Below are 144,179 nucleotides of genomic sequence, written 5' to 3'. Positions count from 1 at the left end.
ACAATTCTAAGTGTGGTCTTGGAATGCAGTCAAGACTAGCCTTTATTAAAGAGTTACATTTCACAAATAAAAACAGCAGCAAGCTTGGACTGGGAAAATATGTCATTTTCTCATTCTGTCCGCATATTCTTAGTATTATGTAGGGACCTAGAGGGGAATTCACTGTAACTCCCTGTGTGCTTTTGAGGGATGACAATTGAATGATATGAGGACAAAACCAGTATATGAAACTCCAGGATCATTCAGCAGATTTGGGCAAAAAAGTGGGTGCAACTAAAGTCAGCACCTCAAAAAACACGATTTAGCATGGATTTATTTATTTAAATAATCCATCACCCACATTTTGAGAACCATGCACCCAAAAGCAGCTCACAACATTTGCAAAACACAATCCAAGTCCAAATTCAATATAAAACTATTTTAAATTTTAATTTTGTAACACCGAAAGTCGTAACTAGCGGCAAAGAAGTAAACTAAAGCACAGCAGCAGTAAAGCTCAGCCACACCCGACATGGGGACTGAGTTCAGGCATTTTGCTAAGCCGGAGTGCAGCATGACATGAACAAGCCGACTCAAGCGTCAGGTGTGCAGGCTCCCTGCTTCTCCTTCGGTGACCCTGCAGATGGGAACTGGCTTGCCTTTTAATGGGAGTGCAGGGCTTTATAATTTTTATTTTTCATAGGTTATGGTGAAGGCTTGGGATCTTTTTAGTCAAGGAAACCCATTGGGACAACTCTGGGTTTTCCTGTTCTGTTCAGAATGGCAGAAGCACATTGGCTGAGCATTAATGGCAGAAGGGGTTGCGTCAGGAGCACATCTGTAAACACATCTGCATCTGCCAGCCACATGCCCTCCTCCTAAGGGAACCCATGTTGGCCAAGGTGTACTCTCAACTTCGCATGCCAGCTGCCCGTGGAGGGATACTTCTCTGGTTCCATCACAGCAACTCAGCTCATGAGCAACCATGTCATGAAACCTTCTCCAGTGCTAAAGCTCGAGGAACAGCCATTGCTGATGCATGAGGGGGATTGTGTGTGTGTGGGGGGGGGTGACATTCTTGTCCCCAGAATGAAACACATTTGCTTGCTAAAAAGAAGTCACCAAGAAGACAAATGAACCTAACTGTAAGTTACAGATGCCATGGGGGAGCACATAAAGGAAAACACATGCAAACAGAGAATGGTGCTGGTTTTGGTTTTCTAATTTAAGACCACTCAGTCAGATGGTTTAAGGAATAAATTTGTTGCTGCCTGGGGAAGGAAATCTTCAAAGGCACTGAATTTCTTAGAAGGAAATATGGACCGCATAAATTGGTTTCAATATATGGGAAAGGAAGCAACAGAAACCAAACCCAATCGTATGTGGAAAATATTACGTTGAGTCACTGGGTGAGAGGCCAGTGGATAGTTGTTATGGCAGTTTTGCTTTCATCCCAAGTTCTAGAAAGAGAAAGCATAATTTTCTGATCCAGTCTTTCCAGGTCCTAAGCTTTCCCTGTCAGAGACCGAGAATATAGATTCAAGGAAAGAATTGCGGAGCAAAGAATGAAGCTGAGCATGTGTGTCAATTGCAGTCGTTACACTAGTTTAGGTGCAATTCTGATCATGAATTTAATTCTTCACCTATTTACTTGTACAGCGCCATCATGCAGAATATTCAAGAATGTTCAAGATGAATGTTCAAGAAACAGGACTGTGGCCAATCATCACACATTGATAGCAATGACTGAGAGCAGCTTTCACATGGTTCCGCCCATGTTGCCGTTTCTTGGGGGGTAGTGGGGCTGGCATGGATGTGCTGCTATGCAGTCCACTGAGCTGCCCCAAAAGAGAAGCCAGTTCCAGCTGCTGCTGCAATTATGGAGCTAAATTGCTGCTCTGACAGGAAATAATTAACATAGGTGATGCAAATATTATTACTGAAATAATGTATATGGGTCATCTGAAATAAGCTGCATGAATAATTATTAATATTACTTTACATACAATGGGGAGTTTTCAGGCAAGAGGTCAGGGGACATCTATTTTACATGTTTTGGCAGAAGTTCTGTCTTTAGAGGATGAGAGAAATGGCTTGTTGGAGAAGAGCATTACTTTGAACTGCAATCGCAACACAGTTCTTTGTTGCATTTCTTTAATCCCACCCTCCTTCTAAGGAATTCAGGGTTTGGTATTTTGCCACCCCCCCCCCCCCACTGTAAGGCAGGAGGTGCTTAGAGACACTTGGTGGAATTCCAGGTGGAGCTGAGGAGGTTGCTCCACCAGGGCAGGTGTTTCTGCTTGGCAGATGCAATGATACACCCTCGCCTCCCCCTACTGTTTTGGGGGTTCTCTCAACACACATACCTGAGCTGATGGGGGGCACTGTGGGGAGGAAGCACCATTGCACTAGTGGGACTCATTGCGCTGGCTCCAGCTAGTGCAGCCAATCCATTGAATCTGGCCCATTGACCGTGGCTGGCCCTACCAATAGGCAGAGTGAGGTGGCACCTCAGGCAGCAGGTGCTGGAGGTGAGACTGAAGCCATTGTGCCTCTCACCTTTCCTTCTGAGCCACACACTTCTCCGTGGTTGGAGATCACTGTTGTCTCTGCCGCACAGCCTGACTTCTAAGCCAGCCTGCTTTGCTCAGGTGTAGTGGAGCATCCTGTCCCAACCTCTTGGCTGAAGCCAGATTCAGCTGCTGGTCCACCTGGCTGAAGCAGCTGCCTTGGGTGGCAGAATCCTGTGGGGCAGGGGCTTCTGCCGAGATGCCATGAGAACTCTGTGAGATCTCAAGAGATCTTGCTGGAAGCCATCACCACACAACCCTGGTAAGTGTCCTGAACCCCGGCATAGGTAAAGGTAAAGGGGTCCCTGACCATTAGGTCCAGTCGTGACCAACTCTGGGGTTGAGGCACTCATCTCTCTTTATTGGCCGAGGGAGCCGGTGTACAGCTTCCGGGTCATGTGGCCAGCATGACTAAGCCGCTTCTGGCGAACCAGAGCAGCGCACGGAAACGCCGTTTACCTTCCCGCCAGAGCAGTACCTATTTATGCTTTCAAACTGCTAGGTTGGCAGGAGCTGGGACCGAGCAACGGGAGCTCACCCCGTCATGGGGATTTGAACCGCTGACCTTCTGATTGGCAAGTCCTAGGCTCTGCGCCACCTGCATCCCACGAACCCCGGCATACCCAGAGGTAAATCCTGATGGTGCTCACAGCCCCAAGAGCAACACTAGAGAGGAGGCAGACCGCCCAAAGGGTCAAATATTGGTCCAGGTCCAATACAATGAGCAAGGTCCAAAGTCAATCCGCAGAGTCAGGTTCTGCCCTCTGCAGAAGATCCAGGGTTGGAACACCTGGGGTCAGCCCCAAAGTCACAGTCCAGTGAGGTCCCCAAAGCAGCCAAGTTGTGCTCTAGCAGCAGAGAAAGTTGAGCAAACACAGTGCCTCTGCCTTGTGTCTCTTTTTCTTCTGCCCAATCTTATTTGACATATCTGAGTGACCACCAACCCCTTCCTTGCTGTCCTGCCAGCTTTGGCCAGCTTCCCACCTCACCTCAGGTGGCAAAATGGGACAGGCCACCCCTGCCCCTTGGCTTCCGTACGTGGAATGGGAGGGTGCCACATTGTCCACATTGTCTGCAACTAGTCCCAATAGTGACTGGCTTGAGGACACCCAGCGAGCTTCCACAGCTAGGCAGGGATTTGAACCAATGTGGTTGTGTGTGTGTGTGTTGGCCACCCCCAGTTCCTTAAACAAGAACAATTATTCACTAAATCTTTTGGGGATAGAACAAGTTACAATATAATTTAATTACATGACTGGAGACTTGGGTTAAGCATCGTGGGAAGAAAATTATTAACAATTTAGTAGTGGAAGAATTTGTAAAGGGAGATTGTGCCCCCACCTCTTGCCATAAGAAACCTTAGTCAGCCTTTGCTGGGATACTTTTTAAGTGTGGGTGGCTTGCCTAAGGGTTGGGATAAGTTTCCAGAGTTCTGTTCTAACACTTTAACCACAGACTCCAACTGCTTTAAAAATCCTTCCTTCTCCCCTGGGAGTAATGGGAACTGTTGAGTCTGACAAGGAATTCCCACCATTCCTTATCAAACAGCAATTCCAGGGACTCTGTGGTCTCTGTATTAAACAGATAGAAGTTTTTAATGTAGATATACACTTATATCTCTTAACATTTTAAAGTATAAAAATATAATTCTCCCACAATATGAGAACCAAGCTCATATAGTGAATGACGTAATCTTTTAAAAACACATTTCACAGAGGAAACTTTGGAATAATTTATTTCAAGCTCTACATTAATTTGTGCCTTCTAGACTACATTTCCCTTAACAGAGAAATAGCAGCTCGGCCTGAGCAGGGCCAAGATTTCAATGGCTTCATAGGCTCTCTTTTGCTCTTATTTTTGTCCTACATCTTTCAGACACAAATTTCAGATATGCTGAAGTTGTTTTTATAAAGGTGAACCTGGAACAAACCAGCTTTCTTTTAGCCTAGGTGTATATCTGGCCTGTTCAACTTCTCTTGCAAAGCTGTTTTAATTATCTGCAATGGAGGGAATCTAGGGATGGAGGGATCCATCAGTTTCTGTGTTGTGTCAGTCGGGCACGCTACGCCCAATTCTGTCCTGGTTCTACATCATTCAGCAGGGCTTTTTAAAAAACACACACACACGCAACATTTTGCATTGTTTTTGTATGATTATTATATGTATTTAGGTATCTTTTATGCACTAAGACCCATACCAAAATACTGGGAGAATATGCTTGCAATCTTCCTATTATTCCGGGAAGTGTGAATCAGATCAGGTAACTTTAAATTATGGCTGAACAAAATCCTCAAGCTTCCCGACGTGATGCTATACAATTATCTACAAATTAACATTTCCACTAATTTAAGCTATACAATGCAAACAGTACAGTCCCTTGGTTTGGTGGTTGAAACTCACAAACCATTTAGTCTGGAAAGATTCTGTCATAAACCTCATGAGACTCTCAATATGACTAATCCAGCACACTGCGGGCTAGCTCAAATTCCTTAATATTCTGAAAAACAACTTTTAGATTGTTGTATAAATCAAACCATCTGGAGCATAGTTAGAAGGACAATTCGGATGCTGCACACTAGGGAGCAGCTAGGAAACTGTGTTCAGGATCGCATCCTATGAGAAAAAGTAGAAAAGAGGGGAAAGAGATCTCAGTCCGGTGGAAATGTGCAAGGTTCTTTGGACTATAATTTCCAGGGCTGATATTTGCAAGCAAACCAGAGAACTCTCTTTCCTTTCTGCTTAAAAAGCAGCGGGACACCAGGAGAGACGTTCCCATCTTGGATGTTTCTCTACTGGCACTAACGTGAGCATTTCATAGAGAGCAGAGATAATGGAAAGGCCTCTGTTCCTATAGGAAACATTACTTCAACCAACTTCTCTGATATGCCAGCACTGCCTTCAGCTTTTCTATTGGGAGCAGACTCCTCCATGTGCAATAAATATGGAGGGTGAATGCAGGGTTTCAAGAACAGGCTTCTGCATATACAATATATAGCCTCTGCGTGCATTATCTGTATATCCAGATTATGTATACCCAGGGGTCATTTGCCTTTACCTCTTTACATTATCTGTAGCTTCAAAAATGTATGATAGTGTGCCTGGAAACAAAGCCTACGTACACTAAGCCGCTAATAGCCGTGCTTCGCAAGACGAAAAAACCACAAGACGAAGAGACTCGCGGAACGGATTAATTTCGTCTTGCGACGCACCACTGTACCTTTTTAGTTTCTAGTGTCATACTCAAATAACTTTTTTCAGTTCTTTAACGGTGCCGGCTACCATGTGGCTTAGGATGGTCTAGTAGGCATTGTGTACTTCACTCCTGAGCAAACTTAGCAGTCATGGGATAAGTAGTTAGGTCCTCTTCTAGATCAGCAACTGGTTAACGATCAGGAAGCAGAGAGTAGGACTGGACCGTTCTCACAATGGAGGGATGGAACAAGTGCCCCCCCCCCCAGTATTTGTATTAAGATAAGTATTTTTTTAATATGTTAAAGGGGATTGTAGCTTGTGGACACCCCATTGTCCATAGGACCCGTGCATAGTTGCTAAACAGTTAGATCACTTACTTTTGGTGCTTATTCTCAGGGTGTTTCAAGCATGTTTTTTTTTTTTTTTTTGCTTATTCTTAAGGTTTTTCTGCATCTTTGCACCAGCAGGTTCAGTTGAGTGTCAAGGACTGCTCAATTTCAAGGATCTATCATAAGAAAAAACATCATTTTTTTTTCATTGCACAGCATTGGGGATGAGGTTGGGTGCTGAATAAAAAGGATTGGTCTTTAAAGATACGTATTTGCTTAGCCCACATCTTTGTAAAATGTTTGCATCACTCAGAAACCATGGGTGTTACTCAGATAAAAACACCAAAAGACAAGGGATCCCTTAGGGATTGTCATAGGCACTTAATTGGCATTTAATTACCTAGTGGCAATCATGTCTCCGGACCACTGGAGCTCTCATTCTAACATTTTAGATAAAAGCTACAAATGGGTTCAAGAAAAGCTGGGGGGGGGGGAAGAAATGAACTCAAAGAATCTTAAAATAAATCTGAACATCATAATGTTACGTTTGAAAAATTAATTCAAAATTGGGGCAAATGGAAATATAGCGTGAGATGTTAAGAAAATAAAATGATAGAGGGACCTTGTTAAGGTGGGAACCAAGCCTTATGGCAGCAACGGAAGAGAAAGCAATGGAAACACGGTTTCTCTGGCCCTCTGGACGTTTGAGATCACAGCGGCCAAAGTGAGGAATCAGCCTGGTAGTCTTTGGCCTATACATTGGGCATGTGGCAAAGGCCTGCCAAGGACAAAGCCCAGTTCCTGGAAAACATATTTATTCATGAGTAATCTCTGTAATGTCATTGGGATAACTGACATATATAAAGTCTGTCATACAATAGGCCATGGCAACTGGTTCTGTTTGAAATAAAGTAACCATAACACCAGGATTTCCACCACAAATGTTCAAAAATTGTGAATCACCCACTCTCTGCTCTAAAGTGAGTTTCAGTTAAAATATTTTAGAATTTAAAAATATAGGGTGTACAGTACCTGAATCTACAGAGATTCTGTGGGCGCTGGCACTGGGAGGGCCATGACTCCAGCAGAGCCCCCCAAGCTCTGGGCTCCTGGGCAGCTGGGTGTGACTTTCCTCTTCCTCCTCTGCATGACACCCCATGCCCACCAACCGTATGATCAGTCCCCCTTGGATACTACTTCCTCCTTGCTCCCCACATTCAGTCGCTTGCCATGTTGCTTTTCTCAGTACAGAGCAACACGGCAAAACCCGACCCATTGCCCTCTCTCTCCCTGCAGCCAAAATGCTGCTCCATGCTGGACCTGAGTATGGCAAGTTCCTTCCTTCTGCGCTTCCTATTTCACACCTTAGTCTTCTCTCCAAATCTGTCCCTGCATTTTTTAATAAAAGCATCCTTTAGAAAATTAATTTTGGGGTCACAAATATAGGCATTACACATGCCATACAAACTCTAAGGCCAATATCAGCATTAGTAATGATAGAGTATGATGCAACACCTCTTACTATATAAACCTACGGCATATTTCTATGATACTTTAATACGAAACCTTGAATATCACTGTTGTATATTAAAGATTTGATGAAATATATACAGGCAGCAACCATTTTAGGCGTGATCAATTGATATGTGTCCACCAACGTGTGGTCCTTTTGGCCCCAGAAGTAGGCAGAAGAGGGGCAGAGTGGGGCAGAACAAGGGGAGGCACTCTTCGACACACACAGGGGCAGGAAAAGGAATCCCCATGCAAAAGGGTTGTCACCTGTATATTAAATATTTATTTCCCTTGCGCATGTGTGTGTGTGTGTGTGTGTGTGTGTATCTGTTGTTTTTGTCCATGGAGTTTTCTTGGCAGGGATACTGGAGTGGCTTGCCAGTTCCTGCTCCAGGTGGATCACGTTTAGTCAAAACTCTCTACTATGACCTGTCAGCCTTGGGTGGCCCTGCATGGCATTGCTCATAGCTTCTCTGAGTTATTCAAGCCCCTTCGCCACGAGAAGGCACTCCGTATACTTAAAGCTAGGGTTTTCCCACTAGTGATGTATGGAAGTGAGAGCTGGACCATAAAGAAGGCTGATCGCTGAAGAATGGATGCTTTTGAATTATGGTGCTGGAGGAGACTCTTGAGGAGGAGAAGAAGAAGAAGAAGAAGAAGAAGAAGAAGAAGAAGAAGAAGAAGAAGAAGAAGAAGAAGAAGAAGAAGAAGAGTTTAGATTTGATATCCCGCCTTTCACTCTCCTTCAGGAGTCTCAAAGCGGCTAACATTCTCCTTTCCCTTTCTCCCCCACAACAAACACTCTGTGAGGTGAGTGGGGCTGAGAGACTTCAAAGAAGTGTGACTGGCCCAAGGTCACCCAGCAGCTCCATGTGGAGAAGCGGAGACGCGAACCCAGTTCCCCAGATTACAAGACTACCGCTCTTAACCACTACACCACACTGGCTCTCCCATGGACTGCAAGAAGATCAAACCTATCCATTCTGAGGGAAATCAGCCCTGAGTGCTCACTGGAAGGACAGATCCTGAAGCTGAGGCTCCAATACTCTGGCCATCTCATGAGAAGAGAAGACTCCCTGGAAAAGACTCTGATATTGGGAAATGTTGAGGGCACAAGGAGAAGGGGATGACAGAGGGCGAGATGGTTGGACAGTGTTCTCAAAGCTACCAACATGAGTTTGACCAAACTGCGAGAGGCAGTGGAAGACAGGAGTGCCTGGCATGCTCTGGTGTACACACACACACACACACACACACACACACATATATATATGCATGAACACACGCACACAAATTTATCTCCAGCATCTCAGTATCAAATATTTGAATATTTAAATGCTAGCTTATAAAAATGTATGACTATGCAGGACTTAATTTCCTTTATAGTAGCAAGCCATCTGACCTTAAATCTGTTACACATGTGTGTCTGTGTGAATGTGTGAATGACAAGGAAGGAAGTGGATAAATGGAATACAAAAATCATATGCCTACTGTATATGATGTTGGATTCCATTTATTCATTTCCCCACCTTGTAATTTTATATGATTGTATCATCCCTGATAATTTCAAATTTCCCCTCTGTTTCCATATCTTTCTAATTAATTATTACTTTCTTGGAACCTGGCCCTGCTTCCAAGATTTGGCAAATGATATCCTTGCTATAGTATATACAGTAACTGTGTTTGAAGCTTCCTGATATATATTTTTTTAAGATATTTATTAAAATTTTCAATATTAATACAACAAAAATCAAAAAGAAAAAAATAACAAAAATACAAAAATAAAAATAATTAAAAACACACAAAGTTTCCATAGCTTATTTTCCCTTAACTTATTTCCCAGACCTCCTCGTACCTCCTTTTTTTGTATTCCAATTCAAATTGTTAGTTCAGCAAATCCTTATCAATAAGTTTTAATCTGCTTCTAAACCTTTTTTTTTATATTCTCTTAAAACATTACAGCTGGAAACCACTTAATTTCTATCCGACATCATTCTAACATTCATTAATTTTGCAATATTTCTGTAGATAGTCTTTAAATTTCTTCCAGTCTTCTTCCGCCGACTCTTCTCCCTGGTCTCGGATTCTGCCAGTCATTTCTGCCAATCCCATATAGTCCATCACCTTGAAGCTTCCTGATATTTGCCTTGCCTGGGGGGGGCAGTCAGAGGGGGGGGGCTTCGTTTGCCTTTCTCCCCATTGTTTCTTCATGGGGCTCCCCATTTCCCACCACTAGTTTCCTAGCTTGGGTTCTCACAGAGAAAACTGCTTGAGCCAAAAGGATGATGGGAGGATGGATGCAGCCAAGAGGGGGCAGAGAAGATAGGGCACTATAATTAATTAATTAATTAATTAATTAATTAATTAATTTTGCAACTCAGATACATCCCCATCCTGCCACACCCATGAGTGTGATTGCCTTAAAACAATTTTTTTGTGGAACAACGCAAGGGAAAGACACACATGGTGTGAAAGCATCATTAAAACCCACTAACAAAAGAACCCGGAAACTTTGTATTTAAAAGCTAAGCAAGTCATACACTTATGGCTTGCTTAGAAAACGTAGTAGTAGTAGTAGTAGTAGTAGTAGTAGTAGTAGAAGACGAGGGTTAAAATAATCTTTAAAATTGGGGCTCATCTTATACACAGATAGTGCAGAGGAGGGACAGGCAATTGGTTGCAGCTGTGAGCAGAAGGTTGCCAGCGGTGATTGGGTGGGTGAGTGGTGGCTGCTGTGGATTGGCTTCCGCTGCATCAATTGTTTTTGCACTTGCTGGCTGCTTGTGACAATCGGGCAGACGCTTTGTGGCTTTTGTGACATATGCGATTGGCGATTTGTCAGTCTGGTGAGTGATTTTCGCCAACCTCCCCAAAAGCTCAACAGCTCTGGGCCATCTGCCCCCATTTTCTCAAATTGGAGTCCCCAAAACTACCTCTTGAAAAAAACACCTCTTGACCTCTCTTTGGTGCCATAATGGGCTGATGGGCCCATAATTTGTTTTGACCATTGGGCCATGCAAATCTCTCTCCGCAAATCTATTGACTGGCTCCCTATCTGCGTCATGAATTCAGTACAGTACTTTCAAGCAGACCTACTGTACAGGGAAAGTTCAGGCAGGTCCGTTCCCCTGAGGTTCTTACATCTAAAATATACAACAGAGAGAGGGAAGGGAGAAATTGCCTCCTCTTCCAATGGAGCCTTGCTTAAGCAACAAGATCTCCCTGACTTTAGGCGTGTCTCTGCAGCCTTGGCTATCCTTTGGTGCTGACTGATGGACTGCACCTTGACTCTGCCCTGTGCTTTGTCCTCTGGTTCAGCCTTGGTCTTTGGGTACTGGCAGGTCCCCATGGTCCCCTGGTTCTGGCTCACTCCAGATTGCTGCCCACAGCCCAGCCCCTGCAGGACAGTCCTTCTTTGATTGTTGGCTGTAGTTTGGAATGAAGACTAAGAGGAAAAGCCAAAGGCTGTGAAACAAGGAAGAAAGGCAGCAGCATGGTTGTGTCAGGCAGGAGCTCCATGCATATGGGAGAAGGATAAAAAACTGGACACCTTCAGAAAGTTAAGGGGTTTGAGGAGAGGAGGTCACCAGGGGGCATCTAATGAGGACTGAGGCATGGATAGGGCAGAACCATGGACAAAGTTTGGATATGTAAGGAAAAGAGTCATAAGAGTGAACAACATGGAGGGCGGTATTTATTTTGTCTTCTCCAGTAGAGTTTAGCTTAAAGCCAAAGAGATGGACATGCTGAACCCCCACAACAGCAGCAGCTCATGTGAAGAAATCTGTGGTCACCATGTCCTGCCAGCATAGCAAGGGAGGGCAGAATAAAATTTCCCAATCTGTTTATGGTGGGGGAAATGTCCTTTGCTTAAAACTTTTCTGTTCTGGGGTGACCCCCTCCAGATTATTCACCGGTGACACACCATTCCAGTAGGAAAAGAGCAGTAGCCAAAATGGGCCCAGCCAGTTATTTATAGTCCCTGGGAGTGTTGCCTGAATTCTTCAGAGAGTCATCCTTGCCATTTGGGATATGGGTGGGTAGTTCTTGAAATGCATGTAATGACAACAAGGGCACAAATGCACAGTGTTATAATTCGGGTGGGTGGGTGCCACACCTTCAAGTGTTTCCTTTGCTGCATAATGAATTAAATGTTTGACAGCACACTAGCAGGCCTCACAAAATTTGATTTCTCCGTGTTTTATAAGGAAAGCTGAAGTCCTTTTTCCACTGCCTTCGCCATAGTCTGTTGGAAAGGTTGGAAAACAGTAACAGTAACTATGTAAGGCTGCCCCACCTCTTCCTCTCTCAGAACAGGTCGATCTTGCATGTCGGAGTACACCTCAAAAAACAAACCAACACCCTTCATATAAAGTGGTTAACTGGAGCCTGGCTGACTCCACCTAGAATGTTCCAAAAAATCTGGATGTTCATTGTGGGCAATGGCCACATTCCTGTGCAGGAGGCCAGCTGAATGTGCCAGGCCATCTCATTCGTCACCAGACATTAAACTGAGCTCACAATTAATTGGGTTGTGCTGTTTCCTGGTGAAAGGCCCAGGATTCTTCAGCACTATTTTCCCCTGCCCAAGTTATAAGGTATGTGCTTATTCACCTAGTGCTTAGCAAGACCCTCCCATTCTAGCTAAAAACCTTAAAAACCAGGGGTATGTATGTGTGGACCAAAACAAAAAAACACCACTACCACCCCATCCATAACTGGGGATGAACTGTCATGTGCAAAAGGAAGCTAGGTGTCAATACTTCAAACAGCAAAACCCAATTATTATTACATTAACGTTGAAAGACAAACATATCTTAAAGAACTTGGCGCTAAAAATCAAAACCCAAAGTTTATTACAATAATACAATATAAATTTTGTGGTGATCACATCTGAAATCCCACCACATGCAGCATAAAAATAACACCTATACAATACCAAATAAAAAAAAGGAAAATTGTATTTGTGGTTATTTTTAAGCAACATCAGTACTTCTAATAGAGAGCTCAGTTAGTGAGTGCTGACAGGCGTGTAGTGAGGAAGCAGAGAAACAAGAGGCAGGCATCCATTTCCTTGGTGAAACCCTGTGGTTTGCAGAAATACACAAAAAACCCAGCAACTTATTTTAAGAACCCTCAGCCTAAGACTGGTTCTGCTTGGTGGCCATAGACAGAATCAGAGGAGACTAATTCAAATCAACAGGTTTAATTCATTTTTACTCAGTGGCTTCAATGAGTCTACTCTCAGGGCAGTTCAGTAGCACTTGTTCAGCAGAATCAAAGGAGTGTTCACAAAGTTCAGGGAAGCCTGTTCTGGCAGCGTTGATTCGAGGCCCCACTTTCTGCTTTGTGCTATAGGCCCTCTTTGGCTGCAGATAGATCTTGCTCACCACGAGAGAGTGGCACTGTGGTAGCTCCGCGGTAGCGCCTGGTGACAATGAAGTCCTATTGGTGCCAGTGGCCTGACCTTGGATGTTTTCAGGAGACTCAGTGTTTTGCTTTGGTAGAGAAGAACATGTTTGTGATGCAGAGGTTGTGATACAGCACAGCTAGGGTAGCCTTTGTCCATTCTCGTTCATGCTGCCAATGCCAAAGTGGCCTATGCAGCTGTCCTATGTGTGATAGTCATCCCCAACTCTGGCACTGAAATCTCCCAGCAGAAAAAGGTGTTCGTAGTCTGAGACCACCCTGACAGCCTGGTCTAGTTCCTCCTAGAACTGCTCCTTCACCTGTATGTCAGTGGGAATGTAGACACTCAAGATGCTAACCGGACTGGAGGTGGTTGAGAGAAAGAGAGAAAGCAACCCTCTGGTTAGCAGTTCTATCGCAGGCAGAAGGAAGTTCCTCACTGCAAAGACTACACCACGAATACATGGTTTTTTTGGATGCCCTCCTTGCCAGAAGAAGGTGTAGTTCTTCTGTTGTAGGCTGCCATTCAAAGCGAGTCTGGTCTCCTGTGAAATGGCAATGTTGAGTGTTTTCAGCTCATGAAAGTCATTGACTTGTGGCAGGTTCGTGGACAAGCCAGCAGACATGGGCCTGGCGTTTCAGTTTGTTAGGCCAACCTGCCGGGGGAGGGGGGGTTAATTATCTTCTTTGTTGCCTGGTCTGCTTGTCAAGTGATACTCTGAGCTCCAAGTATCCACTGAAGCAGAGGGCAGTGGTGGCTGCACAGCTTAAAACAGGCAGTAACTGACCAGTGAGACACGATGATCTCTCCCACTGATGAAGGCAACCCATAACTCTCATGCCTTACACAGGTTGAGCTTATAACTTGTAACTGCTGCCTCCTGCATTGTTTTTGCTGCATTTGTTGTTGTTGTTTAGTCATTTAGTCGTGTCCGACTCTTCGTGACCCCATGGACCAGAGCACGCCAGGCACTCCTGTCTTCCACTGCCTCCCGCAGTTTGGTCAAACTCATGCTGGTAGCTTTGAGAACACTGTCCAACCATCTCGTCCTCTGTCGTCCCCTTCTCCTTGTGCCCTCCATCTTTCCCAACATCAGGGTCTTTTCCAGGGAGTCTTCTCTTCTCATGAGGTGTCCAAAGTATTGGAGCCTCAGCTTCAGGATCTGTCCTTCCAGTGAGCACTCAGGGCTGATTTCCTTAAGAATGGAGAGGTTTGATCTTCTTGCAGTCCACACACACACACACACACACACACCGCCTTGCTGGTGTCATTAACACATCAATGAAAATCATAAGCAGGGCAAGAGATTCTCTGCCAGTCAGGGGGAGGTTACAGGAGACATGCTGTGACACAGGGAAAATATGCGCTTTAAAAAACAACAACAGTGTTCTGGAGAGGAGGTAAGCAGACAGGTTGGGAGGAGTTGCTTGGCAAGGGGTTTCTGGGAAGGAGAAGGAGGAAGCAGGAAGAACTGAAAGGCAGAACCACCTTGGCAGGCAGGGACCAAGGTATGGAGGATGCTGTGGACCAGGTGAAAATATATGCTTATAAACCACATTTCTTAAAGACACAACAGTTTCCGCTGCAGCTTGATTCCTAATGGAGACACGGAACACCCTGGAACAGCCTGGAACCGCCTGGAATCTTTCAACCTCTCGGTGGAGATTGCAGGTGGTGTGCAACCTTCGTAACAAAATTGTTCAAATCAGTTTATGGTTGGCGTGAGCTGAAGTGAAGCATTTTAAGTTAGGCAGAAGATGGTTGTGTTTGAACCTTGTACAAGAAACAAACAAAAGACTACTGACATGTATGTATGTATGTATGTATGTAGGTAGGTATGTTATATGTATATGTAGGTATGTAGGTATGTATATGTGTATGTTATATGTAACATAGATACATACATATGTATGTGTGTATGTTATGTTTGTATGTTATTACATATATGAAACATAAAGGAAAATGCCATAGCACTTAACTTTTTATATATATAAAAATGAAGCTGAAAGTAAAATTTCTCATAATAAGCAAATATGATACAGTGCTGGTTAACTCATTTGATGAAAAATAATAAAAATAAGAATTCCAGAAGGCATTTTAATTGGTTTGATTCTAGTGCTAACTGGTTCTGATTTTTATACTGTATCTTTGCAAACCACTTAGAGACTATTGTAGTGAAGTAGTGTATTAATTGTTGTAAAAATGAATGAAAACATTGCTAACATAAGACAGACTCGTGTTGAGTTTGACATTCAACTTCAAGTGGCATTCTGAGGCAGCTCTGGTCTCAAGCCTTACCAATGCATGGAGAGGTCCACTATCCCTGGATTCCCAAACCCGTCCAGTGCTAGTTCGATTTACAAACATCACGTAAGGATACGTGGAACAGTCCCTCATCTCTCTCTCTGTTCTTCATACATGCATAGGCACAGAATGTCACTAGTTTTATTGAGATGCTGCTTTCTAGTTCCCCTAAAATTCCTCAGATGCTTTGCCTCAGCAGGAATCGCCATATTGACCTTGGATTCCACTTTAGACCCTGTTGAATCTGCTTGCAGATTGGGAGTGGGTGAGATTTGATTCAGTTTACATTTGAATGTGAAACTTCAAGAGTCACATTTTATAAAACAACAAAGGCCATCTTTCAAAATTCACACTTCTCCAGATTCTGGAATGCAATTCTCCAACCATATAATTTGTACTGAAATATTTATACTATGGTAAAGTGTACATAAATATATGTATATTAGGATAAGAGAATCATCGAGTTGCAAGGAACCCCGAGGGGTCATTTAGTTCAACCGCTTGCACTGCAGGAATCTCCACTATAGCATCCCTGACAGGTGACCACCCAACCTCTGCTTAAAAACTGCCAGTGAAGGAGCGTCTCCACCGCCATTGTTCTGCCCGGACACTGAGGTCCAGCGCCGAGGACCTTTTGACGGTTCCCTGGCTGCGAGAAGCCAAGTTACAGGGAACCAGGCAGAGGGTCTTCTCGGTAGTGGCACCCGCCCTGTGGAACGCCCTCCTACCAGATGTCAAAGAGGGGAACAACTACTTGACATTTAGACAACATCTGAAGGCAGCCCTCTTTAGGGAAGCTTTTAATGTTTAACAAACTACTGTATTTTAATACTTTGTTGGAAGCCGCCCACATTGGCTGGGGAAATCCAGCCAGATGGGCGGGGTATAAATAATATATTATTATTATTATTATTATTATTATTATTATTATTATTATTATTATTACTGAATATAGCATTATAATACATTATAATAAGGATATTGTATATAAAACTTGTAAATTAGGATAAATCTGCACTAAGATGCTGATGAATTTTCATGAGGACCTTTTTTAAAATAAAAGCCCAGTGGGTAAAGCAAGAGATAATTAATCTCAGGCTCATGGGCCAAAAGATTCCTGTATTGGAGGGGTTGGACTAGATGATCCTCATGGTCCCTCCCAACTCTACAGTTCTATGATTCTATGTTGGGAAGTGAACTTAAGAATGAAAAAACGAGAAGCCAACAGGAACCAAAATTGGCAGATGTGTACACATACATACACAGGTGGGATGGGGGAGTGGGGGGAGATTGGATGGTATCTTCTGGCCTCAGCTTGGACTCCTGCATGTTGAAAGTTCTGCTTATGGAAGGGTCTTTGTGCATAGGCAGGCGTGAATTCTCTTTTTTTTAGTACAAATTATGGACTGTGCAATAAGATGCACATTCAGACGCATTTACCTAAGCCCCTTCTATTAAAGTTGGTGCCAGCAGCCATGATACTTTGCCCAACTCAGCCTCCACGTGTTCAGCAGTGTAGCGTGGGTTGTCAGCACCAGGGGCAAGGCAAGTAATTTGCGCCCCCTAACCTGGGGCAAGGCAAGTAATTTGCGCCCCCTAACCCCTAACCTGCCGCCGCTGCCAGCTTCTTCTTGCTGCTGCCTGGGCTGGGGTATTTACGGTAAGGTAGCTACGGCGGTGGGTCCATGTCAGGTGATCTGAGGCGAGTTGCCGCTGGCGCTGCCGCCCAAATGACGCCGCTTGCCCGGAGGAGGAGGGCAGAGAGGCGAGGAAAATGCAACATGGCCCAGTAGCTGCTGCAGCAGCGGCAGCAGCGGTGGGGCTGTGAGGAGGGGCTGCCTTCCGCGGCCTCTGCGGCCCTGGCGCGCGGGGACCGTGGCGAGCGCTGAGAGCCGCTGCCTGCCAGACGCCTTTAGCCCGGACGCACGCACAGCTCATCGGTTCGGCGAGACATGGGGCTCTGCTACAGCCTGCGCCCGAGGCTCTTCGGCGACTCTGAAGGCGGCGAGCGCCCCCCCCCAGATGTTGCGGCCGGTGCGGCCGGCCCCCTCTGCACCCCCCACGCTACGCCACTGCGCGTGTTAATCTATGCCTGGATGAAGCATCTGCACAGGGATAACGACGTTAATGGAACAACTCCAGGTGGCTTGGAACTATCATATTTGTTTTCCCTGAAAGAAACAAAGATGATCATGATGGAGAGAGTGTCACTCCTGCCCCCATCCAAAATTCTCCGCTTGGCCTTATCTATTCTCACATACAGAAACTGGCGATTGCAGGTCCTCTTGTTCAGCATGAGCAACAGCTGTGATAATAAAGCCACACGCAGCTGAAGACAGAGGCTAAAAGGGAATAAGGTCAGAGAACTGAACTTTGCTCATGAGCTGTTTTTCCAGGCTGATTTAGAGGGTTCAGATCAAAGCTATTTTGATGGATGGAGGCATTAAACTTACATTTTCTAAAGCACATGAAGAAAAGAAATGGAAAGGATCCCATTTGAAGAGAATTTGGGTTAGGCTCAGAGATCCTATAGATCATGGGTAGGCAAACTAAGGCCCGGGGGCCAGATCCGGCCCAATTGCCTTCTCAATCCGGCCTACGGACAGTCCAGGAATCAGTGTGTTTCTACATGAGTAGAATGTGCCCTTTCATTTAAAATGCATCTCTGGGTTATTTGTGGGGCATAGGAATCCGTTCATATTTTTTTTCCAAAATATAGTCTGGCCCCCCACCAGGTCTGAGGGACAGTGGACTGCCCCCCTGTTGAAAAAGTTTGCTGACCCCTGATATAGATACTCCCTGTCTCACAAGCCAGGGGCCACATCATGGGTTTTCTAAACTGCTTGAACAGGGAGCCAATGCGAGTACAAAAAGCATGCTGCACACAAACTGCGCACATGAAGCCATCACAAACCTCACAACGATGGGGCAAAGGCACGACCATGTCTCCCATTTGTGTTGCCCCTTCACATGAATAATGCTTGAAGAGTGCTAAATTCTGGTTATGTTCTGAAATCCAGAAGTGTTAAAACTAGTTCTTAGTGCCCGAACTAGGCACCATATTAGAGATTCCGGTATGTCTGCCAAGGAGCTTCCAGTGGTTTTCAAACTTTTTAGACGGGGCAACCTTTTCCTCTTGGATTCCCCTACTGAGGAATCCTGATGTGTTGCCAAGGATGCTGTGCTCTGTTCCACGATGCACATCCCCCCTTTGCGCATCACCCCAGCCAGGCCAGGTGAGCTTTCCCAAGGGCCACTGTGAACTTGGGGGTTGGCTCTACATCTCTCTTCCACAGGGGGATGCTGATATGAGTGCAAACTGTCCTACAGAGAATTGTCTACAGTTCTTATTTCTTAATACAGAATAAACTGTAAGTCTCTCTCTCTCCTCCCCCCCCCCCCATTTTAATGTTGCTTGTCAACTACCTTGGAAGGATTTGTGTCTATCCTGAAAGGTGGGATATAAATAATGGTAATATAATGCTAAATAAATAAAAATCAGAGTGGAACATTATGGTTCCTCCAATGATGATGTAATGCTATGGGAAATTCTGAACACGTAGTAAGTAGTCTTCTCCGCTTTTGGCACAGGGAATTATTTCCCCACCGGACAGGATGCTTACGTAAAGTGAGGTCCTCACACAACACTCAGAGGCTGTAAGGTGGTTTTACTGTCTCTGTGAAAAAAATAGACTGCAACATATAGATTAATATTTAAAGAAATGATAAAAAATGTTACATTCTTAATGGTATTTGTAGTTATATTTGTAACCCAGATAGCAAGGGTTTTGCAGAACCATTTAGAGACAGTCCAGTTCAGTTCTACTGATGTCATCTCTGGAAATCTTCTGGAGTTCATTAGAAGCAGCTAAATCTATATAGACTCCCTTCTAACAAAATATTCTGTTCAAAAGCATTTTCCATGTGTGATGTTGCAGCTCTTATCTCTGAAACCGACAGAAATTGCATAGCCAGAATGCCTTCAAATCTCATGTGGATTTCTCTGAATAAAGAGCATGTCAAGTTATAATGAATACTTAGAGGTGCCAAAACCCAAGACGATTGTTTGTTTGTTTATATCCTGTCCTTCTCCTAAGAAAAGCATGCAAAAGCCCAGACTTCTGACTCAGAAGTTCTTCTCGTTATTCAGTGGTGTACTCTGCACATGTTCAGAAAGACTCCATTCTGATTACTTTCTGATTAGTATTACTTTATTTTTTCTTAAAAAAACAAAACAGGCGTTTATCCAGTTGGGAATCACAGGGTTCCATCTTGTCCCCTTTCTTGTTAAGCATCCATCTGAAGCTGGTCGGAAAGAACAGAGTGCTGAGGGATCAGGGCAAAGGCCTATCCAGTCCGGTCTCCTTTTCCTCACAGTGGCCAGCTCGATGACCTCCACGAGCAGCCCACTGGGACTGGTTGCAGTGGCCTCCTCCAGCGGCTGTTCCCCAGTGGCTGGTATTCTGAGGCATGCGGCCTGTGATCATGGAGGTAGAAGGATACGGCCATCATGACTAGTAGCTTATCCTCCAGGACGTTGACTCATCCTGTTCTAAAGGCATCTAAGTTGGCGGTCAACATCAAGCCCTGTGGAAGTGAATTCCATGGGCTGAGTGAAGAAGTGTATCCTCCTAAGAACACACAGGTCATCTGGAATATTGTCGGACATGATGTGGTCCGATGCGACTCTATTGTGCTTTTTGGAGCCCCTCCCCAGGGAACCCCCTACTCTCCAATATCCTAATTTTGGATCTCCACTGTTATGTACTGAAGTTCTCACCCTGGGCCAGCAGGGGGATACTGTAGATAGTTTTCACTCAGGTCCACATATGCAAATAAGGGATTGAAAGTGATGTTCAGTGATTGGATAGTTACAGAAAATGGTTACTGTTGCTTTGTAGTGGAGCTCTATATAAGCAGACTGGTTAAACCCTTCAGTTCAGTTCTGTTCTGGCCTGTGAATAAACAAGAGCTGTTTGAAGAATCGCTGTGTCGTCTGCTATGTTCACCCACAACTTAACATCCACCACCCTCTGCCCTATTTCCCCCCTCCCTCCTTTCTACATGGGCTGCCAGCTTCCATCCCTAGCGCCACAGTCTCAGGGACAGTACTGCCCCTGTTTTCCTCTGCGAAATGTTATGCATCTCTGGCTGAGCATTTACAGGGCACCTGAGTCTCTGGGTAGAAATGTTTCAGCTGGCACACCATTTTTTTTTTCTCTGGAAGGGAATGAGTTGCCCAAAACTGCGAAAGAACTAAGATATAATTCAGGCTTCTTGCAAATCGAAATGTGGTAAACTGCCTCAGAGACACCAGTGTGGAAGGTTTAAGCTATTTTTTTAATGGGAAGAACTCCTTGAGCTAAATTGCTATTGCTGTTTGCTGAGACCATATCAAGGAACAGCTGAGTGGGCAGCACAGGGGGCATTGTTAGGTTTTCTTAATATTAAGGTGGTCAATGGTGCTACTCAGAGGTATGTGTGTTTGTAATCTTAGCCTGCAAAGCGGCAAACCTGTGAGCTATCAACAATTCAGCGCACCTGTGGTATGTTAGCAATTTGCCTAACTAGCAGGGGGAGTTTCCTGCTGCACTGAATGCAGCGATGTGATAGATAATTGATTATTTTGAATACTGTATTTAAGTTGACCAAATGCTTTGTATTGTATCTTACTCTCTTATTTTGTACTTTCTGCTTGACTTACTAATTGACTAGTATAGTGCTAAAAAATTCGGTTAATGACTGGGCGAGGGTGTAGTGGTGAGAAGGGGTGTTTTGCAGCTGTTTGATTATTACTGAAAATAAAGCTAAGCAAAGATATTGTGGGCAAGTTTTTATTCCATCGTCCCAGCTGCTGCGCAAACTTGGTTGGCAAAGAAAAGTCCACCAGCCATGGCCTTCGGGAAGAGGCAGTCTGTGTTTTCTATGGCAAGCACCAGACGTTAGTTTCCCTCTTGTCACCAGGTTACACAGGCTTCCTGTAGCCATGTAGAGAAATCTAGGGAAGCCTTATCATTTCACGACTCCTTTTTTTTTTTTGAGGGGGGCAAGGGAAAAAAATATTGGGTGGTCATGAAGGTTAAGCCATGAGGGTCGAAAGGCTGCAATGTCTATACTGCATTGACACATGTGGAAATCATAAAATCATAAAATCATAGAGTTGGAAGAGACCACAAGGGCCATCGAGTCCAACCCCCTGCCAAGCAGGAAACACCATCAGAGAACTCCTGACATATGGTTGTCAAGCCTCTGCTTAAAGACCTCCAAAGAAGGAGACTCCACCACACGCCTTGGCAGCAAATTCCACTGTCGAACAGCTCTTACTGTCAGGAAGTTCTTCCTAATGTTTAGGTGGAATCTTCTTTCTTGTAGTTTGGATCCATTGCTCCGTGTCCGCTTCTCTGGAGCAGCAAAAAACAACCTTTCTCCCTCCTCTGTGACATCCTTTTATATATTTAAACATGGCTATCATATCACCCCTTAACCTCCTCTTCTCCAGGCTAAACATGCCCAGCTCCCTTAGCCGTTCCTCATAAGGCATCGTTTCCAGGCCTTTGACCATTTTGGTTGCCCTCCTCTGGACACGTTCCAGTTTGTCAGTGTCCTTCTTGAACTGTGGTGCCCAGAACTGGACACAGTACTCCAGGTGAGGTCTGACCAGAGCAGAATACAGTGGCACTATTACTTCCCTTGATCTAGATGCTATACTCCTATTGATGCAGCCCAGAATTGCATTGGCTTTTTTAGCTGCTGCGTCACACTGTTGGCTCATGTCAAGTTTGTGGTCAACCAAGACTCCTAGATCCTTTTCACATCTCTCAAGCCAGTATAGCTGGCTTGAAATGTAACAGTATAGCTAGTTTGCTACCCTCCAAACTCCTAAAGCTTCTTATTCTGTTATGAATATGGCTTCTCTGCTTCATAATGAGGCTAACCAACAATTTCTGGGCCATGTTGCCCCTTTAATATTGGGTTCCCGAATGAGACTTATAACCACCAATACCTACTGGGTTTACCAAATTGTTATACCCTGCAGTGCAGTTCTGTCTCTCCTGTGGTTGCTTCAGCAGAAAGCAAGTGGTGAAGTTATAGCACAACTGTACCCAAAACCTTCCATTCAGTTTCTCCCTATTAACTTGTGTGCAGTTTGGCCTGGCAGCTTCCAGTGCTCCCCTGACCCCCAGCTGCGATGCTTTAATTATGGCCTTGATCTAAAGAAACGTAATTATTTTGGTCATCTTGTGGGTTTGCTCCCTTTAATTATCATTTGGCCAAAAGAGGAATGTGGTGTGTAGGGTTCCACATATACAATTACAAAGGAAGAGCCAAATGTTTTGACCCGTAGTTCATCAATCATGAGTAAATGGGACAAACAGAAATTCAATACAATTTTTATGCAAACCCAGAGCTATGTCTCTTGCAGAAAGTCAGAAGTTTATACACATCTCTACTGGCGTTTCTTTTTGAACTATGGTGAAGGAGACAACTGGGGGTCTAGGGAACATTTGTTGGTGGCCCTCAGTGGCTGGTGTTGCCTTGTGATGCTGGCTGCTCTTTCCAGCTCTCAAATGGCAACATTACTGACAATGAAATCTTGTTTTTCTCTGCTGTTGCTTCTGCCTAGAGCTGGTGAGTGGAGCCAAATTGAGTGGCAAGGGACCTTTTACAGCTGGTGTCCAGAGGGTGATGCTGGAGACCCCAAAAGCCCATGATGTGACTTTTGTGATGAAGTGCAGTTGAATGAATGGATGGATGGATTGTATCTGTTCTGACCTGGACTGCAGTCTAGAATTGTTGTTGTTCTACGTACATAGAATCATAGAGTTGGAGGGTCATCTAGCCTGCAATGCAGGAATCTCAGCTAAAGCACCCAGGACAGATGGCCATCCAACTTCTGCTTCAAAATCTCCAAGGAAGGAGAGTCTGCCACCTTCTGGCAGAGACTGTTCCACTATTGAACAGCTCTTACTACCAGAATTTTCTTCCTGATGTTTAGTCAGAATCTCCTTTCTTGTTGGTTTGAGTCCTGGCCTCCAGAGCAGTAGCCAACAAGCTTGCTCCCTCTTCCATATGACAGCCCTTGAGATATTTGAAGATGGTTATCATATTTCTTCTCAATCTCCTCCCCGTTGGTGAGGACCAGGTCCAAGATAGATGATCCCTTGATTGGTTCTTCTGCCTTCTGGGAAATGAAATTGTCAGAGAAGCAATGGAGGTATTTGTTGGACCTTACATTCTTGGCAGAGTTTGCATTCCAACAGATATCTGGGAAGTTGAAATCCCCCATCAGTAATATATCTTTCCTTTCTGAATGCTGCTGTTATTATATATATTTTTCCCTGGCTGGGACTCAGGGTGCCTTACAAACACAATAAGAATGGCTAAAAACATAGGAGGGAAACAATAATTAAAATACAGCTGAACACTGATTGAATTAAAATAATCTAAACTGTATTAAAAACATGCAGATTATTACAATACAAACAGCACCGCACCAGTCCTTTCATTAAAAGCCACCAGTTCCCCAAAGCCTGTTGGAACAAGAAAACCTTCATCTGCTAGCAGAAGGACAGCAAGGCGGGAGCCAGTCTAGCTTCTCTAGAGAGAAAGTTCCGATGTCTGGGAGCAGCCACCACCGAGAAGGCCCTCTCCCAAGTTCCCACCTAGTGTGTCTGAGAGAGTAGGGGAACCCAAAGAAGGGCCTCCCACAAAGATCTCAAAGCCCAGGCAGGTTTGTATGAGAAAATACAGTCTTTCAGATAGCTTGGATCTAAGCAACATAGGGCTTTGTAGATCATAACCAGCACTTTGAATTATGCCCAGAAAAAGACCAGTAGCCTGTGGAGATGTTGTAACAAGGGAGCCGTCTGCTCCAGTGACAAGCACTGGTCAACCATCTGGCTGTAGCTCTTTCAGCCAGTTGACATTTATGAACACTTTTCAAAGGCAGCCCCATGTAGAGCATGTTACAGTAATTGTTCAGGAGCTGATAACAGCTTTTTATGAGGTTTCTGTGGTTACCCTTGAGTTTGTCCAGCCTGACAACATGAACAGGATTCTTGGAGAAATACATCGACCGTGTGTGTGTGTGTGTGTGTGTGTGTGTGTGTTTTCAACCCTTCCCAGGTCCAGGTTATCTATCTTGGCAACTGAGTTTATTCACACTTATTTGAGAGGGGTCCTTGTTCCAACTAGCAGGAAGTACTAGGGTGTCCCTTGCTGAAAATGTCATTTCTGGCTGTTGGACCCCAGTCTCTAACACAGCTTTCCTAGGAAAGGTCTTTGTGCTGTTGTGAAGGTCCAACTATTGCATGATGAAACTGATTACAGTGGTACCTTGCTAATGGGGCCTCCTGCTGCCACGCAATTTTTGTTCTCATCCTGGGACAAAGTTCACAACCCGAGGTACTACTTCCAGGTTAGCAGAGTTTGTAACCCAAATTGTTTGTAACCTGAAGTGTTTGTAACCCAAGGTACCACTGTATTGGGATTCCTTTCTGTGGGAATGTTCAGGGATGCAGGAGAGGATACATTGTCTGAAGATATCCTTTTCCAACTTGTGTTAACAAGTTCCACAATTTAGCAGAGTAACATTCCCCTTTTTAAACTTGCAGCGGATGCATTTGCTCAGGCTCGCTAAAGCCTCTATAATATCTGTTCTGGTATTTTCCCCTTTTTCCCTCATAAAAGATAAGACACAACACAGTCTTCTATAAAAGTAATAAAAAAAAATTACTCACATATCATTCTGTTCACAATAGGATCCCAGAAGGCAGACTTAGCTTAGAAAAGTAACATGCACTTGGAAATTATTCCATAAGAAGACAGTCCCTTTGTCCTCTCTTGGCTGGAGGCCAAGACAGCATCTTTGGCTAAGCAGATGTTGCTTCTTTGATGCATGTAGTCAAAGAGGGAGATGCCTGCCCTGCCCTGTGCTTTTGTCGTTACCTGCACAGGTGAGGCCATGCCCACCTCTAATCACATGCAGAGGATGTCTGTCCCAGCCCAGAAGGAAACAGGAAGTTTACCTGCTGGCTGGACAAACATTCCTCCCCATGTGTAAACATGTTCACTCTAGGAATGTTGTACTTGACTGCTCTTGTGTTTCACATCCCACACTTTCAGCTTGGCCTTGTTTCTTGCTGTGGTGGCTTCTTGGCCACCTCCAACCAGCTTCATTTGTTCTGCTGGATAGAGAAAGAGAAGAGCCAAGAGGAAACTCGGAAGAGCCCGCAAGACGACAGCCAGCTACATGTGGGATTCAACCAGCACCATTCTAGGAACCACACTCTGGGGCTGGGTCACATGGTCCCCTTCTGCGACTCAACCACAGAGCGCATGTGAATGATATAGGAATGATGCTTGAGGTGCCATCCTTTGTGACTGAGTTGGACAGTCCTGCTAGCTCCTCGGTTTGGCATAGCAGTATGGTTGACACTGAAGTATGGGGGTTGTACAGAAGGAAGTCGGGGGCTGCAGGTGGCCCATGGGTTGCATCAGAGGAGCAGGAAATGGGATGCATCCCTCTTGATCTTCCTGGAGGGTTGACCCAAGACATTTTGGGACCTGAGGTAAACCACAAAATGGCTCCCCCCACCAGGGAAGGAAGAGTGAATGAAGATCTACGTTGGGAACAAGGGTGGGGGCGACTCAAAATAACCTTACTCATCAGTTGAAGTGGGAACTTGAGAGCACCATACAGGGAACTGGGCTCACTTTGAATCACGCTGGGTGAGTGCAGAGGCCAGGAGACTCCAGAGGGCAGCCACCACCATTTCCTCCCAACCCTGGTTGAAGCGGTGCTCAACATGCAGATGTAGGTGATGGTTAGTTGATGGAGGACCCTGTGTGAGAGGCAGGGAAGGGAAGATTGCTCAGGATGGGAGGCTCAGAGATGAAAGCTCCCAGGTGAGAGCTGGGAGGGTTCACCTTTCTCTGTGTGAGACAAACTAAGATCTCCCTGTGAAGGAGAATTTTATATCCCCCCCCCTTTCTCCTCGATTCTTTGTTTTTGTTTAGATTAGTTTGTTCTTTTATTGCAATGTATCATGAAAAGTCTTAATAAAATCTTTCTTAAAAAAAACCCAAACCCACTCCAGGTCTTGCATTATGTCCCCCAGCTGAATGCATGTGTAGTGGGACCCTGCCCGTTGCAATGCCTACACTTTAGAGCAGGTGTGGGAGCTTTCAGCCCCTCAGACGCTGCTGAACTGCATCTCTCATCCTCTCTGACCACTGGCCATCTTACTGGGACTGATGGAAGTTGCAGCTCAGCAATATCTAGAGGGTCAAAGGTTCCCCACTCCTGTTCCAGGCTGCCCACCCCCGGGAGAAGCCCTTCTGCCCTCTGCTCTGCATATTTTCTGTTGCTAGCTGACTTGCTTCTTTACAGAGGTCTTCGAAAAGAGCTGAATTGATAATTTGTTCTGTGTACTAATTCTACCACTGTAATACTAGGTGTTGGATTGCACAATGACCATGCATCCCAACCAGACCTATGACCAGGGATTAGGCAGTCCTTTCCTTCTGAAATGCATTAGGTGAGAGCCTATCCAGATAAGGCTGAGGCACTGCTTCTCTAGACCAGACGGATGGGAGGGGGCCTGCTCTGGATTACACTCCCTTTGAAGGAGCAGGTACGCAGCTTCTGGATCCATCGGTGTCACTGGCCCAATTTGGTATCTGATACGGACCACAAAATGGTCCTCCCAAACTGATGGAGATAGGTTTGGGATTTAAACCTGTGCCATGTGTGTGTGTGTGAAAATATGAGTGTAGTCAGGCTGTGAAGCCCTGTTTAGCAGAGTAAAAACGTTTATGCACGTTTGCGGCTGATTGGAAGCTAGGAATTAGGCAATTGCACCTTTCAATCTCTGTTTACTTGTGATTTGCTTACTTTTCGGCCCTGAACTGAAGTTTGAGAGACCTCGGTGGCACAGAGTGCCTTTTATCAGCTAGGGCTAGTGACCCAGCTGTACCTCTATCTGGACAGGGATAGCCTAACACCTGTCGTCTCCGCTCTGGTAGCCCCTAGGTTACATTACTGCAATATGTTATACATATGGCTGTCTTTGAAGGTGGTGTGGAAATTGCAGCTGGAGCAGAATGTGGTGTCCAGGTGGCTGACTGGGACAGAATGGTCTAAGCACATCCCACCAATCCTGGCCGGGCTGCACTGGCTACCCATCAGTTTCTGGGCCCTCTTCAAACTGCTGGTTTGGGCCTCATCAGGACCCCAGTATCTCAAGGACAGCCTCTCCATGGGAGCGGAGTGCACAAAGGTTTCATTTCTGAAAATAAGGTCTCATTTTTAAAACAATAGTTCAATTAATTTGAGTCCATTTAAAAGTTTTATTTACAGATAGGTAGCCGTGTTGGTCTGCCATAGTCAAAACAAAAAAAATTCCTTCCAGTAGCACCTTAAAGACCAACTAAGTTAGTTCTTGGTATGAGCTTTCGTGTGCATGCACACTTCTTCAGATACACTGTATCTGAAGAAGTGTGCATGCACACGAAAGCTCATACCAAGAACTAACTTAGTTGGTCTTTAAGGTGCTACTGGAAGGATTTTTTTTTTGTTTTTAAAAATTTTATGATTCAGCTGCTTCAAAGTTAAATACCTGGGGGTGGGGGAACACTATTTAAAACCAGTGGCGTAGCGTGGGGGGGCAGGGGGGCCGGCCGCAACATCTGGGGGGTAGGGTTAGGGGGCGCAAATCCACGGGCTACGGGGCGCAAATCCACGGGTTAGGGGGCGCAAATTACTTGCCTTGCCCCGGGTGCTGACAACCCACGCTATGCCACTGTTTAAAACTCATTGGCCACCTATAATATCTGGGACAAATGAAGACGTGCATACATTCATATTCTGCAATATATTAATCTCAGTACAACAAAAGCAGGACAGCAGCAGCAGCAGCACCCTTTTTGCCACTTTAATAGCTCAAGCTAAGTGGAAGTTGCAAACCTTTGTTGCAAAAGGGCGTATTAAGACACCTCCAATGTTCATTTTGTCTATTACGGTAGGCCTGCAACTTGCATGGGGCTTGCATTCTGGGGAGCGCGCCAAAAACCAAAACCGTGTTTATTCAAAACCCGTAGGGCTCAGAGGGGGGGGTGGGATTGCCCAGGTCATTTCTCCCCGACGCTTCCCTGCCCCCTTTTCATTGCATAAACTTTTAGGCGCGCATGTGAAGCCGAACGCGCGCAAGTGAATTGCGGGCCGGTTGCGGGCTGACTGAATGGCGTGGGGCTCTCGAACCAAGTTCAATCCGAAGCAGCAGCCAGGGCCCGTTTCCTCCAGCCAGCCCCCCCCCCCCAGGACGGCCCTCTTTCCGGAGCTGCCTCGCTCTCCGTCTGCTTTGCACCGCGCACTGATGGCTGTGGGCGCGCAGGCCGAGAGATCTCGCCAGCAAGGTTCTGGGTAATAGCACGTTGACAGAAAACCAAGGTAACTTCGAGTTCAGGGCTTCTTCTCACTCAGGCGCATTCTCACGTTCTCCTTTCCCCGAGTCTCGAATTCAGAAGGAAGTTGGCGCCGAAACCAAAGTTTGACAGGAGAAACACGTGCGGGGGGGGGGGGAGCGGCGTTTCCCGCGGATTCTGGGCGCTGCTTGGCGCCGGGTGCGCGGGCGGACCTGGGCCGGCCCCCCGCCCTCCCGCCCGCTGCTCGCCCCTTTGGCATCGCTGGAGGCGGCGCCGTCCCCGCCGCGTCTCCCGCCCCCCCCCCCCCCGCCCCGCCAGCCCCTCCGCCGCCGAGAGCCGCCCGCGCGGCAGGATTTTCCGAGCGCCGCCCTCGCGCTGCGCCGCCGAGACGAGAGAGAGAGCGAGAGGCGCGAGAGAGGCGCGCGGCGCAGGGAAGAGGCGGCCAGAGGGAGAGCTGAGTCCGGCGCGCAACGCGGCCGCTCCGCTCCTGCCAGTCCCGCGTCCAGCTTCCTCGGGGTAAGCGCCCTGGTCCGGCTGCGCGGGGCGCTCCGGGCGGCTCGCTTTCGAAGGAGCCGGAGCGCCGGCTCGGGTGGGGTTGGCCGGAGGGGCCAGCGCGGGAGGAGAGTTGCGGGGGGCGGGCGAGGCAGCTCCGGGGTCTGCAGGAGAAGCGGGCTGCCCAGTCAGCCCTCCGGGTCGGGCGCCTTCTCTCTTCCGACGCATCTCCCAGTCGGAGGATCAGATTTGCTCGGGGAAGTTGCGTCTCGCGGCTGATTTTGCTTTCCGTTGTCAAGTCTGACTTTCCCTGCGTTTGCTGCCTGCTTTGTCTAGGTGTAAGACCTGCATAGGTTGGTTGGTTGGTGAGTTAGTTGGTTTACTTACTTACTTTCTTATCGATGGTACTTATATCCCAGCTTTTATTGCATGGAGCTCCAGGTGGCTTTCATGAATCTCATTGAATGCCCACAATATATTGAATGCCCACAACAACCCTGTGAGGTAGCTTAGGCTGAGAGGCCCAGGGTCATCCTAGCAAACTTCCCAGCCGAGTGGAGGATTCCAACCTGGAAGATTCGAACCGGGTCTGACCCTCGAACCACTGCTCCACACTGGCTCTCGAATCAGGCTAACTTTATTTGGATTGCAAATAAAGGAGAGAAGGTGCTGAGGGGGGGAGGAAGGTTGGTATTTGCTCAGGAAAAGCCGATTCAAATCAAAATACACGGACAGACAAGTGACTGCTGTTTGATGCAGCTGCCGGGTTCTGCCTGAGTCAGGAGAGGATTCCCTAAGAGGCGGCTCTGCCAGGTTCAGTACCCAAAAGGTCTATCTTACGAAGCCAGAATGCGGCCAAGGTTTGTGGGCAGAAGGACAGAGCCCTTTAGGACTGGCCTCCATAGGGAGGCAAAGGAGTCCTGGATGCCCAAAGAGGGCAGAGCCTGGGCATCCCTTCACCAGTGACTCTGCGATGCCAGAGAAGGCACAAACAGTGTATACAGAGCAGAAATGGTGTCTTGTCTGGCTGCCTGAAGCAACAAGAAGAGGGGAAAGTAGAGTTAAGCAAAATGCACCAGGGAACTGCTTGGGTCTCTGTGAAGTGTTCTGGGGGCAGGAGGGATCTCTAAAGGATTGGCACTTTAGGGGAATTGCCTTTATCTCAGCCATCCCTCCATGGCACTGATCTCACATGGACATGGGTTCAGCATAATCCTCATATTCCATAATGGACTTGGAAGTCTTATCATAGGACAAGGACACACCCTTTGGCTGCTAAAAAGAAGTAGCCAAATGACCCTTGGGGTCCCTTCCAACTATGATCACACATCTTTTCTGTTAACTGTTCAAAGACTAAATACAACTCCTCTTCTTTCCTTACAAACTGAGCTCTGGGACCATGTAGCTCTGCAAGTATTAAGAAGAAATCTACCCATCAACACCTAATCATGTTAGTGGGATAAGAATCTGCTAACCTTTTGTCCCTCTTAAAGGTTCCTTCAAGCTGGAAATCGTAATTAAGCTAAGTACTTCTCTGGGAATGTTTGCAATGGAACTAAAATGAATTGAAAATGTGAAATTCAAGGCTATGGTCTTATTCCCCTTTAAGGTTGCAATCTTATACATGTACAGTAGCATGAGGGTAGATTCCTCTTTAAACAGTGAGGCTGGAGATTGCACAGTAAATCTGTAAGTGTATGAATGCAGGATTTCCAGCTTAATGTGTATTTTGCAACCCTTTTCAAAATGAAGGTATCAAAATTTAATGGTGGTGCAAACTTCAGCATGTCAAAACTCTGCCAGATTTGGTGCCAAATACAAGGCCTTGGCAAATAACAAAACTAAGGGCGACATTCCACCTCATGCTGTTACTAATGTTCTGTCTGTGCAAGCGCTGCAGCTTGTAAGATGGAACAACCCCCCGTCTCCCTGTGCACTTTTCTGGAGGTTTGGAGGACATGCGGGTGGGGGGAGAGGAGGGAACGCCCCCTCCTACAAACGGAAGCTCTTGTGCAAGGCTTCCGCTCCCAGAGCTCGTTACATGACCCCTACCCTAAAATGTTGCTCTTGTGTTCAAACGGAACAAGTGTGCTGAGGTACAGAATCTGGATCTCTTGCTTTAAAATGTTAGCAATTTCTTGATATGCAAATATATGGCGCTGCCTTAACATGACGGTTGTATGAGAAGCACTTTGGACATTGGAAGCGCTCTATAAATGCTGAGTGTAATCATAGCTCCAAATGCACCACTAGCGATGTTCGTTTATTCCTGGTGCCTCTCTTGGAACTATTCCTCGGTTGCAAAGTAAATGAGCACATGCAAAATGGAACTTTCAACAAATTAGTTTGCTTGCTTATTTTTGCTTTCGATATTTACATAATAGTGATGTCACCCCTGGGATCCCAGTTGCCAATGTCACATTTATAGCAGAGAAAATAATGATACTGCAGGAGGAAAATGTGTCTTCGGATATTGCTGAAGTTTAAAAGTGACAGAGTACTGTCCTAATTAGGAAGCTAGAGAATCACAAAGAACTCTGCTTGTGGGGAGCTCATGTTGCACTCCACCCCCCCCCCCGCTGCTCCCATGAATTGTAGATAATTCAAAGCCAACACTATCATGGCCCTGTAGACTGACTGACCTGTCAGTTAAAAGCTACTCCCCCCCCCCCCGTGTGATGAATGCAACATCACCACTGTGAGCATCCACTTCTGCCATATTTGCAGCTTTTTCCAGTTGAAAATAAAGAACAAATGCAGCCCAAAGTAGCTGCAGAAAATAGCCTTTATTTCTCTTATATGAATGGATAGCAGTTTACTTTATGTAACTGTGACTGGTTTTATAGAGGCTGCTATGAAGGAAGCATGGGATCCGATCCATATATATATATTTAGTAGCTCAGTGTGTTCCAGAAAAGAAGAGTAGTGGTAATACAGTCAAACTTTGGTTCCCGGATGGCTCCTTTTTGGAATGTTTCGGCTCCTGAAAACCTGGAAGTAAATGCTCCGGTTTTCGAATGTTTTTCAGAAGCTGAGTGCAGGAAGCTTTTGCAACCAATCGGAAGCCATGCCTTGGTTGTCGAACATTTTGGAAGCCGAACGGGCTTCTGGAACGGATTACGTTTGACAGCCAAGGTTTGACTGTAGGCTAATATACAAATGTTGCAAAAGCGTTGCAGAAACATGTGGAAAGGAGGTCAGCAATAACTGTGTAACTAACTGCCAAGGGCATGAAAACTAAACCTGGGCTCCTCCTCTGGGAGATTTCTGCTATGACGGATCTCTGAGAAGCCTATGCCGTTTTCTCTGAGTAGCACTCACTTCCTCACCCCAGGGTGAGAAAGATATCCCTGGCCACACACTGCTTTCTGCCTATACCTTCAGCTCAATGCTCAATGACTAAGGCAGGAATGGCTCAGATCCCATGCGTTCCAGCGGTTTCACTGGCACTGGGAGAGAAGCTCTGTCAGTTTCTTTGTGGTTCTTTCCCCTGCAGTGATTCATAGGCCCCTTACACGATATGCTTAGCTGCAGGGACCCCTGCGATTCCTCCAGAGGCACTACTCTAACTCTTGGCCATCCTTGCACAGGATCCGGGGAATCCTTCCTCTCCCCGCCTTCCCACAGGCTTTGCTGATTCATACCTTATTTGTTTGTGGGCTGCAATTTTTTTGGTCTGATGTCCTTATCCCACGTCTGGAAATTTCTAAAAACCTTACTGCTGGGATTGATTACTGGCCAAGTTTTAACAACCATTTTTGTTTCTGAGTTACTTTAAAACTACTCTGAGCATTATTATTTTTCCTTTTGTTTGCTTTCTGGTCAGATTTTTATTTCTTCAAGTGTGGGCTCTATAGTGTCGAAATACCAGGCTGTCTATGGTTTAAAATTTGTTCAAAATGAAATAAGCTGACATATGTAAATTGGCAATTTGGAGATTCAGGCTTGGCTTGAATTTGTCTTCCCCACTGAGCTTTCCATCTCCTGAATCCTCTGCATGTGCCAGGACATGGAGGCGTGGCCCCCCCGGGCCCCCCAGCTATGGAGAGGGGAGTGGGAACCAGTGGCGTAGCGTGGGTTGTCAGCACCCAGGGCAAGGCAAGTAATTTGCACCCCCTAACCCATGGATTTGCGCCCCCTAACCCATGGATTTGCGCCCCCTAACCCATGGATTTGCGCCCCCTAACCCCCAGATGTTGTGCCTGGTGCGGCTGCCCCCCTGCACCCCCCATGCTACACCACTGGTGGGAACCTCTCATGGGGGCTGAAGAGGCTCTTCACCAGTGGACCGGGATACTTGATCCTGTTGAGTTGGTGGGTGGGTTTGGGCCTGAACAATGTCCTTTCCACTTCATCCCACAAGTGACAACAGCCACACCTATTATTTGCTTTGCTTTAGTATACTTCCTTGGAATGATTTCTCTGTAGCTTAAGAACAATGAAGAACACATCAGAGGAAAACTTTTACCTGGCTACCTGTTCTCAATATTCCCTTCTGCCCTTATAACATTTTGGGGCTAGTCACTTTTCCACCCTCCATTCTTTCACTCCATTCATCTCATCATATACAGTCATACCTCATGTTACGTCCGCTTCATGTTACGTTCCTTCAGGTTACGTCCCGCAGCGACCCGGAAGTACCAGAAAGAGTTACTTCCGGGTTTTGCCGCTCGCACATGTGCAGAAGCGCAATATGAAGTCACGCGCATAAACGCAAGATGATGTCATGCACATGCGCAGAAGCAGCAAATTTCAACCCGCGCAAGCGCAGGCATGCCACTGCGGGTTGCGCTCTTTTCATGTTGCAAACAAGCCTCCAGAATGGATCCTGTTCACAACCAGAGGTACCACTGTACACTGATCCCGTACAGAATGGATCCCGTTCGCAACCAGGGGTACCACTGTACACTGATTTGATGTCTACATGCTTAATGTTAGCATGAAAGGGACCTGCACACCTACAAGTGTATGCATATAGGCTCCTTTCTTTCACACTCATACTGCATCCCATGGTGTGGGGGACAACAACAGAATCTTCCAGTGTGCATATAGGGGGAGCCTCTGCCATACTCTTCAAAGGTGCTGCAGATGCTTTTGACCAGGCTTCCTCAACTTCAGCCCTCCAGATGTTTTGAGACTACAATTCCTATCATCCCTGACCACTGGCCCTGCTAGCTAGGGATCATGGGAGTTGTAGGCCAAAAACATCTGGAGGGCCGAGGTTGAGGATGCCTGCTTTTGACTCTTAACTTCCAACATGGCCAGTGGTCAGGGAAGATGGGCGTTGTAATCCAGCCATGTCAGAGCCTGCAGGTTGGGGAGCCTGCTGCAGTGTGGCCAGCCAACAGAACCCAGAGGGGGGCTATGAGTCAGTTCTCAGTGGCTCCTACTGATTTCTGTGGGATTAGCAGGGGTCTGTTTAATCCCCATTACAATGGTGTCCCAGAGGTTAACACATATAAACACAACTGCCATTCATTCTTAGGAGAAAAGGTGAACAATTACAGTGGTGGCCCCACCACCCAAGCAGTGCTTGCACACTCTGCCCTTAAGGCCCCTCCAGTGTTGTGGGCGAGGATCAATACTTTCTTCTTCCCCAAACTCCTAGAGCCTGAAGATGCCCTGATATACCATGCAAAAGATAACAGGGCACTCTTTTGCATAAGTGGGTGGGGCTGGGCATGTGCCTTGGTGGGCAGGGGTTAGATGGTGGGTCAGTAGACGAACATTCTTTATGTATGCAACAACAGCAGCAAGGATACTTGTCGCCAAGCATTGGAAAACCCAAGACTTGCCCACACTGGAAGAATGGCAGATGCAACTGATAGACTATATGGAACTGGCGGAAATGACTGGCAGAATCAGAGACCTGGGAGAGGAAGCAGTGGAAGAGGACTGGAAGAAATTTAAGGACTATTTACAAAAACATTGCAAATTGTATGAGTGTTAAGAAAGATGCAAGATTGTAAATAACATGGCACCACTAAGCTAGTTGAAAAGAATATGAAGATAAGTGAAATTTAAGAAAAGATAAATTTTGGATAAATATTATGACTAAATTAAGTATTTAAGTTCTTAGATAGTTCTTTAGATAAAAGTATCTAAAGTTAGGGACACAATATTGGAAAATTATAAAATAAGAATTGAAACAAGGTGATAAATTGCTGGTTAAAGTTTTATAAACCAGGAACGCAGGAACGAGAGATGTGAGGAAGTCCAAAAAGCGAAGAGAATATGGTTATTGTCTAATTGATTCGGTTATGGTATGCTTTTTGTATAGGGTGTAAGTGCTTTTTTCTTTTTTTCTTTTTTGTTGTTTTTTGTTGTTGTTTTCTTTATTGTATTGATAAAATCTTTAATAAATATTAAAAAAAAAAAGATGGTGGGTCAGTAGAATGCAGACTCAAAGGCGCCACAAGTGGGGAATGTACAGAACAGTGAACAAAAAAAGGAGGGCAGGCTTTTCTTGTTGTGGTGGACCAATTAAACCAAGGCTGCTTGGCATACATATTTGTTCCTAAAGGCCTTGTTGCCACTTACAATCCATTCTGGATCCATAGAGTCCCATATATTTCTAAAGCTTTGGGGTTTGAAGGGAAGCAGATATACTGTTTTTTGTTGTTGGATTTATTAGTGGCAAACTTGTGCATGAAATCAGGTCTGGTTCTGGAACCCTTCTGTTTTTCCACACAACAAATTAATAATATCCTTTGCATAACAAATTCCTGCTCTGAAATTTGCTGCAAGTTTGTTTTGAAAGGGTAATATATTCCCCATGATATTTTGGTTATTGAAGCAATTAAATGCGGGCTAGATTATAGGACTGTCATGTGGACCCACAGCCTGTTGGAAATTCTGATCCAATGCAAGGGGGGTTTCAAGAATGGGGCCACGGGGCTCTGTTTGGACCTGGTGCTCTACAGTGTTGCCAGTCTGGTGACTGCAGGTACCATGGCACCTGCAAAGTCTTTCTCTGTTGCCCCCAGGATGAACCATAACCTTCCTTTCCTTTCTTCCTTCCTTCCCAAAAGAAAGTTGCTAGCATCTTTAGAATCTGAGTTATGAGGCAAAACTTGCCAGTTAGCATGCTCCAGTGTTTACCTGAACATCTCTTTGCCATCCTGTGGGTGACCATGTGCCTCGAAAGGGGAGATGTGTGGCTGTCGCCTGCATGCATGGGAGGGAGGGCTGCTCATGTATGTGTGGTCTGTGAGGAAAGATTGCATGTGAATATGTGGTCTGTAAGAGAGAGAGTTAGAGGAAGAGAGAGAGAGAAGTGTCCATGTGAATGAAGTGCACATAAAGGAGTGAGTGAGTGAGCGAGCGAGCAAGTGACAGACGCACGTGTGCCTGTGGTCAGTATGTATGCACCTACTGTGTGTGAGGGAAGGAGTGGGGCATGGCCCCTTGTACATTTTTCCTGGTGCTGGGCTGTGTTTATGTGAGAAATAAATATGGTGTGATCTTCACAGTCAGGACAGCTGGACATAGTTGACTTCCCATGGTAAGCCTAAGGCTGCCTGAGGTGGCATGGTGTGTGTGTGTGTGTAAGCAGCGGTGACTCTGTGTTCTGTGGTGCAATGCCCTGTCTCCTCCTTGGGAGCCATTTTGTGACTGGTGGCCACACCACTTTCTCAAAATTCAAAATGTGCCCACAGGTCCAAAAAGGTTGGCAACCCCACTCTGCAACTTATTTATCAATGACTTTGATGAAGGACAAACTTGTCAAACTTATAAAAGGCCCAGGAGGGGCAGCCAAGACCTTGGTAGGCAGAAATAAAACAAATGAATATGGATAGGATGAAAATCAGGGTGCAGATTTACAGCATGAAGTTAAGCAAGGACAAATGCAACTTCTGCAATTAGGCAGAGACACCTCACAGATATAGGATAGGGATGTACGTTTCCTAGTAACATCAATACATGTGGATATGATCTTGCTAACTGAACATAGCAGCAGTGTGATGTGCCTGCAAAAAAAAAGGTTTATGTGCTTTTTGGTTCCATGAATAGAAGCATCATTTCCAAGTCGCAGGAAGTAATAGTTCCATTTTATTTGGTACTGGTATCTGCACAATCAGAATGAATTTCAGAAACCAGAAAGTTGTCTTGAAAAATACGACTTTCAAGCTGTCTGGTCCCCAAATGGCAACTGTGGCCCTGGTTTAAGGAGTCATTTGGCGCCTAGCTTATATATCTGATTTTCTAACACTGAGTCCTGAAGGGCTGTAACACAGAAGAGGCCAAAGACTTGTCCTCTGCTGCCTCAGAGGGTAGGAATAGATTGAAGGGGTTTAAGTTGTAAGAAATGAACCAAGTTGGAGAAATGAACCAATTCCTGGGAGGCCCTGTGGTCTCTCCTTCCCCTGGCATCTTCCAGCAGAGACTTGAAGGCTTTCCTATGTGTCGAAGCAGGAGCTTGCGACTAGGCCTTCTCCAACTCTTTGATTCTAAGAGAACTGTCACAATCTTTGTAGACAGGAGTTGCCACAAAGCTTATGGAGATCACTGAAATAGATTTTAATAATGAACATCAAATCTATTAATTAGTACGTCACTGAAAGCAGTATCTGAGTTGACTTAGCACTAAAATCCGCAGAAAGGGGCAAAGGAATACATTATAGAGTTGTGCTCTCAAGGAAATGATGCTCCTTTTCTGAAGGGGTCTGACCTCGTTCACAGGCTTTCCTAGGGTCAAGCCCAAAACTGCAGTAGGTGTAACTGCCATGCTTTTCAAGGGGGATTTTGCAGAAGTGTGACTGGGCCACAGATCAATGTTCTTTTGCCTATACAAGGGGGCAACTGGCCCCGTGATTGTGCAGGAATCTAGTTCTGCATCTGCCAGTTCCAACAAACTTTCTCCTGGACTAAACGAGCTCTGTTACCTGGTTTTTTCCCTTCTGATTCAGAAGCCCAGCGTTGGAGCGCCATCATTTTTTCCAGGTCCTAATGTTCTGTATTCCACATTAAGATGTTGAGTGGCATGGGTGGAGGGAGGGTGGTTGGTAAAATATGTGGTTGTATACAAAGACTTGTTGAGTTTTTAGGGAGTTTCTTCCTTTTTTCCATAAATAATCCCCCCCCCCCGCCCCTTACTAGCTTACGTTGAAGGCATCAGAGGCAGAAAACAGGCAAAGCCTAGTTATAAATACCATTTACAATACAAACAAATAAATAAAAGTCTTCTTTATGACAGTGCCACTTTTATTTCTTTGACCTTCTTCCTCCCTCCTCGGGTTTATTTGCACTTTCCCCTGGCATGGGCACAGAAGCACTGAGAAATGTACTGCAAGGAGCCATATTAGAGCCAGGAAGTGTTGGCCTTTGTGTCTTGAGATGGGAAAGGAACGTGTGAGGTTGCAGAAATGGGTTATTTTTCTTATTATTGTTGAACAGATAAAGCCTTGTTCTCTGGGCTTTGGTTTTTCACAACAGAGGGCTCTAGCTAAATGTACCTTGATGCAGCCTATGGAGACCACTTGGATAAAATCTCTTTCCTCAGTCTCACCCTCTCTGGAGATCTAAGACGATGGTCCCCAGTGGCTGACCTGGGCTCTATGCAAAGACTGCAAGAGGGAACATACAAATGACCTGAGCCTGAGGTTGAGTTGTGGTAGAAATCCAAAGGGCTGGGCAGCATGTGATCTCTTCGGAGCAAAGAAAAAATCAGCACGAAGTGTGCTATATGTTCAAAGAGCAGTTTGAATGTTGTAACATTTTATTCCCCTTTCCCCCTGGGTTATGAGACACAGCTATCAAACTGGATTGCTAGGCCAGGGAAGTTGAGCAGGCAGGACTTCCTGCATCAAGCCCGTTACCATATTTTGCACCAGAGGGGACAGTGGGATTTCATTAGCTGTATCCATCCTGTGGGTAACCCATGATTGATCGGTGGTACTTCACTAGGTCCCATTCACCATACTGATCTGATATGGGACAGGTCCCAAGCTTGGACCCTCGCACAGCTGTTCTCGGTGATCAGGCAGTAACTGTCAGAGGCTTTATGCTGTCAAGCTGGCATAGCTAAGGTTCGCGGCCAGTTCCAATCTATTTGATTTATTGACAAAGTTCAAAAGTACATCTTCAGCGTTTCAATTTACGTCTGGCCCTTATGGCACAGTTGCCGCATCTACTTTCCCCCCTTTTCTTTACCCAGCATGCAAGTCTGCGGAAACCCCGGCCCTGACTTCCTCTGCGTACAGAATGACTTGTTCCAGGCTCATCCTCTTCCCTCCCTGTGTCAGACTCGCTGTCAGACAACAGGCTGCTAATGATCTCTTTAGGCTCTCTATAAGTGCTAGTTTCTGTTCTTGAATCTTTTCCCGTTTGCCTCTCCCTGACAGTAACTGATGGTGGATTTTGTTCCTGCATGGTTCCTCTTGCAGCAGACCTGTGGAAATCTGGATTAGGGTGGTGTCTGCACAATCCTAAATGAATCATGTTTGGACAGGTTGACATAGGTTTTTAATGGATCTTTTTCTGGTTTCTGTTCCACTGTAATCTAAAAGAGTGTGGTGCCTAGAAACTCACAGTTTTAAAGAAAGAGTGTGAAATTTGAGCTTCGCAGTAATTCCATATCCAATCGCAATCATGCTGTGTATGGCGTTGTAAAAGCTATAGGAAAGTATAGGTGTAATACCCTGGGATATCAGCAAATTATTTTGCCTTACTCTTCTGTGCATGAGTATCCTTAGACACTTGCCAGCAGTATATGCCTCAATTCAAAGTAAGTGTTTTATGCAAAAAAGAAACAATGGATCTGTGCTGCGTGCACACACACACCAGGCTACTTAATTTTGTCAGGGAAACCGATGCACACTTCTTTTTTAACTGAAACTGATCTACTACTATCTGAGAAACATCTGTCATCTTGATGCATTCAAGAAGCTGTTATGTGGACTGAGGGGTCTGATCCCTTGATGGCCTTGTGCATAATTAATCAGTATTAATGAACAACTGTAGATGATCCAGATCTCAGTGGACAAACATCCAGGAAATCAGTTACTACAGGCTGAGGAGATTGCTGGCCAAGGATTTAACCGTCTAAATTGGAAGACTAATGAATCTTGCACACAAACTACTGTATGGAATTGAAAAAATTAAATTTTGGCTCCCCGCCCCTTGATTATATCAGCCTATCTAGATCCGTAATTTCCTGGACATATCCGGAATACTGCAGCCGCAAGCAGTGTCCAGGCAGAAATCGGAGAAATGTCTGGGAAAATCTGGCCCTGTGGCAGCCCTCTGTAACCCCTGCAGGTGGAAGGCTCACTTACAAATAAAAATAAATGAAATGTATGGAGGAGCATTCATTCATGTGAGCACCACCCACACTCCCAGTGTCAATTGATATGTTCACAGCCCTGGCGCACGGTAACCATCCCAGAGATAAGGCCACAGACCTAAAAAAGATCTATGAGGCAGGGGAAAAATGAAACAGCCCGGCAGCTATCTCATGGAAGGTTTTGCTTCATAGTTTGAGCTACAGAATTTCCACCCACATTATTATTCTTCTAAATCAGGGGTCAGCAAACTTTTTCAGCAGGGGGCCGGTCCACTGTCCTTCAGACCTTGTGGGGAGCCGGACTGTATTTTGAAGGGGGAAAACGAACGAATTCCTATGCCCCACAAATAACCCAGAGATGCATTTTAAATAAAATCTGGCCCCTGGGCCTTAGTTTGCCTACCCATGTTCTAAATTCTGAGTCCCCACTCAGAATCAAGCTTTTGTGCTTGTTAAATACTTTTGAGCATGTTAAATACTAGTAGCACAAACACTGTAGCATCAGGAACAGTTTCTAATGTGTGCAGTGGGTGAGTAAACATTTGCATTATAGCCTGAGATTAATATCCCTTCTCAGACCAGAAACTCCTCCAGAAACCTACTCATAGCACTGAATAAACTACTCTTTGTGATGAATGGGAAGGAAAGCTATTGCCATTGTTAAGTAAAGGCCCCAAGTAATTTTGTGAACAAATATGTGATGCTTGCCTAGAAAATCTCCTTGCCTTTAAGAGGCTTCAGGCTTTTAAGTTTCCACTTGTTCCAAGGTTTCTGGGAAGCAAGGTGTTATGTACTGAAGTTCTCACCCTGGGCCAGCATATGCAAATAAGGGATTGAAAGTGATGTTCAGTGATTGGATAGTTACAGAAAGTGGTTACTGTTGCGTTCTAGTGGAGCTCTATATAAGCAGGCTGGCTGAACCCTTCAGTTCAGTTCTGTTTTGGCCTGTGAATAAATGAGAGCTGTTTGAAGAATCGCTGTGTCATCTGATATATTCACCCACAACTTAACACAAAGGGATCCAGACTGGGGGACAAGTTATGGCTCCAGCATCAACAGCAGGAGGGCAGGACCTGCATCAGGCAGCAGAAGTGCAAGAGGCAGCGTCTCATCTGCCACCAGTGGCAGAGCGCATGGAAGCCCGGCCCACAGCGGCTGACCTCGCAAAGTGATGCAGATGGTGCATTCTCATGCCACATTCCAGGAGAGTGGCAGAGCCACTCCCGACCTAAAGAGGGGGGGTTGCGGGCTCATGCCCCCGTCTACAATTTTGTGGGGCTGGCTCCAGCCCTGTGGAACTCAGGGATTCCCCAGTCTCATTAATATTCATCACCCTCAGCGCCAGCCAATCGGCTGGCGCTAGGGGCAGGCTTACTCGGTGTTCTTAAGGTTGGGGCAGCCCTGGCTCGCCCCTTTTCTTTCCTACAGCAGCTGCAGTTTCCCACCCACTCTCCCTCTAGGTTTGCATTCAGACTTTGCTATGGGCTTCGGCTGGTCGCCGCAAGAGGCCTGGTAGGAGTTTTTCCACTTGGCTAATTGGCTGTATTTTAAAAGCCACTTGGTTTTTTCACCTACCTCGTAGCAAAACGTCACAACACTCTTGGTTTTGGCGGTAGGCATTGGCAGGGGTATTGTTATGCAAATGAAGTCGTGGGGGAGGAGCGCCATCACCTCCCCCAAATCTTGAAGGGTAGTTCGTTAAAGGACTCTGGGGGGCGTCGCCTCGTCCGAAACCTACGGAGGCTAGGGCCTAAAGTGCGCTTCCAAGCGGTAACCCCTTGGGGAGCACCTAGGGATGTGCATCTCGGGGGCTCCCCCGGTTGGTGCTTAACCCTTCCCGGTTAGACCGGATAGTCTGTTAGGGCCAATGCCTAAAGCCAATACCGCTCTTACCTGTAATCAATAAAGTTGTGGCCATTTTCGCCCATTAACCTAAATTCTGGTGTCCGGTGTCTTTATTTACTCCATCTGTGGGAGGGGGCGTGAATCGCCACGCAGCAGCATTGCCACCCATTCTTCTCTCTCCGCCAGAGCTGCTTGGCCAGGCACAAGGAAGTGGCAGCTTCCTCATGCACTGCAGCCTCTCTCTAGTGTGGCAGATCTGTGCGTGGCACAACCCAGCTGAGGAAAGAGGTGGCAGTTCTCGACCACTGTCTCTCCTCCACTCCGCCCCCAGATCAGGTCTGACCTGGGAACTGAGCTTGGGCTGGGCGTGAGCTTGCATGCCTGTTGTTTTTTAATTCAATCCAGAAAATGTGCCCATATCGCATCAGGGGACAAAACAGGCTTGGCTCCCCCTCTCTAGCATCGTTTAATATAAGACCAATCAGTATGCATCAGCCAGTGGAGGGACAAATGCTTGGGCAAATAACCATGTTCTCACCTGGTGTTGAAACTCCCTTGGTGTTGGTGCTAGTCACCTCTGGAAAATGAGGGCATTCCAAAGTCAGGATGCCACCACTGAGAATGTCCCCTTAGTGGAATTTCCTGCCACAGAATGTGGTGATGAGCGCTGTCTAAGAAGGGTCTTAAATGGGATGAGACAGATTTCTGTAGGATAAGACTAGTGGTGACTATGAGGAATCAAAGTAAAATGGTCCCACCTCAATATATTCAGGTGAAGTGTACTTCTGAATACCAGCAGCTGGAAGCCTACAGTGGAAAGGGGACTGCTTCATGCCATGTCCAGTAGTTTTGCGAAGACTGCGTTGGTCAGCGTGCACTGATCTACACACATAAAACAATTTCATGCACAGGCGTCTTCCAAAAACCCATCCCAAACCCAAACCCAAACCCAAACCCAAAAAAGTCCCATGGTGATTGGCAAATGGTAAAGGGGGCAGGAACATGAAATCTGGAAGCCCCTAGTCATGAACCGGCACATGGGAGGTGGATACAGATTCAGTCGCTCTGACTCAAGGAACAAAGCAGTTGAGCAGCTCAGCAGCTGTATCCATGACTGAGCAGCCCTTTTTAGGATCCACTCTGCTCACTCTGAAAAGTGGGAGGGGCTAGAAAAGATGCTCTAAACATAGTCTGCCTCCCTTTTCCACTGACTAGATTACCGCGCCCAGTGGGGTCACCACCTAGCAGTTTTAAAAGACAATTGAACTTTGGAACATGGAATATACGGACTTTGTCAGATAACACAGATAACGAGGGTCCTGAACGCAGAACTGCCATTATTGCAAGAGAGCTGTGACGTTTTAACATCGATATTGCAGCGCTTCAGAAGACTCGAAGAGCAGGTGAGGGGCAACTGAAGGAAGAAAAAGAAGGCTACACATTCTTCTGGAAAGGTCAATCAGAACAAGAACATCAAATACATGGGGTAGACTTTGCTATAGAAAACAATCTTGTGAAGCTCCTGTCAGAAGTCCATATCAGCATTAATGAGCGGCTCTCAACCCTTTGAATAAAACTCACCAAAAACCAACAGGCAACTATTATAAATCCTTATAAACACCAACAATTGGAAAACACTTGCCTGCGAGCGCTCCAATTGGAGAACAGCCTTTACCAAAGGTGTTGTGGGCTTTGAAGACACTCGAACTCAGGATGCAAGGGAGAAAAGTGCTAAGAGGAAGGCATGCTTGGCAAATCCACACCGTGATTAACTCCTGCCTGGAAACCAATGTCCCCACTGTGGAAGGATGTGTGGATCCAGAATTGGCCTCCACAGTCACTAACGGACTCATTGTTAAAACCGTGTTAATGGAAGACAATCTTTCTCGGCTGTGAGTGATTGCCAAAAAAGAAAGAAGAAGAAGAAGAATATCAGATATGGGGGATAAGCCACAGGGGAGTGTGACCGCTTTCATGCCCTTCTTACAGGCTTAATGGAGGCATGTGGCTACCTACATTGGAGATCGGTCTCTCAATTCAAATAACTTTTGGTATGATCCAGCAGGATTCTTAATACTTTATTAACTTGGAGGAGCTACTCTGGGAGAAACAGACATGGCTCAAAAAGGCAATGGATTGCATTGAGTGGCATTCTCCCTTCCGCAGGAAACTGTCACCACTGTCACTTAACTAACCCAAGTGTCCAAGCTAGCATGATATTTGCTCTTGGAGGATAGATTAGTGGATCATGCTAGGGGTCATTAGGAAGGGGGCTGAACTAAAACTTTCAAACATTGTTTTACATCATACAATATGGTGTCAACCACATTTAGAATATTGTGTGAAATTCTGGTCATCCCATTCCAAAACGGTGTTGTATACGTTGCAGAAAAGGGAAACCAAAATAATTGTGTGGTTGGAGAACTTTCCCTAAGAAGAAAGGCTGAAGCATTTGGGCCTCTTTGAAGCAACAGCAGGACCAATCTGTTTCCCTTTCTCCTACTTGTGAAGCTATACAAGTAGGAAGGAAGATGCTGGAGTAGGTGGATTATCTGAACCAGCAGATCTCTTTGTCTGTTGTTAGAGAAATTACAAAAGAGGTCAAGGCGATAAAATAATAGCCAAACTGCTCCATCCCTACTAGTTTAACTGTTACATTCCTCTGGATGGGATTGCTATAGAGACTGGATTGCTCACTTATAGGATAAGTTGGATGGTTGGATGGCCATCTGTGATGGGTGCCTTAGCTGAGATTCCTGCACTGCAGGAGGTTGGATTAGATTACCCTAGGGTCCCTTCCAATTCTACAATTCTATGGTTCTATGAGATGGCAGCAAACCTGAGGTGTTCAAAAGCCACTTAGTTAATAATATAAAGTGACAATGGACACTCTTCTTCTTCTTCAGTGATGACTCGTTGCCGAGTAAGATTGTCTTCCATGAATATGGTCTTAACGGTGTGTCTGCAAGTGACTGTGGAGGCCAATTCTGGATCTGCACATCCTTCCACAGTGGGACATAGGTTTCCAGGCAGGAGTTGAGTGAGGTTTTGCCAAAGATGCCTTCCTCTTAGCTTGTTTCTCCCTTTCATCCTGAGTTTGTGCTTCTTCAAAGTCCATGACACCCTTGGTAGAGGCTATTCTGCAAGCGGAGCACTTGCAGGCCAGTGTGTCCCAATTATCTGTGCTTATACTGCATTTTTTAGGTTTGCCTTGAGAGTGTCTTAAACCTCTTTTGTTGTTCAGTAGCTGTCAGGGAACTGCCATCGGAGCCAGAGGTGGAGGGAAGGCTCCAGAGGGATGCCGGAGAGGGTCCCAGTAGGGAGAGAGGCAGCCCATCTGCTGGGGAAGGAAATCAGCGTAACACCAGTGGAGAAGGGGGGCAGATGGGGGAATCGGCGAGGGGGCTCCAGGACTCCTCGCCGGAGACCAGCGGGGAGAGCACGGGTCCTCCGCTGCCCGCTTCCGCACAGGGGGAGTAGGAGGGGACTTGGCGTCAAAGAACTTCTTTGCTGGAAGAAGTTCAAGAAACGCCCACTGACGGATACTGCCAGCGACTGAGACAGCCATGGGTGAGAGGCTGTCCAGACAGAAAGGGTTCAACCAGGTAACCTAGCCAGGAGTGGCGACAACTTACGCACGAGCAACCCCTAGAACCATTACACTAGCATTTCGCTTTCCATTCTTAAGTTGGGAATAGATTAGTTGCTTTGGAAGATGATTCTGGAAGATAAGAACATGAATACTCCTAGTGTGTATGCTGTCAACCCCTTTAAAGTCACCACAAATCACGCTTTCTGCCCTGTCCCTGTCCCTGTCCGCTGAACTAATAACTCCAATTCCCAGCTCAAATTCTGCCCAAGGCTTTTGTGCTCAAATATCAGCCCTTAAGGCAAAATAGAGATTGCCGGGTTCAGCAGGTACGTAGGAGGCTCAGACACATTATGAAGCAACTGACCCAACAAACAACGCCCCCCCTCCACACTATCCTTTTAAAGAGTGGGTGGGCACAACCATGTGGGTGGCAAGCAGCCGGAGTCCCAAGAATGGGCAAGCAAAGCAACGCTCCTTTGGGCGGGCGGGCTCTGTGGCCTTTGTTTGCGCTGGTGCTGCCGTTTCTGTGTCCATGGAGCCAGGGCCAGAGTCAAGCATCAGATTAATTCTCAGTTGCCTCCTAGAAGGGATCAACACCTCCCTAAAAGGAGAAGGTGCCCCAGAGGTTGCTTCCCAGGTGGAGGTGTCAGGCTAGGAAGGCCTGATGTCGAAGAGTGGGACATCCCTCTGACAACCTGCTTGGTCCCGCCCCTGAATCCTGATTGCCACCAGGTCCCTGGACCTCTCCCCAGTGTTATAAGAATTTAAGGTCTCAAATATATAAATTAAATGTTCATAAATTTACAAGGCAAACACATGCATAAGCATGTAAGCCATGTGTCTGAAATAGTACAGGAAAATAGTCCTGAAACCATTTTGACTCTCCCAAATTGACCTCAAATGTCTATCTGCAAGGAGGAAGGAAATGCGAAAACCTCCCCATTGTCTCTATGCTCACAAATCCTGCCTTAAGGGTACATTTGGATATGAATAAGGACACGGGTGGTGCTGTGGGTTAAACCACAGAGCCTAGGACTTGCCGATCAGAAGGTCGGTGGTTCGAATCCCCGCGACGGGGTAAGCTCCTGTTGCTCAGTCCCTGCTCCTGCCAACCTAGCAGTTTGAAAGCACGTCAAAGTGCAAGTAGATAAATAGGTACCACTCCGGCGGGAAGGTAAACGGCGTTTCTGTGCGCTGTTCTGGTTCGCCAGAAGCGGCTTAGTCATTCATGCTGGCCACATGACCCGGAAGCTGTACGCTGGCTCCCTCGGCCAATAAAGCGAGATGAGCACTGCAACCCCAGAGTCAGCCACGACTGGACCTAATGGTCAGTGGTCCCTTTACCTTTTAGGGTGAGCCTGTGACCTGGACTCAGGAATTAAGTATTTATCATCACAAAAGAATAGCCAGGCTCTCCAGGTAAATTCATCAACAGGTTTCCTGCCAGACAGGATTCAGTGATGTATGTATGATGTATTGGGGGGTGGCCTTAAGCTTACAGGGTGGCAATTTCAAAGAGTCTATATAAGGGCTTGTACGCCATTGTTCTGGGTTGCTCCTCCCTCCTGCATGTGTTGAGTGAGGACCCTGTCGCAACAGTTTAATAAAGATCAAGCTTACTAGCTGCTTTGCTTCTCAATATTCTCTGGTTGGCCTCTGTTATTTTCTCTTACCGATAGGGAACCCACTTAAGGACTCTGTATGGGCTCTTGGAGACCCCATAAGGGAAAAAAGAGCAGATTTTGTTTACAACACCAGGGTCAGAGACTTATTGGGGTGCCATTTCTGCCTCCCCCATCTCTGAGGTCTTCACATTCCTCCTAGAGATCTGACCAGCGCCTCCATGTCACCTCCAAGGGGCTCATGACATTTCTTCCCTCCAAGAATTCTGTCCACTGTAGTTTGTTAAGAGTTGCTGGAATTATAACTGTGGGGGGTGAACTACAGTGCCAATTCTTTGAGGAAAAGAATTGCCTACAGTACCTAGACCCAGACAATGAGCAGCAAAACTAAACTGGGCTGAAATGTGAGAGAAGAGCTGGTCTGGGTGCCGTCTGGATCTCCCTTCTCTTCGGATCTCGCCATGACTTCTGCTCCAGCCGAACCTTCCCACCCACAGCTGTGCAGCTGCAGTGATGTATGCACAGTGGAGAGCAACTGGGAGGAGGCCTGGGCTGGCGCTTGCCCAGCAATTCCTGTCCTTATGGCCTTTTGCTTTGGAGTAGCCCCCACCATATGGACTGTGACCTGAATGGCAGCATTCCCTCCCTGCGAAACGCCACATCCATCACTTTTCACATCTGAGTTTATTGGCACTGCATCAGCGCATGTTTGTGTAATATATTCCTCAGCTGTGTTCTTGGATCACAAGGAAGAACATCCCCCACCCCCCTCAAAACTTTGTTCTTCGGAGGGAACGGACGGCGTTACATGAGTTACAGCTGCATATGCATTCTCCTTCAAAGGAGAAAACTGCGTCCATTGCCATATTTGTATAATTAAAGAGCCAACAGATGAAGTGCTTGGCCTGCAAATACTTTCAAGCGTTTATGGAGGCAAGAGGAAGAATGCCTGCAGAAAAAAGAGCCTCCGGGCCAAGCAGATTCGCCTCTGAACACAAGAAGATCAGGGGTAATTCCTACTCTGCTTGAAAGAGGAAACGGGTGGCAAAAGGAAGCCTGGAGGGCACAAACTTCTTCAAGCATTTCATTTTCTTTTCCTCCTGGAGTTTTTATTCCTGAATATGTTCCTTCTGTTTCCCTATGCAGTCGAATTGCCTCAGTTCCTGTTCCAGACTTTGGGTTGCATCCAACTAAGTTTTGCTCATAATAAACCCATTGAAATCAATGAACCTAGTCATGTCCTTTAATGGCCTGCTTTGAGTAGGTCTAAACTTGGGTAGAATCCTAGGTAGCAGCAGCAGCAGCAATAATAATAATAATAATCATCATCATCATCATCTGACAGCCCATTGTACCTACCCCAATTGGCCCAGTGGGATTTACTCACAGGTAAATGTATCCTGGATTGCAACCCAAATTCTTTAAACCTCAGTCTATGTGCTTATGAAAGCAAGTAGAAAGTCAAGAAAGGTGTATATGTCAAGTGGTCGCACTGAAGCTTCCTTCTACACCACTTTTTCCTCACTCTGCAGGCCTGTTCAGGCATGCCAAAGAACATGTGAGGGCAGAATTGGGGGGATGGGGTGCATGATGCACTTCTGGGATTCCTGCCCCTTTGCACTTTCAGTTGTCTGAAGAGATTCTGTCTGTGTAAGTACTGTAATACAAGTTTTCCAGTTACAAGTAGGACTCCAGGCACATTCAGAATTGTAGGCAGCTGGGTGATGGCATGGCACAAAGAGGGTGGCTTGACGTTGGATGTTGTCCCATGGATGTGATCTGCATTTGTGGGGGTGGTAATCCAGCAATATCTGGGGAAGGGTTTCTCAAACCTGGGTCTCCAGCAGTTGTTGGACCACAACTCCCATAATCCCTGACCACTGGTCCTGCTAGCTAGGGATGTTGGGAGTTGTAGTCCAACAATAACTGGAGACCCAAGTTTGAGGAAACACTGATCTGGGGACTCCAGATGGAAGAACATCGCTAAGCTGGACTCCAGCTGTAGTGAGTGGTGGCACCACATAAGGGAAATGATCACAAAGGAGAGGTTGTGCTGGCCCTGTAGTTCCAAGAGGGGAAGAGATGCATCTGGGTTCAGGTAGGTCTCTCACATGCCAAGGAGCCATTCTGGATCTATGCTAACCCACTTTGTTTTCTAGATGGCAACCTATTTTTTATCAGATATACAGTGGGCCAGTGCAGAGTGCCTGACTGATTTCTTCCTATATACCGTAGCTGTTCTAATGATTTCGAGGCCTTATGATTCTGGAGGTTTCTTCCTCATTTCCATCAAACCAGATACATTCTGCAAGAACTTATTGATGCGCTCTGTAGTCGTTAACCTTAGCTGTGCATGCATTGGACTGTGTGATTTAACTTCTCAGACCAAAGAATTGGAAGGAACCCCAGGGGCACCCTAGTCCAACCTCTGCAAAACAGGAACCAGAACTAAAGTTTCCTGACAGATGACCATCCAATCTCTGCCCCAAAACCTCCACCAACTTTTGAGGGAGTCCATTCCACTCTTCAGCAGCTCTCACTGACAAGATAGTTCACAGTTTCAAAATTTTAAGTGATCTGGAACTCTTTTTATTTCCAACTGGTTTGTTTTTGACAGCTGTTTATTTTTGTTACAGAAACATGTTGCTTGTCGTTAATGAGCTCAGACTTCCTTGTCTTTCATGTTGTGTTGCATGTGCTGAGTTAAATTGGCAGAGAAGTTGAGACGCTGAAACTCTTTTGGCTAATTGGAATGAGGCTTCTCCATCTGAATGGGGCAGGGATAATCCTTTAAACTTCAGGCACAGAATGCTGTTGCAGGAGCGCAACCCTGTTTCAGACTTTGGCATTACACAGCTTGTGCCAGCATAGCCGGATGATGATCAGTGGGCTGCAGTATTTGGAGCTCAGCCATGTCACCTCTTATCAGCACAAGGCTCAGAGGAAGAGGGAACCTGGGAGAAGGGAGAGCATGAGAGGTTTCCTTGCATCTTACTTTATAAGCTGGGGAGGTAACAGAGCTCTGAGGGGCTGTAGCTCCCTCCCAAGCACCTCTGGGCCGGAAGGCGGCTCAGCCGATGACTTTCTCTTCCTAGAAGACAGAATCTATTTGTGCCAGTAACAATCGTAGGCTGAGTGGCCCAGAAGTAGATACCGATGGCCTAGTTTTCATTTTCGTTGCGTGATTGAAAACAGTTCTTGATAGCCAACTCAAAATCATTATGGTATGTGTGCTTGGTTCGTGGAATGAGTGAGTTATGTAGCTTTCCCATTTGAAGTTCTGTAGGAATTTTCCTGACAGCATCTCTGTTTCTTTTCAGATCTAAGAACTGGAGCTTTGAGAAACTAGCCAACCCACCTAAAAAAGAAAATGAGGAAACACCGGCATTTGCCTTTAGCAACCATCTTTTGTCTTTTACTCTCAGGCTACCATAATACTGATGCCCAGCAGCAGGGAGCTGGTAAGTTGCCATTATCTTTAGGTAACTTGCTTTTTGATGTCTTGAAGTTGGCAGAGAGTGAGGACATGTATTTTGGGCCCTAACAAATATTTGTTCAAATCAGTTGTACCAACTGCAGCTTCATATCCCTGAAACTCTGTTGCGTTTCCATAAACACATTCATTGCAGTGATCCCATGACAGAGACTGGAGATAGATCTCTGTGAATTAAGTAATTGCCCCGTATAACCTCTTTTCCCCTTACCTTTGCTTACTGGTAGAAATAGTGGGCTGATTTGGATATAACAAGCTTAATTTTCACAACAAGCCTTAGGCTTGTGAGTTCTCTCCTCCTCCAGCACAGCCATGCAGAGCTCAGAAAATTTTGTCTCTGTTTTAGTTTAGTCACCGCTTGCCAAGACAAACTGTAGTTCATTTTAACTCTGGTTGGTAGAAACAAGCCAACTTCAAACCGTAGTTTATGAACTTCTTTTGTTTTCACTGACTGAAATGGAAGGGGAAGGAGGAGCGTGTCATCTTGCGGCTTGCCAAGGTTCACTGTGTTAAACTATGGTTTAAAGTTACATCCAAACATGGCCAGTGTCTCTCTTGGTATACATACGTAGCACAGGAAAAATATGGATACTGTTGGCAATGGAAGTCTTCCACCTTCCACCCTCATTCACATTATTACAATACAAAAGAGCAAACTATTCCCACCCCCTAATCAAAAATTAGTCCGAGACCAGTTTTTTTAATGTTCTAATGTGCTAAGTAGTATTGCAGAATATCTGAGGGCTACTGCACAGGGGTGATTGTAGTAAGTCTTTATACCATTCTTTTTTTCCTACCAATTATTGGCATGCAATTCCAGTGAGCTTTTAAAACCCCAGAATTCTTTCCTGCCTTGGATCCAAATTCCAGTTGGAAAATAATGTCCACATTTCCCTGACGCTGGCAGCCTTTGCTGTCCCCCAAAGCCCTCTGTGCCAGACCCCAGCCCACCAGGCACTATCCCTGCTTCCCATTATGCAGAAGTGGCTTTCCCTGGGTGGGCAGGGGGTGGAGAGGCACAATGCTAGCTTTCTAGCAGCAGGGTCACTGCTGCTTACTTGGAGGAGGTGGGAGGGAGGGAAAGTGCAGAGGTTGGCACAGGTTGGGTGCACTGGCAAATGCACTCCAGTGGTGGACCCACCCTGCGCTGACCTTCCAGCCACTGTGCTTCTCCCTTCCTTGGCAAGCAGCAGGGACCCTGCTGCCAGGAAGTCAGTGTTGTGACATCCACCCTACTCAAGTGATTTGTTTTCTGCCATTACTTGCTTGTCATTGCTTACTTGTCAGGTGGCGGTTAGCAGCCGGTTTCCCCCTAATTTCTCCCTCTGCCCTACTGACTAGTCAAATGCCAAGCAGAATTCCCAGGTGACTGTGCTAGAGGTACTTCTCCTAAGGATTCTTGCAGCCTAAGCAAACTGGTGATGGAAGCAGAGGCAGTGTGGGAGGGAAACACGGCTCCTGTTCCCACTGTCTCTTCCTAGGCATGTAAAGGGAAGAAGGAGGTCTTTGGGTCTTTGGTTTTTTTAAAAACTGGTAGCAGGTTCACAAGGCACTTCCTAAGTCTTCATATGAACTCAGGAAAATGGTTCAAATGTTTCATTTTTTTCTGTAAGAAGCATGTAAATAATTTCAAGGACTGACATTTTAAATCAGTACAAAAAAAATCTACCCATTACTAGTGCAGTGTGATAATTTTCAGCATTGTGCTAACGTAGCATGTGGGGTGGACTTTTCTATAGCTCTAGTTATTTGCGGATTCAGCCAGTGTTACAATAAGGCTGTTAACCTTGCAAGTGGGATAACTTCAATTCCCACAAATGCGGCCAACAAAATCAACAGTCAAACTGCCACTGTATTCTTCAGTGACCTATTCAGGAACTGCTACCATCGGATCAACAGGTTTTGAGTATGACTTAAAGTCATTGGGAAAGGATGACACATGAACGTATCGGGGTGTTTGCTCATCCTGTTTAGGTAAGGGAATCCCATATCTAGAGAATATTCCTTTGGAAGAAGTTTCTGTGGCAAGAAACAGCCATAAGTTTACGAGGAGTAAAATTATATATTCAGCGCACTATATATTCAACAAGAGCAAGCTGATCTGTTGGAATGAGCTTTTCCCCCTTCCTCCTGTCCCAATTTATTGGGTTTATGGGTTCATATGGTCTGTGCTCCTGCCAATTATGCCAAGCGGGGTATATGACTATAGAACAAGGCTCCCCTCTCCTGGCCTGTAGCCTCTAGAAAATCATAAATCCATGTGTTTTTTTTAAAGATGTGAAAATCGGTGCTGCTGCTGATATAATATTTCTAGTGGATTCTTCTTGGAGCATTGGAAAGGAGCATTTCCAACTTGTTCGGGAGTTTCTGTATGATGTTGTAAAACAATTAGATGTGGGTGGAAACGATTTTCGGTTTGGCCTGGTCCAGTTCAGCGGAAACCCACACACTGAATTCCAGTTAAACACATACCATACTGTACAAGATGTCCTCTCCCATATTTCACACATGCCTTACATGGGGGGAGGAACCAAGACCGGAGAAGGACTAGAGTTTCTAATTCGGAACCATCTTTCTAAAGCTGCTGGAAGCAGGGTGAGCGATGGCGCCCCCCAGGTTATTATAGTGTTAACCGATGGACGATCCCAAGATGATGTGGCTCTGCCGTCATCTGTTCTTAAATCTGCCGATGTAAACATGTTTGCCATTGGAGTGCAGGACGCAGTGGAAGGGGAATTAAAGGAAATAGCAAGCGAACCCCTTGATATGCACTTGTTCAACCTAGAGAACTTTACTGCTCTCCACGGCATTGTGGGAGACTTAGTTGCAAGTATTCGCTCATCTATGACTCCAGAAATGGCTGGAGCAAAAGGAGTGATTAAAGACATCACAGGTAATGCTGTTCTGCTGTGATATTGCAATACTTGTACTCAAGGGAGGTGTTGCAATTGGTGCTCTTCCCATCATTTTAGACATTTGGATGTGTGGACCAAGGGCCTTTCCCGGCAACAGCAACCACAGGAATCAAATTAAAAAGATGGGGGGAAGAAATAACAAAATAGTGAAGTTCTGCTGCAGATCTCCCTGCATGCACCCTGCGCGAGGGATTCCGTGCTTGAGTGCTATGCTCAGGGAGTGCCTAACCTCTAATAAATGTATACAGTTATGAGTTATATAAAGTATTTTAAAATTTTACAGAGTGTCATGTAGATGGGTGGAATGTTGCTTATCTCACTACAGCAAGGGATAAGTAACTCAAGGGAGTGCTGGAAAAAATTCTCAGCACACTGGGGGGCTGTGTTAGCGCAAGATGCCTGGTCCCTCTCCTTTTTCAGCTGCTGAGTAACAAAAGCCAGAATTGTCTGGAAAGGCCCTAAGTTGCACATCTGAGGGGTTAAAAACAAAGGCTGCTCAATTTGGCATATTTTTTGCTATAGGCTCTAAAGCAGAATCACATACAAATGAAGTCCAAAGTGCTTCCTTATCCTGTGGTCATTAGTAAAGTACATTTAAATGTGACATAGAAGATTGTTATCGTAACCACATTTTGTGAGGGAGGCTGCTGCAGCCGAGATAATGGTGTGTTCAAGAACACCTGAACCACAGTGAATGAAGATCTGTCAAGACTCTTATCAGCACACCTTAGCTTACATTTACTGCAGATACAGAACAAGAAGTAAATGAATGTTGCTTGCGAAACTTAAGCTCCCCTCGCCACTCCATAGCTGTCAACGTTCCCCCTTTTTTAAGGGAAATTCCCTTATTCCGAATAGGATTCCTCGCAAGAAAAGGGAAAAGTTGACAGCTATGCTCCACTGATGTGCCTTCCTAGAGCTACACTTTATGTGAAAAAAGTATCTATGTGCCCAAGGGCTTTCCCAAGATCAGGTGGCCTCCTTCCTGTTCTCAGGTAATATACAGGCTTGAAATGCTGGGCAGATAGCTCCCTTGTGGTTTTCTTATTTGCAATAGTTTACCCAGGAAGTGGGCCTTGGCCATGGCAGTGGGAGCATGTCATTGGTCAAGCCCAGTTTCCTTGATGGCCACCTGGAGATTCCCCTTTACCTGTTCATCTTTCCAGGTGCTGTGGCAGCTGCAATCTAACTCTGCCCCCTCCCCATGTCCTTTTCTCCCATCCCTTTTGTAGAACCCCTCCCCTACTGCTCACTATGTATAAAAGGGATGGGAGAAAAGCACACCTGGCAAGTCTTATCAAGGAAACTCCTACGATGAAAGAGAGAGAAATGGAAGTCAGGCAAAGTGGAAGATTTCCTCTTACTTCATATCTTCCTGTTCCTCATTAAATGGAAGGAAACAGGAGCGAAATGATTTTTTAAAGGGAATCCTGAATGTGAAAAACTATTGAGTTTAATATGATAGAACGGTTCTCTCGCATTGTGGACTTCTCAGACCTTTGTTTTTATACCCTGGGATGCATGAAAGGAGAAATGGATGTTTTGAATGTTGCAGGTTGACAGCAATATGCAGGTTATAACACTCATCTTGTCCTGTCTGATTAACTCCATTATGTGCTCCATCATCTGCAATTGCATTGCTGCATGATACACAGGCAAACAGATGTTTCTCTCATTTTTCTGCAAATCTTATGGGGCAATATTCAGATTCATTGAGGTCACTGAGGAGCTGGCCATTTAGATATCAGAATGAATTTTTAATGTTTTTAAGTAAAATTTTAAAAAGCATATCAGAAACCTATGGTAACCTTTGTTGCCAGAAACAACTTCCATCACTGGCTTTAAAGGAATCGGAACTGATTCCCAGATTTTGATGTAAAGAATCACCATGCAAAAAAGGCCAATTCAAGGCAATATATCTTCATAACGTCCTTTAGAGAACTTGAGCATGCAGGAGGCAGAGAGATGTGAAACACATATTATAGGATCTTCCCTTTACCTCTAAGGGTTTAGGAAAGTACACATTCATCTCTGGGCCTCTTTGAGAGCCTTCTGCCAGAGTTTAATCTGTATTGGAACCAATATGGTGGGATCCTCTTATCTGAGCAGAAGCTCTGATTTAGCCCTCACATCACCACGAGATTCTTGGTTCATCTTTATGCAGTGGTATATATGAGTTGATGGTCTGGCAGAGCCCAGCGTGGAGAGCTGGCTTGTGAAATATATATTGCAAATGGTATATGAGTTAAACAGTGCTTAAAGGTAACTGTGCACAAGGGTTATTCCAGTTATTCACAGAATGTATATAACTATATACAGTACAGGGTGTATTATTCAAAAATATTACTATAGTTGCTGGCATCCAAAAGTAATTTTCTTTTTCTAGCAATGGACATATAATTGGCTTAATAAGCTTATGTATATCAAGGCATAACATGATATTTAATCAATTACAAATACCTTTTTACCTGAGATAGAATGTTAAACCCAACAGGTGCTTTTTACAGCCTCCACATATTAAATGTCATGATGATATGTTCCCAAAGTTGTATTAAAGGACAGATTTTGGTCATACTGGAAATGAATTACTTGACCAGTTCAGAGTTCGCTTTTGTCATTGTCCTGTTACATATTTTACTGCATCATGGTTAATGACTAAGTCACTGCTTCCTTTCTAAGCCAACAATCCTTTGCTTAGTTGTGTAACAAAGCATGCTTTAATTTGCCCTCCACCACCAGCCTAATCCTTCATTGTGTACTTCAGTATAATGGTATTTCAGTGGTGACAAATTATCCAGCTGTTATGTATACTTCCTCCCTATTTCTTCGAGATCAGCAGTATTTCAGTTTATGGGACCTTCAGGTCATGTAGTAAATACCAACACACTAGGTTTTTGTGGCCGACAAAGAGTGTGATAGTTAAAATGGCAAAACAGAAAACTTTAAGCATTCCAGAATGTTCAGTATATTTATTCATCACAGATGTATCCTGTCCCTTCCTCAGGAGACTGAGGGCTAGAGTTATGGAAGATCAAGTTACAAGTGAGGTTGTTCAGGATCAGCTATCGTGACTTGCTTAAAGTTTTGGGCCAAAATCTCAGTGGTCTGAGTCCATCGTTCTCTCCACTGGTAGCATAAACTGTGAGATAGTCACTGTAAAAGAGCAAACGCTGGCCAAATTTGATCTAAATATGCTTTAAAGATAATGTAATACCAGAGTTTGGTGGCTTTTCCTCTAATCATCTTGATGAATTTAAATATTCATGAAATACTGTTGTATTCTTTTGTCGTCAGTTCAGCCTCAGTTTTGGCCATTTTATAGTGATGCACTAAATTTTGCTGTGAGCAGAGGACGCTTGTCTATTGTGTGAAGCTAAATATGATCCACATTCAGCTGCTTGTGGATAAAGGAACCAGAACATTCGCTGTTCCAGATCAACAGTTTTACAAGAAAACTCCACATATGGAGACTGACGTGTTAAGGGTCATTTGTTAAGACACAGTGATTTTGGTCAGATTCCCAAACGCTCAGATTAGTTTAGGGCAGTGCAGATTATAGCAAGCCATGGGTGACTTCACCTGACTAATGACTATGGTAATTAATCTGTGATAATTAATGGTAATTATGGTAATTAATCTGTGATCCAGTGCCAGCTTACCTCCCACTGAGATGTTCCACGTAATTATACATTTCTTATATCCAAAACAGCTGATCATTCAGGAAGAATTCTCATATATAAGGTTGGATAATTGTGTTATGACTGACTTCATCACCTTGTTTTAACATGATTCTGCATTACTTGATTGAATATCCAGTAGACATATGGTACGTGAAGAATAAAAGCAGAAATGTCTTCATTAGAAATGCAATTTTGAACAATATTCCTATAAATCATGTCTACAAGCATATTTATATAGGTTTTCTTCTTACTCCTTAGAGAAAAAAAGGGATATAAATAAATTAAATAAATAAATAACTTTAGTATTTATATCATTAGTAAACATGTAGACATACCTTAAATATAAAGAACAAATATATGGTCAATATACTGTGATACTTATTTGACCTTTGAAAACATTGCCTTACATCCTGGTCAATTCTTGATTGGAATTGTTAAACGCATTTGAACATTTTTTAAAAATATACACAATTCCCTTCTTTCCAGGATTTCTCTTAAGCTCTAAAGTTGTTTTATAATTTATCATTAGATTAACATTTTAACCATTATACTTGTACTTTAAGGTGTGTAGCCTGTAAAGTTTTCCCTCTTATTGCAAGGATTTCTGCCTACGAAAGGGGACTTCCTTGCTCTCTCATCTCCCTGGTTATTTGTTGGCCAAAGGCGCCTGGAAGCACAGCCTGAGAAGGTGTTGTGCATGGGCCAGGTCACAGAAGATAGCGACTATAAAGGCCACATGCCTTAAGCATGAGGGTGATGTTGTATAGCACAGCCTCATGTATCAGAGTGCACAAAGAGGTGGGAGTCATCTGCCCACAAATGTAAAACGTAATAAATGAAAATATGTCACTCCCCAACCCTCAAGTAGACCTATGTGAAAAAAAATTCAGGTACAATGTTCTTATGCAATTAATAGATATGATCTGGTCATTCATATTCAATCAGAATGCAGAACTAGCAGGCAATTTGATCTTGGCCACCTTGTGTTTTGTTCCTCCATATTCGTGTTTCTTGCTGGTTTCCGAAGAAACATGTCAGAACAACTTGCATGGAATCACTTTGTTTAATGCTTTCACCTGTTGCATTTCTCTCTCTCTCTCTTTTTTTTAAGCACAAGAATCTGCTGACATTATTTTCCTTATTGACGGATCAAACAACATCGGCGCTGGCGCTATCGCAGCCATTCGTGATTTCCTTGCAAATTTTATTGAAAAACTCACAGTTGGAGATGAGCACATACGCATTGGGGTAGTGACGTATAGTGATCAACCCAGAACTGCATTCTTCTTGAACAGCTACACCCAGAAAGCTGACATTTTAAATGCAGTGAAGGCGCTTAGCCTGCCGGGTGGCGAGGAAGCGAATATTGGGGAAGCTCTTGAGCATGTGGTGCAAAACCACTTCACCCGGTCAGGAGGCAGCAGGATAGAGGAGGGTGTCCCCCAGATCTTAGTGCTGATAAGCGGCAGTGAGTCTAGCGATGACCTTAGAGAGGGGATTTTGGCCATAAAGAAAGCGAGTATATTTTCATTTAGCATTGGGGTCGAGAATGCTGACAATGTAGAGCTTCAGCAAATTGCTACTGACGGAAGCTTCGTGTATACTGCCCTGGACACAAGTAACCTTGGCGAACTTCAAGATCTCTTACTGCCAAACATTGTTGGAGTGGCCCAGAGGCTCATTTTGTTAGATGGCCCAACCATGCTTACAGAAGGTATGTATTTTTTTTATTTTAATGAACCATTGTATTGCATTCAGTTATTGATACTCATTTATGGGAGCTTATTAACAGCCCTCTCAATTACCTGAGGAGTCAGAGTGCATCATGGCTTTACATAGGCTCCTGTAGCAAATTCATATAGGACTTTGAAAATATATATCTACATACAGTGGTACCTCGGGTTATGAACTTAACTCGTCCCGGAAGTTCGTTCTTAACCGAAACCATTCTTAACCTGAGGCGCACTTTCGCTAATGGGGCCTCCTGCTGCTGCCGTGCCACCGGTGTGCAATTTTCATTCTCAACCTGGGGCAAAGTTCTCAACCCGAGGTACTACTTCCGGGTTGGCGGAGTTTGTAAAACGAAGTGTTTGAAACCCAAAGCGTTTGTAACCCGAGGTACCACTGTATATAAAATGCACAAGTGCAGATGGAACAACTGCCGCTGTGGTCAAGTGTGGCTGGGGGATGGGAAAGAGCCCCACTGCTGACCTACAAGATCTTTGGCACTGGAGAACAGAATCCTTATGGTGCCCCTTCCATGGTAAAACTTGGGTGCATGATGGAAATAACCAACACTGTGCAGTTTTAATGGCACCCTCAGGCCTTACTTTTTAATGTTATTGATTGCTAAAGGGATATTCAAATGAAGTTTACTCTATTTGTAAGAATTAGAAATTCTGCATGGTGGGTGGTGCTGTTAGTGCTTTACTTTAATAATCTCAGTGTCTGAGTCAAACGATGGGGGTGGAGACACTCCTTCAGGTATACTGGGCCGAGGCCATTTAGGGCTTTAAAGGTCAGCACCAACACTTTGAATTGTGCTCAGAAACGTACTGGGAGCCAATGTAGGTCTCTCAGGACTGGTGTTATATGGTCTCAGTGGCCACTCTCAGTCACCAGTCTAGCTGCCGCATTCTGGATTAATTGTAGTTTCCGGGTAGCCTTCAAAGGTAGCCCCACATAGGGCACATGGTAGTAGTCCAAGCGGGAGATAACCAGAGCATGTACCACTCTAGCGAGACAGTCCACGGGCAGGTAGGGTCTCAGTCTGCATACCAGATGGAGCTGCCTTGGACACAGAATTGACCTGTGAGTCCAACTGTAAGTCCAAAATGACTCCCAGGCTGCGCACCTGCTCCTTCAGGGGCACAGTTGCCCCATTCAGGACCAGGGAGTCTCCCATACCCACCCACCCCGTCCCTCCAAAACAGTACTTCTGTCTTGTCAGGATTCAACCTCAATCTGTTAGCCACCATCCATCCTCCAACTGCCTCAAGACAGTCACACTGCCTTCACTGGTTCTGATTTAAAAGAGAGGTAGAGTTGGGTATGATCCAAAGAGAGTCTCTGCACATGACTCAAAGGCAAAGGGTAGGCTATGACAAGCCAACCACTCTACACCATACACAGTAGAATAATTAATAGAATAATGAATACTTTGTTGCATAGTAGCTCTTTGAAGAACAGTTTAGATGTCCCCAGACCTCGTCTTACGAAGTATTCCTTCCTCGTGAAAAATGAATCTTCAGGTGTTTTTCCTAAAATACACATAACCTCACTTTCCTCCAACCCAAGAGCTATCCGTTGTCCCAAGTGCCCAATTACATCTACTGGGGACAGGCAATTTTGTTGTTCGTGTCTCTGCCCCGGCATTCCTTCCCATCTCACAACCACAAAGTGCGCTTGACAACAGGGGGGCGCAAGTGTTGCTCCTCCTACACCCCCTGCCAAGAAGTGCCAGGCAGACCCTTTCACTGCACTTCTTTCAGCACCTGCCAAAAACAATTTTGTTAAAGCAAGCCTACTCAGAGCTGGATAGCTCAGCTGGTTAGAGCCTGGCGCTGATAATTCCTGCACTGCAGCAGGTTAGGCTGCATGATCTTCAGGGTCCCTTCCAACAATGCAGGCATATTTTATTTATTTTTATTTATTGAATTTATATAATGTGTACATATATTTTAATCTGTCGTTTTTGTTTGCAATGTGTATTTTTAGTCTGTTAATTCTGGAGATGGGAAGGTCTGGAAAAAAACTGGGAAAATTGGGAAAAAAACTGGTTTTTTCCTGGGTTTATTCCAAAGCCGTTTCCCCCCAGAAGAATTGTAAAAAAATCAAAACCCAATTTGATATAGTTTGAATATTCCACACACTTCCTTGCCCATTACCCCCCCAAAAAAGGGCTTTGGAATTTTTTTTTTAAAAAAAACCTGCGTCCCCCCCCCACCAATTTTTCCAGTTTTTTTCCAGGCTTTCCCATCTCTAGATTCCTTAAAAGTGTGGAACAAACATTATGTGGGACTTAGAAAAGTGTCAGTTCTGCAAATCAAAGTGGTCAAGCGTATTTGAGATGAGATTTCAGTTGAAAAAAAATGCTGGTTTTGTATATTGATGGACTAGATTATTGTAATTCAAGGGTCAATTCATCAGAACTTTCTAGAATAAGTTTTTTAAAGTATAGTTTAGTATAATTTACAATGCCTTTGCAACGTAGAGATAATTTCAGATACAAACTGGAATTACAAATTTACCCCCAAAGAATAATTAATCTCTTCTGCTTCCGTATAGAATATGATTGAGTCTTTTAGCGAAATTATATAAACCATCAGGACAAAGCAGAGGAAGCTAGTAATATGCAGTGGAAGTTAAAATGCATAGTTCCATCGGGTGTGGAAAGTCTGCAGGTGTTGAATGAGCTGAAGCTGATTTTTTTAAAAAGGAAAGAAAAAGATCTCCAGTAACAAACTCTGGGCACCCAGAGAAAGATATGGATCCAGGAGACCCCTCAGCCCAAAGCTGTGAGCTTGATGTTACAAGGGGAGTGAAACCCCATCTAGAACGATACCATTCACCTGATCTAGACTGTTAGTACCGTACTCTAGCAACCTCCCTTCTGTCTTGTCTGGATTCAGTTTAATCCAGTTTAATTCTGTCAGGGAACTGCCATCGGAGAGTCAGGTGGTGGAAGGGCTCAAGGAGGCTAGGAGACCTTCGGATGCTGAGGAAGGAACCAGTAGGGGAAGAGGGAGAGTTCCTGCAGAAACTCAATCGGAGGAATGGCTCCAAGATGCTTCCAGTGAGAACAGCGGGGAGGGCTCAGGACCTCCGCTGGGGACGCCTACTCCGCGCAGGAAACTGTCACGCAGAGAATCCAGAAGGAGAGTTTCCGTCAAGGAACTCTTATGTTGGTGTAAATTCCGGAAGCGCCCACTGACAGATTCTGCCAGCGATTGAGGTAGCCATGCACCCATGGCTCCGCGGACTGGGAGAGTTTAGGAACTGATGGTAAAGCTTGGAGGACTTAAACGCTTACGCACGAGCAGTCCCCTTTTCCCATTACAAATTCCTCTGCCTGCCTGAGATTGGACAATGGAACCAAGAGGTAGAGATCAGTGTTATCTACATGTTGATTGGACTTCAGCCCAGAGTTCCTTGATAAGTGGCAAGGAGGAACTTGGGTAGACCATCATGCTGAGATAGCTGCCTTCAGACTCAAGATTTCTTTGTATACGGCACAATTTGTTTTCACACATTTAGGGAACATGCATAGATCCTTCCTAGGCTCTTAAACTGAAAAGTAAACTGACAGAAAGATTATGGTCTCTTTCTCACAAAGATGGTAAACCTAAAGACGGCCCACTTCAGGCTGCAGGTGAGGAGTCACATGGCAGAACTTTCCTGCATATACATGGAACATGGGATTCTAACATGATCAGTGTAGAGCATATTCTTTCCATGCAGAAGGTCCCAGATTGAACAACAAAGTAAGCCTAGGAAGGATGCCTGTTTGAAACCATTGCTGTATAGATACTGGCTGTATAAGGCATCTTCTTAAGGTTTTGCAGGAATGTGTTTTTCTATTTTGCTGTGTCAAGGAAATTGTTCCTTTGCAAGAATGCCTGAAAACTGAATTTTCTACCTCACAGAAAACTAGTATTACTAAAACAGTGCAAAGGCGCAAATGATTTTCCACTACTTTGGTCCTCTAAGCACACTAGTTATAATCCTGTGGAACATAGGCTTATATTGCAGTCTTTCTCTGTGTCTGCAGTGAACACTAGTCATAGGACTAATCACCTGAAATTCACAGGTATAATATGTGTTTGCTGTAGATTCACAGTGCAAGTTGCCATTAGGTGCCCTGTAATGGTATTGAATCGGTCCCAGCTCCTGCCAACCTAGCAGTTCGAAAGCATGTCAAAGTGCAAGTAGATTAACAAGTACCATTCCGGCGGGAAGGTAAATGGCGTTTCCATGTGATGCTCTTGTTTCGGTGTTCCGTTGCACCAGAAGAAGCTTGGTCATGCTGGCCACATGACCCAGAAAAAACTGCCTGCGGACAAACGCCGGCTCCCTCAGCCAGTAAAGCACAACCCCAGAGTCGTTCGCAACTGGGCTTAACTGTCAGGCGTCCTTTACCTTTTAATGGTATTTACATAATGTTGGTATTTAATGGTATTTACACAATGTTGTTAGTGAAGACCCTGAGCAAACTTTAAATCCTGAATTGTCACTTGATATTACAACCTTGATCATATCACAGTGAGTACTTCTTCCCTGCTCTAATTAATATTACATTAGGCATAGTGTCACATAACTTGCTAAAACTGTATTTTGAGCTCCTTGTGAACTAGCAGTTTTCTGCTAGTTACCAGTCATTTTCCAGGAATTCGGATTGAAAGCCTTTGTGATAATAAAACTATGGAGGGAAAATAGAGCTGACCCATATGTGGGTAATTAATAAAAGAATCAGCTGAGCACTTAGATTCAAAACATGGAGCTTTACATCTCTCCAGTGGGAGAGAGCCGCCAGCAGCATTAAAAACAGAATAAAGCAGCGGTATAGCATGGAATATAGGTTGTTAAACCCTTTTGCATATCCCATTTAGTGTCAGGCTTCAGAGAAACGCCCCCCCCCCCGGCTGTGCATCAGCAGAACATAGAAATTAGAGTCCCTTACCTGTTTAAGAGTGTTTAATGATCAGAGCAAAAGAACAACGCAGCCATTCTCTGAATAAAGGTGCTTCACTCCTACTCCCCCTCCCCAAGTTATCTTCATCACTTTCCCCTTCTTGCAACCTGATCTCACAACCACTGAGCCTTCTGCATAACAACCTTATCAGCTCTCCTTGCCCTTGGAGATAAAGGCTGAACACTTTCTAGTGAAGGGGAGTCCGTTATCTCTCTCTCTTCCTGTTCTGCTTCTCCTAGCTGTTCCCCACTCAGCTCTACCCAGCTGTTGTTTTCTGAACTATGTCCCTCTGCAAACCAATTCTCTAAATCTATGCTGCTCCATTGTTCCTGGGCAGCTTCAGGATCCTGGTCAGGAGCAGGAAGAGGGGAAGCTTCCCACCATTCCTCATCAGAGCTGTAATCCTCAGGCTGGTCTCTGACATTTAGTCTGCTTTAAAGCTCTCCCCCCACCCCCACCCCCGCAATGAATGGACCATGCACTCTTAAGTAAATTTAAGATGTTTTGCTTACTAAATCCAAAGGTCTAGTTCATGCATTATTCCATGCAGCAGCAAGGAGAACACTCTTCTGGGCAAAATACGGCATATAGTTTCAAACACGTAGTCTGAACTTGGAGCAAGTTTAGTCATGTCCATCCTGGTCAGTTATATAGCGAGAAATGAAGTGAGAGAAAGGCAAAGAAGAACCTTCACTTCCTCTGTCACAGAGAAGAGGGGTTGTGATCTATCTTTGTCTAGGAACAGAACTCTCTGGTCTTATACGGTACACTTTTTTTTCTTCCCCAAACATTTTGACCCCGCAACTGGTCTAAAGTGAATTATGGTGAATTTCAAGCCTGAATTCAAGCTACTCTGCCCTGTTCTTCACAGCTCCAGAATTACTACTGACTTAATTAGACTTTGATTAATTATGTCTTTTTGTATATTGTATGGTACTGAACCACACCCACCCACCCGTAGTATACCCCCCATACTAGCTTTCTCCCTATTGAGTGCTGAGTTCATTTTGCTTTGCAGGAGTAATAAAGTCTTTACCACATTCGTTTTAGGAGACAGATTAATTCCATTTAAAAAATAAGAAGCATGGACATGGGAAGATCAAAGAAATAACTTTTATTTATTTTATTTTTAAAAAAGTTTCCTGGACTGCATGCTGGCCCTTCTAGTCACTTTCCTATTATAGAATCCAATTGCCCAGTTGAGCCGCGTTAGCAAATCCAGGAGGGAAGAAATGCTTCAGATGAGCACATGGAAGTTCTGTCTATGAAGCAAATGTGGTGCCAATGGGCTCATGTCCTCATCTCCCTGGTGCTGGGGGTGGGGGTGGGATCAGGGCTGGTAAAGAAGAAGATGGGGGAGGGCCCGGGAGGGAGCTTGGGGGTGGGGCAATTTACTGGGCCGATGTGTCGAGGCTGGAGGTATATAAATGGAAGGTCCATCCTGAGAAGAACAGGGCTGGGCAGTGAGTCAGATATCTTCAGATGGTTGGCAAAGGCAACATAGGTGGTACATTGCTGGGAGAAGACAGGTTTGTGGAAAGGAATGGCAGCTCCATAGCAAAAAGGAAGGAGACCTGCTCCAGAGGCTTATTGCCTTCATGTCTTACCTGCAAGCTTCCTAAAGGCATCAGATTGGCCTCTGCTGGGAACAGGGTGCAGGCCTAGTGACCCCCCCATTGATCTGACACAACAGAGTTTTTCTTACCATCCTTATTTCACAGGGCAGAGCCCTGAACCGACTGTGTGACTATTGCAGAAGGATCTTCTGCAGCACTATTAAAACCTTGTGTGAAAATGATCATTTGGATTTAGTACATTTGAATTACAATACAGTTCAGTATAACTCAGCATAAACAAATATGGGAGTGGGGTGGGGGACGACGACGACAACAAAGAAAGACACCTTTTGTAAGATGTAGCCCCTAGAAGGTATGTAGTGATAAGGAATTGATTGAACGAGTTAAGTAAGTAATGCTACTGATTATATATGTTTGTATATTGTTGCTTGCAGTTGTTGAAGTCAATAGGAGGGACATAGTCTTCCTGATAGATGGCACAGCAGCCTTGGGAGCTGCCCCTTTTAATGCAATTCGTGATTTTGTGGCCAAAATCATCCAGAAACTGGAAATTGGACCGGACCTTGTTCAAGTTGCAGTGGCACAATATGCAGAAACTGTAAGACCCGAGTTCTATTTCAATACCTTCCAGAACAGAAAAGATGTCCTTGCAAGTGTCAGGAAAATAAGGCCAATGGGTGGTGCTGCACTCAACACAGGCTCAGCACTGAGGTATGTGAAAGACAACTTATTCACCAGCGCTGCTGGAAGCAGGATCAATGAAGGCATACCATCAATGCTGGTCCTTATTACTGGTGGAAAGTCCCAAGATGATGTTGCCGAACCAGCACAGGAAGTGAAAAGGAATCGCATATTCATCCTGGCTGTTGGGTCCCGAAAAGCAGATCGTGGTGAACTAGAACAAATTGCCTACGAACCATCCCTAGTATTCAGTCCTTCCGAGTTCCGCACACCTGTCCTGGTAAATACTCTCAATGATATTTTGTCACCCCTGAAGACACTGTCCGGATGGATTGAAGTAACACCAAGTGGAAAAGGTAAACACTCTTCTTGTTAAGTTCTAAAATGCATTTGACCTTTGTAAATAATACTGTTTTAAAAACAGCCTCCCCACCCCGGTTATTCATCCTCAGCAACGCTAATGATAATTCACGATGGGTTTATTCGTCACTTAAGATTTCTCCAGGGCAGGGGTCGTTTGCTGCAACCAACTCTTGAAACAGGCCTTCTGTATATCTCTTCTGTCACTTGCATCTCTAGGGAGCTGGTAGACTGCTAAATGCACCCAGGACATGAAAGACTGCACTTATGGGATATAAATCTTTTGCAGTGAACACTTTTAAGAATCCTGAGCAGTGATGAAGATGGCAAAACTAATGCAGAACAATAGTGTTAGTTTTCTAAGGAGCTTTAATAATAATCCTGATTTTTCCCCCCTAATACGGAGCTCAGTTATTCTAGATTTGCTAAATTTTAAAGCATTATCCTAAATTAAGATGAATATCACGGGAATATCTGTCACTTAACAAGCTTTTTCAAAATGTATGTCTCTTACTAATACAGTCTTGCATGATGCATATAAACAGTGGCATTTTTATTTTAAAATATAAATTAAAAATGTTCTAAATGTTATTATACTTCAATATGTATATATATATATTCTCTCTCTCCCTCCCTCCTTCTGTCTTTCCTCTCCCTCCCCACCCCCTGATTCATTCCCTGCAGGTATTAGCATATGGGCATAAATTACAATTATCCCTTTTCTAATCTTACAATTAGGCTTTCAAACTATTGCCACATTTACACATTTAATAGCTGTGTGGGGTGGAGAACCTCTGACCTGAGGGCCAAATTTGGACTGCTAAGCTTCCAAATTTGGCCCACAAGGCTGTTCCCCCTAAACCAGTTGTTCCCAATTAGCTAAGTTCTGTAGACCCCTTGTTTTTCAAGAAGCCAAGCCATGGACTCATTCCTTTGGAAAATACTGATATCTCTTTGGTAGTTTTCCAAATCTTTACTACGGTCATAGACCACCATAAGCTAAAAGCACCTCCATTAATAAATAAAACATGCTAGATGGGCAATAAGGCAACTGCAGAAGTAGAGGGTGCACATGCTCATTCTCTCAGTTGCAGTAGTTTTTGTTATGTGAATGGTGCCATGGATCCCCTGGGTGGGTTACGTGGACCCCCTGGGGTCTGTGGGCCACCAGTTAGGAACCACTGCCCTAAACCAGGCACATCTGGTGTTGTATGTGATGTCAGGTGTGAGTTAGATGAAGAAAGCAGGGCTGAAGTGGACCAGCACAGTCAGGCATGGAAGGTGGCAGGGCTGGGCACAGGACGCAAGGGGTGGGGTCTCGCGACAGTGTCCCTGCTCTAGTCTTGTTGGGGAATTGAATGCCTTCTACATATGGATCAATCCGTTCCTGCTTTTTCAGGTGCTCCATAGACTCATTTGGGGAGGGAACAGAAAGGACCCAATCCATCCCAGGAGGGGATTTAGCAGGCGCCCTGGTGCTTCAGTGGAGACATCTGTGGGCCTGTGCAAATGTGCTGACACATTTATGACGAGTATAAAAGCCTCTAGGATCTGGCCTTGGTCCAAAGACATTGTCAAGTGAGTGCTGAGGATCAGGCTCATTTGGAACTTTCCAGTCCATTTTTGATGCCCGATAATATCAATTGGATACTTAAAATTGTTCTGAGCTTTCAGATCCAGTTTTAAAATCCATTTGCACTGAAGTTCACTGGCAATTTTAAACATGAAGAGTCCCTGCTTGCGTCATCTGTAGACAGAAAACCTAAAATGTAGTTGGGTGTGCTTTGACCCATGTGGGTGGGGGCATCATGACACTTCACTCGTTTCTTCCTTCCATCTCTTCATGGCTGTCCTGTTTCTCTTCTCTCTCACAAAGTGAACATGTGTGTACAGCAAATGTTGTATGCACACATGACAAATTCTGGTATGTTTTTCTGTGATTTCTTACATTATTTTCTGTGCTCTACTGCAGTTCTGTTAAATAAAAGGGATATCATCTTTCTTTTGGATGGATCAGCCAACGTTGGAAATGCCAACTTCCCATTGGTCCGTGACTTTGTTGTGAGCCTAGTTGGCTCCCTTGATGTTGGAATTGATGATATACGAATCGGCCTAGTGCAATTTAGTGAGAATCCGAAAACAGAATTCTTTTTAAACACTTTTCTAACCAAGGCAGAGGTGCTCGATCATCTAAGGCAATTGAGACTCCTTGGGGGATCAATACTGAATACTGGTGCTGCACTAGACTTTGTCCGTGAAAATCATTTCACCGAAGCCGGTGGGAGCAGGATAGATGAAAGCGTTCCTCAGGTTCTAGTCTACCTTGCGGCAGGGCGATCTGTTGATTCATTCGAACAGGCTGCCCATTCTTTAGCTCGTGCAGGAGTGCTGACCTTCTGCGTTGGTGTTAAAGATGCTGATTTGACAGAACTTCAGCGGATTGCATACAATCCACAAATGGTATTTCTTAAGGATGAATTCAGTTCTCTGGCAAACGTGCCACAGGAAATGATTGGTCAAATAACAACATATTATGTTGAAGATTCAGCAGGTAATTTGTTCCTTTCTTCATTCAAAATGGATTTAAGAATGATTTTGTTTTATCTTGCAGGTATGTTTCAAATGGCATGAAACATTTTGCCACAGCTGTGTCTTAGAGGCATTGCGCACATTGTGAAATTCATGTAGGGAACCTGTTTCCATGCATGTAATGAGCATCACGGATGAAGGCTGCCACGTGTGACTGCCGCAGCACCCCTAACATGTTCCTCCCATGTTTGAATTTTCTGAAGAAGCCCTTAGGGCTGTTTCACACATTCTAGATCAATGCACAGGGTATAAATAGAAATGTGGTTGGCTGATGCGAACCCAAGTGCACCGTTTTGCATAATGATTGCACGTGCACTTATTTTACCATTTGGACATATCTTGAGACGCTACAGTTGACAAAATAGATACATGAGGAGTGCTCATTTTTGTTCTTTCTATAGCTTTACTTTACTTTTATTTTTTAAAACAAACTATCTCGCTCCTCCTCGCTCTATAATACATGTGAAAAGAAGTGCGTAACATTTATAACAGTGTCTGAGGGTGCAGCTTCTGTGCTCTTCGCCCTCATTCCCCCTTGTTCCGAAGGCGTGGGGAAGATTAACTGTCTGTGCACACAATAAAAGAGAAGCCCTATAAACACACAGAAAGTGACTTGCTGTCTCCCAGGCAGAATCCTAAAGCTCTCCAGAGGCCTTTAGTCCTATGCGCTGCCAATGTAGGAGATCCACTGCTGGGTGTCCCTCCTGCCCTCTATTTCAAAAATGCCTAGCAAAGGGGAGACTACCACCTTCCAGGGCAGTCCATTTCATTTCAAGCAGCTCGTACCATCAGAAAGTGCCACAATCTTCACTTCGCTGGTTAGCAGGCCGGCAGCCACTGCCTGAGCCTGTGCCGATAGTCCTGCTCCTCCTCCTCCCTTTTATCCAGCCCCTTAAGGGATGTAGGAGGTGCCTGCCACTGGATGGTGGGCTGTGGCCGCCTGAGCCTGTGGGGATATCCTCCCCATGTGTCCTCCAGCTACAATAGGACAAAGTAGGCAGCTAACTGAACATGCTCCTTCCTTCCCTCCCCAACTTTGTAAGAAGGAAGCACTCTGGCTGGCAGGCAGCAGTGGCAGCCTAAGCAACAGTACTTGGTTCAAGAACTCCTTGCCAGAAAAAAGCACTGGCTATGATAGGAGAAGGCACACTTCTGTACCACCCCTCCTCTTCAGAGCCTTAAAGACAGAAGCCTCATGTCTCTACGATGTGATGCTCTCCCTGTGTTGATGACAGAAAGCTGCAAGTACTAAGGTCTGCTTTAGGCATTTCAAAGAAGCTGGAATCATTTCCACTTCCTCATTTTTAGGTTCACTTGATTGCACATCTCAACAATATAGTCCTCACGATGCATAATACATTAAAAGTACCAATAATTCACTCCTGGAAGTTCTAGAGTAATTTCCAGTGATTCCACAATTTGGGGTTTTTAAGGAAAGGTGCTATAGAAAGGCCCAAAGCCTGAATTCTTCCTCTTACATAATCAAGATCGCTCTGATTTATTATCTCCTAGTTTGCAAAATAAATCTGCAATATCTTTTTGTGTATTAAACATTTTCATTTCTCTTAATTCTTAGAAAACAAGTTTGATATCTTGTTCTTGATTGATGGCTCAGCCAACCTTATGGGTCAGTTTGTTGCTGTTCGGGACTTTTTGCACCGGATTATTTCTGACCTGGATGTGGGTCCTGATGCCATACGTGTAGCTGTGGCACAGTTTAGTGATAACGTGCAACTTGAGTTCAACTTTGAAGATATCCCAAACAAGCAAGACATCCTTCAGAAAGTGAAAAGAATGAAGATAAAAACAGGGAGGTTGCTCAACATTGGTGCTGCGTTAGATTACGCCACGAAGGAAATATTTGTGAAGAGTGCTGGAAGCAGGATTGACGAAGGAGTGCCACAACTACTTATGCTCCTTGCTGCTGGAAGATCAAGCGATAGGGTGGATGTCCCTGCTGATGCTCTGAAACAAATTGGAATTATTCCCTTTGCTATCAAATCCAGAACTGCAGATCGTAGCGAATTAGAAAAGATAGCTTTCGACCCTCAATTTGTGCTAGTTGCTGACTCCCTTTCCAGAATTGGAGACCTGCAATTTCAAATAGGCAGTCTGCTGAAAGCTATTCCGTCTCAGCCATCAGGTATTCATTTCTGCAGTTTTCGTCTTTTTCTTTGAAGCATGCACAGTCCAACGGGTTACACAAGAAGCTGTAAATAAGAAATTGCTGGCTAGCTGCAATTTGCTCAAAGCATTTAGGAGAGTCTGTTTACTTTGAAAAAGTCTCAAATAGATAATTCTTGATGCTTATAAAGTGCAGGGAGTGTTGTGCTTCCTCTTTGCATGGGAGAGACCTCATTCACGTCTTTTCCCAGATACAAATGTCATTGAGTGTGCAGCTATAAGGTGCTTCCCATATATAATGAAGTGCAGTAGTGATACTAACAGGCTTTGAGTTGGGGGAAGTTTGAAAACAGACTCCCCAGTTTGGAAATCCAGGCTCTGTCATGAGCCCAGCACCAATCTGTATGATAGATTATATCAGAAAGAACACAAGGCAACTGTTATATTTTATCTGTCAGCATACAGTAGTAGTCTCTTGCTTTTTCATGACTGCTTGCTATAGGTAAAGCATTCGCCCTGGAAAAAGCTCCTTTCTCTCATTATTAAATGCTGCTTCTCCATCCTATAGCTGCTTATTTCCTTGCAGTACAGTATAGCATAGGGACGGGGGTGGCGCTGTGGGTTAAACCACAGAGCCTAGGACTTGCCGATCAGAAGGTCAGCGGTTCGAATCCCCGTGATGGGGTGAGCTCCCGTTGCTCGGTCCCTGCTCCTGCCAACCTAGCAGTTAGAAAGCACGTCAAAGTGCAAGTAGATAAATAGGTACAGCTCCAGTGGGAAGGTAAACGGCGTTTCCGTGCGCTGCTCTGGTTTGCCAGAAGTGGCTTAGTCATGCTGGCCACATGACCCGGAAGCTGTATGCCAGCTCCCTTGGCCAATAAAGCGAGATGAGCACTGCAACTCCAGAGTTGGCCACGACTGGACCTAATGGTCAGGGGTCCCTTTACCTTTTTACAGTTTAGCATGGCCATTTTCAGCCTGATGTGTGGGAAGGTAAAGCCAGTGTAAACGAGGGGTAATTTAAGTAGGGGCCCATCCACACGTCCTTTTGTGCCGTATATCTAGGGACAGGTCTGGGCTCTCCAGGTCCATGAGCATTGTTTTTTCTTTTCTTTTCTTGCACTTTTATCTGGGAAACCTGCATTTTAGAGCTGAAACATAGCAAACAGCAATTGGGTTTTCCACAGATGGTCGTTCATTCTGATTCAGTGGTTAAAAAATGGGTTTTCTTATGAAAAGTGCCAGGACAAAACAAAAACCCCATTTCGACACAGACCTGGAAAGCCTAGAGCTGTGTCTCGAAAGCCTGTAGCAAAGGTATGTGTAGATGAGCCCTTGAGTGTAGAAGAGAGAACTTTCAAGTATTTGCTACTGAGATGACGATGGGAGCAGGAAACAGAGAGAAAATGAAACTTCACAGTGGACAGGAGTCTCTTGGTTTCTGAAGGCTCCCCTGAAGCATTTCAAATCAAGAATCTCTTCTTTGGGCTCAATCACACCACCTCCTTTTTCAGGAAAACTGAACAGTCACTCTGACTTTCCCTGGCTCTCCCAGTAAAGCTACTTAAGCTGGTAATCTTTTTAACCAATTCCTGTGCCTATTTGAGGTTCTACTTCTCTTCATTCCCTGTGCTGGTTCCTTCCCTCATTTCTCCCCCTCAGTTTTCTTTTCACCCTGGGAGCAAAAGCATGCAAAATTTAATAGGCAAATGGGAGCTTACCTTTTTCTTTATGTGACAATTGATTGTATTCCTTTTCCCCCCCTCATAACCCCCACATTTCTTCAACAGCTGAGGAATCTCCGAAGAAGGATGTTGTGTTTCTGATAGACGGTTCGGATGGCATGCGAAGCATTTTCCCAGAGGTGAAGTCCTTTGTGCAAGGTTTGGTCGACTCTTTGGATATTGGTCCCGACAAAGTTCAGGTGGCCGTGGCCCAGTACAGCAGTCGTGTGCAGCCGGAGTTTCTTCTGAATCGCTACCAAGACAAGGCCGAAGTGATCAGGGCCATCCAGAGAGTGTCTGCCATGGGAGGCCCTGCCCCTTATACAGGGGCTGCCCTTAACTACCTGAGGAGCAATGTATTCACCAGCCAGGCTGGAAGCAGGTTGTCTGAAGGGGTCCCACAGATATTGTTCCTGCTGACTGCGGAAAAGTCAAGCGATGATGTCACAAGGCCTGCCTTGGATCTCAAGACGAGGGGTGCAGTGCCGTTTGGCATTGGGATTCGAAATGCAGATGCCACTGAGATGCAGACAATTTCTTTCGTTCCTCAGTTTGTGTACCTTGTTCCAGGTGTCGCTCAGCTGGGCTCCTTAAGACAAACACTTTCACAGACGGTGGCTGAGTTGACCGGGCCAAAAATAACCGCTTTGGCCACAGCGCTTCCTAGCCCAGGTGAAAAGAAACTTCTTAACTATTGAACCTGTGTTATAATTATGCTCCTACTACACACAAACACATTGAGGTCATGAAGCAGCCCAAGTTGCTGGAGGCGTGTTGAACCCTGTTCTGCAGCATCTGGTTCAAAATGGGCACAGGGCTATTGCAGCAGCACTGATCACATTTGTCAGGGCTTGTTTTGGCTTCCCCTGTGGCTGCTTAAAGAGCACAAAATCTCGCAAAAACATTTTACACAAGAACCGTATGGTGGGGGAAATGCCGGAATTGCTGCACACAAAATGGCAGCCCTAAGTCTGGGTACTGTTATCTGCACCCAGAATGGATGGTTACACTACCAGTGGGTAATGTCTCACCTGCAGAAGGCAGGGAACTTCCTGTGTGTATGTTTGTGTGCATTTATAAGGTTCCAGGGGTTACTCTTGGGTTATGTTTTCTGATTGTGTTGCTGGCTACATTATCTTCTGTGACCCAGATTTATTGTGCCGCAGCCTCGGGCTGATGCAGATAAAAGCGGCAGGTCTGGTGGGCTCCATGAAGGTTTGTGCAGTAGGAGAGAAGCAAAATGGCCATCCTACTGCATGTTGTGCCCACTTCACACCCTGGCAAACTATGGTTTGCACTAGTCATAACCCCAAATGCTTCCAGATGGGCAACAGACAAACCAGGGCTTAATGCTGCTTTTTCTGTTTTCATTTCACATTAGCTCAGCCCTCCTGTTTCTCAGTTTCAGAGTAGTGATGACCATCCTACGGATTGCCTATTTAGACATCATGCCAGGCTATAATTAACATAAGGCATGATTTGCAAACTTCATACTATAGTTTCTAACAGAGGAATTCAATGTCACACTAATTTGATTGTTGTGTCAGCATTGGCATTTCTGTTTGTCAGTCAAAAAGTTCTCTGCTCTCCTTCCCCAGGCCAATTGGGGGGAGGGCATGGGGGGAGGAAATGAAGAGGGAAATCCCATGGTGCAAGTAGGACTTTCTGTGCTGTCTCCCACTAGCATACCCAGGGCTTTTCTTCATCCAGAACTCACTGGAACTTAGTTCCAGCCTCTCTCAGGTACGTGCCATTGCCATTATAAGAGAACAATAGTTTTCCATCACTAAGATTGTAAGCAAAAATTGTCAGGAGAAACACTCATCAACTTTGCCAAGCTCACCTTGTGTAGCTTTTACTGAGTGTACATTTGGCTTCAGTGCCATATTGCTGATAAAGTTGTACCTCGGCTCCCGAATGCCTTGGGAGTCAAACGTTCCAGCTCCCTAATGATTGAAAACTGGAACGTTGAAAGCCGGTTTTTGAATGTTCTTTTGGAAGCCAAATGTCCAACGGGGCTTCCGATTGGCTGCAGGAGCTTTCTGCAGCCAATCAGAAGCCACGCTTGGGAAGTCGACTGTAATCTAAAATTACTACTATTTGTGCCTTTCAAATGTGTTGCTTGTATCATTTATTTGTACTAGTGTCTTCTAAAGTCTTCCTTTTTTCTGTAGTGGATGAGAGGAGAGATGTTGTGTTCCTTATTGACGGCTCCCAGTTTGCAGCTACTGAATTTCCTTCAGTTGTTGAGTTTATTGAGAGACTTGTAAACAATATGAACGTGGGCTCTGCTTCTACTCGGGTCTCTGTGATTCAGTTCAGCAATGACCCCAGGGTTGAATTTCTGCTGAATGCACATTCCACCAAGGATGAGGTACAAGCTGCAGTGAGAAGACTCAGACCCAAAGGAGGGAGGCAAGTCAACCTTGGATCTGCCCTAGAATATGTGTCAAAGAACATATTTACGAAGCCCTCAGGAAGTCGCATAGAAGAGGGCGCACCTCAGTTTTTAATAATTCTCTTTTCCCGACCACCTGATGATGATTTAGAGGATCCTGTAGTCCAAGTCAAGAGTGTTGGTGTGGCACCATTTCCTATTGGAGTGAACATGGATTATGAGGAATTGGTCAAAATAGCTCTTAGCCCTCAGTATGTGTTCCAGATATCAACCTATCAGGATCTTCCAAGTCTGGAACAGAAATTGCTGGCCCCTGTTACAACACTAACTTCACAGCAGATACAAAGCCTTATTGGTGACACAAGTTATCCCCCTATAGGTAAGATTGCTGTCTGTTTTTGTTTGTGTAAATCATTTTCTCATCTCCCATTAGATAACCCACCTCTTCCATCTTATAGGGAAACTTCTTACCAGGCTACATGTCACAACAACTGCTGCAGAATTGCACCAGTCTGAAGACTTAGGAGTTTGAAGAGTTTGCAGAATGTTCTGGGGCTCTTGTTACGATAACTAGCACGGGGTCGCATTAGCTTCTGTTCCTCTTAGGAGTTCACAGAATGATGCTAAAAGTAGGATAGAAGATCCTTTGCTTCCCCTCATTCCTGACATCACTATGTAAGGTTCTTAATCTGTATTTGGGTGGGTGAGGGCAATAGCTAGCTTTCTTTGCTAGCCAGATCTGCCACATTTTCAGGTAGCGTTTTTTAAAAAAGGAGAATAATCAATCTCCTTATGATCAGTTAATGCATCTGTAATTCTCTTGCCTAGACCAAAAGAATTGGTTTATATGTATGGTGGTGCCTGATGGTGCCCATTGAGTGTTAGCTCACAAAAGCATAAGTTGAATCAGGGCTGTAGTGTCTTCTGTCACATGCTGGGGGGCGGAGGGGTGTGTGCTTCTGCCAGGCGGTGCATTTGTGCACCGGAGCCCGCTGCTTCCACCACCGAGTCAGGCCTGACCATCAGCCTGATCCATCAGGCTGTTCATATGTTCTGATGTTCTATCTCAGATGCCAACGTAACTTGGGTACTATGCAGTTTCAGTTGTTGAAGGAGGGATTTGCTGTTCCTCTTCACATGGCAAAATGACTTGAGCCAGCTCCAACAAGTGCTCTTGTTCTAGAACATAATATTCAAATGTCATTTGGTGGATATAAGGGTATTCGAAGAGCCTTGCTGGATCGAGCCAAAGGCATATCTAGTCTTAGCATTCTGTTCTCACAGTGGCCAACCAGATGCCTGTGGGAAGACCTGAAAGAGGACATAAACCTCTTAAAATGGTGCCTCTGTATCATGGGTTCAGAGATAAATTTCTGCTTTTGGATATGCATACTTAAATAAGGAAAATGGTTAGCTAAACAAATGTAATGATCAAGATATTCTTTTGGTATAGAATGAATATTAATACCCAACAGGAGAGGTTACTGTTGTCTCACCCCTTAATGCTTGCACACAACCATGTCAGCATACAATGCTAGCTTAATGTTTCTAAACTCCAAGAGGAATGTGAAATAATTTGTAGTATTGCAGTAGCAGAAATGGAATCCTGCTGCTAGCTGAAACACACTTTCTTGGAAATGAAATCCACTGACATTAATGAAATCCACTGACATTAACCACAAGACCTAGTCTTGTGGTTAAGACTAGGTGTTAGGATACTGACATTAGAAATGTGTTTAAAAACTGGAGTCAAGCTTCAGAAGCCTATTTTGTACAGATTGGCATAAACACATTTTTGAAAATGCTGCACATAGAAAAAAAGCACCTACAGCTTAGAAAAAAAGCTAAACTGGTTTACCCGGTGTTTGTAACACTGCCTTTTACAGAGTTCCAACATTGGTCCACCTTCCCCAATATTGTCTGTTCTGACTGGCAGTGGCAGTCTATGTTCTCAGCCACTTCTCCCCAAGCTGCTTTTAACTGGAAATGCCAGGAATTGAGCCTGGCATTTGTGTAAGAAGAAAGCCAATGACACTCCTCTTTGCTGCCTTTTTCCTTCCTGCAGATATTGACAGTGAAGCAAAGGACATTGTCTTTCTCATCGACACCTCTGACAATGTCAAGCGGGACGATGCTGCTCGCATTCGAGATTTTATTATCCAGATTGTCCAGATGTTGGAAATTGCACCAAGCAAAACAAGAGTTGCTGTTGTCCAATTCAGCAATGATGTGTTCCCTGAGTTCAACTTAAAAGAACACAAAACAAGAGGTGCTGTCGTAGACAGCCTTCGGCGCTTGCGGTACAGAGGAGGTGCTCCCCTGAATGTTGGGAAAGCCTTGGAGTTTGTTATGAAGAACTACTTTGTTAAATCTGCAGGCAGCAGAAGAGAAGATGGAGTCCCACAGCATTTAGTTCTTCTGCTTGGGGGGAGGTCGGAGGATGATGTCAGCAGACCTGCTGCCAGGATGCAGACATCTGGGATTAAAAGCCTGGGTGTAGGATCAGGCAATGCAGACAACGAAGAACTGCGACTAATTACCAATGATCCCCGAACTGTGTTTTTCGTGAGAGAGTTTACTGAGCTCCCATCAATAGCGAAAAGGTTTTATGCATCATTCGAGGCACCTCAAGAACCGACACTCTCGCCGCCTGACGTTTTCCCTGGTTAGTCTTTCATTTCAAAGCAAATATTTTTGAATGTAGTGCTGGGGAAATACTGCATTTTTAGAGGAATTTTAGAGGAAATGAGACCTTTGCGCTGTCATTTCACACACACAAAAGAGACCAAGTAGGCTTGTTCTTTAGCGGAGGAAATGTCCCCTCACGCCTTCTGTGGTGATGTGGTGTTTGTGGCTCAAAGTCTCCACAGCGTGTCTTGACTCCAGTGACTGAAGGGAGATGTATTCACCTCTCTCACCGCTCACTGGGATTTGATTTCCTGTTTGATCCAGTCGTGGGCAGGCCTGGGGGCGGGGCCACTGAGGGGGTGGGGCCTGAGACTGACCCTGGGAGTCTTCACTCAAGTCCACTCCCATGATTTAAAAGCTGGCCTGGCCTTGGACTGACCCCATATAAATTTGAACGTGACTGGCAGAAATCCACGCACTGTGTGATGAGGGGAGCACTGCTACTTTGGTATAGGCCATAAGAATAAATTTGATAGTTTCCAGAAGAGGAGCCTTTCAGAGTGTAATGATAATGGATTGCTTCATATGTTAAATGAGGTATACAAGCTAAAGGCCATTCCAGTGTTTCAGTCTTTGCTCACAATACCAACAATCCTTCACCACCCTTTTGATACTTTGTGATACTCCTAATGGGGGTGAGAGCAAATGTTCACCCCACAAAGCCCTTTCCCATTTTGCTTGATAGAGATACCAAACTTTCATCCTTCAAGCAGAAGGTAATCACATGAACCAGCTCTTTCTTTCCTTTTTGCTCTCCATGTGATAATTTTATTCTTTTAGAATCTAAAAAACTTTAACTAACATATTCTTCATTATCTTGACATCACATTTTAATAATAGGATACAAAATAAAATCATCTACAAAATTATCACATGGGGGCACAGGAGCCTACCTTAAAACCCCCAACATTGAAAATGGGGTGTAGGGGTGGGATGTTACGGTTGTTAGATGCATCAGTATCATAGCTGTCAACTTTTCCCTTTTCTTGTGAGGAATCCTATTTGGAATAAGTGAATTTCCCTGGAAAAAAAAGGAAACGTTGACAGCTATGATCAGTATATATACTGAATTTGGTTTTAGCTTATCCTATGTGGGTATTTGCTATCCAGCTTCATTTCTTCCTCCCATAAGCACTGGCAAAGGATGAGTTGCCATTCATGGAACTTTGGGCAACAATACTAGTCTAGTGAGAGGAAATAATGTGTCTTCAATTGTTATTGTTCAATTCAGTCCCTCTAAAAATTTAAGTAAGATTTAAGCACCTGCTTATTTTCAAGTTTGTGTTCACAACCATCAATTCTAGACACTTTCTGTTCTTTACAAAGTAAATGTGGAGAGGTATCCATAATGCATTTATCTATATTTTATGGATTCTGCTGGTGACCCTTATGCAGATGACGCAGCTCTCTTGCCTTGCTGATTGGGGCAGGGGGTCTTCAGCCTGTTTCACACTTCTCCCCCCCACCCATTTACATCTTTCAGATGGCAAAAAACAAGCAGACGTTGTCTTTTTGCTGGATGGCTCCATCAACTTTGGGAAAGACAATTTCCAAGAAGTGATTAACTTTGTATATGGCATCATTGACGCTATTTATGAAGAAGGCGATTCCATTAACGTTGCCTTAGTGCAGTACAACTCAGATGTGAGTGATGAATTCTTCCTGAAGGATTTCTCCAGAAAAGACGATATCTTAACTGCTGTTGAGAAAGTAACATACAAAGGAGGCAGAGTTGCCGATACTGGAGCAGCCATCAAGCATGTCCAAGCAAAACACTTCGTGAAGGAGGCTGGCAGCAGGGCAGATCAGAAGGTCCCTCAGATTGCATTTATTATAACAGGAGGCAAGGCGGAAGACGATGCGCAGGCAGCTTCCTTAGCACTGGCACGGTCAGGTGTCAAGGTGTTTGCAGTTGGAGTGAAAAACATTGACCTTGGGGAAGTTACCAAACTCTCCAGTGACGGCACCACAGCTTTCCGGGCAGCAACGGCCCAGGAACTCTCGGAGTTGAATGAGGCTGTGCTGGTTACCTTGAGTGATACCATGAAAGAGCAGCTGTGCAGACCAGTGGGGGAAGTCTCAAAAGGTAATGGCTGCCATTTTAAATACACTTGGGTTGTTTCCATTGCTTTTTTCTTGTCCACTTTCCATCTTGACGCTCTGCATTGGTGTAATTATTGTATACAACTGTGCTTTTGCTTCTTTCTCTCCTTTGATACTGCATTTTTTAAAGTACAGTAGCTTCTTCCATAGAATGGTTGACTTCCTTACACTCTACGATAAAAGGTAAAGGTAAAGTGACCCTTAATCATTAGGTCCCGTCGTGACCGACTCTGGGGTTGCGGCGCTCATCTCACTTTATTGGCCGAGGGAGCCGGCGTACAGCTTCTGGGTCATGTGGCCAGCATGACTAAGCTGCTTCTGGCGAACCAGAGCAGTGCATGGAAATGCAGTTTACCTTCCCGCCAGAGCGGTATCTATTTATCTACTTGCACTTTGAGGTGCTTTCGAACTGCTAGGTTGGCAGGAGCTGGGACCGAGCAACGGGAGCTCACCCCGTCGCGGGGATTCAAACCGCCAACCTTCTGATCGGCAAGTCCTAGGCTCGGTGGTTTAACCCACAGCGCCACCCGCTAGAACTTACTTTATTTACGATAGAACCTACTTTATTTTCAACACTTGCCAATTTAAAAAGCATGTCGCTGCTGAAGGCATGTGGGAATGCACCACTAGTGGTCTCTTAGGTGGGATATAGTCTGAGTCAGGCCAGTGAATGGCTCAAGGCCCCAAATTCCAGTTTCTTGAAAGACCTTGAAGCTTGAGGAGAGTTAGGGATCTGGCTGGTCCTGAATGAAAATGGTAAAGCTTGGTTTTTGTATAGTTCTTCTTATGGCTTACCGCCCTGTTGCAACCTTACATGATTATTACAACCCCAAAGGCAGGGTGGGGAATGAAAGAGAGAGAGAGGGAGAAGGTTGCTTAAAGCTACCCAGTGAGTTAATGGCAGAGATAAAATTCAAACCATGCATGAGGCAAAGCTAAGATTTGAAATGCTCCCTCAGCTGCGTTAAGATGAGCAGATGAAGTTCTGCTTCTAGCTCTCACAGCCACGGTGGTCCCCTCACTGCGAGAAGCGAAGTTACAGGGGACCAGGCAGAAGGCCTTCTTGGTAGTGGCGCCCACCCTGTGGAATGCCCTCCCGTCGGATGTCTGACTTTTAGAAGACATCTGAAGGCAGTCCTGTATCAGGAAGCTTTAAATGTGTGATGCTCTGTTGTGTTTTTGTATATTGTGCTGGAAGCCACCCCCTCCTCTTCCTCCTCCTTCTTCAACATGGAGGCCCCTTTGGCTATCAGGGTTTCTGGCCCTCTTTTCCTCTGTAAGTACTGGAAGGGCATTACTGGACCATTGTGGGGCGGAAATTTAAAAAGTAAGCTAAATAACACCAAGTGTGGCACCTGTCCCAGGGGGTATCCAATATGTTAGGGGTGGAAGTTTAGCCGTGGTGCAAGTTTGGGGAAAAGGGAGAAGCAGAGACAAAGGCTTAAGTAAGGAACATCTTTACTGAAAGCTTATCTGCACTGTAGTTTAATAATTATAGATATTGTTGTTATCAATTTACCCATGAATAACAGAAAGAAAGCACCATGTCTAGGACATTGGGTTATGAGTACTTGCTACATAAATCCCCTTTTCTGTATGGAAGACTCCTATACACATTTGTGTAGGATGTATGTTCCCCTACGCGGTGTAACATGCCATTGTGCTTTTGTCTACTCAAGATTGTGACCTGGATGTTATACTCGGATTTGATGTATCAGATGTCGGACCAGGGCAAAGCATATTTGCTTCGCAGAAGGTGCTGGAGTCAAAGGTCAATCACATTCTGAACACGATTACTCAGATGCAGAAAATTAGCTGCACTGCCAACCAGGCACCTCGGGTGCGGGTGGCTCTCCTGGCGCAGACTCGCTCTGGAGTTGTGGAAGCATTTGACTTTTCTGAGTACCAGCCGGAGTTGTTTGAGAAGTTCCAAGCTTTGCACAATGGTGGTCCATATGTCCTAACTGCAGAGACCCTCAAATCTTACCAGAACAAATTCAGAGCATCTCCTGCTGGAACCGTGAAGGTAAGTTTGGACTTCATTCTCTCGCTTTTTGGAGGGGAGGGGATGGACTCTGGATCTGTGCTGCTTTTCAGTTTTATAACCAGCACAAAGCCTGGAAGGCTGAGTAGCCATAATACTGGAACTGCTTGACATGCTCTGGCAAAAAACTCTCCCAACTGTTTCGTTAAACTCTTGCAAAAATATTATTTAACAGCTGCAAGCAAATTAAGTCCCACCCCCCATTATTTTAAATCTAGATTAGTGGATTATGATCCTAATCTCTTGCTGCAGCCAAATAGTGTTTTATAGGCACAAAGCAACAAGTTGCTCTTTGAAAGAATTTGTAAAATCTTATTTGCTTTCTTACCACAGCACTATCCACTATTAGCTGGGAAATTTAGATAAAATCTGATTTGCCAAATAAATGCTTAAATGTGAAGATTAAAAAACCCCCAATGTATTCCTTTATAGCATTGATCTTGACTGATTTATATGAATTAGATATGATCTATGAATTGGCGTCTGAATTTAAAGTGTGTTGGGAAGAATGGTAGGGTTAGGGCTTCAGTTTATGCTGCAAAATGTCTTGAACTAGCACTTAATAAGTTTTGTTTGCCTGTATGGAGTTATAGATGTAATTTTGGTGGAGATAGCTAACTTGCATTGCCCTGTAAGCCACTCTTCTGCCCTAAGCAGCCTTGTTCGTTTCAAACCTTGCCCTATCTTGCCCAAACCTCTGGAGACAGTCACAGTACATATGCCATGACTGGTAAAAGGTAAAGACCCCTGGAAGGTTAAGTCCAGTCCAAGGCTGCTATGGGGTGTGGTGCTCATCTTGCTTCAGGCCGAGGGATCTGGTGTTTGTCCGCATTCAGCTTTTTGGGTCATGACTAGCATGACTAAACTGCTTCTAGCGCAATGGGACACTGTGACGGAAACCAGAGTGCCGTTTAATTTCCCGCCACAGTGGTACCTATTTATCTACTTGCACTGGTGTGCTTTTAAACTGCTAGGTTGGCAGAAACTGGGACAGAGCAATGGGAGCTCATTCCATTGTGCGGATTCGAACCATCGGCCTTCCAACTGGCAAGCCCAAGAGGCTAAGTGGTTTAAACCACATCGCCACCCGTGTCCCTCTTCCATGACTGGAGGAGCTATCAGTCTCCTTGCTGCTCCCAACTTCTACATCATCCTGCTCTCATCCAAGGCAAAGAGTGTGGAGGACGGTTGGCCTTGAATACCCTTGTGCCACAGGGCATATCCAGAAGAAATCCTTGGAGAGCTCATGAACCACAGGCCATTTCCTGAATGTCATTCTGAAAACTGACCAGGGCACCTTGGGGAGAACTACATGGCCCAAGGTTGCCCATGGCAGAGGGACATGCACAGAAGTGCCTCCCTTCCCCGAGAACGGGTTCCATTTTAGCTGTGCAGAATTCTTGTAATGCAGAGAATAGCAGCTATGGCATCAGCACCCAGCCATAAGGAGGATTCATCTGAAAGCAGAATGGTTGTTACATTTCTCATGGCAGACCTTTTGTTATGTGAACCACCCTGAGATCTTATGATGAAGGACGGTTTATAAATCTAATAATAAAATAAATTACATTAGAGTGGTGTTTTTTCATATAAATGTTTTTCACAACTGATGTATAATAACTTATTTCCTTCCTCAGGTTGTAATACACTTAACTGATGGCATTGATGGTGCTAGAGGGCAGCTAGCAGCTGCATCTGATGATCTGAAGAGAGAAGGTATTATCAACAATATATTTTGGAAAGTTGCATGTCTCTTTGCCTTGTAAGCAAATTTTGCATGAGGGAGATGGTTTTTGTCTGTGTTTGAATGCAAATGGAAGCCATTTTTAATCAAGATGGTGGACTAAACATTTCTGTGCCGATTTTAGCCAAATTTTGTATCTCATAAGCAAATTTTGCACAATGGTTCAACTCTGGCTCCGGCCTGGTGGAACGCTCTGCCTCATGAGACCAGGGCCCTGCAGGATCTGATTTCTTTCCGCAGGGCCTGTAAGACAGAGTTGTTCCGCCGGGCCTTTGGCTTGGAGCCAATTTGATTCCCTCCCTCTCTTTTCCCCCTTTCTTTTCCTTCTCCTCCTGCGATGAGGCTACATTTTAATATTTTAATGTTCCATTATTTTAATGTATTTTATTTTTGTTTTTAAGTTGTAATCATTCATCTTGTTTTTATTATTGCCTAGGTTACAGATAGTTAGCCGTGTTGGTCTGCCATAGTCAAAACAAAAAAAATTCCTTCCAGTAGTACCTTAAAGACCAACAAAGTTAGTTCTTGGTATGAGCTTTCGTGTGCATACACACGACAGTGTTTCTGAAGAAGTGTGCATGCACACGAAAGCTCATACCAAGAACTAACTTAGTTGGTCTTTAAGGTGCTACTGGAAGGATTTTTTTTTGTTTTTATTATTGCTTGTAAGCCGCTCTGAGCCCGGCCTTGGCTGGGGAGGGCGGGGTATAAATAAAAAATTATTATTATTATTATTATTATTATTATTATTATTATTATTAGAGGGAAGAGCAGAATTTTGTCTGCATTCAGATACAACTGGACACCATTTTGAATGAAGATGAAAGACTGACATTTTAAAACTACCCTGATTTGTTCTCTTTTGCCATTCTTTAACCACTGCAACACAAGAAAGAGTTAATTACTAGCTTGTGATACCATTTGACATAGCAAGGGCTGTCCCAGACAATTACAAAAAAGGGAGAAAGGGTTTCTTGCTCAGTGCTACATTTGCACTGTTCCCAGTCTATTGGAGCCAGAGGAATACCATATTCCTAGAGAATGAATGAGCCAAGGAGCCGTTTGAGAAGCTGTGTTGCTGTACTGTCTTTTTAATTCAAGGAAGATGTGTGTGGCAGCTTCGAGGAAGGGGTTCTCACCATCCTCCATTACTGGGATTTTTTTTAGAAAAAAAGAAATGGTTCACAAAATGTTGAGCTGTGGGAGGAGTAGCCTGTAGTTGCCTCTTTCCAATTTTTAAAGGGCTCCTTAACTTCTGGGCCTGGCTGGGTCAACAGAGACCAATCAGTGTCTGAATAGCAAGAACAGCAGGGAAATTTTTTCCCAGAATCTGATAGTGTGGATTTCTGAGATGGCACCAGTAATTTGGTGCAACTTGGTTCTAGGCAGAATAAGCACTGAGAGCAGAGTGTTTGGATCAAATGAAAGGAGGGCATTAGCTGCCATCATCAGCGTATTGATGGTGTCTACCCAGAGAACAAGGGTGGCACTTTGCAGAGCTATACAGAATAAGCTGTTTAGAGTTGGTGAACAATCGCTTATGACTGATGGCTTTTTCTTACAATTCTCCAGGTGTCAAGGCTCTCATTTTTGTTGGCTTGGAGCGAGCAGCAAATTTTGACGAAGTGATGAAGCTGGAATTTGGGCGTGGTTTCACTTATAATCGACCTCTCCGAGTGAATCTGCAGGATATAGACTTTGAACTGGCAGAGCAACTAGTAAATAACTAAGATCTGTAATTTCCCTGGGTAGCTTTAGATGTCTACTTTTATGGTCTTAGGTTTGAACACCTGTCACACACCTGTGGTTTCTTCTTTGCAGAAATGCACTCTTTTTGTGCCTAACTCTATGAGGTGACATTTCAGCTAGCAACTTTCTGTATCTCTTAGCTGCTACGTCAAACTAGTTCTCCTATGTAATTCTCCATTGGACTCTAATACTTAGTTACCAAGATGTCATTTTCAGAGTTGTTTGCATGCTGTGGTCCCAACCGCACCTGCATTTAAAGCACTCAGCTCCCCCAGTGAATCATGGAACTGCAGTTTGCGAATAGTGCTTTCATAGAATCATAGAGTTGGAAGAGACCACAAGGGCCATCGAGTCCAACCCCCTGCCAAGCAGGAAACACCATCAGAGCAGTCCTGACATATGGTTGTCAAGCCTCTGCTTAAAGACCTCCAAAGAAGGAGACTCCACCACACTCCTTGGCAGCAGCAAATTCCACTGTCGAACAGCTCTTACTGTCAGGAAGTTCTTCCTAATGTTTAGGTGGAATCTTCTTTCTTGTAGTTTGGATCCATTGCTCCGTGTCCGCTTCTCTGGAGCAGCAGACACGGAGCAATGGATCCAAACTACAAGAAAGAAAGCTTTGTGTTTGGTGTTCCCAGGATTCTTTGGGGGAAAGGCCTGTGGTTTAAATGATTTCCCCAAATATTATGACTTCAAGGCTTGTTTTACTGTTACCATGTTCCTTGACATCCTTCTGCCTATTTCAGCACAGTTGCTTTCTAGAAAATGTTTTCAGAGATGTACACCTATTCTCCGAGCTGTAGGTCCAGGTCAGCTGAGTACTGTCCTCATTGCTGCTTTTAGCATCTTTCCTGCTTTTTTCAGCTATTTTAAATTTAGTTGCCAGTTTTTAAAACATTAGTTTCTAAACTCTCCAAAAGAAATTGAGACAATTCATACATTAATTTCCCTCTTTCATGTTAGTGGACTTGCCTTCATTGTGAGATATTGTAAGGAGCCTCTTTTGACTTTTTTTTTAAAAGGACTTTGGTTTGTAGGACAGTTGGGTGCACATTAACATATGCAAATTTTATGTACATTTGTGTCATGGGCCTGTGCCTCAACTCCTTTCATTCTCTAGCAACACACCCTAATCTACTGCAAACATGGCCACTGAGGAGAAGGAATTTACTTGTAGCACATGTGTTTTTTTAAAAAAATGAGTTGATCTGTGTTCTAATTTACTAATGGCAATACTTACTTTCCTTACAGGACAACATTGCAGAAAAGGCATGCTGTGGTGTCCCATGCAAATGTTCAGGACAGAGGGGAGACAGAGGTCTGCCAGGATCTATTGGACCAAAGGTGAGATGTTTCAGCCTCATTGGGATTTCAGCCAATGGAAATTCAGCAACCAATTTTCTGGTTTTTGACCAGGATGCAAAGTACTACATAACTAGTTCCACACTTCCAAGGGGATTTAGATCTGGGGATATCAGCCCCATGACTAATAGCAGCATGGTTCTGAAACTGGGCGCTATCAGTGATATGGCATTGATGGAGGCAAGGGGGAAGAGGCCAAAATTGCACTAGAAAAATTGCTCAGACCCCTGGCACACCGAAAGTAGCTCTTTGGCTGACAGCTTTTATTTCACAATGATCTATGTATTGCCAATGCTATTTTTCTAGAAAAAGAGGTGCCAGGACTCACCCTGAACACCTCCCTTGTTCTCTTAGAATGGCAATGAGAGGGGCCAGAACTGAATTATGGCAAATTCTGTATATTGTACTCATGTAGCCTTGTTTGGAAAGAATTGTGCAGATAATCAGTTCAGTGCTGTCCATTAAAATTTGCCAGATTCTGAATTGATATCAGCCCCATGACTAATAGCAGCATGGTTCTGAAACTGGGCGCTATCAGTGATATGGCATTGATGGAGGCAAGGGGGAAGAGGCCAAAATTGCACTAGAAAAAATGCTCAGACCCCTGGCACACCGAAAGTAGCTCTTTGGCTGACAGCTTTTATTTCACAATGATCTATGTATTGCCAATGCTATTTTTCTAGAAAAAGAGGTGCCAGGACTCACCCTGAACACCTCCCTTGTTCTCTTAGAATGGCAATGAGAGGGGCCAGAACTGAATTATGGCAAATTCTGTATATTGTACTCATGTAGCCTTGTTTGGAAAGAATTGTGCAGATAATCAGTTCAGTGCTGTCCATTAAAATTTGCCAGATTCTGAATTGAAATTTCAATTCAGTTACAAAGAGCTAAGCAATTTCAATTCAGTTACAAAGAGCTAAGCAATGGTAGTTAGTACTGTGGGCTGATCAGCACAGGCCAGATGACTGGTTTTTCTCATCTGCCATTTAAAATGGGGGGCGGCAAATCCCATTTATAGTTTTATTAAAGTATGATAGAATTTCTATGTGAGTATTTAAGGAGAAGTGTCACTAGAGATCCACCAGGTGTTAGTTGCAGAAGTGCTTAAATGAGAGGGGCCAGAACTGAATTATGGCAAATTCTGTATATTGTACTCATGTAGCCTTGTTTGGAAAGAATTGTGCAGATAATAAGTTCAGTGCTGTCCATTAAAATTTGCCAGATTCTGAATTGAAATTTCATTTCAACTGATGTGAAATTTCATTTCAGCATTGTTACCTAGGTTGATAAAAAGCAAAGTTTCTACTTTTGGCTCAGAATTTGACCATGCTGGGGACTGTGTTCGTAGTCCCAGGGTCATATTTCTGCGCTTGGCAGTGCTTGCTGATGTATTGACAAGTTGAATGTGAATAGGCAAAGACATCTGCTATGTTGGTCAAATTCTGAACATCTCATTGAGTTGTAATGCAAAGAATAATGAATAATTTAACACTGTTCACGTTAGAGAAACAGGAATAGAACTTCAGGTGTCAGAGATAAGCTAAATACCATCTGCTTCTGTTATTATCTGACTGCAAGCCTCTAATGCCATAAAAAGAAGATACCATTGCTATTCATGAAAGATTGTAAAATTTGATATACATACAGAATTATTTACTTCTATAAATAGTAAAATAGAAACCTTCTATTTGTAGAAACCCAGAAAGATTTTGAATTGAGATTAAGGGGAGGAATACAGGATATTAGAAGAGAGAGCCCGAGTGTATGTACTGTATATAGATGGAAATACAAACCATGTGTGTTGTGTCTTTGTGTGTTTTAAAGGGATCTTCAGGGGAAAATGGCTACAGAGGTTATCCTGGAGATGAAGGCGGACCAGTGAGTAAACTTTTTGAAATAGAAACTCTTTCATGTGCCTTGAGAAATTAGTTGGTTTCTAAGGTGCTACTGGACAGTTGTTGTTTTTTTTCGACTGAGAAATTTTGTGTATGTTGTGCCTTTGCTGCTGTTTTAACTGATTGTAGTCTAGTAACGATTTACTGTAATGGTTGAGAGTGATTTTCTGTTTGATTGTTTTTTGCTGATTTTGAGGTTTCTTAATTGTAACATATTTCAAATCAATTATTTAGTTGATTTGAGCTGTTTATTTTTATAGTAATCTGCTTCATTACGACTACCTTGCACTGGATCAGATTGTTATAGGATGTGTGATCTTTGTTCTATATTTTGTTATTTCTGTGACTTGTAAACTGCCCTGTGCTCAGCTATGTAAAAAGGTGGTATGCAAATTAAAAATGAAATTATAGAATGAAAAAGAAAATGAAGGGGGAAAGTGACTTTAACCTTAAGGGTGTCTGCCCTTCCCCTCATCTTGTCGTGTGGCTGGAAGGAAGAGGTTGCAGACGTAAGTTACAAAGAGCTAAGCAATGGTAGTTAGTACTGTGGGCTGATCAGCACAGGCCACATGACTGCTTTTTCTCATCTGCCATTTAAAATGGGTGGCGGGGGGGCAGCAAATCCCATTTATAGTTTTATTAAAGTATGATGGAATTTCTATGTGAGTCTTTAAGGAGAGGTGTCACTAGAGATCCACCAGGTGTTAGTTGCAGAAGTGCTTAAATAAGCAGCTTTCTAGGTAAGGCACAATAGCCAAGATAATACCCAGTCCATCTATGACTGAATGGACATAAATGCAAATTGTTGAATTATTCCTTTCTTTCTTCACAGGGTGACCGTGGGCCTCCAGGTATAAACGGAACTCAAGGATTCCAAGGTTGTCCTGGTGAAAGAGGAACTAAGGTATTAAAAGCAACAACCACAAATAGTACAGAATAAAGCAGATGAACATCTGTCCATAGGTTCCAGCCCTGTTCACTCCAGCTGAAGATCAAGTATTGGTATTTTGCAGCAGATCCGTGAGCACTCATATTTATCATGTGATAAATATTGGGTATTTTCAGCACATTGCTTCGTCTTCTTTCCCCTAAGCTCAGAAAATGAATGACAGTGATGCATGCTGCAAGTCTCGTCCCACTTTCCTGGGGAAGAAGCCCCACTGAATTCAGTTGAACTTCTTCTGAACAGATATCTGTAGGATTATCCAGGGAGGCTTCACTCATATACCCACTTACCTGAGAGTAACCCCGTTGAGTTCAGTGGGATTTACCTTGGGGCAGGCACATAAAGGATTATGCTGTGAAACTCCGCTCCATAAACCCTGGAGCTGGTTGTGCCCTCACCTAAATCCAGACTGGCAAGGGGTGGTCACCCTTTCAGCCCAATGGTCAGCCCTCTGCAGGCCACATGTCAGGGTGGATGGGGCCAGAGGCAGCAGAAGGCAGAGCAGGGGATACAACCTTTCCACAGTAAGTTAGTTTCAAGCTAATTCATTTATCTGCATGTAGACACCAGGCCATTGCAAAACAGGTTTAGCAGAATGGAGGGAACCCAAAATGGCATCAACTCAGACCCAAGTAAGCTACAGGCAAGCTTTGCACAATAGACTGCATTCCACCCTGTGCAAAGGGAAGAGGTTTCTTCACATACAAAACCACTCTCACCCACCTCCGTCCTCTGTCCAGGCAAGTGAGAGGCACTGTCACAGTACAAGGGCACAGTGCAGGCAGGGAGAAGCACCTGAGAACCAGAGCAGAGTCCATGAGAGGCTGTGGCCTGGGGGAGGGCAGGTGCCCTCCAGAGAGTTCTGGCAGCCAGAGAAAGAGGCCTGGAGAGGCACACTTGACCTCTGTCCTTGGCACGGACCTGAAGGTCCACATTCATGGTCTAGAATGTCTGTCTTATTCTCTAGAGCAAAGTTTCCCAAACTTGGCCCTCCAGCTGTTTTGGAACTACAATTTCCCAGCATCCCTGACCACTGGTCCTGCTGGTTAGGGATGATGGGAGTTACAGTGGTCTAAACCACTGAGCGGATAGAACTCAGATGATCTGCTGCTTCAAACTGTGGTGGCCCCTTGATTATCATCTGATTTATTTCTCTAATTTGGGTTTCTGAGGAACAAGGTTTTGCTTATATGAATAACATTCCTTTTCTCGTATCTCTCTAGGGAGGTCGTGGATTTCAAGGGGAAAAGGTATGTAACCATTTAGAAATATCAGAAGGAAAAAATGTGTACCATGCATTGTCTCCTACAAACAATGCATTGCCACCTTGGTGTAAATTTGGTGGTTTGCCCTGTAATAACTGCTTTGTTCCCTTCTGCAGGGTGAATTGGGTGAGGCTGGCCTCGATGGAATAGATGGGGAAGAAGTAAGTTGCCTGGGAAACATTTGGGCATTCAAAGGAAACTTTTCTGGTTTGGAAAATATTTGTTTTATGTAACAAACTTTCATTAATAGATGTGAATAATGTGATTGCTTTTGCCAGGGAGACAGAGGTCATCCCGGTTCTCCTGGGGACAGGGGAGGCCCCGGTAGACGGGTAAGTTTTATATTATCTATTACAGTACTCAAAACACACACTAGGGCAAATGTGAACCCAGAGCTGTTGCCGGCACCCAAACAACCAAAGCAAAATGCTTGCAACCTCAAGACCTCCGCGGGTCCAACACAGGCACCAACACATCTGATTCTACATCAGAAAAGACACGCGTGGCCTAAGGCGGGGTCCTCTTGTTTGGTATTAAAGGGGCCCTGAGATAGATGCAAGAATGCAGTCCATTTTCCATTTCACTAGTGTTTTCTTTGTGGGAAATCAGCAATCGTCAGACAACATACTTAAAGCTGACTGCAGAAAGCCATAGCTGTGTTGGGTGCCTTTCAGCTGTGTTATGATGTGGATATACCGTTGCAGGGTGCCAAAGGAGTCAAAGGAGAAAGAGGAGAGCGTGGCGACCGTGGATTGCGAGGAGATTCGGTAAATATGCTGAACATTTTTCAAGGGTTTTTATTTCAGACTTTAGACTGGCAACTGTCATGGAGCAGTTTCTCTGTGAAGCAGAAGGCTCTTGATGTCCAGTGGTGTGCATCACTAAAACACGCACACAATTTTGGTTCTTCCCCATCTCTGGCATACTGTATACAAGCAGCCCCTAATGTGTACACGGTTCCTGGGAGTGGGCCACAAGCTGTCTCAATTTATTTAGGTTTCTCTGCTGACCAAGTGGTGGCTCTCTAGAACGGGAACATCTAGGGTACTGGCTGCACCATACTGCAGCGTAACATGCAGATGCAGCTACCTCTTCTGAGGTGACTGAAATTTGGGCTCCTAGAGCCCAACCCTCAAAGCAATCGAGGCATCAATCTTTGCTAGTTGAATCCCTTCCACTGGGCTGAGGCAGGGGAAATATATATAGCATAACAATCTGAGATCTCAAGGCATGTTAATTTTGCAGCACATGTTTCAAAACACAAATCATGGCTACTCAGGAAGTTACTAAAGCAAATGCTACCTCACTAATGACTTGTTCACTTTTTGCTGCTGCTGTTTCCAGGGCACACCAGGACCTGATGTCACTCAGCCAGGAGCTAAAGGCCAAAAGGGTGAACTTGGACAAACGGTAAAGCTTATTTCATTGGATTGTCACTGCAATAAAAACTGATAATTCAAACAAAATGTTGTTATATTGATTACTCTTTGCCTATAAAGCAATAAACAGACTTTGTGCTTTGTCTGTCCCAGGGAGAACCTGGAAGAGATGGACCAGCAGGTACCCCAGGAGGACCTGGAAGAAATGTGAGTACTATTCATTTCCTACTGTTTAGTTTGCTTCTGGTTAATGGTTCCTAGCGTGAAATGGAAGGAAACAGCTTTGCTACACTCCATCAACAATGCATCAGGACAGGGAACTGAGCTGTTATTTGTAATATTTTTCATACTGTCCTTCATGAAGATTTGCTTCTTGGAAACAATTTGGAGGGCTGCAGGTTGGTGCAGCACCCCAGTGTGGGTTCTTTCTTATTTATTCATGTAGGTGCATTTAGAGTCCACCTTTCTTCCAGTTCAAGCTGACATTCAGCGGGGTTCCCAGGTGGTCTCCTATGACTGGCTCCACACTTGCTTAGCTTCAGTAACATCTGAATTGTGCGCCTTCCAGCCAAGCTCATGCTACTGTTAGAAATCAATGTGTTGGGATTATAGTATTTGGTTACTTACAAAACCAACGAGAGAAACTAGGGGAAACAGCCAGGTGTCGCAAACAGCAAAGTTCCTTCTGTTTGTGATGTTATCCGTGAAGAAAGCAGCACCGTATTTCTTCAGGGATGCCTGGCCTTTCCTGGTTGCATGAGCCATTTCCCTGCTCTCCCCTGCGTGCTCTCCTGCTCCCATGCCAGTATCATCAGGGATGGATTCCCTGCATTCAGTCACCTTGAGCTGGTTGCTGCCTGAGACAATTCAGGGGATTTCACGCCAGCTTTGGAGCGAGGACATATTGGGAGGAACATGTGGAAAATGTGGACTGACACACCTTCATCCAAAGATCTGGATATAATAATTTCAGTCGCAATGGGCCCCAGGGCTGAGGCTTGGCGGGAGGCCACATTACCGTGATGAAGGAGGCTTGGCCCTGCCTGTTACAGGGAATGGTAGTGAGAATGTGGGTCCTGTCTGGGGGGCAGTGAGAATGTGGGTCCTGTCTGGGGGGGGAGCCATGTCATGGGCATCATTGTGGAAGAAACATTGAAGGAAAGGAGGGCCAGAAGCTGAACAGGGGAGGTGTCGGATAAGGCTTGTTTAGCGAAAACAGCTACTTAGCCCTGCTGTGATCTTCCACATGCCTTCCCTCAAAGGAAGTTCAGAATAAGTGGCCTGTTTCCTATCAGGGAACCATGAAAGAAGACTGCAAAGCAGAGGCAGTGACAAAAATAGAACAGAGGTTGTTGCTAGAGATAGATTCACATTACTCTTTGTGGCTGTGCTTTTTATCGATTTGCAGGGAGAACAGGGCAGAAGAGGACCTCCAGGGATCAAAGTAAGTGCTAACAATCTACACGCAAAATATAATACTTCTACACCATTCTTTCTTTCTTTTTTTTAAGATCCATGATTGGGAATATGGGTTGCAGGACAGGAGAAGTTATATCAGATTTGAAGAATGCAAATGAGAATTCCTGCAATTCTGATATTAAATATAAATTTGTGAGGTGACTTTGCATTTAGGATAATTTGTTTTAGGAACATTTGCCCTAGAAGCAGCTGAACCATTTATGGATTATTATTATTTTTTAGCTAATCATGTACACTGCTCATTTATACAAGGCAATTGTTATGATGTTTGCAGACATGAATATGCTTCACAGGTGGCTCATGTCTGGAAAAAAAATTATTAGTAATAAGACCTGAAATTCAGTGAGGTTTACATGGTTTCCCCCAAAGGCATGCACAGCACATTTCGTTCAGGTGTGCACCCATGGAGTTTTTATTTATTTAAAGATGTACATTTGTTGAATGCATATTCATACTCATTATTTTTATTCATCCAACAAAACAAAAGAAACTGAAGCTTAACTAAACTTACTTTTTAAAATTGACAACTAAACTTTACTTACACAACTTAAAAATGATACACAAAATTCCAAATTTATACGGTAGTATTAACCAGACGTGCAGAAATATATGGTCAATTTCCATGATCTTTATCTTTAACCAGATAATGAACTGGCCCAAACTGACCAAAACAGATCAAATTTTCTTCATCTTCCTGGCCTAGAGAAGGACTCCCTCCCACCTCCCTTACTGCTGCCACGGGAGCCAGTCACCCCAGGGATGCTTCCAGAGACTGATGTGGGCAGAAGCCATTCCAGCCATTTTATTCTGCCTGCATCTCTCTCTGCATTCCTCATTCCCCATTCTGCCTTTGTCTCTCCCTCCCCACCGCTTCCCTGAGAATTGTGGCAGTTGAGGGAGCTAGGTTGCTGCACTCTATGCTCATCACGATTCCTGGTTTTCTGAAACATTAGGGTGTCCCTGGCTATACCTGCCACACCCCATGCACACATGTCTGGTGTCGCCGCCCCCCCCCCCAATTTTATCCTTGCAGCAACCCTACAAGGTAGCTCAGATGAAGCTAAGCAGTCATGACTGGTCCACAGCCACCCAGTCTGGTTCATGGAAATAAACCTTTGAGGAAAATGAAGCTTTCCATGTAGATATTGGACAACATTTAGGAAAGTTACATTTTATCTTTTAAATGCTAGACTCTAGCCCAGAACCCTGTTCCCAGCAGTGGGCGGTGCAGATATTTCTGAGAAGCCCACAAAGAGGCAACATGGAGGCAAGAGATGCCCAGTCCTGCTGTTTGAACGTAGAAACTCCATGGATTTGCCTAATCTACTTTAGGAAAACAGACTCTCATTAAAAAGGAAGCAGAATTCACAGGTTAGGCCATGTATGCATGGTTTGAGGAGCAAAGGCAGAGGACAGCAGAAAAGTCTTCACACCCTGTTCAGTACCTCACCTAGGGTTAGTCAATTCCACATGTTGTGAAGAAGTGCTTATTTCTTTTTGCCTGTCCTTAATCTGCAGCCCACTAGTTTCATTACACTGGCTACTCAATTACTCTTATATTTTAGGGAAACAGAGGCCCAGCAGGTACACCAGGATCTGTGGGAGAACCAGGTCCAAGAGGACCACAGGTGAGGAGATTCTGTGGCTTATTTCTGGCATTTCTGGTGACGTTCCAGGGCAGGGCCCTGCTAGTCTGTTGCACAACAGAGAACAGGAAGGAGACTTGTGGCACCTTGAAGACTAATGTGGCTTGAGCCTTTGTGGGCTACAGCTGAAGCACACAGGAAATGTCACAGCTCAAATATATGCCCGGTAAGGTAAATCTGTCCATTCATAACAATGGTAAGTAACTGGTGCTTCTCTCTTCCCCCTGCAAAGTACCAACAGAGGATGCTGTGAACTTTATCTTTCTACATAATTCCTGGGATGTGAATTGAAAACGTACCAACAGTGGAATTGCACAGAGAGCATCATTGGATCGCTAAATAGTTAATGTTGTATATTTAGCCTACTGCAGGGGATACTGGTTTAATTCAGGTCCAGTGCAGACCAGAGCCGTAGCTGGGTGATCTTGCAGAACCATCCAGATTGCACCCACCAGCCACAGACAAATTAGCTTTTCTTTCCACCTCTCCTCCACCCTTCCTCCACCTATTCAATTCCTCACACACTTAACCTTGTAATGAATTCTTTCACAGAAAATCCATTATTTAATTTATTTTTATATTTTTAGCCGATTTTGTCCCCCCCCCCTTACCTGTGTCCCTGGTAGGAGCCTTTCTTACCACTCCCTAGCTACGGCCCTGGTGCAGACCATTATATATTTACTGAAGAAATGTCTGCACAGAGCTTCTATATATTATTTTGTGGTGTCATGACATGGGAAAGTAGGTTTTTGTCATTTCCTGAGATTTACTTATATCAGGGAAGAAATAGTGCCATGGCCTCAAAAGTTGAACCCAAGCCTTAAGTTACTGCTCCTTTGTGTTTTGGCAAAATTCCATTTTTGTATTGAATGTTTTTTACCTCAGCTATTTGCTTTTGCTTATATACAGGGAGCGCCTGGCACCATTGGAACTCCAGGTCTTCGAGGAGAGCAAGGCCTGCCTGGTCCAAGGGTAAAATTATTTTATTCTTTTTAGAATCGTATAATTGTAGATTTGGGAGGAACCCTTCAGGGTCATCTAGTCCAAACCCTTGCATTGCAGGAATCTCAGCTCAAGCACCCATGACAGGTGGCCGTCCAACCTCTGCTTAAAACCTCCAAGGAAGGGGTGTCCACCACCTTCCAAGGCCATCCATTCCACTGCCAACAGTTCTTAGCGTCAGAAAGTTTTTCCTGATGTTTAGCTGGAATCTCATTTCTTGTAACCTGAATCCATTGGTTTGAGTCGTACCAGCTTTCTCCACCTTCCATGTGAAAGCCCTTCGGAGATTTGAAGAAGGCTATAATATCTCCTCTCAGTCTCCTCTTTTCCAGGCTAAACATACCCAACTGCTTCTTTCCGTTCCTCATAAGGTTTGGGTTCAAGACCCTTCATCATCTTGGTTGCCCTCCTCCGCACACATTCCATCTTGTCAAGATCCTTCACAAATTGTAACTTCTTAAATGCTCCTTGTTTCTGTTAGTCTGAGAAGTTTCATTCAAAAATCCGTCCAGCAGAATTTTCTCTGTCAGGGAAAAAGGCGGAGTAGAAATAAATAGATACTGTAATAATAATGAAGCTGCTGTGATGTTATTGAGTAGCATCTGCAGAAATTCATTGTAGCTGTTCCTTCCACAAATTCTTCCAGTGTTGCCGAACACTGGAATTGAAAATAAAGTTGACAAAATTACCAAATATGAGTGCAGCTTTTTAAAAGTTTGAAATTTAGGTTTTAAAGGAACTGCACTTCTTTGCCCCAATTCATCTGGGGATTATATGAGTGCAGAATCCGGTTCTCATGGATGCCTTGTGTCCGACACGGCTCAGGAATTCTAAGAAACCAAAAAATCAGTTGAGTTTTGAAGTCAGTGGTTAGAAATAGTGCAGTTTTGAAAGGTTCAGTCTACCATCTTGATTCAAACACTGCCCAAGTATATCTGAACCTAGATTAAATCCTGCCCCTTGAGCTTCCATAAGAATTCCTCTTCATGCTGTTCCTGTTGTTATGTTTGCGCTATTGCTCTGTTGCCAATCTCCAGACCTTGGTCTCCATAGGGCGGTGGAGGCCCACCGGGAGTTGCTGGGGAGCGTGGCCGGCTGGGTCCTCTTGGGAAAAAGGTAAGTGACAAAATTACAGAGAACGGCTGGAGATGGGGGACACTAATGTTGGTGTTAAGATGTGGATGATTTTCTAGGGTTCCTGTTATGAAGGGGTGTCAGCCCCATTCTTCTGTGTCTGTATGCATTTTAACAATATCACTTTGAAAGCCGTAAATATAAGAGGTCAGCTCTAGTGACGTTGCCAGAATGTGTGAATGCTTAGTTTGAAATGTGAAGTTGTTTTGTGTTCGGACGCAGTACAGAACAAGCATGATTATTTCTCTCAAAGTTCTTCTGTAGCTCAAAATTAAAAATGAGATTCTGCATGTATGCAGAGTGCAAATGCTGCAATTCCTACTGAAAATGTGTCAAATGCTTTGAATGCTGATGTATCCAGAAGGGATTTTTTCTGTCTCAGGTTTAACTATCAACATAGGCGGGGGCGGGGGGAGCTTACAGAACCTGCATTAAAGCCTCTCCTTAATGTGGTTGGTTGGGCTATGAAGATAGGTGCCATTTTAAGCCAATTTAATATAGTGCAGCAAATATTAAAGGCACAATCTTAGGGTCTCTGGAAGGGAAATCCCCAGAGATTCTCATCTCTGCTGGCTGAGTATGAGGTCTGCCCACAGATGCCTCCTTGCTGCAGCTGTGGAAAACTCTCCAGTTGTTCCTCCTCTGTCGCCGATACAGCACCTGCGTTAGGAGGGGAAAGGGGATGATCCACTGTCAGAGCCCTCCTCCCTCCAGAATGGAGATAAAGTTCCCTGGCCCTGAAGCTCACATACTTCGGGGGGGGGGGATTTAGGGTTACAGATAGGAGAGAGAAATGTTGCCCCCCCCTCTACCCTCCAGTGTAAGCCCTGCAAGAATTTGAATTTGGTGGTTCCTCCATCTCGAGGCTTCCTTCCCTTCTCTCTTTGGGTTGCTGTGCCCAGACCTAGGAAGAGAAAGAGAGAAATAATAATAAAGCTTTGCATTTAGATGGCACTAAACACAAATAATCATAATAATTTCAGTATTTATACACCGCCCATCTGGCTGGGTTTCCCCAGCCACTCTGGGCAGCTCCCAACAGAATATTAAACAGAATAAAACATCAAGCACTGAAAACTTCCCTAAACAGGGCTGCCTTCAGATGTTTTCTAAAAGTCAGATAGTTGTTTATTTCCTTGACATCTGATGGGAGGGCATTCCACAGGGTGGGTGCCACCACCAAGAAGGCCCTTTGCCTGGTTCCCTGTAACTTGGCTTCTCAAAGTGAGTGACCCTCCAGAAGGCCCTCGGAGCTGGACCTCAGTGTCCGGGCTGAACGAGGAAGGAGGAGACGCTCCTTCAAGTGTTGAGAGCCTTTTATTTACATTATCTTGTTGCAATGTTTACAACCCTCCTGCATGTGAGATTTGTATTGTTACTCCCATATTTCAGATGGGAGTGCTTAAGCAGAGGAGGCAGATGTTTACAACCCTCCTGCATGTGAGATTTGTGTTGTTACCCCCATATTTCAGATGGGAGTGCTTAAGCAGAGGAGGCAGATTTCCTAAGGTCACCTCATGAGCCTATTGCAGAAGCGATTCCAACCAGGGATTCATATCCGAGCCCCTTAAGTACTGTGTTATACTAGCTTGCATCCTAAGTTAAATTTATTATTTTTAACACAGGGTGAACCTGGCAATCCTGGTCCAAAAGGTCCCAATGGTCCCACTGGGCCCCGAGGAGAGACGGTAAGTGTGGCTCCGTGGAGGCTGGAAGCATTGCCGAACAGCATTTCCCCACTGAGAAACGAACAGCCAATCCCCACAGGCTCGCTTCTGAGAGGCTGAAGAGCTTGATCCCTGCAGCGAGGCCAGCGCTGGCAGCTCACAATCCACTTCACAGAGCCTCCGTTTCAACTCTCCCAATCCTCTCTTTCAAAGAACCCTCTTTGAACACATTAGCCTTGGCCTTCTGGCATGTCTAATTTTGAGGATCACGTACACTGGCTGAAGACAGCTCTAAGCTCCAGGGTGTGTTGCGCATTCATGTTCTGCACCTTTATGTCTTGTAGGGAGATGATGGACGAGATGGAGTTGGCAGGGCAGGAGCTAAAGGCAGAAAGGTATGTACAGTCCCAGGGCTTGCCTTTATCCGATAGATACATGAATGGTCCCTAATCCACAAGGCACGTCTTAATGCAAGCTTTGCAGTTGAGTTTGGTGAAAGCAAAATGTGTATCAAGGAGCGCAAGGCCTCTTGCCCCTCCCAGGGTATCTTGCCTTGTAAGGCAACCCTGCCCATGTCCTCTTCCTGCATGTTGTGTGGCCCTCCCTATCTCCTGCCCTCAGGGCAGGCATGACACCACCTCTCTCTTTCTCCAGAACTTTTCTTGTCTGTGTGGCCTTTGGCTAACCCCCTTCATCCCTTTCCTTTCCCTAATGGTGTTGTTGTTGCTTAGTCGTTTAGTCATGTCCAACTCTTCATGACCCCATGGACCAGAGCACGCCAGGCACTCCTGTCTTCCACTGCCTCCCGCATCTTGGTCAAACTCATGCTGGTAGCTTCAAGAACACTGTCCAACCATCTCGCCCTCTGTCGTCTCCTCCTTGTGCCCTCCATCTTTCCCAAGACTCTTTCCAGGGAGTCTTCTCTTCTCATGAGGTGGCCAAAGTATTGGAGCCTCAGCTTCAGGATCTGTCCTTCCAGTGAGCACTCAGGGCTGATTTCCTTCAGAATGGATGCGTTTGATCTTCTTGCAGTCCATGGGACTCTCAAGAGTCTCCTTCAACACCATAATTCAAAAGCATCCATTCTTTGGCGATCAGCCTTCTTTATGGTCCAGCTCTCACTTCCATACATCACTACTGGGAAAACCATGGCTTGAACTATACGGACCTTTGTTGGCAAGGTGATGTCTCTGCTTTTTAAGATGCTGTCTAGGTGGTCACACACAAATCTTTGGGGAGGGATTTGCCTGTTTTCACCTGTGAAACTCTGCAATGTTTCAAGTATACTGCAAGTACTCTACAAGAATACACCCTGGTGGTATTGTAGGAATCATAATAAAAAAATTCTTGATAATGTTAGTCTTCACAGCGGTTGTGCTTAATTAGCAAAAATGATTTTATAAACAGGATGACCGAGAAATAAAATGGATGATAAAAGCCAAGACTAACAAGTTCAAACCAGAGCACAATGTACGAAGTTATCTGAAGTATGCATATACAGAACTAGACTCCAGTGAAACTATTATTACTTAGAAAAGAAATCCTAGAGACATTGTAAGCAGCACATGGCAGTGGGAAGGGGTTCCTTGGGACATTTCCACACCAGCCAGTTACTTCCCATTTACAGCGTCTCAGGCATTCATGGGGGCGAGGAGCATCCAGGCAACATCAGTCTTATGTTGCATGAATCCCCCCCCCATGTTAATTTGCCCTTACAGGGGGTTGGGAACACAATTTCAAAGCAGAATTGATGGAGGTGGTTTGTTTCTGCTGAGTGGCGTGGCATGGCATGCCTGTTGGGTGCCTCCTCAGGTCTGGTTTGGCACAGCTGGGAACATCTCAGCCCTTTTATTTCAGGGAACAGACAAGGGACGGTCACTGCCTTTGCTTCACTGAACCCACAATCTGTTTCTTATTTCCACAGGGAGAGCCAGGTTTCCCAGGATATCCAGGAATAAGGGTACTTAGAAAAATTTTAATTATGTTCCTTATGCTAAAGTACAGTAGCTCATGAGTGACATGTGCCAGAGAGATAATGCTTTGCTCTGTTTTAAACAGGGTGCGCCTGGAGATAATGGTGGCGTTGGAGATCCTGGCCCCAAAGGAAGCAGAGGTCTCAGGGTAATGTAGCTTCATGTGCTTGATAGTGGAAGATTAAACTGAGAGCCTGCTTGGTTCATGTTCTTCTACAAATCATTTTCTTTATTCCCAGTTTCATCCTGTTGCATCTACTTGCATAGTTGTATTCGGTGCCTTTTTTGGGTAAAAAAAGAAGTCCCAGTACTCATATATTCATAAAAATGCTGTAGGTGCCAGCACAAAATCGGTCTCAGACCATCAAAATGATCAGTTCCAAGGCAAAGATCAGCTTCCACTTCCAGTTTACTAGAGAAGAGATCTCTAATAAACTCTGAGTGGGCCAACTGCAGCCAAGCATAAACACATCATAAAGTTAGACTCAAATGTGACATGCTTATGGAAGGTGCTTTCTGTTCATAGTAGTGCTGTTTTACAGCTCATGTTAGAGCATAAATCCAAACAAGTGTTCACGTACTTGTGCAAAAACTTGTGCAAGCTGTATTCGAAGATGTTACTGCACTGCAGAAACATTTGCAATTACTACTGACTGTTTTTCACACACTATTTATGGATCCAACACACAGGAGTCTGCATAGTGTACATGAACAAAAATGTTACTTAAACCATTTATATGCTTTTTTTGCCAACTTGTCCTCAAGGCAGCTTACAACACTTGCTTAAAATAAAGATCATTTCAGCATAAGTAAGTCCAAATCATCAAGTAATAAAAGAGCCCCTACAACAGTTAACTAGTATAAACTTCCAAATGAAATTAAATGCTCTCAAATGTTTGGGTAACTTGTTGGAGAGCGGATTTCTGTTCAACGTCCAGGCGGGTGGGGTGAGGAATTTCAGAACCCTCATGGCCTCCTCCCTCTCTCTCAGCCAGTGATGGGGGGTCAGAGCAGCCCCACGGACCAGGGCAGGGCAGAAATAATGGAGAGGGGAGGGTCTGCAGGTAGGCCAGGTAGAATCATGCTGGCTCTGTTTGCAATAATTCAAACCTCTCCAGGTAAACAACCCATAGCAGATGTGATTAACTTAAAAGGACAGAAGTGTGGGATCTGGATCAAGCACGTTTACTCTTGTTTGCCTTTTCCTGTTTAGGGAAGTGCAGGGGCACCTGGTGTACGAGGCCAAAAAGGAGAGAATGGATATCCCGGGCCAGAGGTAAGTTTGCAATACACACATTACTGGTCTGACATGTTGATTTTGCTGAAGAGTCTAGAATACTTTTCCATTTCTTTCTATACTGAGCTTACTATTAAACTCACATGCCATACTTCATCTCTGTTAATCTAATAGAATGATCCCAAGTTATCTTGAATAAACCTTTATTTCTTGTATTTCTTTCTTTTTATACCTCGCCTTTTCCCCTGGCGGGAGTCAAGGCAGCTTACAGATAAAATTAAGAACCGCTAAAAACAGGAAAAACTCTGCAATTGTGTGAGAGAGATTAAGGAATTATAAAGAAGACATTGTTATTGATCTGAACATTTCTAGCTTGCTTGTATTGCTCGAAAGTCTTATTTTTATTATTTATTTTACTATTTATTAAATTTGTATACTGCCCTATACCTGAAAGTCTCAGGGTGGTTCACAGGATAAAATCACAACATAAAAACATATGTGCAAAGTTTAAAGAAAGTTCCAAGAAGAAATGATAATACAGTGAGGGAACTGGCTCTTGCTAGCTGATGTGAACATCACTCCTGTCAGGGTTTCTGGGAGAGAGGAGGAGATGACAGAGGAGACGGAGAGCGAGTGGGAGGAGGGGCAGAAGGATGAGGAAGAAGATGACGGAATTCTGAGGGAATCCACGAGTCTGAGCAGCGAGTCAGAGGATTCTCAAAAGGGGGTTACCTTAATCAAGCAAAAGGGAGGAGAAGGGAGAAGCGGAGAGGAGCCCAGTGGAAGACAGACGCAGCAAGAGGCGTCTCAGCCGGAACGGAGAAAAGGGGGTGGAGTCGTCAGCCTCTCGGAGGGAGCAGGATTAGGAGAGAACAGAGAAAGGGGGTTGGAGCAAGGTGTTCAGCCGGAAAGGGTGGAGAGCAGAACAAGGGGTGGTGTAGCGGTCGAAAGAAAGGTCAGCAGCAACGTACGCGCGCCAAGTTCAAACGTAGAGGCGCGCGGAAGTGGAGAGAGCTCAGGGGAGGAGCCCGGCCCTAAAGCCAGAAGGAGGGGGGAAGAGGCGGCAGAGGATTCAGCCTCAGGCGAGTCACGGAGAGAGGGAACCCAGGGGGGCAGGAAGACCCTGCGGAAAAGAAAGGAGAGGAAGAGGTGGTCTAGAGCCAGGCTATTAAGTTGGTGTGGAAGAGGGGAGGAGTCAGAGGGGACTTCAGCGGTCTAACGTGACAGACGTACGGCCACGATGCTGAACTGTACGAGAAGCAGAAATCTTCAATAAACTTTTCCTGTAAATAAACTGCAACGGAGTGAGGTCTCTTGTGAGCTGGGACCCGTCCTGGGTGGCCGTGACAGTAAGTCCCCTCTCAGAAAGCAAAAAATTTTTTTTGCGAAGCTCACGAACGGGAGCAGCCATGAGCGCTGAGGAGCAGCTGGTTGCACTGCGGGATCAGGTTACCGCTCTCACATCGGCAGTCATTGCTTCGCAGAAGAAGAATGACGACTTGGAGAAGACGTGCCAGGATTTGCAGGCAAGGTGGGAACACGCGGACAGGGCGGGGGCCCCAGGTTCCAGAGCGGAGGGCATTGCGCTTGGACGGAGGGGGGGTGCCCTGGTTCCGCATTTTAATGGCAACTTGCAAGACTATCCCAATTTCAGAGCGGACGTCGTATATGCACTGCATTTACTCCGTCACGATTTTAAAGATGAGGAGGAGAAAGTGGGGTTCATTGTTTCGCACCTGCATGGGGAGGCCAGGGCTTGGCTACGTAATCTGTGGCGCGAAGATGGACCGGCCCGTCGCAATTCAACTGCGTTCATCAAAGCGATGGATTCTTGTTTTCAATCCTCTGTGGATGTGGACATTGCGCGCCGTCAAATGCACGGGCTGAGGCAGGGGAAAGCGACTGTGCGCCAATACCACTCTAAATTTTTTGCATTGCTCACCGCCTTAGATTGGCCAAAGGACAGTAAGCCGGTCAGAGATCTTTTTTGGGAGGGATTGAGCCCCCCCATCAAGGATGAGATCGCTAGGGGGGACAGACCCCAGACCCTAGAAGACGTGGTGCAACGGGCTTTAGCTATTGGAATTCGACATGAGGGACGTCCGTGGCACGAGGAGGACGGGTCCCAAGCGCGTGCGCAAGCGAGGACTCTCCCTTTTGTGCACAGGGATTTCAGCCGTGCGCACCCCTCGCCAATGGGGAAGGACAGCGAGGAGCCAATGGAGATTGGTGGTGCTAGGGCTCAGAAGCCATCCCAGAGCCCTGTCCCTGGTGCAGCCAAAGCGAAGCCTCCTAGAGGAACCAGGAAGTGTTACATCTGTGACAGTGCGCACCATATGGCGAAAGAGTGCCCCCAGAGGCTCCAGAAGCACACTGCAGCACTGGCAACTGTAACAGCAGAGGTGCAACCAGGGGAGCAGCTTCAGGGAAACGACAGTGCCTGGCTGGAAGCAGAGCTACTGGGGCTCAGCCAGGCGGATCTGTAGACAAGCCCCCAGCATCACTGCAGAGCGTGGACCCTTTGCCTCCCAGACCGGCAGTTCTGCTCACAGCAACACTCCAGTTGCCTGATGGGAGACTCCTCGAGGTTCCAATAACGATCGATTCGGGAAGCAACGCCGACTTCGTGGGACTGCAGTTCGTTAAGCAGCACAACATGGCGCTCCTGCCTGCAACGACGCCTCTAAACGTGGTCACGGTAGACGGCAGGAAGTTGCTGGGGGGGCAAGTGGTGCAGCAAACCCCTCCCATGATGATGCAGATTGGCAACCATCGAGAACTTATTAGTTTCAATGTCACCCACTTATCGGACACACCCATCGTGTTAGGCATGAGTTGGCTGGAGAGGCACAGTCCCGCGGTTGCGTGGTACCAGCGGCAGATCACCTTTTGTTCATCGTATTGTGCTCAGCATTGCTTTCAGACCGATCAGGGAGGAGAAGCCGAGCAGCAGTTGCATCTGGGTATGGTGCAAACGGTGCCTCACAAGTACCAGGACTTCTTGGAGGTTTTCTGTGAGAAGGAAGCTGACAAGTTGCCGCCTCACAGACCTTACGACTGCGCGATTGATTTAGTGCCAGGGGCGCAACTGCCTGCTGCCAAGCTGTACTCCATGTCGGAAGACGAGATGCAAGAGCTTCGGGAGTTCATAGACCATAACCTCAAGCGAGGTTTCATCCAGGAATCTAAAGCAGCGGGTGGCAGCCCTGTGTTCTTTGTGAAGAAGAAAAACACGCCCCAAAAAAGGCTTATAGTGGATTACAGGTTCATAAACAGCTTGACTAAGCCCAAAGCTTTCCCCATGCCCAAGATTGACGACCTTTTAGCGACCGTCAGGAGGGGCAAGATTTTCACCAAGCTGGACCTACGTGGAGCTTACAATCTCATCCGCATCCGGAAAGGAGATGAGTGGAAGACCGCCATGTTCACCCCTCTGGGCACATACGAATACAGAGTCATGCCTTTCGGTCTCCAAAATGGCAGCCACGTTTTTCAAGCATTTATGCACCACGTGCTAGCAGGTCTCCTCTACAAGAAGTGTGTCTGCTTTCTCGACGATATCCTGATTTTCTCGGAATCGTCGGAGGATCACGATAAGGACGTGAGGGAGGTCCTGCAGAGGCTGAAGGACCACAGGCTGTACGCCAAGTTGGAAAAATGCCAGTTTGATGTCAGAGAGGTTGATTTCCTTGGCTACAAGTTGTCCGACGAGGGACTGGCCATGGACAGGGCTAAGGTTCAAGCGCTGTTGGACTGGAAAAGCCCTCGAAATCGGAAAGAGGTCCAGAGGTTCATCGGCTTTGCCAATTTTTACCGCAAGTTTATTAAAGGTTTTGCGAACGCGACGGCGGCTATCACTGACACCCTCAGTTCCAAGAAGAAGAAGTTCGTCTGGACCGAACAAGCGGAGCGGTCCTTCCGGACGCTTAAAGGTCTTTTCGCCTCCGAAGAGCAGCTGCTCCACGTGAATCCCGGCAGACCCATGCGGGTAGAGACCGATGCGTCAGACAGAGCGGTTGGGGCCGTTCTTTTGCAAGAGGATTCGCAAGGCAACTGGAGACCGGGTGCGTTCTACTCCCGGAAGCTCAGCAAGACGGAGCGCAATTATACCATATGGGACAGGGAGTTGTTGGCCATTCATGCAGCTTTCAAAGCGTGGCGACACTTCTTAATAGGAGCCAAGCACACGGTGCAAGTCCGCACGGATCACAAGAACTTAGAGTATTGGCGGACGGCTAAGTTACAGACCCAGCGACACATGCGCTGGGCGGAGTTCTTTGCGGATTTCGACTTCAAAATAGAATACATCCCAGGAGACTCCAATGTTATTGCAGACGCGCTGTCCCGAAAGCCGCAATACTTGGAGGAAGCAGCTCCAATCGCAGCAAAGCACATTTTCGCACCGCAGGCGTGGACGTGCGCTACCATCGCAGTCGACCTGGACGCGGTGCGACGCGCGTTGCAAAGGGATCAGTTTGCACAGTCCAAGATGGAGGAGCTACGCGGAGGGTCGCGAGACAACGATGAGTTCCAATTGCAAGATGGACTTTTGACTCGTAAGGGTGCCCTTTACGTGCCCACCGACGATCTTCGAGCCAAGGTTCTGCAACAATTGCATGACGCCCCTAGTGCAGGCCATTTCGGCAAAGAGAAGACGATGGAGTTGGTGGCTAGAGACTTTTGGTGGCCCCAGATGAGAGGAGAGGTGGCGGACTACGTCGCCAGGTGTGATATCTGCCAGAGGTCCAAACCAGTGCACCAGAAGCAGGCGGGATTGCTAGAACCGCTGGAGACACCGCAGCAACCGTGGGAGAGGGTAGCGTTGGACTTTGTTACGGACCTGCCCAGCTCCAGAGGTAAGACGGCGGTGTTAGTGGTGGTGGACTTGTTCACCAAGATGGCGCATTTCATCCCTTGTGCCAAGGTGGCGACGGCAGAACAGACCGCAAAGCTCTTCATCGATCACGTCTTCAGAGTGCATGGACTTCCGCAGTCCGTCTTGTCCGACAGGGGGCGCCAGTTTGTTTCCACTTTCTGGCGAAAGCTTCTGGGCATATTGCACGTCAAAATCAACCTGACATCGGCGAGACATCCACAAACCAACGGTCAAGCGGAGAGGGTCAACGCGATCATGCAGCAGTACCTGCGGTGCTACGCCAACCAGCGACCTGCGGCGTGGGTGGACTATCTGCCGATGGCTGAATTCGCCTACAACAACACGAAACACGCATCCACCGGGGTGACGCCTTTCTTCGCGAACAATGGCCGTCATCCCAGAACCTTCCCGAGATTTGCGGCACCAGGAGGGGGGGGGCCTCAAGATGCCGACCAGTTTGCAGCGGAGTTGCAAGAGGTGCACGAGGAGCTGCGGAGACATTTGGAGCTGGCAAAACAGGCGTATAAGGTGCAGGCCGATAAGCACAGGAGGGCGGGAGAGGACATCCAGATTGGGGACTGGGTGTGGTTAGCAGCCCACGCGATGCCGGCCAGGTCATTGGCCAAGAAGAAGTTAGGACACAGGCAGCTAGGGCCATATCAAGTTGAGGCTAAGATCAATCCGGTGGCTTTTCGTCTAGCCCTTCCGGAGGGTTCCAGGGTGCACCCGGTCTTTCATAGGTCGGTGCTCACTCCCTACAAAACCCCACACAGGTTTCAAGAGTCAGGAGCACTCCCAGAGCCACGTAGGAGGGCGCCTGAGGGGGGGGAATCGCCAAGACCAGAACCTCTTAACGAGGTCACAGAGATACTGGACTCGAGATGGGGGGAGGAGGGAGTTGAATATTTTCTAGCCAGGGAAGGCACTCCGGCCTCTGCCAATAGCTGGGTGCCGGGTTACGCGTTGGACGAACCCCTGTTGAAGGAGGAGTTCCATGCACTTTTTCCGCACAAGCCCATGCCCGAGGAGTATTTTGATGATTGGCTTTTCACGCCCACTTTGTCAGACAGCACGTTCGAGGGTTTCTCCTCACCCGAGGGCCATACGCCCGAAACAAGCCCGACCAGGGATCCGAGACTGGGGGGGGAGGAGACAGGCCCTTGTTGGTGGGTGGATCAGCCAAGGGAGGCATGGAGTCAGAGATGGATGGTAGGTCCTTGGCAGGCAGCGCCAGGAGAAGCAGTGATGGAGGAAGAGACTGTGAGGTCTGTGGGTGGGGAACCCGAGTTCGAACACACATATACGGAGATGACAGAGGAGAACGTTGAAGTGGACAACTTGTATCCTGAACCGACCCCGGAAGAACCACGTTTTCCTCAACCTGCACCCGGCGAGCGGGAGGGGGGAAGGGGGGGCTTCGAGGGGGGGATGGATGTCAGGGTTTCTGGGAGAGAGGAGGAGATGACAGAGGAGACGGAGAGCGAGTGGGAGGAGGGGCAGAAGGATGAGGAAGAAGATGACGGAATTCTGAGGGAATCCACGAGTCTGAGCAGCGAGTCAGAGGATTCTCAAAAGGGGGTTACCTTAATCAAGCAAAAGGGAGGAGAAGGGAGAAGCGGAGAGGAGCCCAGTGGAAGACAGACGCAGCAAGAGGCGTCTCAGCCGGAACGGAGAAAAGGGGGTGGAGTCGTCAGCCTCTCGGAGGGAGCAGGATTAGGAGAGAACAGAGAAAGGGGGTTGGAGCAAGGTGTTCAGCCGGAAAGGGTGGAGAGCAGAACAAGGGGTGGTGTAGCGGTCGAAAGAAAGGTCAGCAGCAACGTACGCGCGCCAAGTTCAAACGTAGAGGCGCGCGGAAGTGGAGAGAGCTCAGGGGAGGAGCCCGGCCCTAAAGCCAGAAGGAGGGGGGAAGAGGCGGCAGAGGATTCAGCCTCAGGCGAGTCACGGAGAGAGGGAACCCAGGGGGGCAGGAAGACCCTGCGGAAAAGAAAGGAGAGGAAGAGGTGGTCTAGAGCCAGGCTATTAAGTTGGTGTGGAAGAGGGGAGGAGTCAGAGGGGACTTCAGCGGTCTAACGTGACAGACGTACGGCCACGATGCTGAACTGTACGAGAAGCAGAAATCTTCAATAAACTTTTCCTGTAAATAAACTGCAACGGAGTGAGGTCTCTTGTGAGCTGGGACCCGTCCTGGGTGGCCGTGACAACTCCTATGACCCGTACAACTGAATATTAATTTATACATTTTTTTAGTAAAACAATAGCTGAAGATGTTAATCAATGCTTTTCTAATCTGAAATGAGACTGGAAGATACAAAATAATCTAAAAATTAAACACCCAAATTGACAATTTTAAGTTATCAGCTTCAAAACTTGGACCGTCAAAGTTTGAACTCCAATTTGAACTCCAAGTCGTGTGCATTTCAGGCTTCGCTTGTGATATCTCTGGGCTTGAGTCACCCACCCTCATGCCAGCCATACTTGTGCCATTTTGATAAGTGATTATTATATAAACTATCCAACTCCTGCTTGCTAATAATGAAAAAAGCGATGAACAGCAGCAAAGAACCCTCTCTCAGTTCATTGGAATATAAGAAGAGCCCTGCTGGGTGAGACTAAAGGCCATAAATTATTTCCTTCTCCACCAGAGGCGCCAACTTCTGCAGGAGAAGGGGGCCATCGTGGGGTGCATGATGTGACCCACACGGCATCAGGGTGTGGGTGGAGCCAAATGCAGTGGCTCCTCCTCCTCCGGGAGCTACTTACCTGCTCCTTCCCCTCTGTGGCCACTGAAGCCTCGCTCAGCTCCATGCTTGGCCTCTTCCTCCTTGAACATTTTCCTTTGAACCAACCTCATCCCTGAAATTATGGGGGGGTTTGGCGCCTGAGAGATGGAAGCCCTGCTTTCCACCCTCCACCATCTTGAGTAACGAAGAGAGCACTGGAATTATTTCCCCCTTAATTTCCCTGGTTTCTTCGCCCTCCTGTCATGATCTAGGCTTAATTTCCCCCAAGGTAACCCTCCTGTGACCAGAGGCAGCTGTTTTACAAAAAGAGAGGAAGAATTACGCCACTCCTTGCAGCGCCAACCTTATGCCTGCGGGATTTGGGGACAGCATAGAATGCGCCAAGGACTTGACTGAGGCTTCTTGGTATAACCCAATCAGTAGAAAGGCAAGCAAAGCACCCTTCTAAACATTTCATGGATAAGGCCCTCAAAACAGTGGTACTCAGAATTTTCAGTAAGAAGATCTCCCGATGAAACTTTGGCTTGAATTCAAGGCACACAGTTGTTTGGAAGAATGCACACAAAACACATACACACTTTTTATATTTTTTATTCATTTTCAAATATAAAAGTGATACAGGATTCTGCAAAATACAATGTCAACAAACATGATCTGATGACAATAAATTGTAACTTACTTCCTTCCTGTTCCATTCCCTGGCAAGACTCTTCTGACTCCCCCCCCCCCCACCTCCAGGGGCTTTGCCCTCCTCCCTGACTACTCTGTTGACTGAAATCTGACAAGCACTCTGAAACCCAGGTCTTGCAATTACAGTTGCATTTTAAAATCCTTTCTTTCAGGGACTCAAGGGTGACAGAGGAGAAGCAAGAGACGTAAGTCATCTTCTCATTCTGTAATTTTTCGTGCTGGTACCAAACTTCTTGTATTTCTTCATTTTTTTCACCGTTTGCCTTTCCTTTTCCTTTAAAGCAATGCACCCTTGTACGCAACATCAAAGATAAATGCCGTAAGTCCATTTCTTTTGCCTCTAATGCTTAGTTTGCTTTGGAGTAGACTATGAAGTCATTGACTTTCTTTCTTTTTCTTTCTTTCTGTTATTCACAGCCTGCTGTTATGGTAAGTCCATATTAGATTCCTCAGTTTCTGGCACCAGAAATGGATGCAAGCTGTGGCTTCAAAGGAACGGACTGGTTTGTAGTTGCAGAATATGTCCCTTGCTATTTTGGAAGCAAATGTGTTTGATCATATTCCTTTCTTGCTTAATGTATCCACTACCTGCAGGTCCCAGGGAATGTCCAGTTTACCCCACAGAACTGGCATTTGCTATAGATACCGCCACTGGGGGAAGTGCAGACATTTTCAACAGAACGAAGCAAGCAGTGTTGACAATTGTCAACAACCTCACAATTGCTGAAAGCAACTGTCCCAGGGGCGCCCGGGTTGCACTAGTTACCTATAACAGTGAAGTCACCACTGAGATCCGTTTTGCTGACTCCCGGAGGAAAGGAAATCTCATCAAACAGATTCAAGAGCTCCAAATGCCACAGACCTCAAAACAGCGAAGCTTAGAAACGGCCATGTCTTTTGTGGCCAGGAATACCTTCAAACGTGCCCGCAGTGGGTTCCTCATGCGGAAGGTGGCTGTTTTCTTCAGCAATGGGCCAACAAGAGCATCTGCAGAACTTAACAATGCTATCATGAAATTATATGATGCGGGAGTTGTGCCTGTGTTCCTTACCTCCAGGGAGGACAGACCCCTCATAAATGCACTGCAGGTTTGCATCCCTTCAACTTTTCTTCTGCTCCAGGGGTATTTTGTGGGATTAAGCCACAGCCATTCTCCAGGGACTGTGGCCATCAGGCATATTGCCCTCTTTTAAAGCCTTGCAGTTTTTTTTAAAAAAAGAAGTGGCATATGTATTAAAGCATTTATAAATATGAAAAAGAAATGGTTTTCATTTTTATGCACTGTAAAAAAGGATAATGAAACTGACTGCCTGGTTTCTAGCTCTCAGCCACCATCTCCTGTGTAGTCTGAAGGCAGGTCGAAAAAGCATAAGCTGCTCAAAGTTTTCAGAAGTCAGCCGAGTCTTCTGCTTGGCCTCAGCTATTCATGGGCTGTCTACACCAATCAATGTTTGATGCCGGTTTTCTTTTTTGTCTAAACCAGATCAACAATACTGGTGGGCAAGCCATCGTATTTTCTGGCAACAGGGATCAACTGAACCAAATTATTAGGAGAGTGATAACGTGCCACGTTTGTCTAGGTAAGGTTCTTGGGTTTCTTTCCTATATAATGTGCTTTTCAAGGACGGTACAGTTTGCAGCCATTACTATGAATTTGCTTTAGCTGCACAGTACAGACAATATGATCTTCTGCCAGCTAGGCAGGGCCTCTTGTCAGGAAAGGCTTTAAACCTTTGTCCCTTGTCTACCACACTGCAGAGCCATTCAAGAACCTGCCACCTTCAAATTTACTTTTGCTACTGAAGTGTAGGTGCCTCTACATTGTAGGCTAGGGTCAGGGCTCTGTGCCAGTGCAGAACCATCCATTGTACCTTTGAGCAGCTGCTGGACCCCTAAAACCCATTCCTTGTGAGGTGCCAAACCTGTTTGTCTTAGTGAGGTGCAAATATACAGTATATGCTTATGAGAAGGCTCCACAGGATCTGCTTGGGAGTTCTTGTTTTCCTGGATGTCTACCAGCTGAAGGCAGGTACAGAACTGTAGACCAGGCTATTAATTAAAGTAAAGGGTTCTCCTGAGCATATGGTCAGCCAAGAACTCATAGTCAGCAAAAGACCCCAAATCCACACCTGGTTTACCACACCCCTCAAAGTGTTCTTTTCCAGCGACACAATTTAGGAAAGTGGGGCAGCGAAGCTTTTTTGTGTTGCTGTTGTTAAACAAAGTGGGAATCAGAAACCCTTCTGGATCTACTGTGAATAGAGATCTTTCAGTAGATCTCAATCTGCCCACCCCTAATATGAAAGTGTTTTTCAGTTGGAAATGTCCACATCACACATTGTTTGTTGCACAATGCACTAATTTTATAGTGATTTTATTCTGAATATTGTATCTAACTGAAAGAGCACTTTTTGTTTGCAAAGACCCTTATTGTGGCAACGTGCTAAGTTGTTTTCAGGTTTATGGGCCATTAAATTAGTGCCATACAGATAAAGGTAAAAAGCCCTATCTTGCCCAAACATCTGGAGGCAGTCACAGTACATATGCCATGACTGATAAAAGGTAAAGGTCCCCTGGATGGTTAAGTCCAGTCAAATTCAACTATGGGGTTGCGGCGCTCATCTCCACTTTCAGGCTGAAGAAGGTGCCGTTTCTCCACAGACAGCTTTCCGGATTATGTGGCCAGCATGACTAAACCACTTCTGGCACAACAGTTGGATGCCAGAGCGCACAGAAATGCTGTTTACCTTCCCACCGCAGTGGTACCTATTTATCTACTTGCGCTGGTATGCTTTCGAACTGCTAGGTTGGCAGGAGCTGGGACAGAACAACGGGAATTCATCCCATTGCAAGAATTCGAACTGCCAGCCTTATAATTGGCAAGCCCAAGAGGCTCAGTGGTTTAGACCACAGCTCTACCTGCGTCCCATGCAGAAGAACCATTGGTGGTCCTGGCATCTTTCTGCTCACAGCAGTGCTGTTCAAGTGCCTTCATTCTACCCTGTGATACTTAGCCCCTGCAGGGTCCTGCAGTTATAAACTGAAGTCTAAAAACTGGCTTCACTTAGCCAGTGCAGCAATGCCATGACTTCATGGACAGCTGTCCAATTCACTGGTAGTAATTGCAGCATTTTGCTGGGGAGAGAATCAATGGACCTGTCACATCTTCATCTTTTGCCCAAACTGTACACTCATTTTGAGGGAATTTTAAAACCATTTGCTTTCTTTGAAATTCTCAAAATTATTTGGGAGCTACCAGAATTTGTGACTCTGATGCAATATGCCAATTCAGGTTCCTACACCCTCTTGTTACTGTGACGCTGAAGGATGTTGATTTCAGATATTTGAGTTAACTGTGATATGTTTATTCCTTTAGATGTATGTGATCCTGATTCTAGCTGTGGTCCCACAAGACCTTTTACCAGAGACAGGCGGGCTGCTCCTACAGATGTTGACATTGACATAGCATTCATTCTAGACAGCTCTGAAAGCACCACTCATCTGCAATTCAGAGAGATGAAGAACTACATTTCGTATGTAGTAAGCCAGCTGGAAACAAGCTCTGACCCCAAGGTATCCCGGCACCATGCCAGGGTGGCCGTCATCCAACATGCTCCCTATGAGTTTGAATCAAACTCCAGTACATCTCCCGTCCAGGTGGAGTTGTCCCTGACAGATTATGGATCCAAAGACAAGCTGATGGATTTCATTAGCAACCAAATGGCACAGCTGTATGGCACACGGGCTGTGGCGAGTGCAATTGAATATACGACAAAACACATATTTGAGAGTGCGCCAAACCCTAGAGATCTCAAAGTCATAGTCTTGATGATGACTGGAGAGATTAAAAGCAAAGAACTCGAACACCTTCAGAGAGTTATTGTCGAAGCTAAATGCAAAGGATACTTCTTTGTCATTTTGGGAATTGGCAGGAAAGTGAACATCAAGAGCATCTACAGTTTGGCAAGTGAGCCCAATGATGTCTTCTTTAAATATGTCGATAAGCCCTCTGAGCTCCATGAAGAGGCTTTGCTGCGCTTTGGGAACCTCTTGCCATCTTTTATTAGCAGTAAGTACATGCAGTGGCACAGCAGTGGGAAATTTGATGCTGACCATGAAATGAAATGTGCAAGGAGAGGTGGGGGTGAAGTGTGCATTGCCCCTCCCCCCGGACATTTGAGCCAGGTGAAAGGAGCACTGATGTACTTCAGTCTCGGGGCAGTATACTTCATTTGTGGAACAAGAAGAAAAAGATTATGATGGTGATGTACTTGTTTGGTTAATGTCACACCTTTCCCTCAGTGCAGGACCTAAGACAGCCCATGACATGCATTAAAAACTGATACAGCATGTGTACACACACACACACACACACACACACACACACCAATCAGGTATAAATATTTTTAAAGGTTGCCTTCTTAAAAGTGACACTGAACGAAAACAAGTTGAAACCATTTAAAAACATTGAAGAAGAAAATATGCAATGCCCACCATTCCAAGACCCGGTCGCAACAGCCAGTTAGTTCCAGAGTCTGGGAGCAGCCACCAAGAAGGCCCTCTTGTGCCTGTGGGGATGGTGGGGCCAAGAGAGAGGCTGGCCCTGAAAATCTCAAAAGCCAGGCAGGCTCATATTGTGAGAGACAGTCTCAGCTGTGCCCCATCAACTGCCGTTCCTGCAGCTTCCTAGCCACTGATCTTTCACCAAGTGCACATTTGCTCTCCAAAGGGGCTGGAAGAGAGTTATATGCAAGGCCCTGAGGAGGCATGGGGTCAAGAGGTGGAGGGCCTCAGCTGCAATGCAAGGTCCCCTCTGAGTTGCAGCATGCATGGCAGAGCAGCAACAGCACATCAAGCACACAGCTGGGAGTGGGGTGATGCTGGGCCCAAGAGACCTACTCTAGACCAAGCTCTCTACAGCTTAGCATGCAGCTCTGTGGTTCTAAAGAAGAGTGTTTTAAGACAGATTTCAAGACATGCAGTTGGCAGGCATGTAGCCGTACCAGAAAACTGATACCTTGCATGAATATTATGTGAAGTTTTTCTCATGCTGCTGAGAAACAGTGGTACTATTCAGGCTTGGCTGTCATATAATCCAGGCTACTCAGGGACTACTGATTTTAAGACCCCAAACAGATGGGTCTGCTGAACCAAATGCATAACAGATCATATATAAAGTTTTCCCACAAAAAACTGGATACTGTGATTCTAAAATCCAAGAGACATGTGCATTTCTCTTAAGGGATTCCTCAATTTCTGTTCTAGACTCTAGTAAAGTTGGAGTCATAAACACTTTTCGTGGAAACTCATCTTGTGTGTATTGAGCATCACAGCTTTATAGTCCTCCTTTCAGTTGTCAACAATTTCCAGCTTTATGTTGCAGACTTAAAACTCTTTGAACCCTAATTTGGTAAAATCTCTTGTTTCTTCCCCTTTTTTAGGTCAACCGATAACATATTTAAGTCTAAAGCATAGTCTCCTCCATTATAGCTAAAGAAAAACTTCATTTAGTTGCTGGCAGAATTACAGTCTCCACATATTTTGCTTATATCGTAATTAGAAGCAGCAGAATGGAGAGCTGTGTTTTATTACTTGCAAGACTGAAACCATTTTTCATTGGGAAGAAAGAAAGAAGAGATTATGCAAATTACTATTTTTCCTTGTATATAATAAATGATAAGTATTAAAATGCTTAGATATGGCCCCTATCATACTTACTAGACTACTTTTATTATGGTTTAAATTGAAATAGTATGTATGGCCAGGGAGAATGGCTTTGTTCAAATTCTGCTTGTATTTTTAGGTGAAAATGCCTTTTACCTGTCTCCAGACATCAGGAAACAATGTGATTGGTTTCAAGGTGATCAGCCAGTCAAAAAATTTGGCCAGAAAGAAGTGTAAGTCTAATGTGTTTTTAGTATTCTGAATAGAAGGAAAAGACAGATGATTGAACAGTCGCAGCTTATTCCCAAAATCAGATGAAATACATGTTTTTTGCCAGCAGTATGCATGTTTTCTGTTTCTGACAAATACACTTTTAAGATGAATTAATTCTCTTTCCTGTATAAGAGTGTGAGGCACACAGTGAGAAAAGGAACGTTTTGTATGTTTCACTTTTCAAGGTTTTAGCTCCAGTACCTCTCATTTGGGAGATTTTTGCTGGCTTGTTTGGAAGAGATAAGCCTGCATGCCAGTCTGCAAAGCTAACATTGAGATCTACTGAAGGCAAGGAATTAGACTTATCTTGACAATGGGTGTAGAAAAGATACAGTGGTGCCCCGCAAGACGAATGCCTCGCAAGACGGAAAACCCGCTAGACGAAAGGGTTTTCCGTTTTGGAGGCGCTTCGCAAAACAAATTTCCCTATGGGGTTGCTTCGCAAGACGAAAAAATATTGCGAGTCCCCGCAGGTTTTTTCCACTTTTCGCCCCTTTTCCTAAGCCGCTAAGCCGCTTAACAGCTGATCCGCTGATAAGCCGCTTAACAGCTGATCGCTAGAAGCCGCTAGAGCGCTGTAGCGCTAATCCGCTAAGCTGTCAATGGGCTTGCTTCGCAAGACGAAAAAACCGCTAGACGAAGAGAATCGCGGAACGGATTCTCTTCGTCTTGTGAGGCACCACTGTAATGAACAAGGGATTATTTTTACAGTTATTCTTCCCAGTCTCCTGCATGGGGGAATGTGCTCCAGATTCTAAAAGTTGATATTGGAAGGTGCCTTAAACTGAGAAATTCCATGTAGCAATCTAGTTAGTCTATTCCTCTGGGAAGTACACTGGATCATGGCAACATCATTAAATTTAAGATTAAATGGATCAGGAAACTTTATAAGAACTGTAAAGCACTTTGCTCATAGGGGAGAATATACACATATCCATAACTAATTTTTGTTTCTTCAATTAGAAACATTCCAAATAATGTTACCTCCACACCTACTACTACAACAAAAGAAAAACTGGAAGGTATGTACAAATGTCTTTAGCATATTTTATCCTTAGTATATTTGATCCTTACATGTTGCATTTTGGCGGCAGTTAAGGACCACCACTTTTCTTTGGAAAAGAACAAACTACACATTGTACACAAATGCACAAATGTGTTTGGCTTTTTGAAAAAAAGGAAAGGAAAAGGAGCTGCAGGAGGTTGCAGTCTTGAGTGGAGGAGCTGCAAAGGCAAGTGGGGCATATTTGTTCTCTAGAGCAGGGTTTCCCATCATCCCTGACCACTGGTCTTGCTAGCTAGGGATGATGGGAGTTGTAGTCCAAAAACAGCGGTTGGGAACAGAAAAACAGATGCTGTGGGAAAGTTAAGCACCTTTCTCTCTGCAGCTCCTCCAGTCACCATTACACTCAAGCAATGCAACTGTTCAGTAAAAGAGACAAAACAGAAACCATTGAGTTGTATCTAACACTACTGTCTTGTTCGCACAAGGTCTTCTGCTTGGGCAGCAGAACTTTACCTTGCTCTCCTCCGCCTGCACAGCCTGCAAATTCTAGGAGTTCCCCTAACCCTCAAGAGCAGACTGGAGGGCCATGGAGAGGGGAGAGGGAGGGGAAGTTTTCTTATGCAAGTGGTAGTCCTTGCACAAATGGAAGAAGCCTGGTGAATGCAAGCCACTGGAGTTTTGCTACAGGCACCTGTAGTTAAAGTGTAGTTTGCTGCTAGGTTAGCTTAGTTTTAATTGAAGCCTCATCCCATATACTCCAACCAAAAATCCGACCTTTCATTGGAATTCTGTGCTCCCAGAAGATTGGTCTGCACTAAAACAAAAATTAAATGATCAGAAAATTTTGCCCTGATGGAGTTCTTCTGACGAAATTCCATGTGATGTTTGTGTAAATAAATCACTCATCGAGCTGAGTGACATCCATGATGCAGTTAAGGACATTGAATTTCTTAGCTATATGCTGGGTTGGTTTTCTGCCCATTGTTTTCCACTGTATTACACTTTTCTGGTTAATCTCACAGCCAAGTCAGCCCATTTCAGTCATCTGACTGGGAACATTGTCATTTGGACCAAATAAGCCAATACCGCTTCAAAAACACATTGTCTCCGTGTGTTGCAATGCATATTGTAAAAAATTCATACCATATGCTGTTAGCAGGAGAGCTCCCAAATCATTATTGTCCCCATAAACAGATTAATGAAAGTCAAGTGGCACGTATATGTTAAATTGTTAGAAAGAATAATCTTGGTAGAGGAAGATAAATAACTTCGTCTTCCGTCAGCATACACAATGTGGATAGATTTAAATATTTTGTGTAGATTTTAATGTGTGTGTGTGTGTGTGTGTGTGTGTTAAATAAATAAATATTTTGTGAAGATTGATTAAAAATTCAGTCCCATACTCATATTAATGCTGTTGCATTAATATGTGTTCCTCTACCAAATGCTTCTTTCTAGTAATTTAAACATGCATGCGTCCTCTGACTTTTATTAACTTGTTTCCATGGACCATAACAGATCAGGAGATCTCTTGTTCTCTATGGGTTGTTTTTCAGCCTGAAGACTAATAAAATAAAATCCAAAAACCCCACTATACAGTAGACTTTCATTTTTTTAAAAAAAAGCATGGAGCAGTAAGATCGCTATAATACAGTGGATCATTCAAACAAGTTCATTAGAATAAATTTCACTAACAAGTGAAGATAGAGAGGAATCATTTCAAAACTACTGTCTTCAACAGGGATCTCACCAGTCCCACCACAAGTCTTTTATCAGTGGGATGTTTCACATTCTGCAGACTTCCTAAGCAAGCAAGCAGGCAGGCAAGCAAAATTAATGTCTACAACATTGGTGCAAAACTAGAACCTAAGTTGTACAAACAGCAGATGGGCTAGTATGATAGCCTGCTTCTAGGCTGCATCAGTGTTGACTGGAATTCTCCTGCATAATTCCCTGCCCATACAAAACCAGAGTATCAGGGAGAAGTGTTCTAGCCAAGCCCTCTCTTTGACATGCTGGTTTTTTTGAGGTGGTTAATGTGATAGAGCTCAGACACAGGTTGGGCCCTCAGCTGTTCTTTATGAGAACTGGGCCTAAATAGACAGAAAAGCCCCAAATACCCACTTACAGAAATAATAATAATAATAATAATAATAATAATAATAATAATAATAATATATTATTTGTACCCCACCCATCTGGCTGGGTTTCCGCAGCCACTCTGGGCAGCTTCCAACAAAGTATTAAAATACAGTGGTCTGTTAAACATTAAAACCTTCCCTAAAGAGGGCTGCCTTCAGATGTCTTCTAAATGTCAGGTATTTGTTTATCTTTTTGACATCTGGCATTCCACAGGGCGGGCGCCACTACCGAGAAAGCCCTCTGCCTGGTTCCCTGTAGCTTTGCTTCTCACAATGAGGGAACCGCCAGAAGGCCCTTGGCGCTGGACCTCAGTGCCTGGACAGAACGATGGAGGTGGAGACGCTCCTTCAGGAATACTGGGCAGAGGCCATTTAGGGCTTTAAAGGTCAACACCAACACTTTGAATATCCCCAGTTGGGACACTACATATGTTAAACACAGCTTTCCACACTTTTCATGTTGGTGACACACTTTTTAGACATGCATCATTTCATAACACATTAATTCAATTTGACTAGCAAAATGGAGGTTAAATTAATCCCTTTCCAGCCCCGGGAGGAGTGTGGGGAGAGATCATGTGACACGCCTACACACTGCAGCTGACACACTAACATATCGTGACACACAATTTGGAAAGCTCTGTGTTCCACTGCTGAACAGCTCTGACTGTCAAAATTTTTCCAAATGTTTAGTTGGAATCTCCCTTCTTGTAACTTGAAGCCATGGGTTCAAGTTTTACCTTCCAGAGCAGGAGAAAACAAGCATGCTCCCTCCTCCATGTGACAGCCCTTGAGATATTTGAAGATGGCTATCCTATCTCCTCCCAGTCTCCTCTTTTCCACGCTAAACGCACCCAGCTCCTTCAAGCGCTCCTCATAAAACCTGGTTTCAAGACCCTTGATCCTCTTGGTTGCCCTCCTCTGCACACCTTCCAGCTTGTCAACATCCTTCTTAAATTGTGGTGTCCAGAACTAGACACAGCATTCCAGGTGTGGTCTGACCAAGGCAGAAGAGAGTGGGCCTATTGCTTCCCTTGATCTGTACACTAGATCAGTTTTCACTGGCCTGTTTTTAAAGGGCTGCCCCTCTTACGGGTTTCTAACTAGATTTTTTGGCTTCCGCAAACCTTGCCCAAGTCTGCTGAGGCCTCCCTTGATGTGTTAGAATGGTTCCATTTTCACTACATGAGTATTAGTAGTTGTCTTTGAACATTGGAAATAGACAATTGGAAATAATTGACCATCCAGGTTAAGTGCCCGCTCTTAAGTGGCAATTGGAGTTGTTTTGAAATTAAATCAGCCAAACAAAGGGAATGCTATACTTGGGGTGCACTTATTTGAGGTCTCTTGGGTTTTTATGGGTGATCTCTTTCTCTATTCTTTTAAAAATGCAGTCTACTTGCCTTCTTCTTTGAAGCCTTATGCCAGCTTCTGTTTTTGACAGTGGTTAAGCACGCAGGTGAAGTCCAAATAACTGATATCACAGAAAACAGCGCTAAACTGCACTGGGTGAACCCTGAACCTCAACATGTCTTTGTCTATGACATCACAATCACCTCCGCACATGACCACTCTCTAGTCCTGAAGCTCAATTTGACTGGCACTGAACGGGTCATTGGAGGCCTCAGGAGTGGGCAGAAATACAATGTCTTTGTGACTGGCTACCACAATGCACAGGCCAAAGCAACCTACAGAGGAACATTTAGCACAAGTAAGTTTGCCTTGTTTCTTGGGATTGAATTCACTCGCTTTCAGATGTTAGAAATATTAAGAACAGGGAGGAAATTAACATTGCATTAATGATGTTGACTCATGCTCAGACAATGCACAAAAATTGGCACTCTAGAAGCTGAAAATGTTGATGAATGGCTGTGAATTTTTTCTTTGTAAAGGCTTGAGTTTTCCAAAAGCGAGTGAACTGGATCTGATTATTTCTAGCACTTCAGGGTAACAATTGTCTCCTGAAGGGAAATTGGATTGGAAAATATTGACTGGGGAGGGGGAGGGGTTTAGCAGCTGGAGAAATTCATCTATATAGTCAGTTAATCAAACATCTGGTACTAATGTCCCCAGTGGAAACCAATACTCATTTCAAAATGTTGTGCTTCATGTTGAATGATGTCCCAACTGTTATTTACCAAGCTTAATTCAGTGGTTTGTAAAAAGAGATCTCTTCTTCCTCCATTAAAAAGATGACACCTCTAGTTCCCAGCTAGAGATTTCTGTGGGTGACTTTGATATAAATGAAAATGTACACAAGGTGTTGCTTAGGAGGTTACTATGAGGTACTCCACCCCTCACACCCCGCAATTTCTTTGCTTTCCCTTTGCAGAGAGTATGCCATTGCCCAAGCTACCTGCAGCAGCTGTAGCCAATCTGATGGTGAACACTGACCCATTGGAAGGACCGGAAACAGGTGAGTCCAGGGCTCCTGAGGTATCAAAGTGGTGTCCCGTTTTCAGCTGGGCTCCCTGACAGATTTTTCTTTTAAAGTAAGGGGCACTTAGGTGGCGTGTTTTCTGAAATAAGGACAAATAATTTCTGTAAAGAGAATGCACATAAAAGAGGATGCACATAATGTTTCAAAGCACCTTGATGTTCCCAAATAAGAGGCAAAGATTTAAATTAAAGGGAGTCCATTAACATATGGAGCACCCGGCATTCATAATCATATGCCAGGGAGAGCCAACAAGTAGTGTCATTATAACTGATGCTCAGTGATGCTCCACCAACCAAGCCAAGAAGGTAGAACGTATTAATTTTGTAAAGAGGAGGGGGGAAGTGAGCTTTGCAGAAATGCAGTACGTTCAGCAGGTGTTTCAGATGTTCAAAGAAAAGCCAACAGGGTCCTCGACTGATTCAGTGTAATATGGAAAGCAATGACATGGGCATTTCTTTAGTTGCGAGATGCATGGCCTTCAAATGAATGTGGCTCTGCCGCTTTGAACATTGCACTGAAAACACAAAGAAAAGGGGACCCTGCTGATGGAGTAGTCGCTTGAGAGGAAAATACCTGCGATTTGAATATCCATAGTTTCTGTCATACTAGTGACTGAAACGCACTGTCTGCATCCCTAGAAAAATCACCCAGGAAGAAATGCCAGCAGTTTCAATGTGCACAGTTCATTTCATCCCAGCACTGTGCTGAAAGTCTTCTGAGGGGACTTGTGTCCCATTAGCCCCTCCTCCAGCATTGCACGACTTAATGCTTAATAGTGCAACCCTAGTCTTGTCAGCTTACAAGTATGGCCCACTGAATTCAGTGACACTTACTTCTGAGTAGACATGTTTAGGCTTGCATCCTTAGAAGGGCAGCACACTCTGTATCAGAGAATGGATCCCCAGATCCCAGGCCACACAAAATCATGGGTTTCATTCTTTCACAGGTATTGAACAAAGGTGTATTTTTTATGTTATCAGCTATCTGCTGGCTAATTTGGATAAAAGGGAAAATACTAGGTAATTAAAAAAAAAATCCCTAGATGCCTAGATCGAGGTTTGGGGCAAGTACTCTTTGGTGATACAGCTCCAGCTGACATTTAAAATGGCAAAACACACAGCAAAGCCAAGAGTGGAAATATAGGCTGTTAGATCTCTAACATACCCTGTTCTAAGTTACTTCCAAAGTTGTCCACTTCCCCTTAGCATAGAAAGGGACCAAATGTTTGGGAAGTTAAAAAGGTCAGATTCATGCGCTTTTGCATACAGCAGCAAGAAAAAACCAGCAGTCTAACTTAGGTTCCAAAATGTCAAATGTTTCTAAATTATTCGTATAGAAACACAAAGATGGCTTGCTTAAGCCACACAGTCTAAGCCTGGAGCATCATCCAGCTTAGACCTCCTTCCTGGGAGGGTTGGCATGATGGAATGGGAGAACAGAGGAGCAGGACAGATTACTCTATGTTCTTAACCTCTTCATGCATTGTTTGGAGCTTAGCATGCTGGTTGTCTGAGGCTGGATCTCCCACATTATCTACATGCCTTGAAAGAAGTTTCCCTCAAAACTCTGACCATCTAATTAACTGAGTAATAAGCAAGCCTCATAGGGTTGGGAAAAATCCAAAAGAAACACCAGATTGCCATGGCTTCTCTTCCTTGAGCAGGCAGTGGCTAAGCTTCCCATGTCATGGCCATCATGGAGCCAACAATAAAAAAAATCACCAAGGGATATTGAAAATATTTATTTTCCTGTGGCTCACTGGAAAGTATTCAATTATGAAAGTTTGTGTCACATTGTAAGTCCTTGTGCTTGTCTGTTTGCCTTGTCTCAACGCATTAATGGTTTATTATCATTTATAAACCATTAATGAACAATTAACATAGCTTGTACTCAGTGATTAACAATTATGTGGATGAATAACTTTTTTTTATAAATGTGTAATTGTTGTGTGTGTGAATGCCAATAGTCTGTTGATCTTTCTGTTTTAATAAGTATAATATAATGCAATTCTCACATAATTATTGGACTGAAACATCTGTTAGAACTTTTGCTGCCTGTTATATGTTAGGTATATAATCTCATTTGCCTACTCACATTTATTTTCTCAAAAGCAAGATAGAAATAATTGATGGCAAATCTGCTTGTTTTTCTAAATGTGATGGTAGAGATTATCATGTTGACACCAGCTCATTATGCATTGGCCACTTGTAACAATAGACATCACTTGTGCCACATAATTGTTTCAAATTCAAAGCCATATAGTTCATAACTTGGGCCAGGGTTTCCCAAACTTGAGTCTCCAGCTGCTTTTGGATTACATTTCCCATCACCGCTGACCATTGGTCTTGCTAGCTAGGGATGATGGGAGCTGTAGTCCAAAAACAGCTAGAGGCCTAAGTTTGGGAAACTGTGGATTAGGCAGTCCAATTTACATTATTTTGTCTGTTGCACATTAAGCAGTTCTTGCCTCAGCTGTCTTATACAAGTTCCTAATTTCCGTGGTCAGTTTTCTTAGATTCAGAACTGAGTGCTTGGTGTTAAATTTTTTGAAGACTACAAGCTGCTATGAAGAACACCTGTAAAAAGAAATTCAGTAGCTTTTCTTCTCATGCACATTGAGTGCTGCATATAACTGTCTTCAAACAAGCTGGCCTGTGTTGAATATGTTGTTCCATATACCTGAACAAAACAAAAAAGGCACCTCTGGAATTCTTAATTGTTTTTGAGAGAGCTGGGCCCAAATAAGTTACCTTGCTGAAAGCCTGTTTCCTGGATGTTCTGTGGTGATGCTGAGGTTGTATGTTGCTTGTTCTGTTGTTGAAGTCGAGCGCTCCAGGGTGTGGTCCTCGATTCATCTCTTCTGTGTTTTTTCATCTCCCTTCACTTGCATCATTCTATGTTATGCTCACCTTCAGTTTATGTGTATAACTGCACTTGGTCCTTTTTTGTCACCAATTTCCATCTTGTATGACACACTTAGCAGAGCACTGAGCAGATTCTTGGAAGGCACTTGTCCTTGTCTGGATGTTTTAACTTTTTATTAACTTTTTTGTTTTTGTAAGAGAGCCACAGGACACCTAACACAGGTCTATGAGCCACAGTAACACCTCACAAAATGTATAATAAAAGCTGCAAGCATAGGAAGGATAATGCAGAAGAATATCAGGAATTATCAATTCCTTCAGAGGCTGCTTTCACACGCGAAGCTCTCTTCTTCTCCTCAGCTGGGGTGTAAATTTGATGGAATAGCAGAGTTCTTCTTCCTGTCATGCTTCCACCTACGGTTACCAATAGTGCAAGAGTGCTGTCATTATTGTCAGGTACAAAAATGCTCATGAGCATGGATACCTACTGCAAGGTATCTAAGGTAGACGGTCTATACGTTGAGTCCTTGTGCCCATTACAGGGGTAGTGCAATTGTTTTTTTACATATTAAAATAGTGGTATTTTACTGTGGTATTAAGAGGAGGCTCCCAGGCTGGTCACCAGCATATACAGCAGAATATTGTCTGAGCTTAAAGATAAGAGCAACATGGGTGTGCAGAGTTAAAAAGAGATGGCCCACGAATGAGCATAAACAGCAGTAATCATGCCAGCAAGCCACAATAATAATAATAATAATAATAATAATAATAATAATGATGTACGCCAGCCACTCTGAGTGGTATAGTGGTTGGCAACAAACAAAAGAGAGCAGATTTCCACTCCAAGGAGTTTTCAGTCTCAAGTTTAGCACAGGAGAGCATAAGGGGAGAGGGAAGGGAAGCCATGATTCACAGTAAAGGCGATGAGGTTCATGGAATGAAAAACCTCAAGCCCAAATGGTGGCCTATAATATATTGGCCCCTGCTGAAGTGCCCAACTTTACCCTTTCTCCCCGTGCTCATAAGTGCCCTTGTCCAAACGGCCCCAGCCTGGCTCAAAGCCTCCTTCGTCTCCCGGCTCTTCGCTTCCCATTTTGTCATGTGCCAAGGAGAGCCTGGCAGCATTAGATGCCCCAAGCTGGAGAAGGTAGTCATGGAGGTTGGAATATACTCCAGGGTTTGATTCTGTCTCAAAAGAAAGCACGGTTATAGCAGGAAATACGTTCCTTCCTAATGTGTGAATCTATCCTCAACTGGTCAGTGGTGCTGTGTCCACTAGCTGACAGGCAAAGCTGGTGTGTCTGCTGGCTCCAGAAGCTGCTTAAGAACCCACTTCCCTGTCTTAGACTTCCAAGCTTCAAGCATGCCAGCTCCCTCAAGGTGAGGATTTTGCCTCCAGATAGCCAACTCACCTCACTGCACCTGGACTGAGGACGTATATATCAGCTGGGTGGGAAGCAGGCTAGAGGCTGAATGGGAAGCCAAGTTTCTCAGTTATGTGTACCCCTTAGCCGATGGGAAAAACCATATTTATTGTAGCCATGGTCTGCACCTGGGATACAGGTGCTCATGGGCGGCCAACTTGGAACAACGTTGTCTTTGTGATTTGGGGAACCACCCATGGACGTCACTTGGATTGTAACATTTGACCATTGCACCATTCTTGCATTTCTGCACTATGCTTTTTTGATGCCTCTGACTACTACACTGCACTGGATGTGGCTAAAGACTTGCGTAGGCATGTACGAGCCTATCAGCTTTTACAGCAAATCCATGCCAGAAAATAAAATTAAAGCAGAATAAAACATTGAGCTGCATGCACTGGCTGCTTGGCATGTTTGTGATTTTACTAGGAATGGGCACAACATTATTATTTCCCAGGTTGTTTCTGTAAAGGAAGGCATTAGGAGATGGATAATAGTTCAGATCAAGCTCCCTTTCATTTGTGCTGTTGAAAACAGCTTCTCCCCCACCCCCTCTTGCTTCCTGTGCCTTTTTGCAGCTTTTAACCTTTTCAGAATCATTTAACATTTGCACATTTTGAAATTCAAATTTGACAGATCCTTGCTTGCTGGACCTTGACATGGGCACGCAGTGCAAGGAGTATCAGGTTAAGTGGTTCTTTGACTTCAAAAACAAGATCTGCACCCAGGTTTGGTATGGTGGGTGTGGCGGTAACGCCAATAGATTTGAGACAGAAGCTGACTGCATTAGCAGATGCTTGAAGCCATGTAAGTACCCACAGAGGGTTAACCCATTTTGCACTTTTAAACATTGTCAAGCAACGTTTCAGAGCGGAAGGGGATAAAAGTTTAAAAACAAATTCCACACACTTTTTCTCTACAGCAGATGAAAGAGTCATGCAGCTGCCTGTCCTTGAGAAAAGTCCCTTATCAGGTAAAATCAGGAATGGAGAGGATTATGCGTTTAGTTATGTGTCATTATACTGGATGCATCTTTGGGATGCTTTGCCCAATGTAACCCATGCGCCTCTTGCTGCTTTCCTGCCTTGCTGTCAATGCCCCATACTTCTCCATCTCCGTCTGCATGCCTCCCATCTGACCTGGAAAAGCTATGCTGGTGTAAATACATTGCACTTTCTTCTGTCTCCTGCATCCAGAGGGCAGTCTCATTAACTGGGACGGAGCCGCCTCATCGTCTGGTGGGCAGCGCCAGCTTTGACTCCACCAGGAGAGGGGCTTCTCTAACAGGATGGAATGAGGGAAGCCCCTTCCCCTATCTCTGCTAGCCACCCATCCTGTGGGTGTGGTGAGATTTTGCGCTCAGCTGAGCACCTCTAGTATGCTGGCCCATCAGAACCTTTGGCTTTGCACCTGGATTGTGGACCTAGGAATCTAGTCATGGTTGGTCTCCTCCTTCAGCTTCAAGATCTGTTTCTGGAAGGGGAGCTGTAAGCAGTTTTCAGAGAGATGAAGGATAAAAACTAAAACAAAAGGGAGCAGAAGAAGACTCTGTCACATCCAGCCTCTTTGGATCTCAGGGCCTAGACCAGCCTTATGCAGCGTGTTGCCTTCCAGATGTTGTTGGACAGCCACCACCTTGACTATTGGCCGTGCCAGCTGGGTCTGCAGGGATTCCAACAACATCTGGAGGGCACCAGGTGGGGAGAATTGGCCCACAACCAAGGGGCTTCAAGAACTAGGAAGGCGCTTCCAAGTCATCTTGCTTAGACACTTGCCGGTCTGCATCCTCTAAGGGAGGGGGAAAGGCAGCAAAGAGGACGCCAAACCGAGTGGCCTTTTCAGCCATGCTTTTCAAAAACATGCTCTAGTATTGTGATTTGTGCCCACCTTAACCATACCTGATGCCCTTTGCAACTGACAGCATTAAGACCACAAAACACAATGAAACAGAGTATTATTGTTTTTTAAAAGGAATGAAAAAGATCAGAAATAAAAAATAGCAGCTCCCTGAAAACTAAAAATGGGCAAAATATAACAGTGCAATAGAGCAGAGAGCCAACAAATCATTCAGCTGGAACCCTTCTGGGCCTTCTTGGCCTGTTGGCAGAAGGACCATCAGAAGTGGAGCTGGACTGGCCTCCCTAAGGAGGAATTTGTAATCCTGTCTGAAGCCCCTGTCAGGCAGAGGAGTCTCTCTCTTGAAGATCTTAATACTTGCCTAAGCCGTTCTGCCGCTTGCCCTAATTTCGCAATGCATGGGTGTTTCTGTCAGATCCACCCAAGGAGATGCCACTGGGTATGAGAGAGACAAATTTCCTTACTGTCAATTTTCATTTTTCAAGTGTGTCCAGAGGGAAGGCTACTTGACTTCTCACCTTGAGAGCATTTTGGTTTGAGTCTCACTCTTGTCCTTGTCCGCCTCTTTTGTGTTTATCCACATGCATTTTTGTGCTTTGCCGTTAGATAAATATTTTTATTTCCATGTTGAGTCATGTCATAGGAGTCAAGGGACATCTTCTTTTCCAGTTCAGGTTTGGGGAGTCAGGGAGCCCCTCCCCTTGGTAGAGTCAGAAATTGACCCCAGCTCCTCACCAGGAGGTGGTGCTGACCTGGAAGGTGAGACACCTCCCCCCCTGCAGGAGACACAAGAACCAGAATTTAAAATAAGAATATGTCCCTTTCTCTGGTGAGCATGTAAACTTCACCACTCATGCTGTATTGTCCTCAGTATTACTAACATAGTCACTTGTGTGTTTCTACTTTTGTACAAACAACGTGTCCACGTCCTTTTCATCATGGCCTTCTGCTCCAGTGGTCTCCTTTGAGCACTGCTGAGACCACCGTGAGAAACCCTGGAGGGTATGGCATGAATGGGTGTTAGGCAGGCTTCAGATTGGGAACACCAGACTCAAAGAAAACCCCAAAGCGCCACATCATATTTTGCTGGGTGTAGACTATTCTTCCACGCACAAAGGCAACATGCACATCCCTAGAGTATCCCATAAGAGATGCCTCTCTGTGATTTCTCAGAAATCTCCAACGAAAAGGCTTCTACAGCCCTCTTTCCAGCCAATCCTATGCATGCAGACGGAAGAGTAAGATTTTTCCCAGCTAAGTGTGTAAAGATTTATAGCCTGACTCTGTTTCGTTGCTGTGCCTCTTTTACATTCATCAGTTAACCAACATCTATCTTGTCATTTTTACCCATGGCTCCTTGGCCAATTCTCAGCAAATATAGTGCTCAATGCTTCCTTCCTGTTCAAATATTTGAAAAGTGTGGCAATATCTTGGGGTGGCATATCCTGTTGGGCAGGCTGCAATGGTGGTGAGACAGCGCTGAATTGAGCTGCACCATCAGGTTACCCCCCTTTTTTTTATTCCTGAAGAAGAGGACTGGTTAAAAGGACTCTTCCCCCATCGCTCTCTTGCCTGGCCCCGCATGTGCTACTGACATGACCCAGTACCAGCCAGAGGGTGAGGCTTTCTCCCATCCCAAGGAGTGCTGAAGCTGAGCCATAAGCAGCGGTCCCCCCCCCCCTCGACCATCAGCTTCAGATTCCTAACTCATCCATTGCACCCCTTCCACTTCTGTTGGGAAGGCAGAGGGGCTCTCAGTTGGGGCTTGGCCACACTTAGCTGTTGCCCTGCTCTTTCCAGGCAGAGGTTCATACTTTAATGCTTGGTTTCTGAGTGTGTGCCACTCCCTCCACCCTCCACAAAAGCCGCTCTTTAAAGCTGAATCAGAACAAATGTCAGTTCAGGTTTCCATTGATGTTTGCTCCAATTGAGCTTTAAAGAACAGGTTTCCACAACTAAAGCTCCAGAGGATGGGAAAGGGTGTTGGGACATGGAGCTTTAAATTGTGGCCCATGCTGGGAAAAAGTGAAAGAAATCAAAGTGTGCATAAGCCCTTCCACATATCACATAATAGAAATCCTGGAATTTTCTGAAATAAATTTTGTGATGGATTGCAGGTGAAAGAAAGAGCTGAGTAGTTGACTATTGAGCAAGCATAGCAGCAGTAACAAGGGGCAGAAGAAAGGTCTTCCGAAGGCACCAAGGCAGAGACAGCATGGGAAGGAGCAGGGTCTGTTGCTGAAGCCTCTTGAGTCCACCTTCCCTTGCCCATAGCCTCTAAAAACACATAGCTTGGTTCCTGAGTTTATTGAACAATCTCAATAGGTATTCCTTTGGTTTTTACGCCATAGGTTTCCCCAGCATTAGTTAAGAGTTTGTTTTGAAATGAGAGCAGCAGCATCTATGTTACAGAGATCTAGATTTCAACGGTTTGGATCATCTTACAAGATGCTAATTTTACTTTTTGGCTCTTGACTTCAAGCCCTGTTGAATGCTTTGGATAAAGAACACTGGTTCTGAGCCAACTTTAATTTTGGTTTCTTATTTATTAATCCTATTTGTAGCCCACCCTTCATGTCAGTGGATCCCAGGGTGGAGTAAAAAATACATAAAGTCATACAAAACAAAATACTAAGCCATAAAAACTATTTTTAATGGTAGGAGCAGCTAAAACAGCAGAGGAGTCTAATGTATCAGCAGCAAATTACAGTGGTACCTTGGTTCTCAAACTTAATCCATTCCGGAAGTCCATTCCAAAACCAAAGCATTCCAGAACCAAGACATGCTTTCCCATAGAAAGTAATGCAAAATGGATTCATCCTTTCCAGACTTTTAGAGACAACCCCTAAAACAGCATTTTATCATGAATTTTACTATCTAACAAGACCATTGATCTGTAAAGTGAAAGCAATAAGCAATGTACTGCAGTCATAATCAATCAGTAGCTGAACTGGGTTCCACACAGTCACAAAAACAAAAAAAGCCACAAAAATGCAAAATAAATAGCAAAAATAGACAGACCTAAGCATAACACTCAAAACGGAAATGTGGCACTCAAGTGTAACACTCAAAATGGAGCACATTCGGCTTCTGAAAAAAGTTTGCAAACTTCCGGGTTTGCAGTGTTTGGGTTCCAAGTTGTTTGAGTACCAAGGTGTTTGAGAACCAAGGTACGCTGTAATTCACTAACGCTGCAGTCCAAAGGAGGTAGGGCAGATGTGACAGTACAGGAACACTCAGGTCCATTTTATGACTTTTTAAAAAAAATCCCTTCCATTTGAAACTGACAGTTGGGGACAGGGATGGAATCAGGGCAAGAATTTTAGACCAGCTCCTGCATAGTCTTTGGGCTTATTGGACCCTCTCTCATGAGATTGCAGCCGAAGTGTTGGAAATGCAAACAAGTCATTACTTGGTGCCAAAAAATTTTTTTAAGTGTGGCAATTAGAGCATTGAAACACACTGAGAAGCGTAAACCAAGGTTTTCTAGCCAGCTGAAGGGCTGAACACACCAAGAACATTTTGTAAAGACTCCATTGAGTCCTTTTTCTGACAAATATAAATTGTTCCCTGCACACTGACTCCACTCAGTGCTCAGCTGAATTGCACTCCATTTTCAGCCGCACTCCTAGGCTCCCCAACCTATAGTAAAATAACTGGTCTCGACATTTACAGGACAGAAAGTGCACAAGAAGAAGTTACGGAGGAAATTATCCAGAAGGAAATTGGAAAGCAGAGCAAAAAAGGTAGCAAGAGCAGGTATGAGAAAAAGAAACCAGAAGTTAACTGGACTGAGGAAAGTATATGTACTGAACGCGGGTCTAAACCACAGAGCATAGGACTTGCTGATCAGAAGGCCGGTGGTTTGAATCCCCGCGACGGGGTGAGCTCTCGTTGCTCGGTCCCTGCTCCTGCCAACCTAGCAGTGTGAAAGCACGAAGTGCAAGTAGATAAATAGGTACCACTCTGGCAGGAAGGTAAACGGTGTTTCCATGCGCTGCTCTGGTTTCACCAGAAGCGGCTTAGTCATGCTGGCCACATGACCCAGAAAAACTCTGTGGACAAACGCCAGCTCCCTCGGCCCGTAAAGCGAGATGAGCGCCGCAACCCCAGAGTCGTCTGCAACTGGACTTAACTGTCAGGGGTCCTTTACCTTTTCTTATATGTATTGAAAAGAAACCGGGGGGGAGAAATAAAGCAAAAAGACAAAGGGAAAAATTGCCTCCGGGTCAGAGCCCCTGCTTTGCATGCAGGTTCAGCCCCTGTGCACCCAGCACTCAGGCAGGGGAAAGAGCTGTGTGAGGAAGCCTGGAGAGACCCGGCAAGTCAAGACAGGAGGGTCCATGGGTCTGAGGCACCTTTGTGTGGTCAGAGATCATCCCTCAGAACAGACCAGAGTTCAGAAACCATGACTTACATGAGAAAATAGAAAACAACACAAGGCAAAGTTTTGCCCTGAAGCAGGAAGGTATGGGATCAATAGATGCAGATTCTTTAGTTTGTCTGTGGAGAGAAGTGTTCAAGCATCTCCCATGGAAGTGGGTCCCAATGGAATCCCAAGGATTCCCAAGTAAAACTCCCATAGTGCCAGTGAAATTTTGCTTCATTAAGAGCAGTAGGTTCTTCTGGATTTAATACTTGGCTAAGTCAATTATTCGTTCACTATAAAGAACAAAGTAAAGAGAATGAAACTAGTTTTATCATCACTGAGCAATCCAGAATTTTAAAGATGCAAAATAGGGATGGATTGCAACTCAGTGGCTGTTCCAGAATCACCATCAGACAATAGATGCTCTGACAGTTTCCTAAGTTCCTCGAGAAAACTAATACTTGATCAAGCGTCAAAAGCATCTCAAGAAGCTCATGAAATGGGGAGGGGAAGGATGCAATATGAACATGATGGGATGACAGGTAAATTTGACTTCTTTTATACTGGACTTCTCTGAATTTGATGAGCACAGTTGGACCAGATTAGATTCAGTAGCAATGGCCTGCTCTTTTTCTAGCAGTTGCTTCCTGCATTTTAGAAGAGACACATGCCAAAATTCCACACAAACTACAGTATGTTTTCACCCAGGGACTTGGTACTCGGGTCAATATTTCATCCCAGGGAGAATAAGCCCACAATTGGCAGATGCTTGTCACTTTGGTCAACACAAACACCACACCCACTGCTGGACTGCACACATTTCATGCATCAAATGTGCAGGAAGTACATTTTGTCTATTTTCATATCAGGACCATACTTTCTAAATGTCAGTTCAAGCTCTGGAAAGCATTTATTAACATGATGCAACTGTTTTAAAGTATATAAACACATGGTGAATCTGTTGCCTAAAAGTATGTTTCCAATCTGTGGAAAAATTGCTTCATTTAGAATATCTGATTTCACTCCATCCTTCCATCACTTTACTGGATAGCTGTGTGTGTGTGTGTGTGTGTGTGTGTGTGTGTGTGTGTGTGTGAGAGAGAGAGAGAGAGAGAGAGAGAGAGAGAGAGAGAGAGAGAGAGGGAGAGAGGTGGATGAGAAACAAGTGCACGCCATTCCTGGTTCCTTGTAGATCCCAAGGCAGAATTCTCAGAAGATGTCATTCATTCATTCATTCATTCATTCAAAGCATATGATCTTCTCATCCAAAGGGCTCTCTCTGCATCTGGCTTACCAACATCTGCAGGAAGGCAGTCCATGCCCTTAAGCTGACAGTGCAAAAGACATGATGCACAAGGGGAAATGGGTGGATTAGGAGGGGAAAGCAACATCAGGCACCAGTTATTAGAACACTGTTACACAGGGCTGTATCCAGTGTAGCTCCTATGGAATAAATGGGCATTGGACAAATTTAGATCCATTAGATTCATTGGCTTTACTTGGAGGGACCTACAACCCACAGGTATACCTATGCAGATTCTGGCTTCCTCAGAGAAGATGGGCTCCTGGCAAGCCCTCCCCTCAGATCAAACTTGGGAGCAGGGCAGCTGTCCCTGTCCAGGCCAAGCAGGCAGATCTCTTCTTGCCACAAGCCTCTTTCCTCAGGCAGCTGACTTGAGGGAATCACTGCAGGAGTGTGATCTATAGAGTTGGTCCGTGGTAGTTCTGGCTGTGTTGACCTTTGAGCTGGATATCTCTCTAGGGACTATTTTCTTCCCTTCCTTTACAGTGTTCAGGGTAAATCAGAGATGCATCATATTCATTAATACACCCTACTGAAATGTGACACATGTGGCATTGAGCCATGGTCAGTGTCTCATTTAAACCAGACGCTCCACCACCATGCATGTCGTGTGAGAAAATCAAGGCAGCTCCTGGCTGGCCTTTGGGTTCCTGGAGTGCTCTCTCACTGTGCAGGTACAGGTCAGATAGTATAGTTGAAAGGAGACGTTTGCACCATTCAGTTATTCTTGCTCACCTGGGATCCAGTTTACGTTGGGCTTTTGAGCTTATTTAAATGTGCATAATTGAGATGAAAGCAATGTCATGTAGGACATGTCCCCTCTAGGGTTTTATGGGGAAGAGGTCTTGTTCGAAATCAACCCCGTATCAAAAACCTATTGCATCACAGAGAAAGGTCCATCTAGCCTTCTCTTCATCCTGTGATAAGTTACTGACATGGACACCATGTTCCCATTGCAAGACCTGAAAGTAATGCAGGCATCTCCCCACTTACGTGCAATCGATTTGCGCACAACCATGTATATGCCAGAAAAGAAAGAAATAATTCTCACCTGAAATGGCAGGCGAGAGCTTGAAAGTCCTTGTGGCTCATGAGGAGACACCCCCCCCCCTGAAGAGCCTGAAGAGGACATCAGTGAGCCAAAAGTCCAGAAAAAAATAGACTCCAGGGGCTCTGGAATGGTGCATGGGGTCTCTCGCTATCATAGATTTCTGGACTTGGGCTATAAAATCCTGTGTGCTTCTGTTTGTGGCAGACATTTCCAAAATCATACACTGAATCTGTTGTGTTTATGTGCTAACTCCTCATTATCTGAATGATAACTGAAGGAGATTTTTCATTCTGTTCAAGAGACAAGAGCTAGCAACACTGAATTCTCTTTCACTGTTGTGGCTACTGGTATAATCAGGTGCAAATGCCTCCATGCTTGCAGATGGCCCACACATTACAACCCTCCCACAACATCTGGAAGATGGGAGGCAGTAAAAATGGGGCATCAGTACATGTTATAAGGGTGGCATTAATGTGGTGCTGGGATAAATGTGGTGTTTTATTTTAATTATTAATTGTGACCAAACACGGCTCAGTTTTTTGTTCACCCAGCAGAATAACAATTTATATTCCCAACATATGGAAACTACTTTGAGTTTTTTTTTTCTTATTTAACAATCAGATGGTATTAAGAGCCAGTCTGGTATAGTGGCTAAGAGCGGTAGATTCGTAATCTGGGGAACCGGGTTCGCTTCCCCATTCCTCCACATGCAGCTGCTGGGTGACCTTGGGCCAGTCACACTTCTCTGAAGTCTCTCAGCCCCACTCACCTCACAGAGTGTTTGTTGTGGGGGAGGAAGGGAAAGGAGATAGTTAGCCGCTTAGAGACTCCTTCGGGTAGTGATAAAGCGGGATATCAAATCCAAACTACTACTACTACTACTACTATTCTTCTTCTTCCTCTTCTTCTTCTTCTTCTTCTTCTTCTTCTTCTTCTTCTTCTTCTTCTTCTTCTTCTTCTTCTTCTTCTTCTTCAAATGTTATCAGATAAATAATTAATAAACCTCATTCACCTGGAAGTTCAGTGTGTGCACACTTACGTTGTAAGACTGCCCGAAAAGCAGGACTTTGGAATAGTTTGGATCCTTTCTCCCCTTGCTCCCTTCTAACAAGAGGTTCTCAATATATTGTATCATCATTTAAAGCTAGGTCAGTGGTGCAGTATCGGAAGACATGATCCCCTCTTCCTAAACCAGTTGTGTTCCAGGCATCCCATTACTTGTGCATTCCTTGTTCCTGTGGCAGATAGGGGTTCTTGGTCATCTCTTTGTTGCCGACATGGTCTTTTGTTGTCGCTTCATCTTGCATGCCATACATATTGGAGATGGATAAAAGTTCCCATGTCCCATGTTTGTCCCTGTCCCTTCAGCATGCACATCAGCAGAGGGGATGCTTCATCTTCTTGTTCTGCTGAGTATCTGTGAACACGCAAAGTAGAAGATACTCACAGGAAGCATGGACTGGCCAATACATTGATTATTTATTTGTCTACTGATTTCCAGCTACAGATATCTGTCAATTGCAAAAAGAGGAAGGGACCTGCAGGAACTTTATCCTCAAGTGGTATTTTGATCTAAAAACCAAAAGTTGTGCTAGATTCTGGTATGGTGGCTGTGGTGGAAATGAAAACAGATTTGACACACAGAAAGACTGTGAAAAAGTCTGCATTTCAGGTAAGGAATGACCTCTACTTTTGCCACTTGCCTTTATTTGAAAAGAGTAAGCAACGAATGGGGATCTTCCATTAAACTGTTGACACTAGAAGAGCACCTAAACAATTGGGTCAAATTCTCACCCTAGCCTGGTGCTGCCATGTTGACTTTCATCGACAGATCCCATTGAAGTTGCACTGACATATTATAAACAGTAGCACAACTATTTCTAGTTAGGATTGTTTGCCTGCTATGCCAAACCAAAACAACAACGACTGTACAGATATAAATGTGCCTACTGAGTATAACTTTGTTTCCATGGTTTATTTTAAAAACTGATGACATAGCCCCAGGAAAAGCTATAAAGGAAAAAGCAGTAGAGCATCATTCAAATATGGTAAAGGAAGGAGGATGAAATCATTATTTGCTGGCTTCTGCTTTCTTGCAGGCCACTGTATGTCCTAATTGGGCTAACCTGGGAATGGACGGATCCAGTACCAAATGGAGATGGCACTAAATCCGCCCTGTCCTGTATCCAGGCAGATTTTAAAATGAAGTATCTATTAAAATCTGCCTGGAAACTCACACCTTAAAAAAAGAAGCAGCACTTTGGGGGCAGTTTAGAGTAGGTTCCGCAGCCTCCCACATCCTGGAGCAGGAGCTCAGCCACAGGACTCCAAGAGCAACATGCTAGGAATGCAATAGCCATCAGAACAGTGGGACTGGATAACATTCTATTGCTATCAGAGAGAATTGTATGGGGAAAGCATAACTGCCCCCAGTGTTTACTTTGAAAAGTTGATTAAAAAAAAAAACATTTTTAGAAGAACAGGCAGCCCACCTCATAAATGAATCTGCTCAACTGCGGATTCTGAAGTGGACTAATAAAGTGGTCCCGGTCATGATCTGCCTGGGTCAAATTAGATGAGTCTCCTTTAGAATTTGAGTTTGGCATATTTCTCTGCCATCCCTTCTTCACATTCTACAAGGGTTAGGCTGGCTTCACTCTTGCCTACTCCATTTTTTTAATGATCGCTTTCTAAGGTCCCCACAACCAGAGAGTAGTAGGTGGTCCACCAGGATGCTGAAGTTTATTTTTCATTATCTGCTCTCATTTTCTCATTGAAACTTTGGTCTTTTTGTGATGTGAAATCATAATAAGCTATTCTTGCTTTTTCAGCTCCTGTCAATCCTGGTGTTGTAACAACAATAGGGACTTAAATCACGGCGAAACATCAACACATACCTCTAAGAGAACCAGGAGTCAGCCATTGCCAATATACCCCATAAAAGCTAAGGGTATAGACTACCTTGCACTGTGTTATTTCTGCTTTACGTTCGAAGCAAAGCTTCAAAAAAGTGTTTTGCTACACAACTTTATCAATATGGTGCTAAACTGTTCATGGACTGAATGCTAAATATGTCTGGGATATACTCTATAATTTCAACATTATGTAATATTTACCCACCACAGATCTTAGATGTTTGAACAAATTACAGTTTCCTTTGGATCCCAGTATCCTGCCTGTTTTAGGCAAGGTAAAGACTAGAAAATAATGTGGGAAGAAAATCACTGCAGCTGTTATGTACTTGCTTCTTTCGTTTCCATAACTGAGCATAACTTTAGATTGAAAGCCTTATGCAGAAGGAGTAGCCAGTTCTGAAACACAAGCAGTCCAACTTTTCATTCTGTTTTACTCTTGCTGGATTATACTGATTCTTTTTCATGCATATGTGATCAAAGAAAAAAATGCGAATTTCTTAGTACAGATGCACTGCTGGGACCAACGACTGAGTTAAAGAATTTTTAAAACATGGTGTAGAATGTTTTTTTTTTTTTTTGGCAATCCTCAATGTTGTGTGTTCTATTGAAAAAAAGTATTTTTTGGCAGGGGGTGGGAATTTTATTTTTATTATGATTTTGTTTTTAGGAAATCTATACAAAAGAACTTTTAAATAAAGTTTAATTGTGGTTTTGAGAATTTTTGAGTTTGATAGTGTTTTGTGTTTTCTCTTATTATTCAATAAAAGCAACATACTACAAAGATGAAGAGCAGATGGGGCTCGTCCACCTGGGAAGGTAGCCCATCTAGGAGAAGGAAAGCTCTGATCCTGAACCTCCGCTGCAAATTACAATACATGCACACTTTGATTCAAGAACAAAAGATCCCCTAACTATTCTCAAAGCCTACCGAAGCAGGTTTTGGGACTCGGGTGGTGCTGTGGGTTAAACCACTGAGCCTCTTGGGCTTGCCAATCAGAAGGTCCGTGGTTCGAATCCCCGTGACGGGGTGAGCTCCCATTGCTTGGTCCCTGCTCCTGCCAACCCAGCAGTTCGAAAGCACGTCAGAGTGCAAGTAGATCAATAGGTACCACTCCGGCAGGAAGGTAAACAGCGTTTCCGTGCGCTGCTCTGGTTCGCCAGAAGCGACTTAGTTATGCTGGCCACATGACCCAGAACTGTACGCCGGCTCCCTCGGCCAATAAAGCGAGATGAGAGCCCCAGCCCCAGAGTCGGTCATGACTGGACCTAATGGTCAGGGGTCCCTTTACCTTACAGAAGCAGGAGCATCAACCAGAAATGGGGAGGGGGGGAAGTATGTCTGTCCTTAAAGTGAAGCAGACATGCAGTCCTAGGGAGCTAAGTGGGTTAAGTGCTGTGCTGTTGGAGCTGTGAGAGCTAAGGAACCTTTGCATCTAACTTTTTTATACACTTTGCCAAGGTTGCCAGTGGATAGGGGAGGGGGGCTGAGAAATGAGTGATTCTCAAAATTTCTATAGGTACTTCTGGAATTTCCTGCCCAATTCTCACCTTGCCCATCTTTGGTCATCCTGTTCCTGTTTGTTTAACAAACGGTGAAAGACTTGTGATAGTGAGCAATGACCTGAACCAGCCATCTCTTTCTTTGCTTGTCTTTTACCATTGTATGGATGGATCCTATTCAGAGGTTGAGTATTCTGTACTAGAAAACTAAATTTGCATGGGTTAATCTTTCAGGTCAGATGTGGGTGAACTCAGGGTATGGCCCAAATGCCTTTCAGCAGGGGGCTGGGATCTGGCTGGTCCCATAGTCACCAAAGCTAATCATGGAGGGTCTCATGTCATATTAAGAGTTGTGTCAATCTTATACTTCAGCCATGATCTACAGAGATAAACCATATCATAAATTCAGATTCACACACCCCTCCTTACAACACTGAGGTTGCAGGTTTGATCCCTGTATGGGACAGCTGCATATTCCTTCATTGCAGGAGATGAGATGATCCTGTCCAGCTCTGTGACCTCCCATCATTCCTGAATGTGGGTCGTGGATGAAGGATGTCTGAGTCCAGCAACATCTGGATTGCACTTGATCGGAAAAGTTGCTCTGCATCAACCCTGCATCACCTCCTGGTGTTGCAAAAGAAGATTCCTACAGTTTTCTAGAGCTGTACTGGCTTGAATCTTACATAAACTTCACTTTTCAGGAGAGATACTGGTGATGCTTTAAATGACAGGGATGTTTTCCATACAAAGCCAAGTAAGGAAAATGTGTTGTTGCTTGCCTTGGGCCAGCAGAACTGAGCAAATAAATGTGAAAAGAAATGCATCTTTAGAACAGTATTAATTACCCATCTTTAATTCCCACCCTAAAATCATACGAAGTGGCCTTGCGAATATTGCGCCGCTCATGATTTCTGCTTGGCTTGTGTCTTTCTCCTCTGCACTGCTGCTCAATATGTGCATCTCCTTTTCCTTCATGCATTTCTCGCCCACCCCTCATATTACTCATATTAATCAGGGGAGGGAGAGGAAGTGGGGCTTCTTTCCCCACACACACTTCTGATGTCAATGCCAGGAAAAGGAGCAGGGAGGCTGGGAACAGGCACAGTGTGAGGGTGGACCATTCAGCGGGACTTTGGCAGTGCGGAGAGGGAGACAAATGTACAGGAAGTAGAAGAGGAGAGGAAGCATGCCTTGCCTGAAGCCCACTCTTCCTCCCCACAGGCCCATGACAACAGCACAATGACCCAGCTGATATATTTAGTCACATACTTCATACACCATGCAAAGAAAAGAAACTTAAGTAGAGCCTTTGGCTCTTCTTTAGTCTGTTGTAAACAAAAATTGCCCTTTTCCCTTATGGGGTGTCCAAGAGCCCATATAGAGTCCTTACACAGGTTCCCAATTGGTAGGAGAGAATAACAGAGGCCAACCAGAGAATATTGAGAAGCAAAGCAGCTAGTAAGCCTGATCTTTTTTGATCTGTTGCAACAGAGTGCTGCCCTCACCCGCAGGAGAGAGGAGGGGCCCAGAAAAATGGCATGCAAGACCTTATAAAGACTTTTGAAATTGCCACCCTGGAGATCAAGACCACCCCCAGACACATCATACATACATCACAGAAGGGGTGTAACCTAAGACCACCCCTCAGATACATCATACCTACATCACAGAAAAGGCAGTCTAAAACAGAAATTTTAATGTTGTTTTTCTCCTGTCGTTGTTTATCTCCTGTCTGGCAGGTTACTTGATTGGATTGCCTGGGGAGCCTGGCTAGTCTTTTGTAGTGATGAATACTTAGTTCCTGGGCCAGGTCACAGGCTCACACCCTATTCATATCTTAAATGTGCCCTTAAGACAGGATTTGTGAGGAAAGAGACGATGGGAGGTTTCCCACTTTGACCTTGCAGAGAAAAAATTTGCGCAGTTTAGGAATCAAAATGGTTCCAGGTCAGTCTTCCTGTACTGATCTATGTACAGTGGTGCCTCGCAAGATGAAAACAATTCGTTCCGCGAGTCTCTTCGTCTAGAGTTTTTTTTGTCTTGCGAAGCACGGCCACTAGCGGCTTAGCGGATTAGCGCTATTAGCGGCTTAGCGGCTATTAGCGGCTTAGCGGCTTAGTAAAAGGGGGGGGGGAAGAACTCGCAAGAACTCGCAAGACGTTTTCATCTTGCAAAGCAAGCCCATAGAGAAATTCGTCTTGCGAAGCACCTCAAAAACGGAAAACTCTTTCGTCTAGCGAGTTTTTTGTCTTGCGAGGCATTCGTCTTGCGGGGCACCACTGTACGTGCTTGGTTGGTACACTTATGAACATTACCATATATCTAAGACCATAAAATACCTATCACAAGTCCAGCATTCTGTTCTCACCATGACCAACCAGATGCCCATGAGAAGCCCACAAGCAGGACTCACTTGAGTGCAGCAACACTCTTGCCACTTGTGGTTCCCACACAAATCTAACCCATTCTAATGCATCAGAGAAAGTGGACTTCATGGATCTAAAATTTAATTAGAATGCAGTGGTACTTCGGGTTAAGATCTTAATTCGTTCTGGAGGTCCGTTCTTAACCTGAAACTGTTCTTAACCTGAAGCACCACTTTAGCTAATGGGGCCTCCTGATGCTGCCGTGCCGCCGGAGCATGATTTCTGTTCTCATCCTGAAGCAAAGTTCTTAACCCGAAGTACTATTTCTGGATTAGCGGAATCTGTAACCTGAAGCGTCTGTAACCTGAAGCGTCTGTAACCCGAGGTACCACTGTAGTCTTTAAGATGCAATGGGAGTCTTTGTGGAGAACAGAATCTCCACCCCGAGGGATGATACAAAGGCTTGTAACTCACGCAGCTTTTGTATCTGTTTTTCATAAAAGCTCTTGGACAAGAGCAGTGGGATTATGCTCATCCAAAACGTTTCACATGTTGCAAAAACCACATTAGCAAGAGACCTTTCAAGCACATAAAATATAGGATAACAAAGGAATTTAACTGTTGAAGGGGAGAATTTAAAAGTGTATCCTGCACAGAGACCGACTTTGTCCTTACTTGGAGATGTCTAGAAGAGCACAAGGTTTCTCCCTTGGCTTCAGTCTTCCCCGTGTGACGTAGTGTAACACTGAATCGGAAAACATCACTCAGGTCTGATTTAAACCAGCATCAGAGAAACAAAATGGCCTGGATTAACCCCAGTGTGGCTTGGCGCCACCAAAATGTTCATTTCCTACACTGTCCTGGAGCACCCCTGCCATAGCATTGTGGGAAATAGAAATGGCGTCCACGCCAAGCCACAGGCCATGCGTTGGAGTGTTGCTGCCGTGCGCCACCACTGCTTGCCAGCAAGTCAGCCCCCCCCCAAGGTTCATGGAGATTGGAAGGAGCCACCAATGGCCATGCTGCCAAGTGCCCCCCTCAAACCTGTTGCTTCAGGGGAGCTGTGTGGGCCTGCTCCTTCCAAGGTATAAGGACCCTTTCCCAAATGTTCAGTTTTCCTGTTGATGACGACAGTGCCCTAAGTCTCTCATCTTGCTACTTGGGGGGAAAGAAAAACGTGCAGCCACACTCCACCCAGTTGCCCAGTAAAGAAGCAAACTGAGCCTTGCCTTCCAGTATTCTGGATAGTGACTGACACACACACAAATCATTTTTTGTTATTTAAAAAATATTAATATGTAACACAAATGTCAAGCTTCATACATTTAGCTCTAAGCTGACAGCATCATGCACCATTATTTAGCCTTCCTTACCTCAACGTTTTAGGCTGCGAGCTTGTCTCATCCTGCCGGACAGAATTCACCTTTCTTTTACTTTCTTTCTTTCTCTTTCTTTCTGTCTTTCTTTCTCCTCCTGCCATTTTATTGACATCGGGCCACTGCTCAGAAATGTTGGGCAGTGTTGGCAGTGCCCTTCTGGCACTGCAAAGGAGAAGGATCAGGTTGCTCTCTAGACTAGGAAGCCAGACTAATTAA

The 144,179-nt window shown here is 44.9% G+C and overlaps 1 protein-coding gene across 1 annotated transcript; it reads left to right on the top strand.

Annotated features, from left to right (window-relative positions):
- The first annotated feature begins 29,073 nt into the window (after nt 1-29,073).
- Nucleotides 29,074-139,433, top strand: COL6A3 (collagen type VI alpha 3 chain). Its single transcript, XM_081899488.1, has 45 exons — nt 29,074-29,237; nt 50,877-51,017; nt 53,325-53,942; nt 58,756-59,358; nt 66,347-66,949; nt 68,926-69,504; nt 71,119-71,685; nt 73,457-74,062; nt 75,565-76,167; nt 77,854-78,453; nt 79,960-80,562; nt 82,259-82,605; nt 84,261-84,339; nt 85,940-86,085; nt 87,368-87,460; nt 89,303-89,356; nt 90,206-90,277; nt 91,543-91,569; nt 91,701-91,745; nt 91,863-91,916; nt 92,289-92,351; nt 92,929-92,994; nt 93,117-93,170; nt 94,372-94,407; nt 96,008-96,070; nt 96,998-97,060; nt 98,144-98,206; nt 99,850-99,912; nt 100,236-100,286; nt 101,816-101,851; nt 101,950-102,012; nt 103,078-103,140; nt 111,561-111,593; nt 111,691-111,727; nt 111,826-112,496; nt 112,892-112,988; nt 114,785-115,477; nt 117,212-117,305; nt 118,309-118,367; nt 121,937-122,203; nt 122,825-122,908; nt 127,857-128,027; nt 128,143-128,193; nt 137,302-137,472; nt 138,632-139,433. The coding sequence occupies exons 2-45, from the start codon at nt 50,927-50,929 to the stop codon at nt 138,670-138,672; spliced, it is 9,543 nt and encodes a 3,180-aa protein (XP_081755614.1). The 5' UTR covers nt 29,074-29,237; nt 50,877-50,926; the 3' UTR covers nt 138,673-139,433.
- Nucleotides 139,434-144,179: the final 4,746 nt, after the last annotated feature.

This window comes from Podarcis melisellensis (genome assembly GCF_964234715.1).
Source record: "Podarcis melisellensis genome assembly, chromosome: 1".
NCBI classification, from domain to species: Eukaryota; Metazoa; Chordata; class Lepidosauria; order Squamata; family Lacertidae; genus Podarcis; species Podarcis melisellensis.
This window is presented reverse-complemented; position numbering and strand designations above follow the sequence as displayed.

Excerpts from the sequence above, each read along its gene's own strand:
- COL6A3 (XM_081899488.1), top strand. The coding sequence starts at position 50,927 with ATGAGGAAACACCGGCATTTGCCTTTAGCAACCATCTTTTGTCTTTTA. Across the intron at positions 71,686-73,456 it reads TATTCCGTCTCAGCCATCAG|CTGAGGAATCTCCGAAGAAG; the intron begins GTATTCATTTCT and ends TTTCTTCAACAG. Across the intron at positions 100,287-101,815 it reads CAGGAGCTAAAGGCAGAAAG|GGAGAGCCAGGTTTCCCAGG; the intron begins GTATGTACAGTC and ends TTATTTCCACAG.